Source organism: Scleropages formosus, chromosome 22 (assembly GCF_900964775.1).
Source record: "Scleropages formosus chromosome 22, fSclFor1.1, whole genome shotgun sequence".
Classification (NCBI taxonomy): Eukaryota; Metazoa; Chordata; class Actinopteri; order Osteoglossiformes; family Osteoglossidae; genus Scleropages; species Scleropages formosus.
Genome location: NC_041827.1, coordinates 10055543 through 10199721, shown reverse-complemented (window position 1 = coordinate 10199721; position 144179 = coordinate 10055543). Strand labels below are relative to the sequence as shown.

Genomic DNA, 144179 nt, shown 5'->3' with positions numbered 1-144179 from the left:
GAGACCGTTCCCTGACCCGAAGGCGTAGGGAGATGACCCTCTCATTCACCGGGGTAGACTCCAACACATGGCGGCTGAACTGGGGGGCTATTAATAAGCCCACACCAGCCCGCCGCCTCTCACCTTGGGCAACGCCAGAATAGTGGAGAGTCCACCCTCGGTCGAGTAGAGTGGTTCCAGAACCCAAGCTGTGAGTGGAAGCGAGCCCGACTATATCTAGACGGTATCTCTCAACTTCCCGCACCAGCTCAGGCTCCTTCCCCGCCAGTGAGGTGACATTCCAAGTCCCAAAAACCAGAGTTGGCGCCCGAGGTCTGGGTCGGCCGGGCACTCGGCCCCGACCACCGCCCAAATCACAACGCACCGGCCCCTTATGGTTTCTCCGGCAGGTGGTGAGCCCACCGAAGAGCGGCTCCACGTTGTGGCTTCGGGCTGAGCCCGGCCAGGCCCCGTGGGCATAGACCTGGCCACCAGGCGCTCGCATGCGAGCCCCCCCCCCAGGCCTGGCTCCAGGGTGGGGCCCCGGTGACCCCATACCGGGCGGGGTAAACGGACGCCTTGATTTTTTTGTCATAAGGGGTTTTTGAACCGCGCTTTGTCTCGTCTGTCATCCAGGACCTGTCTGCCATGGGAGACCCTACCAGGGGCATGTAGCCCCAGACAACATAGCTCCTGGACTCATTCAGGCACTCAAACCCCTCCACCACGATAAGGTGGCGGTTCACGGAGGAGTAATTGCAAAACAGATATTTAAAATATTGATCAGAGCTAATGTAAATTCTTGTCGTTTCATTCATATGATGTGCATATCAGTCTGTTGCTCTTGTATAATCTGAAGCAAATCTGAAAGGTAGTTAATTGACCTTGATTGCATTGTGCTGATTGGCTTTATTTGATCAACAGTGTTGTATTTAGTATTTAATAAACGGATGGTGCGAAAAATCTAAGCGTAGAAAGCAGTTTTGATCTTTAGCCACATGTTGACAAATAAACCATGTCAACATGGTTTCTTTGATTATCTTCTGTGGTCTTTGCCCAGCAGGATTAACTGAACACCATTGCTGTTGAGAGGTTGTCTGGTTTGCTTAGCAGAAGCACTGCGTGACATGTGGAAAAAACAAAATCTTAGAAGAAAACATTCAACATTCTAGAGGCAACACAGAGTACCTTTCCCTTAACTGTGTGGTCTCTTGGTCACCATGGAAACAGAAGGGCTTGTGCACGTACAGACAGTCCGGCTCTCCTCTGGCTCTCAGGTGAACTAATGAAAGGAGGGGTTCTCCGTGACGGGGAAAGTGGCCCCCGAGGGCCATCCGCCCGCTGCCTCTCGCTGAAACACACAATTAGCTGGTGGCCGGACACGTCTCACCGGAAGGGGTTTGCGCATGGCGGAGTGGATAAAGATGAAAGGGTCGCTAGATCAAGCGTCGGAGAATCAACCTCTGACAGGCGGTGACGACAGCTGAAAGGTTTGTTTCGGTCGGACCCTCGCTCACGTCTAACTTCAGACTGAATTCAAACTTCAAAAGCAATTGTGCAAAATTGTCCGTCCATCCATTGTCATCCTTCTCTTGTCCCGAGCGGGGTTGCGGCGAGCTGGAGCTCATCCCGGCAACGCAGGGTGCGAGGCCGAGGAGGAGGGGACACGCCCAGGACAGGACTCAGTCCGTTGCAAGGCACCCCGAGCAGGACTCTCACCCCAGACCCGCCAGAGTGTAACTAATTAAATTCATATGTTATATAAGCTGCTTCAGTTTATATATTTTTTATATACAGAACCCGCTTTGGGGTTCTTCAGCTTGATTTCAGTTCATTTCATGCTATTTCTGACAGAAAGTATACCTCTATACCATGAGCTGGAATATCTCTAGATGCTTAATAGTGTTGGCAGAAAAAGGTTTATCTTCTGTTTCGTGGAGAGAAGTCGCAGTCCTACTGCGTAACGCTTGATAATGTGATTGTAAAAATTAAAACCTTCATGAAATCTGAGGAAGATACAAAAACCAGTGGCCACAGAGAAGCACTAAATTGCCGCCTTCTGACCTGGGGTACGGCGGGGTCTTCCCTGTCAGACATGCAAAGTTGCTGTAATAAAATGTCCTGACTATAACTGCCCAAGGTCTTTAAAGCTGTGTATAAATACAGTAATGCGATATGTGTGCTGCGGCTCTCCGGAGAAGGTGAGCTGCAGCTCCTCAGGATAATGACAGTTTTTGATCCCACTCCTTCTCTGGTTCTAATTGCTTAATCAAAGTGTAATTATGGAGAAGTGATGTTGTTTCTCTTTTGCTGCCCAGGTCTGATTCTGCTGTTAATTGAAAGGTATCTATTACGCACGTGGGAACCCTCCGGTGTGTACTGGAGTGAAGCAGGTACCCACAGAAAAAAGAAGTTAACACAATGTGGAAAAATGGCAAAATACCATCAGTGGGGTCGCCTCTCCCTCTCCCTCTCCCTCTTCCTCGCCTTTTCTGTCGTGTCGTGCCCCGGGGGAGCGGGTGACCCCCCCAGGAAGCCCGGCTGCAGTAATCCGCTGACGTCTGTGCTCTCTTCTCGTGAACCGTGTGAGGGCCGTGCCACCGCAGTTTCACCGTCTCCAATGACACCCCCCCTCCACAAAAAAACGGTTTACTGGCAAACGATTTAGCTTTAAAGAATATGTATGTAAGACTTTATTTTACCTGACGGTGAACTCTGTGAAATCACCTGGGGGGCTTTTTTGCTCCGTTGCCCTGCTGCCATGCCTCTCGCCCTCACTGGAAATGGGGTTTAACCAGGACATATATATTATTTAAATGGCTGAGGGATACATAGCACATTTTCTTGTGTTATGGGCCTATAGTCGGAAACCCAATATGGGGGCAGCAGGTGGTGTCGTGCTTTGAACTCTCTCTATCCAAACATCTATCCCTCTTCCTGCTGTAGTTCCCCTGAGCAAATACTTGCTCTGCATCGCTCCTGTAAACTTGACTGAGCCGTAGAAACGTGTAAATAATTGTCTGTAGTTTAGTTTGAAACCCTCGTCTTGTAAGTTTCCTTGCACAAAGAGATCGGCTACATAACGCTTGGTAACGATTCTTCTCTTCCTGTGATCTCCTTTCTTCTATCGCCAGTCGTCCTTGGTGTCGCTTCCTTCTCTTTTGCACTGGGATTTTCTTTCAGTGATCTAAAAAGTGCATCCATCCCCCCCCCGTAATAGACTCGTTTAGTTCTCAAATTCACTTTAGTGAGATTTAGTTATTTCCTTAGCTTTGATTAAAGTTTGATCAAATACAGAACGTTACATAGAAAATACCATGTTAACTTAGCAATTTCAGCAACTCCACTTAATAGATCTAGTTTTTTTTTTTTTTTTTCCCCCATTCTGAAAACTGCCATTTTAGCTATCTACTAAATGTCCCAGGAGGTGCCGTAGCTGCTCCGGTTAAAGCCCGTACTACAAGAAACAGCCGCATGTCCTGCCTCGGATACACGTTCTGGGAGAAATCCCGGTACCTTACGTGCACTTCTTCATTGCTTTTGCAATGTACAATCTTCCGTGACACAGCCATCAATTAAACTCTTGAGCTGGGAACTGCGTTGACACCAGTAAGATGAGAGGACCCGCGTCTGGGCCTCGCAACCTGCGCGCCGGCTCTTAACGATCACAGCTCGGATGAATGTTTATGAGGCAGGGCACACGAGGGCACACGAGGGCCCACCGGTCCGCTTGTTACTGCCACGAGGACAGCCTAACAAGCTGGCTGGTCTGCTTTTGGGGAGGGGGTTCAGTCTTTGGTGGAAAATCCACAGCGGTGACCTTTTGGAAGGTTAACAGACGACAGGATGAAAACATCATTGGAAACTTCACGTGAGTGACGTGCTGCGGAGCTTGAGATGTGCCCGGTGGTTTTTCCGCAAATGTGCGGGGAGCGCTTGGGGACAGTCGCACGCCTCCATTGTCAGCTGACGGAGGTGAAAGAATTTTTAAGAGGAAAAACTGAAGTGCAATAGATGAACATGAGACATGGGGATGGGTCCATGTTGTTGGGTGACCTTCACTGAATTCACAGTCGCTGTTTTTAATTGGCGCTTACTGTGGTAATGAAACAGAAACAGCAATTTAACAGAAAGCTCTTCAAGTGTTTGTAATAACGGAATCCAAAACAGAACGTTTTGAGCCCCTTGTCCCTTAGTATGAGTGTCTATCAAAAAGTTGTGGCTCTGACCAAGGCTGCTTCCTTTGTCAATGTATCACGCTGCCACAAACTCGTATTCGTAGCTTTTTTTCAGTTAATTATTAATGGTTCTACAATTTAAGAACGCTAAACACCATGTATTGTTGAGATGATTATATGTAAGAATAAGAATGTCTAATCTAGTAAGTTAGACATGTGTGCATAGTGACTAATGCAAGCAGGGATTTCCATTGTCTTTTTGAGTTCATTCAATGCACAAAACTCCCCAAATGCAACAGCAGCAGCTGCATCCGTTAATTTAATCTGAAAATTGATTTCGGTAATGACTATTTAACATTCAGTTACTAAGACTGAAAAATTCTGTGCCACTGAGAATCAACCATATAAATCTTATTAAATATATATTTTTGGTGGTGTTATGATTTGATAGAAATTATGCTTTACATTAATATTTTGAATGTGATCAAATGTATGAATGTTGAAGTCTTTGGATTCAATGAAACTGCTGTGCTCTTCACTGGCATTTTCCATGTTTTTGAAATGTGACTTTAAGTTGTACGTCACTTTGGAGAAATGCATTAATGAATAAACGCAAATGTCAACGACAGTGACAGCTGCGCAGGGTGGGACGCACCAGGGGAGCTTTTTGGATGGGAAGAGCGGAACGGTGGACTGCCCCTCTCTCTCCCATGTGGCAAGGGGGCAGACTGTGCCTCCCCATAGTAAGCTGGATGACTCGTGCTCAAGCCTGGGTGTTCTGAGTCTCCTGGCAAGGTGTATCTGTGACATAGTGTAAATAAGGAAAACCCAGTAAAGAGCCAGACCAAGGCTTTGGTGCTCAGCCCAATGATTACCCCACACTGCACACGGAACTCACTAATACAACAGTGTAAATTGTGTGTTATTTGCCTCGAAGCGCAGACAACAACTGCATATCAGCTTAGAGCTGGAGGGGAGACATGGAGGTAGAAGATGATCGAGTCGCAGCTCTTCACTGATGGGCTCAAAATTGGTACATGTGGAAACCATAAGATCACGCAGAGCTTGTTCTCTGGCAGTTTTATTCTTTTACACCTTCTCCCCTATTTTCAAAAACTCACAGCACTGCTTACTATTTGCATTAACGTAAGATGCTGTAAATGAATGCTGGACAATTAGACTCGACGGCATCTAACAACAACAAATGAATGCTAATTAGGTTTTATTTTTTCATCATTTGTGGAATTGATTTCAAAGTAAAACTTTTCACTTCTGCTTTACGGTGCTGAAGTTATGAAAGTTTTGCAGAAATTATCTATAAACAAGCCCCGCTTGGGGTGCCTTGCGGCGGACTGGCGTCCCGTCCTGGGTGTGTCCCCTTCCCCTCCGGCCTTACGCCCTGTGTTGCCGGGTAGGCTCCGGTTCCCCGTGACCCCGTATGGGACAAGCGGTTCTGAAAATGTGTGTGTGTGTGTGTGTGTGTGTGTGTGTGTGTGTGTGTGTGTGTGTGTGTGTGTGTGTGTCTATACAATATCTATACAAGTAACAAAACATTTCATCTTTTGGCTTCACAGCATTCTCACAAACACCATGTTCATATGTGCACATATTCTGTACTACTACTTTGGGGGGGAAAAAAAAATAAAAAATCAGGCACGGCGGGTTCAGTGGGTCTGGGGTTCATGTACTGCTTGGGGTGCCTGGCGACGGACTGGCGTCCTGTCCGGGGTGTGTCCCCACCCCCTCTGGCCTTGCTCCCCGTGTTGCCGCGACCCCGCCCGGGACAAGCAGTTGTAGGCAGTGGATAGTGGAAAAATATCAAGGATTTCCAATGTAGGTGATGTGAAATCATAGTAAACTTCGCAGCTTTTGTTAAATATTTTTTAATGTGTTTGGTAATGTAAGACAGTTTTTGAACCCCACATCCTAAATAATAAAGACATGAAAGTGACCTTATGTAATTACTCTAATGCATTTGTATGAGCAGGCACATTAGCATGTGTAATGTATTCATATGTGCAGCGAGGGCTTTGAGCTCCATCCTTCGCACTTATGCGTCGTCCTGTAATATTACAGATGAGGACTTGTCACATGTTAATCACGTGGAAAACCTCCTTTCCTACCACATTGTACACCTTAGATCAAATTCCATAGCAGTCATGTTCACCCTGGGCCAGTACATCAGCACCGCTCTTTACATTTATTCATTTAGCTGATGCTTTTCTCCAAAGCAGCTTACAATTAGCCATTTATACAGCTGGGTAATTTTGCTAGGAGCATTTTCAGCATGAGGACCTTGCTCATGGGTATGACAGCCAGAGGTAGGATTGAAACCTGTGCCCTTCGTGTCCAAAGGCTGCAGATTTGACCACTACACTATCAGCTGTTCCCAGGTGTTTGAGGTGTGAAAAAAGGCAGTCAGATTTACCTGCCCTGGGACCAGCAGACAGAAGGCCTCATCATGTGCTTCATTGTGTGCAGAGCATGAGAATGGCTTTTCTCTCCTCTCTGTTGTTTCTGTTCTATTAAAGATGGGAGAATAATTGTTACAGTACACGTCCTTTCATAGGTGACATTAAAGTTATTCCATGAATGAAACTATGGCTTTGGCAGGTTCTGTCTCCCTATGGTTATTCTTCTGTTTAGTGTGTGGGATACCACTGAGCAGGAGCTTCAGCTACCAGAGCTCAATCCTGCTGAAGAGCAGTTGGAACGATAAATCGCATGGCCATGTCTTTCCATTGCTGAACATACACTAAAAATCTATCTTCTAGCGACTGGCGACTGAGGTCAGGTCAGGTGGGTAGAGCTGCTTTCCTCACACGTCCTTTGTAGCTGGTAAACAGTGGGTTAAATTTTAATTAATTGGTTCAGTGAAGTTATTTGACTTGGTTAAGGAAAAATCTAACCTGTTACTGTGCTGAAATTACGTGGTTGAACAGAGACAAAAATAATGTAAAATGAATTAAATTTTATGCAGAATAATGCAAATCCTTAATTGCTACTTCTGTGTATAGTAGTGAATGCAAAGGTAAAGGGCTCAACATGTATGATCTAAACCAATCTGTTTACGCATGTCACTCAACAATTTCAGTTCTTCTTTGTGTAAAACAGGGTAAATACCACTTATTCCCAATGTAAAGTACATCCAGGGCCCTGTGTTCTACTACTTTTCTCTACACGTCTCAAGGGTGTTTGTGAAGAGATATTTCTTTGTGTCTTTCCTGGCTTTGATATGAATTTCCAATTGTCACTGGATAACCAAACCTGTTCTGCTGTAGCTCCCATTATGAAATGGCTTAGTATTTAAAAAGGCTATTTAAAATATCTGAGTGATCTTCAACATGCCATATGCTGCGTTTCCTTGTTAAGACATTGAATTTCAATGTAATCGTTAATGGATCATTGAGTTCTGAGTATGTTTTTCTTCTAGTAGAGAAGGACTCTCATCAGTGGTACGCATCACCTTGTGATCATTTCGTCAGGCTGTTAAAAGAATTATGCTGAAACTGTTATGGTTAATTTATTCTCGTGCACCTTTGCTTTGGCGTGGGTAAGATGACTTTATGTAGTCCTTGCTTAAAAAAAATAATTCTATAGCTTCTGTTGTGCTTATGTAAACAGGCAATCTCAAACACCAGCTTGTAGCAAAAATATCTCACATAGAGATGAGCTGCACAGTAATTCTGTTTGTTCAGATGCTTAGGCCAGATGCCTTCTCATATAGAGAAACTTCCTTTGAACTGATATATAGATGGTATCGCATACCAATGAGAATATTACTATTTTTGTATTTTCTACATCTGAGAGGTGATTTCTGTACTTGAAATGTGTGTGCTCCGGTTGAAGCCCTCAACCAGTAATGTTTGTATGAAAAATTATGTGAGCATTATCCAAAAGGTAATGCATAGAACACAGTTACTGACAGTAGGCGACTGTAACTTGCCATGCAATTCTGCTGATGAAGCAATGGAAGTGACATCTTAATACGCAATCGCTACAAGTAAACCTATGACTCAGAGCATGAAGAATATGAGGAATGCAAGACCTCTTTGGTGTAGAAGATGAGTCGCTTTTTGAGGAGTGGAGTGTGTAGTTAGCATACTCAATATGACTCGTGGGGGAGGGGGAGAGAGGTTGGAATGATGCACTACACAGACGAAAGGGATAGGAAAGGATCACGACTATTGCTCTACGCTGATTTTGTATCTGAACAGGCTTGGCTGCGCTGATTTCCTCAGACATATTCACAAATTGGATGTGAAAGTTTATTTTTGAAGGATCAGTTTTTCTGTGGCCAGAAGGGAAGCACATTTCTTTAATGTTTTCTTAAATGGTAATGTATTGTGTTAATCTTGTTTTTTTTTTCCCCAGTAAGTCAGGCTTAGGCAATTCTTGAGGTTTCAGTGAATATTTTCACTCAATACCAGTGTTTGACCAGACCATTTTACCGTGTCCTGAAAGCTTAAAGACCTGGTAAGAGAAAGATGTGAATGTTGGGGGCAATGTTGTGTTGGGAAGCTGAAGGACTTTAAAAAAAAAAAAAAAAAAAGAGACATTATTAATATTCATATTATTCTGTCATAGATGGCCTCTCAGTGGCATCCTATTTCCTATTCCTATTCACTCGCCGCACAACAAAAGAACCCTGAATTTCAACCAAATGGTTGCCATGGTGCTGTGCTGAAATTTCAAATCTTGCTCTCCTGCTCGCTTTTGGGAACAAGCGGATAATTAAAGGCTGGAAAAAAGAGAATGAAAGAGACTAAGTTAAAAGGTGTTTTAATAAGACTAAAATTAATGGATGTTCTGGGCTTTTGAAAGAATGAGACCCATGCTCATTTGTTTGTGTGTGTGTGTGTGTGTGTGTGTGTGTGTGTCACAGAAAAAGAGAACCTGGCAAAACTCTGACCGCAGTATCACTAATTTGACTCCACAACAGCTGTCTCAAGCCTATCAAAATAAAATGAGTCAGTCCTCTATGTTGCAAGCAATTTTATTACAGATCATGCAGAATAAAAGCTGTAAAGGAACAGTTGCCACATACTACACGGATTGAACTTAAAATCATGAAACCAGGAAGCAATTTTACCGATCCGTGGTTTATGTGCTGTACCCCCTGCAAACAAACTTTAATTGTAATTATATTCATTTTTACTTTTTACAGAAATAGTGTGTGATTACACTTCGTATAAAAGGTAATTGAATTTGATAATATTGTGCATTTCTTTTCCAGGTTACAACAGTATATTATTATATTATAATATTCTCTCTTTCCCATAGCTGCTTTGCTAAGGTCAAAAAAGTTTAACTTAAATCCTTTAAGTACTCTGTGGAACTGAAGACTGACAGACGAATCACTGAGCTATAACTCATTTTGTGCTCATTTCAAATGATTTGGCTGTGGGTGTGAGTCTATAGCCAGTGTTAACTTCACACTGATTGTTAGTTACAACCATCTCTTAATGTACACCGTTCTGATGTTCCATTTTTAAAGTCTCCGCTTCCTGGATTAAAATACTTTGTCTAACAAGCCGCATATGTGAATTATGTGTATTAAATGCCAATGCATTTGACCTTCGGTACCTCTGCTGCACGAGTAATCGTTTCTGAGTCGTCAATCATTCCTAAAGTCATGTGACATTTGTTTAAAGAAGCGCAGAAATTGAGGCTCTAATTACAGCTCTGTAGAAGGCCGTCTAGTCATTTGCTGCTTTGATCCTCCTCTTGTCTCCTCTTTGTTACACACAGCAGAAAAAGTAGAAAAGCAGCAGCGGGTCATTTACATTATATAAAAGTGACTGATAGAAACTAATAGCAGTAGCTGAACATCAATCTTCATGAAAGAACTTATAAGTAACTGCTTTTTCTGCAGTAACTCTACACGTAGTATGAAAGCAATAAAAATACATATGCCTTTTAATTCACCTAATTAAATATACCCAGGTAAAAGCACATGTACCAGTTGTATGTTAAAAATCTTACATAGCTAAAAAATGACACTGATCTTAATTCAAACGGGTGTGAGACAGAGGTTGTTAGTACCAAAGGGCCAAAGGTTTTTGGTTCCAGTCCCAGAGAGATTTGTACTCCGTTGCCCTAGCGCCATAAAAGAATACAGCTGTAGGTCACTTGGGACAAGCTGTAGCGCCAATAAATAGTGCCAGTAATAACCCGGCTCCAAGTATTAAAACATCAAGGAAAGGTTGAAACAAAAAAGTTTGCTTCCATTTGGAGCAAAAGTTCGCATCCATCTGGTCTCGGAGGAACATTGTTCCGTTTCGCCGTATACTGTTCCACTTGTGCACGGTCGAAACGACAATAAAGCCTCTCTTGACTCGACTTGATTGTTTTCTCTCTATCTCTTCTTCGTTATAACCGATGAAAACACGGCTAGAGGAATACGGTTCAGTCATTTTCTGTCTTTGAGAGGGTAACGGAAGGAGACGTGCAGTTACGTGACTGGGCCAGTTGCGAAGCGCCGGCCAGTCACTTTGTGCCGAGCAGAATTTTACTCTGTTTTAACCCGTGTCTGCGTTCTGACCGCATTTAAAGCTCTTCCGTGTGATGCGTAGCGGTTTATCCACGTAGCGGTGCGCTGGCATGTTGCGCTGTGCTGACTCGTTTCTGCATCCGTGCCTTCCAGGGACAAGGTGCGAACATGTGACAAGAACGTTCCTCCGTCGCGGAAACGCCAACTGCAGGCTTTAAAAATGAATTAACCGAGGCCTGTCTTCTGCTCCTGCGTTTGTAATATTAATTGATTTCCCCTTTTCAAGCCGTTCGGTGTCAGGAGAAAATCAAACCTGCGAAACATTGCATTTTTAATGTGAGGCCGTAAGAGGAAAGGCTGGAGACGACGAGTTGAATTAAGGGGGCGTCACTGCTCGAGCCGTTTCGTTGTCTTTTTTCTGTTATTTGCCACCTTGTCGGAGCCTCTGCGGCCCGGTAGCGCGTGCGCGCACCTCTTTTACCACCTGACTGCTGGGGTGAATATAAACAGATTAAATACCCTCTGCGCCCCATTATCTGTATTACATACTGCTACTTTCCATTTTGGTTGATTACACAGTGGGAGGAAAAAAATAAGGCAAAGTAATCAGAGTTTTAATTTCCATGGCATGTAATAGCTGGAGCTGGTAGAGCTTAAAAACGCTTCTTCCTCTGCAATCATACGTTCATTTCAGCTCGAGCGACTGTCATCATACACCTGAGCCAAAAGAAGCATGTCTGCTTCGGGAAGAAAGCGCTGAGGTTTCATCATCAGCTCACTGTCACCGTTGATCACCGCAGCAAATAGCGCTTTTGGCTCTAGAAAACTGACACAGGAACGGCGTTCGTAAAAACATGTGGCGTGTATGTAACGACGGCGCGGCGTTTAATTTTCCGAGAGTTAAATAATCCCTCGTGATAGAGATGAATGCGTCTTTTGCTCCTTTTCGCGTTCGCCCTACTTAGTTGCCGTACTACCTACTGTTTACTGTGTTTTACAGCTATTCGGTGTGGAGCTACATGAATAATACAAGCTACTGTAGCTATGAACAGTTGAGTTTTGAGCTCAAATCTGTCTACATCATACCGTGTGTGTGTGCGTGTGCGTGCGCGTAAATGGAATGTTGCACCAAATTATGTTTCTGTGTTTGGCAAGTAGAGGCAGTGGCAGCAAGAGACAAGCTGCTAAGATATTTCCAAAAAACGCAATTCAGCAAACGTGTCAGAACGTTCAGCTCCGCGTATTTTAGTAACATGTTAACTTCTCCTTGAAAGAGCTATTTCCCAAGGTGCCCTGAAAAGAGCCCGGCTTTGTGACTTCCATTTAGCCAATTTGGGTAGAAAGACAAGGAGAGGTAACTACCCAGAGAACCAGGGGTTAGTCTGCTTGACTTCTCCTTTAAATACACTATCCATCCAGTGTGCAGCGGAGCGCGGCAGCCGCAACCTGTGTGTGTTTGTGTGTGCGGCTTGAGGAGCCGGAAAGAAATAGTCGATAATTTGGGCCCCGGGGGAACTCTGAATGCAGAGGTGTAATACAGACACACACACACACACACACGCACACACAAAGACAAACAGACCCACAAAATCACTGCCAGGACACAACGCGACATCCATTACACCGACAGAGTAAAACAGGTAAGATGGAGTTCAAAGGTTCAGCGCCACCCAGGGGAGATGAGGCATCACTACAGAAGAGTCTGGATCTGAGAATGTTTGGGCTCCCGGATAATTTCGGGTTCTGTGTGTAACACCGACAGCGCTCAGCGATATAACAATGTTTCGGTGTGTTGAATTAACCCGAAATTGTGAGATGAAACGAGCGCTCGGAGCGGACTCGCGACGTTTTCTTGGATGCTGCAATTTAATAAAAACGCATAATACAGTATGTAAAAATGCTAAAAGTTACTTGAGTGTATATTTCGTTAATTTTCTAATGGCAAAATCCCCTTTGTATTTGTAATTCTCATCAGTATAGTCTAGGTTTTAATTGAGAAAAATGATCTGAGACGAACTGTTCATTGTAAAGTGGACCGTTTGAGCGAGACCACGAAATAAACCTCGGATGGCATCATATGTGTATGGTGACAGAGTGCAATATAAGCAGACAGAATAAAGTTTATAAATGAATGAGCACTGAACTGCAGCTATAAACCTAAAGTCAAAATGTTTAAATTCAAGATGCTCCTATTTCAGGCTTTAGTTTTGAGTTTGTTTTTTAAAGTGATTCACGCCGGTTCGTTTATAAGTTGATACCTATGCCTTTGTTTTTACGAAAGACAAATTTTACATTTTTTTCTTCTCCTTTGCCTCCTTATGCAGATCATCTGTGCATGACCCTCTGAAGTGTTCTCTCTAGGAGTGCGTGTTTCGTCTGCTTTATCCTTCAACCCTTGAGGTGATTTTTAAAATGGCTTTTTTACAAGATTGAGTATCCTGCTTACGAAAGCCAAGGCTTTCGAGCAGCGGATCTCAGCTTCACAATTACGGTCAATTGTGCCGTGACCCATAATTCCAGGAAGGAGGTCTTGGCCAGCAGAAAGGATGATAAGCCGTTAACAAGGCCTTAATGCCCACTCACCCCGTCATTGTTCACAGCCTGTCACTTACAATCTCACCTTTAGCCCTGCAAAACAATATTACCTGAATTATACCGTTGCTTAAATCCCCGCTCATGTGATGCATGTAGTGTGCATTCTCTATTCCATGCAGATTCTGAAATACATGTCTGCATGTGTATCTTCTTCTTAATCAGAAAGCAGTCTTCTTTTCAGTTTTCCCACTGACAGTGGCTCTCTCAAGCGCACTTTTTCTTCTCGCATTGCCTACATGTTATAACATTGTACCCAGAAATGATTCAACCTATGAAAATGAAGTACTGCGCGGCATGAGGGAGACTATGCGAGAGGCAATTTATTAGCTGAATTTTTTTGGGAGAGGCGTGTATATGTGACAAAATAAATAAAAGTGACTTCTTGAAGCAATACATACTGCAGAATAAACCAGTAGGGTTGCGTAGTATGATCGCCTCGGTTGCCTTGGTAACACTCTCTGCTGCAAGAATGCCTGAAGTGAAATTCAGGCCTTGAATTGTCACAAACATTCCAACCCCTCGCACTGAACTACCTATCATTCATGCTGCAAGAAGAACTGTAGACGTTATGATATACGAGGATTAACTGGGGACCTCAGAGCGTACAACTCTTTCAATATTTTCTATCAAAAATGTCTCTTGTCTTGAAGGCAGATTTCTCCCTGAGGACAACAAAGTTTACGACTACTCCTACTACTGGATGGCGCTTTAGATAACTGTGGAGTTTTGTTCCGCTGTGAGTGGACCTTTTTCATCTTGAGTATGCAATTTTCACTTATTTGTACACTTAAAAGCATACCTGCTGGCTATGTGATTGAGATCTAATACCCCTTTGGTGCTGTTGCCACCTAGTGGACAAAAAGCAGTCTTTTATACATAGATTCTGTTTTTTTTTTTCCCTCCATTTTCGCATCTTGAAACTTTTTCAAGATGTGCAATTCACTTTAATTTGGAGAAAATCTTTCTACCGCACTTCTCAAAACGCAGATCCTAACTATAGAAGATTTGATTGCATGCATATTCACTCTGTTTGATATTTGTGTGAAATGAGCATTGCCACGAGGGCCCCTGATCACTGCAGCCCTGACTATCCAACGCTCAGACACCTGCAGTGCAGGCGTTTATCCTGCCGATGCGACCTAAAGACTCCTTTAGATTTACATGGTTTCAAAGTCTTCTGAGCTGCGGATTTATGTGGATCATGAGCGGTAGAGTTCAATAGTCGTACAGATCTGTCAGTTCGGCGTCTGCCCGACGAAAGTACTTGTTGAAGGAGTTTTCCTCCTGGGCTTGGACTTGTGGAATAAGTGTCGCTCCTGATGAAACTGGGGATCAGATCAAGCTCCATGAGGAAGGCTGAAGAGGTTTCTTAGAAACGCTTGTTGTTCGTCATGAAGAGTATGAAGTAAAAGTTAACGCCTCTGATACTTGCAGAAAGCCTGGTTCACATTTCCAGCTTGCAGTGTAAAGATGCATGCACACACAAAGGCCTATATGTAAAATCTCCACGAGTGCATGCACGGTGAACAAAATATCCTTTTATGTAAATATGAAGAGCTCCACTCAAATATTAATGATTTTTCTTTTAAATATTCCCGTTTCATCCTCATCAGCACAAAGTGTTCTGAAGGTCATGAGCGGTAGCAGCCCCTGCCGCTCATTACCTGGAATAAAAAGAACAGGAGGGAAAAATGGCAAAATAAATGAAGTGGCAGAATGTGGGCTGGCGGAGAATGCGGCGACGCCCCGATCGGGGAGAGCCACCTCGCTCTGCTCTCATTTATTTCAATTTGTCACGCTTTACTTTTCCCCTCCGAGAGCGGGGCGCGGGCGCCGGGCGCAGATAGGGGGAGGAATTGTATCTCCGCTCGGTTTGTAATGAAACATTTAGATGTGAGCGCGGGCCTGCTTGCGCATTAATGCTGCCAATGAAAGGGAGCTGGGCTGTGGCGACCTCCCTACTCCATCTAACGCGCCTTAATCCAGGTCAAAGTGGGACACTCCTTGGTAATCAGGGGTGGTGCTTCCCTTTTCGGGGAGCTCTAATAAGGTGCGAGAGCTGCTTCTGTTTGGCGTGCGGACGGGGAAGGCTTTTTGATGGCTGCATTTGCCTTTGGAAGCCGTCTCACAGCGTGTGAAGCGTGTGAAGCGCTCGTTGCTGCAAACAGGTTGAAGCACACTTTGTTATGACTGCAGCAAAAGGGGTGACTTAGCTGGCAGCTGACCGCGGTATTCGCTTGGCATCTTATTTATAAGTACGGAAGTACTTTGTTCGGTACATTTTATTGCGCAAATGTGGGACACAATGGTTTCAGTTAAATCACTGCATGTCCCTTAGGAAGCACTACTGGGTCACTGTATTTCATCCCACTAAATGCCAATTAAACTGTCAACATTAATCTAGCCTCAAACGTTTTAAGTAATTTCAAACAATTAGGAGCAGAACAGTGGCCCAGCGGGTTGGGCTGGTTCCTCATAGCTCCCGGGTTTGAGGTTTGAATATGGATTTGATTCTATCTTGATGGAGTTTGCATGATCTACCATGTCTGCATGGGTTTCCTCCAGGTGCTTTGGTTTCCTCCCACAGTTCCAAGACATGTTTGGTGACACTCATTTGCCCGTGGTGTGTTGTGGCACACTGCCTGTCTCATGTATGCATGTGTATGTGTGTGTGATTGCCCTCTGACGGACTGGTAGCCTCATGCGCCATGCTTCCAGGATGGGCTCTGGATCGCCGTAACCCGGGGAATGCAGGGAAAAGTTGAATTGCGAGGTCTACGACACAGCATTATGTAGTTTTTGAAGGTGTGTAACCACGCATGCACAGGCAGACACTGTCCGTCGTAGATATATCATGGGTAAGACGTGTCTCTGTGCACGGTGTATATAACGTAAAATTATATTGTGTTGATATAATGTAAAATACTACGTTATATTTTACATAATTGAAAGTACAAAAATATGAAAATGTTCACTTGCAGACGTGGACAAAGAAGGGAATATAGAAAACCAAATAAACAGACTATAATGGTATCTGGTGTATACAGAAGGACAGAAGGAACTTTAAGAAAACAAGAAACAGGGAACATAACAACACTAACATCAGTTACCAGTACTGCTCGGTGTCTGTGGAAGAAGATGCTAAAGGAATGAGCGATGGCGTTCCATTCTTGGTATTATGTACAGGAGTTAAATTAGAATAAACCAGAGCTAAATTTAATGCTTGCTGCAGTAATTTTAATGTACAGTTGTTTTTTTTTTTTTTAAAACTCAGTAATATTGTTTAACACCTTCAGCAGAGGACCTGAAGCTCAAAAATATTAAATATGTGAAGCTGCCAGAATTTGAGAGCTGACTAGATATATTTAAACTCTGTTGTCAATAGCCATATTACATGCTGTGCTATATTGAATATGGCTGAGAATTCAGAAGTATGATTCATTTTATAGCTTTTGCCTGGAAAATTGTGATGACAACTTATAGCAGTTTGAAAGGAAAAGGAGACTCTATAAACATTTTTGCCAAAAAGAATTACTGCATGCATTATAAAATATAATTTTTAAATTATTTATTTTAAATGTTCGAGTTGATATTTCCACAGTTGTTGTGGAGATTTATATGAGTGTATATATACTGATGACTGTAGGGGAGTATCTAAATATATTTTAGACTTCTGCATTTTTTGTGGTACTTATGTAACTTAAATTGTTTAATGTGTAGTGGTGAAGTGGAATGACATACTGCAACACCAGTTTAAGCATTCCACATTGAAATGAAATGAGCCTATCCCGGCAACACAGGGCGCAAGGCTGAAGGGGGAGGGGAATCGCACTGGATGGGATGCCAGTCCATCGCAAGTGAAAGAATACCAGGTTAATGAAATTATTATTTAGCTCTTGGATTATGAGCTTAACAGCACTTTTAAGTACTTTTAACTTAACAGCACAGAAATTAGAATATCTTACATAAAACCAGATGTACTCTTTAGCTCTTTAATTGCTAGTTGTGTCAAGTTGCTAGGGTAGCATAGCTGCAACCCTAACCCTAGCTCAAAGCCTAACCCTAGCTGCAACCCTAACCCAAACTCCAACCCTAACCCTTGCTCCAACCCTCACCCTAGCTGCAACCCTACCCCAAAACCTAAACCTAACTTCAACCCTAACCCCAGCTCCAACCCTAACCCTAGCTCCAAGCCCAACCCTTGCTCCAACCATAACCCTAGCTCCACCTCTAACTCCAGCTTCAACCCTAACTTTAGCTCCAAGCCTAAACGTAGCTCCAACCCTAGCCCTAGCTGCAACCCTATCCCTTGCTCAGTTCGTCTTTGTCAGTCTAATAGTTGCTTAACATGTGTGTCTCTATGTTTTATTTGCATACAATGTACAGTAGCAGTCTGAAGTGTGAGTACATCTGGACAACCTGGGCAGTACACATCTCCCATATCCCTGGCACTGCTGCAGGAGAGCTGGGATAGCTGCTGTCTTTGTCTGCTGATTTGTTGCTCTAACATTGTTGACTGAATACAGCAAGTGTACTCAAACTGTTGACTAGTGCTGTACATGCATAATATTTCAAGTACTTGTGTAAAAATCATGCAGATTATGCCAATGCCCTCTGGTGGATGAAAATAGCACTTGAAAATGTGAGACAACAAACTAACCAACCAAGCATCCATTGGAAATTGAGGAGATAAGCCAAGGAATTATGAGTGCATATTTTTAATGCTTCCACACTATTCTTTTTTTATGAATAAAATGATACAGTCTGATACTACTTAGTGGAATGTGAGAGGGCATGAAATCAAACACGTTAGGCAACACTGGGAAGACAAGTCATCAGGCATCAGCAATATACTATAAAGGGTACCAAAAAAAGAAGGATGATCCATAAAGATAATCAGTTTGGCTCAAGCTGAACTGAAGTCTGACATCTTCAACAAAACCTTTACATCTCAGTCAAGAGCTGTACAAATGTTTACCTGAATTGTTTCTGTCATTACTTGATAGGACATGGTGATAGTGATTTGTAATATTTTTTGCTCTAGGTACTTTTTCTGCTGTTTTCTACTAAAAACAAAGACATTTAGATACATAAACCACATGAATTAATATTCTATCAAAATCACTTGGGCACAGTGTAGAATTTTTCTAACATGACTTGCATCATTCCTATACAGATACAGCTCATAAGAACTATATTTATATTTATTTAGCAGACACTTTTCTCCAAAGCGACTTCCAATAAACTCTATGTAGCATTATGAGCCCACACACCTTATTCACCATGGTGACTTACACTGCTAGATACACTACCCACACTGGGTCACTCATCCATACATCAGTGGAACACACTCTCTCTGTGTCACTCACACCCTGTTTTGGGACTGTGGGAGGAAACCCATGGAGAACATGCAAGCTCCACACAGACTGAGCCAGGATTGAACCCACATCCTCTTGCACCATTGAGGCACTGTGAGACAGCAGTGCTACTTGCTGTGCCTCCCATAGTTTTGAATCATAACTTAATTATGACAGACCAGAGCATTTTATGCTTAAAATATTTTGGTTTATGTTACATTTCAAGGCCGGTTTCAAGCAAGCTTCATGGTATTGACAGGGTCTTTTGATTTTCTGTGGAGAATATTGCATGCGAGAATGTCCTTATACAAGTGCAATATATTCCAAATAGGTTTGATAAACGGAAGTGAAAAGTCTTTTTGTTGTATTCCGCTCCTATAAAAATGTATTATGGTGTGGTAGATTCACTGTAACCATAAAACCTCAGGGACTCTTGTTGGTGAAACGGTAATTGTAATAAACTGAAAAGTATTTTTGAGAATATGAAAAATGGATGTCTGCAAGTTCTAATAAATAAGGTATAACCCCTCAGGATCAACAATTGAGCATGACAGAAAGCAGTTTTAATGAAACTTGTTTAACAGCAAATATTCATCACCCGTGTCGCAGACTGACGCATCCTCTGAGGAACCTAACGACCTCTGCACAAGAAACGGGCACCGTATTTCTTTTCCAAGCCACTGCCCTCCTGCAATTTCAGGTTCGGTGATCATTAATCCCCAATCAAGACCGCACCATCGTGACCTGCGGGAACAGAGGTTCGCGCACGGAAGCCAGAGGGCAGCGGAAAGGCAGGAGCCATCTTTCGATCGAGAACAGCACCGTCCCTTTATTATCGCGTTTGATATGTGCAGTCTGAGCCAGAGAGGTTAACGACACGGACTAGTAATGTGAAGGTTGCTGATTCAAACCCCGCTTGTACTGTAGTTCTGTTGAGCAAGGTACTTACTTCTTTGTACAATTTTCTTTTGGATAAATGAAGTTCTCATTCGTTCCTTCATTGATTCAATTAGCTGATGTTTTTTTTTCTCCCCCCGCAAATGACTTAAAGTGTAAAATTTTGTATATTCAGCTGCTCACAATGTTTTTTTTATCCATTAATACAGCTTAGTAATGCGTACTGGGTTGATAAAGGGTAAGTACCTTGCTCACGGGTCACGAAGCTGCACGGTGCGCGCTGCCTCCTTTAGCTCTTTGTCCCTTTTATACACCTTTATAACACCTTTATCATGTCATAGCAGGTGTGTCTGATTTCCAGACTAAGGGTTGAGGCCCTTTGTCAGAGCCGAGGGTGCGGAGACACACGCGGGGATGTTGCTGAGCACCAGTAGCCTATGTGCGGTTTGTCACCTGTCAGGCTTCCAGTTTGTCTCGAAGCAGTTTATTGCTACATTTTTTCAGTGCGATGTGCGCTCTTGACAGATTCATAATGTAATAGTAGTGATTCCTGCAGAAGTTTAGCTCCGTCAGTGTGCGTCCTCCTCCTCCTTTGTAAAGCCGTACGCGACACAGCTGCTCCCAGGATCACAGTGATGAACTGTATGTATTTCATTCGAATGACAATACCCATGTTCCCAGAGTCCTCCTCTCTTCCAAGCTCTTTGTCCAGCAGACCCTGTCAAATGCACTATTTCCCTTAATAATTAACAGCCGATAATAATGCTGTACACCAACTGCCAAGGTTGCCTTTAGCTTTTTAAATGATCTGTCCGTGATAGCGGGCCTTCGATTTGCACAGATTTCTGAGTTTTATAATGGGGTACTCACTCTTTTGTGGCTAAGCATCACGTTCATTGTTGTGAACTGGTCTGAGGGCTACTCATGTAAAAATCACACTAATTGGCATCTGAAATCTTAAATGTATAAATTCAATAATTATCATTACATCATATTTTATTTGGGTGTAGTGTATGTCCAAGTGTGTTTGTTTCTGAGTATAATTGTATTTTCATTTTATTCAATATAATTTATAGTGTTTATGATGGGCGTTGCATATCTTAATTTTACAAATATTCATGTGGGCTGAGAGAGGGCACGGTGGTGTGGTGGGCTTGGGCAGTGCCCACTGGGCAGCAGGTCTAGGGTTCAAGCCCTGCTTGGGGTAGCTTGTGACAGACTGCTGTCCCATCCCGGGTATGTCCCCTTGACTCCGCGCCCTGTGTTGCTGGGCAAGGCTCCGGCTTGCCGCGACTGCAGAGGTTGGTTGGTTGTGGGCAGAATTAGCGAAGCAACAGGCTGCATATTGGACACTCCTGTTTTATAACTTCAATTTAGTCACCTCATTATACGAACTTAATAATTTATAGCTATAACTCACACTTTTGAATAATCTATGCATTATTCATTTATAATTATATTTATGAGTACAGTACGGAACACCTCGTGTTTGTTTTTTTAGTGATTTGATATGTCTTAGTATATCTAAATAAACGCACTTAAAACACAAAAACGTAACAATACGTAATATCAATACTAGCAAATACTTTTCTAAACACAAAACGCGATTCAGCAGTTATTCCGCAGGTGAATAAAACAATAGCGAGCCTCACCACGTTACTGCTCGGAATAATAATGAGCAGATTGTTATTACAGAGCTCTGTGCAATAACACGGGTTCTGCTCGATGAATTGGGCAAAAGAGGACTTTTAGGAAGGCGAAGTCCTGATAACAAGTGGGCTGCGGCCCCACCTTGGCACACAGAGACCGACCTGCGAGAAGGGAAGGTATAAAGATAAGGGAAGCCAGAAGGAAGCCGAACCTCTCGGAGGCTGGTCGCGACCTCCCCCCCTCTGCGGGCTGATTCTGGAGGGAAGACGCAGACGGAGATGAAAACAGAGGAGGGAGCCAGCTGGGCTCTTAGAAGCTTTATTTATCTGGATGGACAGGGGGAGGCCAATTTACCGCTCCCCTCACCACCTAGGTTCATCTGCCGGGCCCAGGGAAGATGACAAGGCCAGCTGGGGGAAAAGGAGAGGCTGAAGGCTAAGGCAGTGGTACAGCGCTGGAAGAAAGAGGAGAAATGTCAGTAGCTTTGGATGAAAGCAAAGCACAAAGGAAAAAAGGGAGGCATGGAAAGGGATCTCCGAGTTTTGCCTGTTTAGCAGCCTCCGGAGCTAAAATAGGATTAAATCACGGACGTGCTTTCGTTGTGCTTTCTGATTATCAGGAAATGGTGGTAATCCTTGAAATAATTTTTCTTGTGTGTCGCGTGTTGCAAGAGTCATTACAAAACATTACTGTGTGAGCCCAGGTGTTCAGTTCCTACCTGTAGCAGTCAGCGTTTTATCTCAAAGAGACCATCTTATGACGTAAGCATCTCAGCTAATTTAAAATATGAGACACGTTGTAATATATTCACCGAATCCAGTTTCCTCTGACGTAATGCTGCCGTTTCACAGCAAAGTTAAACTTCTGTGCGGGATCAGAAAGAAAAAGCCTTCTCTTTGCATATGGAAATCCAGGTTCTGGACCCTGGAGTGCAGATTTGTCTCCCTTTCTCTGCTTTCGCTGTTTTATTTCCATGTCAGTGACCTTGTATGTTTTACTGCTGTTATTGTTTGTGTCATTACCGAGAGTGCAGATAAGGGAGGGTCTCGAGCATCCTGCTCCTGCGGCTTGCATGCGCAGACTACCATCACTCTGCCTCTTGTAAAACTGTCAGTCTTATCACCTCCGGCTCCTTCTCAGCTCCTGGGGAGAAGTGGCAATCCTGGCCCTGTAGAAAGGCAGCCTCCTCTGCTTGCTGGAGGGTGAAATTACCTCGGGTGGCCTTTTGTGGTATAATGCCCAGCTAGTGTGGCTAACAGGGTCCTCTCCGCTACCTTCCTCCGTCACTGGCCCTACCTGTCGCTCTTTTGTCTCACCCCCAATTTGAAAGGAGGCAAACCTGTAGGATGGGCCTGGTCAAATCCAGTGCGGTTTTCCTGACCCAGACGTGTTCGGTCATTGCAGACACCTGTGTTGTTACACACTGCTACGTGATATTAATCCACACATGCGCCGAGTGCAACATTGACTCCTGGTCTCCTGACTCCCATAAAAATATTTCTTGCTCTGCGAGTTCTATATGAACATATGGCTTTAGATTAATATTACTGAATTATACAGTATTTAAACCTTTGAATTGAAAATGATTTATAATTCTGCCCTAATCAGACCTGCAAGCTGAGCGAGTTGGATAGTAAACAGCATTATCTTAGCTGAAACATACTGTTACTTGCTCTGAGATCACGGCGACCCCCACCAGCTCCCCTCCCCTAAAGAGTTCCCTGTTTCGCCAGGTCCTGGTTGCCATGGAGATGAATCAGAGGAGAGGTCTACATTGGCATTCACAATTTCAGTGACGGTGAAACACAGCAAGATCTATATAACACATGTGACCTTACTAGCTGGAGTTTTGTGTGAGATCAAGTTTGGCTGTTATACATGTATATACACGTATATGACTTGTTAATTTAATTTTTGTACCATGCTCTCCTTTGTGGATGCTTCTGGCAACTGAGCAACAGTATGCTGATTGCAACAAAACCTGTTAGCCAATGCAAATGTGGTGCAAAGCAAAATCCTTGAAATTAAACAGATTTAATTTTGTGCCTTCCTCTTTTATGCCTTCCTCTCGGGGCATGGTAAACCATGTTTGTTAACTGACTGCAGCTGAAAATGAAATTCTGGAAGCTCTAGCAAACTCATCCTTATACTTTAACAGCATTTTTAATTATTTAAATTGTTTTTGTCTTGTTCTTTAAATTAAATTAAATATGTATAGTGGATACAAAAAAATGTGAAACAAAGAAAAACGTCCATTCAGACTTTTTTTTTTTTTTTTATCTCTTTTTGATCATTTTATACTATATAACCAACTATTATTGTATAACAAAAAAATGCTCATAATTTAATAATTGTACTGTGCAACTATAATTGCGATTAAATTCTCCATCCAAGCACAACTGATGTTTAAAGCCCTCTGTAGAACTGCTCACAGCTTGTGTACAGAGGTTTACCATCCCTCCACCAATATTTCACACTTGATCAGAGTTTGTCCTTTTTTTTAAAAAAAAAAAATAGAACCATTCAGTTACTCTAAGTTTAGGCGCACAAACTATATTGACACACATTGACATTAAGCTCATAAATGGACCTTTTTTTCCACTATCTGAAAGTTTTTGTCACTGTTTGAGAGTCACCACTTGGTATCTTTGAATGAAAGGGAAAAACAGTTTTTGAAGGATAAAAGATTCCTGGACCTCTACAGACATGGCGAAACCCTTCGGTAAACATGTTGTTAGTGCCCGAAGTGATATTCACTTTAACATACCTTGGTAATAGCATAAATATTTTTTAGGATGTTTATGCAGCTCTGAGGAACAGCCAGAGGTGTAAGATTACACCCAAGGGCCTAATATGATTCTTACAGTTAAATCAGAGAGGGCTGATTTCATGAGAGCTGCAGTTGCTATAATTCAAGAGTGAATAAAATGCAACGATAATCAGAAAATTAGTAACCCCCCTTGAGCATAACTGTGAGGTGTTCTTCGGTTCTCCCCTCGGGTCTCTCCTCCAGGCTGTCAGGTTTTTGGGCAGCTGTAGAGTATGTTCTAGCGCTGACAACTGAAGGAGGTCGATGTAAGTAGCACAGGCTGAGGTCAGCATGGGTTGGCAGGAAGGGAAATGCACAAGGTGACTGCAAACCGAGAAGGACTTTTCATGTGCATCCTCTGCAGCTGCACGGCCAGGATCGTCACAGGCAGGGACACACCGGCCTGGTCGTAGAGAAGCTGTACAGGACAGCACATGTGACTCAGGGAGACGCGCTACTGTGTTTTGGACATAAATGTAACCACACCCTCAAGTCATGTCATCGTATTTCATATATAATATTTTACCCATAGCACTATGAAAAATTTTTCTTTGCCATGCTTGTCTAAAAGGTAATTTTTGTAATCTTCTGTGGTATATATATGGAAATGACATGCTTCTTACCTTGGAGCTCGGTGGCATGCATTCCAAATGATAACAGTTTTGTGCAATATCACCATAGCATATGTGCTTTGTTTACAGTTTATCGCCTCTCTTTTTGGCTCTTTCAGTATGTTTTGATCCTTTGATCCAGGGCTGTGAAATTCAGTACTGAGATGTGCCACGTACGTCTTAAATTTCTGCAGACAAAGAAAAAAAGGGGATAAGGACCTGGCAGAGCTTATGAATTATAGTACCATAGATTAACCATTTTCTCATATCTAGTTGATAGCAGTTCATAAGCCAATTTCTCCTCATTGGCTGATCATGGTACACGAGCCATTTTGTCCTCATAGGCTGCGGTGTATATGAATTTTCATGAGGATAATGTGATGTAATACAGATGTCTACTGAATTAGTGCATGTACTATAAAAGGAGACAGTCAGATTTCCTGTCAACCTGTAGAAGAAGAAATCCCAGTCAAACTGAAGGCGAAGGCATCTTACCTCTGGACCCTCTATCATCGACAGTAAGAGAAACACAGATATCGTCCTCATTCATCCTCACACCTTGAGTGTGTTCGGCGCTGGTGAATTCATATGAGCTCCTCTTTGCTAGAGGGAGGGCTACAACTGGCCCACACACCGAAATGAAACAAAAGAGTGCTCTTGTTTTAAAATCTCCCCACAGCTGTTTCTTTCATGTTTGCAAAATGCACAGCTCCTCTGACTAAGCATTCCCTTTGAACGCCTGCCTGCCATGTGGATGTCAGAGCATCAGCCAGATATCTAGCAAATTGGACATCAACTCCACTGCGGTGTTTCTGATTAGCGTTCGCTTGCAATAGGCGGTTCCTCTCTGCGCAGCCCCGTTTCGAGCCCGGTGTGCATCCAGGGATTCCCATGGAGTCCTCTGCAATAGCTGCACAACCACCTCCTCCCCCCACCATTTGCTGTTTATTTCCCAGGAGATGGCATTTCTATCATTCTTTGGCATTAGATGGAAATCTCTTGTTTTTTTATATGTGCGCTGAAATTTCTTCGACCGTGCAGATTGAGTTTTGAATTGTTTTCTTAAAAGTGCCATGACACACTGCAACAGATTTAATTCCATTCACAATTCTGTTATTTTGCATCCGCTGATGAGGATACAGAGGACGTCTGTTTATTGCGGAAGCTGACATTTCGGATGCCCTTTCACCTAATCATGTCTGAATTAAACATTGTAATAACTGAACTGTGACTTTGTGTGCCTTATTATAAAATTGGATCATACTGAGATGACTTGTATCTGTTCAACTCGAGATTGGGTTGCTTTTCGGTGAATTACACATTTGCAACCACCTCTCTTTTAGTGACGCATCTAGAATTCAAACTGGAGCTGTTGCAGCAGGAGATGTCAGAGACAGAGGGGTGTGGGAGGAGTGAATAAGTAATGTGCGGTGTTCACTTTCTCTGGCTTTGTAATGTCTTCGCAAGTGGTTTGAGCTTGCGGGGAGCTGGGGGATGCCTGATAATAAGGCCCAGTGGGAGAAGTACAGTACAGAGGTCTGAGGAAACTGTCTGCATATGAAAGGGTTCATTCTACTTATAGAAGAAAGAGCAAGCATTTCGAGTAACAGAAGACGACACAAACTCTTCGAATAAAGCTAAAGGTGGCAAAGTACAGAGGTAATTTTAGGAGATTCTAAAAGGGCCCAATTCTTTTTTCCCCATAAAACTTATTCCCTTTTTATGTTGGTGCTGCTATAACCTTGGCTAGTGCACTTTCAAAGCTCTGAGTGATTTTTACAGTGTTTATTTTGGTAAAGGCTGCGCAACTCTGAGCACACGCATCAACATGCCCACAATATTGATAAAACCATGACTGCAAATAAGCTGTAGTTGGAGGAAGATAGGAGGGAATTTGGGCCATGAGCTGTAACCCTCCAGCTCCATTTACAACCGCTTGGTATACTGTAAATAGAGGACATTACTTCTCCTTCTCTAGTTTTCTCTGCTGTGTTTCACGCTTCCCTTAAGGCCTTGCAGAAAACGCAAGACAGACAGAGTATGCCTGCAGACTAATTCTTGTTGACAGATGCATTTGAATAATGCTCAGTGTTGACTTTGCAAGGCATTTCAACAAAGCAAGGGATAAAGAAGAATGAAAGGAAGTTTGTAAAAGATGTTGATGTGAAGCAGGAGGCTGACACTGACATTCCCTGGTCTGCGGATGTGTATTCCGGGGAAATAACTCTGGTGACCTCCAAGCTGCTGGAAGGTCAGATGAGTTATCATAAGATGGCTCATGCTCATCACTGACTTTTTCCTTAATATAGAACAAAGAGGGTTTCCAGATCTTCTAATGTTAATGTCAAAAGACTCCTGCTTATCTACACTCTGACAGTGAAATGACAAACAACGTTGGAATACTAATCAATAATTTCTGTTAAATATCCTCCCAAGAATCAGAAAAAAAAGATTTTCAGAAGTATTTATGGGATTTTGAGGAAATGTCAAAGACCCACCTCCAAACCTGTGGTATCATTGAAAAGCATATAATGTTCGCTGCATTAGGACTCAGCATTGTAACGTGAAACCTGGGAGTGTCACTTAAAATATATGTATGCCCTGTATGTCCTCTAGAGTGGACATGTATGAATGGTTGAATCTTAGAAGAATATTTGCTTTCTTTTGTTTTCAGCATTTATTCATAACATGGAGGATGGATTTGAACACTGACTGAAGGCTCTTGAGTCCTTCATGGTACAGCACTCTGGCAAAACATTTCATAACAGTTATTACAAATACAGCATATTGTAATTCTCTTCTTTTGGGGAAAATGGCTAGAAAAGAATGTCTTTGAAAGTCACAACTACGAGAAAATAACAGAGGGGGAAAAATCAAAGACTACTGAATGTCTAGGCTCTCACTTAAAGGTTAGGGGTGCAACTGGAGACCATTAAAAACAGTCCAGCTGATAGTCTATTCATCTCACTTAAAGGGCACCTCAAGTCCTTTTGTGAAATCTTCCCAAAAAAATCCTTTACCATGGCATTCAGGAACCATCCTAATGATGATATCTATTATACTTTAAAAAGAAATATACATGAATTGAAAGATGGTTAGTGATACAAGTGTAAAAATGCGGAGAATTGTGATCTATTTTTGGCAAATCTCCCTTTGAGCTGTAAATCTGAATGTGTAATTACAAATTTGGTCAACACTGTTTGGAAACTGCTGCACTGGGAAGCGCATGCAAAATGTTGTTGGTATTACGTACAGGATCATTTAATACGAATTGAGTTTAGAGGCTATGGTAAAACCCAGTGAAACTCAATTCATCATTTATTGGTAGAAAACAACACGTCCAATACAATTAATAACCTTTAGTCAAGGCACATAAAAAATAAAATTTGTAATGAAGGCACAGAAGATTGGTCATGCAGCAACAGTGTGAAACTATCATAAAAAATGCAAATGCTATATGCCAGGGCGCAGGAGGTGCGTGCCATCTTGAGCTGTTCCACCTTTCTCCTGATATACACCCCATGACATGCTTAGAAATTAGGATCATATATCAATGGCTATTTGGTTAGTCAGCAACAGTCACATTAGGGATTTTACATAAATATCTGTACACTTTGTGAGGTTCCAGCACGAAAAAAAGCTTGTTCAGCATGTGATTTGGTTTCACGGCCTCAGCCCTACCTTGAGTGAACCTCTGACAATGTCTTCTACTCCCATTGCTGTCTAAATTCCCTTTCTCCGTATAATGCACTGTTCTTCAGCTTTATTCCCATACTTCTAAAGAAGTATCCAATGCATTACACTCATTTTCTAGTATACCCTATTGCTCTTGTAATATCAGGTAAAATACACTCACCAGCCACTTTATTAGGTACACCTGGCCATTTATATATACGGTTGCCCCCACCCCACTTAATGAACCACATGGTTGTAACACAATGTTTCAAAATTCAGGCAGGGCCAAGAAGTCCACTTATTGTTTGAATGAAAGTTAGAAAGGACAATATATGATCTCAGTAACTTTGAACATGGTTTGATTGTTGGTGACAGATGTGGTGGTTACAGCATCTTGGAAATAGCCACACTCCTGGCATTTTGGCTGCACTACAGTGCCTACAGTTTACAGTGGTTCATACAATAAACAAAACCTATCAGGAACACTACAAGGGCAAAATGAAAACTAAGTGCAACAGGGGTGTGCAAGAAGTATCTCTGAATGCACACCAGGTCAAACTGGATGCAGTGGGGAAAAACCACTCTGGGTTCCATTCTTGTCAGCTAAGAACAAGAAGATAAGGCTATAGTGAGGAGTTGATCAGCAAACTGGATGACTGATGAGTGAAAAAAAATGTCATCTAGTCTGTCAAAACTACTACAATGTGGCGTCAGTGGCATAAATCCATGAGCCCATCGTGCTTCATGTCAACAGTACAGACCGGCAGTGATTGTGTAACAGTGTGGGAAAGGTTTTTTTGGCACACACTGGGTTTTTTAGCATCACATGAGCATCACTGGAACGTACTTATCATTTTTGCATATCGTTACCATAGGCAATTTAAGAATGAGACCAAACGTGACAATGTGACAATATGCCGTACGATGGAGGGTCACAGTGTAGCACTTGACTCAACCCTCCAAGGTTGTAATACTCCCTACAATGATGGCTGTGCTGGGAGGGGTCACACAGTGCCTCCCTCTGAAATAGTCAGGGAGGCTGGGTTCAGTTTTCCTGCTGTCACAGCTAGCAGATGGGCTCTCCATTTGTCACGGCCTAATTTATTTTCAGCCACAGTTAAAGGTGACGGTTGTTATTGGACTGAAAATCCCCTTCTACAATGATATAAACAATATTTAGTATGATTACTGAGATATAAACATCTATACAAAATAAATTCTTATATCATAGACATCATTAATATAATGCAGCGGACAAATCCAAGAAGCACGAATGGTGAACAAAGTTACATTTTTGTATTCATGTTTCTCTCTGATCTACACCAAAGGGTGACTGCTTATTAATAGTTAATGAAGAGAAGCCATGAGAATTGTAAAGCTTGGCTCTTTGATCTGTCAAACACACCCACAGGTTTGGCCAATTAACTTTAAGTATGGGCTAGCATGACCTTCAACCCTCACCTTCTCTTAATTTTCAGGGAAATCTCACTTCAGACTTCTTAAGCAGTTTTGTTTTAAATTTAAAACGAGAGCTGGAGCAAACTATGAAAGAACCCATTAGACTGAAACAGCCCGTTGGGGGCCAGCATTATGAATGAACCCTCAGTGTGTTGTCAGCATTTGGTACTGATTCCGCTTTCATAGCCTCCCTGTAGAAACTGTACAGTACTGTCTATCACAGTGAAAGTGGTGCGATAATAGGACATGACTGACCTTAGAACTTTACTCTCATTCTCCATACAATGTGCACTGAGAACCTCATTTGAGTAACAAGGCTTTGAGAAACACTCATCCTCGACTCCGCAATGCCGAAATAAAGCAAAAAGACAAAGTCCTGCAAGTCAGATATAGCAGTTAGATGTAATTCCAAAGCTGTAGAATAAGTGATGTCACATTTGAATGCATGCTTGACATGAAAGCCATTATATTCAGTGGAGCTACACCCTGGTATTGTATTGCATTCAAGCTTGGGCTATTGTTGCTGAAAAATAGAAATAGGCTTTATTTTGAGTCCATCTACCACATACTGACCTGACCCGCTACCAATGAGATTCATGGAAGTAGGTGTGATATGGATACCAAAGTTGAGAGGGATATCTTGTTTAAATGATTAATGTACAGCATTAAGCTTTGCATTTGTCTCTCATACATTACAATAAAGGATTGTTATTCAACTTCGTGATAATTTTTTTTTAATTGCAGCTTATACTGCATTTTACTGTTAATAGTTTTTCTAAGATGTGCATTTCAGCTCTGAAGTTGAAAAGAGTGTTCTAATAGGCATATAAAACACCAAATGATAGAAGCTAAACACATCTGGCATCTCCTTACTGCTATTACCTTGGATCTGTGGTGAGGCAGCCCAGAGAAGACAAATTGGCCCATGTTCCCTTAGTTGGGTGAAGATGGTTGAGGTTCTCTTCCCCCCAGTGCTCACAGACATCACAAAGGGTGCATGGGTGGAATCAGGTGAAACGGAGATTTCCTCCAAGTGCAATATGTTGTATGGCAAAGCCTAAACCTGTAAATGGAAAAGAAATGGGAAGCTTACAGTACATGCACAGAAGTGGATGTGCCTGGCTTCACTCTTCCTTAGCTGCTGTGGCTGCTGGGCTTCAAGGAAGAGACATTAAAACTAGTAAATTGCAGCTAAATTGTGAGAAAAAGGGATAGAAAAAAAAATAAAATAAAATAAGAGATTATATTCATGACTTTTAATATCATTTTAGGAATTACATACATTTTTTTTTACATAGGGGAAAAAATTACATCTTTTTTTTTTAAAGGATTAAACTACAGTTATTGTCTAAGGTTGCTTATTTTGTTGTGCTTAATAGACAATATAGCTCAGTACTTTATTCCACTATTTGTAAACAATATCATTAAATGAATGTTGGATTTAGTGGTCTATATAAGCTCAGCATATTCTTTCATGGTAAACATAATCACTTAGAGCTTTACTGTCAAGCTATGCAAATTAATGAGGGAACATGATCTGTGAATATCATTATTCACATGTCATACATTACCCTGCAATGGAATGATGTCCCGTCCAGGGATTATCCCCCCCAAGTAATTCCGGGATGGGCTTCAGACCAACAGACATTTTTGTTTGATTCATTTTCAGTCACTTCCTAGGGCAGTTGTGGAGTTGTGGTGGCCTGTACTTCCAGGAAACACAGGGCATGAGACAGGGTACACCATGCAAGAAGACTATGGTACAGGCCTGTATCAGTGAACCCAGTGAAGAGAGAAAATGGAAGAGAGGTGTGGTACCTGGGCTTCCTCGTGGGCAGAGGCTAGGTTAGAGTCCAAATGGATAATGTTGGAATCATTTTGGCTTGTCCCCCACCCAAAATCAAGAAACAGGTGAGCTCCATCCTAGGGTTGGCTAATTATTATAGCCACTTCAGGCAGCCCCCCTGACAGACCTCACCCATGAAGGTTGTATTCCTTGTTGTTCAGTGGATAGAGCAGTGCCAGACTGCCTTCCAGTCAATTAAGGAATTTTTCTGTGCTGGGCCTGTCTTCACTTGTTCCGATTTCTTTTCCCCATCACGTTGAATGCCGAAGCTTTGATTATGCGGTTGGGGGGGTCATCCTCTTCTAGGAGGTACTTAGGGAATAATGCCCTGTGTCGTAAGTCAACTGAACGTTTTCACCAAGGGAATGTCAGTATAGCATGAGTGAAAAGGAATGTTTGATGATTAAAAGGGCAGTCCTGATCCTCCATTATTACCTCATGAGATAAGAGCTCCTCCTGTACCGACTAGACAACCTCTGCTGGTTACATACCGTGAAAGACATCAACGCCAGCATTACCCACTGGTATCTGGCTCTGCAGCCAGCCGGTATCCTCCTATTGAGAAGAATTTTCCCCTCGGAGACAGAGAGAGACCAGAGTTCAAGTCACTGCTTACTGTTCTGATTCCTGTTCTCCTCAACACCCTCACGCAGTTTAAAGAGTTCCAGAATGAAGCCTGATTAAGATCAGAGTCTCCCCTCATCTTCTTGTAGGAAGAACCAGTGAACTCCCTTGGAGACATTGTGATTATGTGGCTGATGGATGTTTCTCACACGTTCACTGATTCCTTAACTACTTGTCCAAGTCAGGGTAACAATGGGCTGGAGCATATCTTGAAAACACAGGGCATATAGCCAATACATCCTGGACGAGGCACCAGTCCATTGAAGGGTAACCACACGTGCAGTCACTAATACAGCGAAACATTATGGAACATTTAGTCAACAAATAACTTGGAATAATTTTTTTGTACTGTGGGAGGAAACTGAAGCACCTAGAGGAAAGCCACGTGAACACTGTCTGCAGGCACAAGTTTACAACTCAAGTGAAGGTTTTTTTTACAGTGCTGTTTTTAAGGGGATCTGCACAGGCTCTGTACTACAAGAACATGAAGACTTGAGGGCCCAGCAACAAGGAGAATTTGGACGCACGATAACTGTATGATACTGGGAACATGATGATGTAGCAAGAAGGAATGGAATACTGACAACAACCTACAGGTAACAGGACTACCAGACCATGGGACACAGCACTTCCATCACGAGGAAAGAACAACGGCATACATGACCTTGACTTCTCTCTCTTTTAAAGACCAGGATGTTAATGGAACTCAGGTGTAATTAATTGATTCTACTGATAGGTCCTGAATGGCATTGGTCACCAGTAGTATTGCACCTTGTGCTTGTAACAGTTACATTACTCTGTTGCTGATACCATGCATAAGGGCAAGAACCATATCACCAAACAAACCTTATGCAACATGTTAAATTAAATCTGAGCTGACACAAAATTATTGAAACATATAATACTAAAAATGTTTAGAAAATATATTGCACTTACTTGTAGAAAATAAACCATAAAACCACCAATATACGCAGAATAACCATAAGTATACATATAAATGGCCCCCACAAATAAATACCACCACAGATTTTCCCCATTGGTTTCCTCTAGGTGCCTCAGTTTACATGTGGGTATGAATATGTGTCCATTACATTATTTTACTGTATAAATGTGTGAATCATTGTAAGGAGGTTCTTATATCCACCACTGTAAGTGACCTTGGATGAAGGTGTCAGCTTAATACTACATAATAGTCATTGGGCGTTGCTTTGGAGAAATGCATCTGCTAAATGAATAAATGTAAATGTCTAGTGATGCTCAGGTATCAGAAGGCACGAAAAAATCCAACTCACTCTTAGTAAATCTAAAGAAATGCCTCATAAGATGAAGTAGGGGCATTAAATGAAACTCTTCATAAAGCTGAATTCTCATAACTCAAATGGGCGTATCTCAAGGATGACAGACTAACCAGGTAAAAATGCCAAAGCACTGAACGATAAGTCTGATGTTAGAAGAGTGCATATTTTCATAAGCTGTAAATTATGTACTTTCATAAGTTGTAGGAAATTGCCATTGTACACAACCCCATTCTATGAGAACTGAGTGTATGTTGCTCCTTCCATTGTATTACCTTTCATGCATACATTATTACCTCATTTTACTGGGATACAACAAATACATAACTACACTATGTCATTTCAGAAATAAACTGCTGTAAATAAAAAGATAAAGGAATAACACATTTGAAGGCATTCCGTTTGGATCATGTTGCATACCATTAGACAGCATGTTTGGCAGCGCGAGAGAGCAAAGTTTTGTCATAGAGGACCTGAGTGTGGGTATTGTTTGTTCTTGGAGCATCATGCTTGTAACTAACTTTCATGCTAAAATATTTCCACGTAATATGAAGATAAGTGGATGGCATGGTGACAGAGTGAGCAGTCCTGCTGTCTCACAGTGCCTAGGCTGATTAGGCAAAGATTTGAATACAGCTCAGTCTACACTGGTTTCTACTGGGTGCTCCAGTTTCCTCCCACAGTCCAAAGACATGCAGTTCTGATGGACTGGTGATGCTAAATTAGCTGTAGTGTGTGAGCAGGTGGGGGCTACCCTGTGCTGGATTGCTGTCCCATCCAGGGTGTATCCCCCCCAGCCTTGTATTCAGTGAGTCCAAGATTGGCTCTGGACCATGCAACCCTAACCAGGACAATAGGTTGATGAAAATGCTCTAAAAGGTGATATACAAGTAGCAGACAATCTGCTTTGAGATTGTGACATGATGAAAAAAAAACATGTAAAGGTTGCCATTTCTTTAATACTAATGGTCTGAAGTGTTGTGAGCAGCAGCCACCACATGTGAAGAACCCAGGAACAAAACCTTAGGATTTTAAGAAGAAAAAACCTTATATAGCACGCCTAAAGAAAGAAACAAACCAAAAAATCCTCAGCCCCTTCTCTAGATTGCACCCCATAACAACGCCTCCAATGTCCTCAGGCCAGCTGTCCTTATAGTCAATACAACTGGTCCTTAAGTGTTGGGACCTGGCTATCATTATTCAGTTAGGCCAGGGATGGGTCCCTGAGACATGTCTATCTTGCTGCTCCCGGCTGGGTTGGACCGCCCACCAGCCCACGCTACCAGGAATGGTTATTCATGTGGAAAATCCCATAAATAATGATATTATTGTGCCCAAGGGGGACCGTGGTGGCGCAGTGGGTTTTGGCCGGGTCCTGCTCTCTGGTGGGTCTGGGGTTTGAGTCCCGCTTGGGGTGCCTTGCGACAGACTGGCATCCCGTCATGGGTGTGTCCCCTCCCCTCCAGCCTTGTGCCCTGTGCTGCCGGGCTAGGCTCTGGCTCGCTGCGACCCTGCATCATTCTGTGTGTATGTGTGTGATTCTGCCCAAGCAGTACTGATGGAGATCTCACTCTACATTATAAAACACTTTGACTTTTAACTGTTCTCAGGCATGCAAATGTTTACTTCTACTTAGAGGTTGCCTTCTGTTCCTGAGAAACATCCTGCAGGTTGCTAGGAAGAAAGAGAGTTAAGGGAAGATGCGCTGTCTATTCCTTGGAGGAGCACCTTGTAAACAAAGAGCATAAATAATCCCAAGCGAAGGATTTCCATATTTTTGTTTCTTAAGCTTTTTTTGTTCCTTCAAGGTGCCCCGATGTGCCTATTGACTTTCTTCTGAGCATTGTAATTATGATTATGCTACATTACCTTGGGCAGGGGTATTCCGTTCTAAATAAGACAAGACATCCATCTTTAATTGTTCTGGGTTGTGATGAGAATGCAGGCGAATTGGTTGCTCAGCACACGAAACTATGGGATCCAGACTGGATTAAGATAAGAAGAGCAAAGGTATGATTTTGGGTCCTGGCAATGTTTTTATTTAGACTTAGATCAAGATAGTGTACCCCCACCACGTACCTCTGTAGGTGGAGTACAACTGGTCTCTTGAAGGACTTGCTTGCCATCGCTGGATTTGAGTGTCCAGAATCAAGCTCATTCATACAACAGCATGTTCTTGACAAAACCTGACATCAGAGTCATCTCCCTATTCATACAGGACCCATTTTAATGTCACCTTTATCTGTTAATGTTGTGTTGTTCTGCGGTGGCGCAGTGGGTTGGACTGGGTTCTGCTCTCCAGTGGGTCTGGGGTTCGAGTCCTGCTTGGGGTGCCTTGTGACGGACTGGCGTCCCATCCTGGGTGTGTCCCCTCCCCCTCCGGCCTTATGCCCTTTGTTGCCAGGTAGGCTCCGCGACCCTGTATGGGGAAAGTGTGTGTTGTGTTGTTCTTTTCTGGTTCTAGTTTTATCTTGATAATTTGGCAAAATTCTGCAATTTCTTGCAGTATTAAGCAGTAGTGTTTTCCTGTCTCCAGCAGTAGCACTTTGGAGTCAGGGGCTGAATACAGATATGAATAGGAAAAAAAATCACATTTCATTCAAAAAGGAAAAGATTTTGTGGAACATGGAAAAATGTGCAAGTGGTAGTGGGGGGCAGAAGGTTTATAGCTATAGAGGTGTGCCATTAAAGCAGAGAAATATGGGCGAAAATGCAATAGAAAAAAGTGTGATTGAGATGGAGAGAGGAAGCAGAGACCAAAAGGGCAGGCAGACAATCAGCCTGAGGCACACAGGTGTTTATTTTAGTGGAGGGATGAATGGTGATGGGGGAGATGAATGGTATGGGGAGAAAAGTGGAAGAGAAAGAGGCAGAAAAGAAGCAGAAGCAGCAAATAGGGTAGGTTTGGGGGACTGTGTGACCCTTAATCTCTTGAGCCATCATACTCTTGAAACCAAACCATCACCCACACAGCTCCTGCTGTGCAGATCATCCACCTAGAGATCCAGGCAGTGTCCCACTGGCACATGGGCAGTCGTTTTCCTAAGGGAAAACAAATTTGTCTCACTTCATTCGTTGCATATTGGAATCAAAAAAGAAAGACATGAAAAGACAGCTATTAATGGGTTGCAGGCCTCCCAGTGTTACTGTAAATTGTCACACACTGACATTTGAAACGATTTATTGTGGGAATGTAATGATCTCTTTTTCATGAGTTATGATGTGTAACTAAAGAACATTAATCTGGTAGTGTTCACCAAGAGCTGAAGAAGTGTCAAGAGCTGTAATATCACTATCAATTCTCAATTAACAATTTCCCTTTGACTTGAAAGTTCTGTGCTATGATTTTTATGTCATTAAAAACTTGGAGCACACCGGGTGTTTCATTGGTCTTAGAGCAAAGAGGCTTTGTTTGTAAAGACATAGTATATGAGGTAATTGCTTTGGGTGTGGTTCTGATTCTTTTTCAAATATCAGAAGAGTTTTGTTACGCTCAACCAATGTCTTTTCCCCTTTTCTGTTTTTCAAATCCCTGCAGGGATAAAGTTCTCATGAGGAGTAAAGCTGTTCAAAGGAACTTTTTCATCTTTTGAAATGACAACATTTCACTTTTTTTTTTTTTTTTTAAATCTTGATTTGCTATGAGCCCCTTTGTGTTTGATTTCTCCCCCATATCCATACTGGGTGTTTTGGAAGAAGTGGTCCATCCAACTATTTAAAAAATATCAATAATCTCAGCACAGCAGCACTGGCTGATCTGGCAATGTCAAAGGTGTGTAGGTCAGTCATTGTTTCATAAATGCTTGTACTTCGTGCTACGATAATCTATAGTTGCAAACTTTCAAAGATACAAACACTTTTAAGTTTCTTCATTTTAAATTGTATTTCCTTCACCATTTCATTTCCCATTACAGTCAGCACATTTTTTTTAACTTTATTATTGCTACATCCAAGACTTTCACAAAACCTGCTGTGTAAACAGATTGAGGGAGGATTTTTCCTGTGCTTTTTTGACTGCAAACTTACCCAGATTCAGACTAATAAGTTTATGTGATACATCAGTATCTTCCTTGTGTCTGGTTTTGCTTCAGTTTACCATAAGACACATGGTGATTTAAGTATTTAAGTTCAAACACATTTTAATTCACTACAGCTCACCCTTCTTTCTCTACTCCACAGTGGAACCTGATAGAAGAACACAGAATTGTCTTGTATGTATGAACCAGAACACAACGCTTTGAACAGGAGGTTGTGGAGATGAGTTATTTTCTATTTGCTGTCATTTTAAAGTAGACTTCACTTTAATGCTGGTTCATGATAATAATTGATAATAAAATAAACTGCTATCTGCTTCACATCGTATTCTATCTCATGCCTGATTGTAAATCAACATTCCTGGGTGAGGGTAATGTTGCTGGAAAGTGTTAGGATCACAAATTTCTTGGATGGCAAAGTCACAGACACAGAAATGCAATTTGCATGAAAGAGTTTAATGTTGGGGTGCGGTGGCGCAGTGGGTTGGACCACAGTCTTGCTCTCCGGTGGGTCTGGGGTTCGAGTCCCACTTGGGGTGCCTTGTGATGGACTGGTGTCCCGTCCTGGGTGTATCCCTTACGCCCTGTGTTGCCGGGTAGGCTCCGGTTCCCCCGTGACCCCGTATGGGACAAGCGGTTCTGAAAATGTGTGTGTGTGTGTGTGTGTGAGTTTAATGTTCTTGTGAAGATTGCTAGATTATTTACAATATTTATGTGTTGAAACAACAGGTAACATAACCACAAAACCTTGGCGTCTCTGTTTGAACGTCCGATCACCACCTACAACTCATTCTCTACAAAACAGAGGTCTTTCACCTCCCATCTGGTCAATCCTCCTGTTGAGAACAGCCCAGAATTGCTATGTTACCTGTGTTGCACAGATGAATGCAGTATCATACCTATGAATGCATGTCTCTGCCTGCCAGTGCTAGATTGCTCTATAAGAGGATTTAGAGCTAATTGCTCTGTAATTACAATCTACTTCCAGTATGACAATATTCCACTCAAGTTTGCTTTTAAGGTGTCCATGAATTGCCCGTCAAATGAGGAATTATGTAGGTATACTTTTTGAAAGTCCTTAACGTTGTTAACAGAGGCGTGTTTGTTCCTCCACATCATTCCAAAGCGTACTTGTTTCACATTAAATGTGCCGGAGCACCGCTGGGCATGTTTTGTTGCCTCGCTAAAATGTGTTAATGTCATTGCCTGAATTTATTCTCACTTACTCTGATCTAGCAACTCCTTCTCACATTGCTTTACTGCCTTCAAGCTTCAAATAACAAAAGGGCAAGTGCTAATTGAAAAATGTGTAAGGTGAAAATGATGTAATACACAGTAGCACATGCTGCACTGACAGTGCATAATGATACAGCAGATGTGTCTTTATACTGAAAAATACCATAGATTTCTTCAATGCACCTAAACTACAGACAAGAAATGGACTATAGTGTTTAACAGTCCTTTAAGTTTTTAAAATTACTTGCCGGTATTACAACATTTATCTGCTTTTGTAGTTGTCAAGACCTTCATTTAAGCTCAATGCAAAAAAAGCACAAATAGAAACATATCCCTACACTCATGTTGTGTTATTTCCTGATCACTTGGGAAAGTGGATTACCAATGATATCAGCCAACCTCTGTAACGATTATTGCTGCTAGGCTGTTGGTATGAGGGATATTTTGCAGTTGGTCCCTTCTGAGCGGATTAGCATTGATTTATTTAATTACTTATCCTTTATTTATCCAGGTGAAATCCCACAGACATTACAATAGCTATGTCAAGGGAGCCCTGACTAAGGCAGCGAATATGCATACAGCACCACAATGTGATAAAAAGCGCACACCAAATCCAATATGTACAAAAAGCAATAACATACATCAAGGTTAAATCATTAAAGTAGACATGTGCCTGTTTCATATTGGAACAAACAGCCCAGCGTATTTTCTGTGATCAACACATCGAGCTCCTGCGAGGTCTCCCTGTGTTCTCATGTTGTCCCATAGCATACGCTAAATTAGGACCAAAAGCAGGTTAAATGAGGGTCAAGATTCAAGACACAATGCATGACTGAATTAAAAACATAATTATGGAACATGTCAATATGGGCAGAAGTAGAAAATGATTTGATTCTTTCTAATTAATGCTTTCAATGCTGTGTGCATTTATAAACAATGTGTCACCCTTTGCGCATCTTCTGTACTATTCAGTGACCACAGTTTCATTTGTTAACATTTATCTTTATGCTGCTGCTGATATTGCTTATTAGTTAATATTCCGTAGGTTAATCTAAGATGATCAGAAGGACACAGAGAAACGATTAATGCTGCTCTCTTCTCCCTTGATCGTCGTAGACTCAGGCACACACAACTCCCCAGTGGCACAGGTTTTCTGTGACATTGCGAAAGGAAGGAAATCTCATTTTATAATTCAAATGAAGCAATTAAGGGCAGCTTCATAATGGTTTCCTGTTAATGCATGCAGGGTCTTTTAGAGGGGGGGCAAAATTAGTGTCAGCCCAGCTTTCGATCTATTACACTTCACTGACGGGGACTGGAGTGCAGGCCATGGCCACAAGTTAATGAGAAAGTTTTTTTTCTTTTAATGAGAAAGGCAGTTGTGTAGGTGGCTGATGAGTTCTGTAGCTGGACTGTCCCCTGAAGGTGAAAGCAGTCCAGGACACACTGCACCCTGCATTTCGTGTTAGTATCGGATTTGGTTAAACTACATTAACAAGGTGTCCTGAGTGTTAATCTGAGCTCTCAGTGAGAATTAGAACTTCCGAATGCTCATCATATTTTCATAGCACATTTTTGAGAACGTTGAAAATAGTCCATTCTTCACTGCTGGCTCAGAGTGACAGCTCAGAACTAATAGGTTCACAAGAGACATACAGGATCTACAATTTTAAAATCATCTGCAATGTGTTTTGTGCCATTTCAAATATATAAGAAACTGATGTGTCTTCATGTAAAAAAAGACCAAATTACGTCTTGAATTAATTGTACTGATGAAAGTTGTTACGTATGCAAAATAGTGCTTTTCCAAAGAGGGGGCACAGTGGTGTGGTGAGTTTGACCAGGTCCTGCTCTCTGGCAGGTCTGGGGTTTGAGTCCAGCTTGGGGTGCCTTGTGACAGACTGATATCCCATCCTGGGTGTGTCCCCTCCCCCTCCAGTCTTACACCCTGTGTTGCTGGGTTAGGGTCTGGCTTGATGCACCCACACTTGGGACAAGCACACACACACACACACACACACATTTTCAGAACCGCTTGTCCCATACGGGGTCACGGGGAACCAGAGCCTACCCGGTAACACAGGGCGTAAGGCCGGAGGGGGGGGGGGGGACACACTCAGGATGGGACGCCAGTCCGTCATAAGGCACCCCAAGCGGGACTCGAACCCCAGACCCACCGAAGAGCAGAACTGTGGTCCAACCCACTGCACCACTGCACCCCCCTTGGGACAAGCAGTTTCAGTCAATGTGTGTGTGTATTTCCCAACTCCTCTGGATTATGTCATCCCTCTCTCATATTGAAACATGCACTGAGATAATTAGTTTTGGTAATTATTTAGGTGACCCTTTCTCCAAAGTGACTTACGATGTTAAGTTACTAATGATGATTTACCCATTTACAGCTAATTAATTTTTATTGTAGCAGTTGAGGGTAAGGAGATGCTCAAGGGTACTATACAAAGATGTTGACCAGATATTTTGGCGCCAAAACAAAGCTCGAACTAACCACTTCTCGACCCACTACCTCATAATATTACATAATTAATGTAGCAGACTCTTTTATCCCAGGTAGTGTTAGATTATCTTTGCAATGACTTGTCCATTTACACAGTTGATTGTATAAATTCAGGATTAAAAATCTCAAAAAAACTACAGATAGAGTAAGATTCTAACCAGCAGCCTTGAGATTGTAAGGCATCAGGCCTAAATCCTGCACCACGTTCTGTATGAGTGGCTGAAGCCTGACTAAAATGCACTTTTTTCTTGTCTGGTTGGTAAAGCACTACTTTTTTCCACAAGAACTCAGAATTCTTTTTCACACGCAGGGAAACTAAATGAACATTGTCTTAATCATTGAAGGACAGTCTGAGAAGCATATTTCCTCCCAACTTCCCTTTTTTCCATCAGAACACAAAAAAGCTTTTTCTTCTAATGTAAATTCTTTCTTGCTTCAAGACAAGGCTACTGTTGGCTTATCTCCATAATGTCGTTTCTTCATCATTCAGTTTTAAAATAGAATTTCATTTTTGGCGTTATCAACATAAAAGGGCTTAGCATTTTGTATTTGGTTAAACAATTATGACAGCAAGGAAGGAAAAAAAAACAGCTGTGATCTATTGAAAAGTATAATTTATGTCAACTGTATTAAATAAGGGGAGCTTAACTCACTAAGTAGGTACAACACAGTTTCAAAAGCACATAATAAAAAATTCAGTAATTTCTAAACCTTCAGACAGGTAATGTGATTCAACAGTTTCAAAAGCTTTTTGAGACATGTGTTCTTTGCTTTTCAGCCATAAAGCCTTAAAGTGATTATAAAAATCTTATTTTTCAAATCCTGTTGTCACTCAGGCAGAGAAACTCTCAGAATTGCCAGGTTACTATAGCTGTCATATTTCCGAGCTGCTTTACTTACTATTTCTTTCTCAAATATGTCTGTTTATGAAAACCAGGCTCTCAGTTGTTTTTCCTCCATCTTTCCACATTATACATTGTATTACAACTAACACTGCAAAATTGTTACAGATTTAATGGCTCAGATCTCAGGGTTTGGGTATTAAATGATGACCAGCAGGGATTCATTAAACTAGACAGTCAGCATGGGCCCTTCTTGTCATATTTTTGTGTTTTTTTTTTTTTTTGGGAGAAATTTTCAGAATATTAGCTTTTGCACATCAGATGAAAACCTGACTATTACTGTAAATGCATGCTGGCTCCATAGTTCCATGGGATTCTGCAAAATTCTGCCTTTCCCTCCTTTCGATTAGAGTTACGTATACTTCTTTTCAACTCATGGTAAACCACGTGGTAAAGGTTTTAATGTACTACATGTTCCCAGCCATAAGAGCGAAGGTAGAATTTGAAATGTAAAAACTACATATTCCTTTTTGGCATAATCTGTTTTAGTCCCTCTCTCAACCTCATATTATTCACACTCTGGTGAGAAATGAGTATGTCTCACCTCTCCTTGCTCCTCCAGGAAGATAGGGTTTTTGTTAATATATATTTTCATTCCATAATTCTGTCACTTGCCTGTAAAGCCATTCAATCTCTAGGACCTCTAAAATAGTGAAATATGTTAATCCATTTATCTCATTGGCGCCTCTGCTTTTTAACATTTTTTCCACCTTTTCCCTTCCAAGATATGATTTTGAACTAAATGGCACTTTAGGGACTGTAAACTGTCAGTGGACGAGTTCTAGTTACTGTCTGCATGTTAACTCATATTATGAAAGGAGGGTGGAATAGGAGCAGCTGGTAGAATAGGGGTTAGAGCTCTTGCCTTTGTATCCAAAGGTTGTAGGTTTGCTTCCCCACCCCAGGCTGTAGTACCCTTGAGCAAGCTACTTACCCTAAATTGCTCCAGTAAAACTGTCCTGCTGTGCAAATAATTATAAGTTGCTTTGGGGGGCCATGTCAGCTAAATATAGTGTCAACTCCCCACGTCATGACCCTGTCTGAGCACATTTACTCATGGGCTGACTCTAACAACTGAAACATATGCACAACTGCTCTTCAGTAAACAGTTTCTAGAATGGTAAGGGTACCAGCTTGCTTTGACATTCAAATCAGAGGTAAATTTAAAATGCAATAAATTTGCTCTGTATCTTCCCTTAATGTCATACATGTAAGAGAGTAAGTCAAAAAGTCTCTGTGATATTGTTTATTATAAATCAAAACTGTATTGTGGGGACTGCTTTTGACTTACCTTTCTACATTCTTACACGTGGCGTGCAATTCTAACCGAGGTGTATATGATACGCCAGCAGAGATGTGTGAAAAAGGTGTTGAAAAGACTATTAACTGTAATGCCAGGTTTGTTTGAGATGTAAAGAGAAGCTGTGCATAAATTAAGAGGTGTGTAATTTGAAAAGTCTGTTCTTTAAGCACGCATGCTTGGATGCATAACATTTATAAGGGTTTCAACCCTGGGACATGTAATTGGTAGACATTTTCACAGTAAAATAATCTTTTGGGATTAAAGGTACATTTTAGACTGCCTATGCTGGGAATGTTTGTAAGACATGAGTCACGAGTGATACACACACACACACACACACACACACACACACACTGGCCGAAGCCACTTGTCCCAAGGGGGGCCGCAGCGAGCCGGAGCTTAACCCGGCAACATGGGGCGCAGGGCTGGAGGGGGAAGGGACACACCCAGGATGGGACGCCAGCACACGTCTTGTTCATAGTAGTTCCATATGGTTCTTTTCAATAGCAATAAGACAGTTGGCTTGTCTCGCATTAGTGTATGTCTGCTCTAATGGTGTTCTGTAGTCCATTGAAATATGCACCCAGTGCTTTTCTGGGTAACTGCTCCTGCCTAAGTTTTTAATTTGTTGACATATTCAGGAAATAGACATGTTTGATGCGTACAATAAAAAAATAAATGAATAAAATGTGCTTTCAGTTTTTATTATTTCAAAAGACACATATTATATGATTATCACACTTGCCTCTTACTCTCCAGTCAGTATTTGTGAGCACACCCGTATGCTGTTGTAAAGACTGAGGTTTTTAATTGCGTTCCCAGCTTATCACGTCACGAGCAGGAATTGCAGTTTAGGGATATTCTTTGATGCTGTTTCCGTGGATGCTGTAAGGGGGCAGAGTGAAGCAGCTTTCGAAAACAACCGTAGCGTGTGAGAAATATGCCTTTTAGTATGACTGACTTGACAAGAGATTGTTGCCGTAACAAAGAGGGACGAATGCGAGTCAGCCTCATATGGGCACAAGGTAAGAGCGGTGAACAAAGAGGAAGACATTCCAACAATGAAATGTCACAACCTGGGGCTAACCGGCCTTGATAATCCCTTTGCTCCGTCGTATCGCTGTGTCCTAGCTGTGCTCTTTCCCCGTCGTAATTGCGGCATGAACCACTTTATTTTTTGTGTATAACCTTTATTGCGGGCCTCCTCTCTGAGTGCTGCTCTTCAAATTGAATACCACTCTCTGATAATAGAAGAAAGTGAAGTCAGTAAAGAGAAAGAAGCGGAACTGGTGCAGATTGCTCGATATCCATTTTGACGGCACTCAGGGACAAAGAAGCTGGATGCGGCTCAGACTAACATTGGGGCGTTTGAATGGCGACACCGAGGGAGGTCTGTAAACTGACTCGCCGTGCACGTAGACGATTTTCCTCCTTCCGACTTTTCTGTACTTTGTTTACTTCTGAGGACAGCGTCTGTACGCACCTCTTGAGAGTGCGAGAATAAGCAGCCAATTAAAGGGAGCGGCCTTTGCGCAGGAACTTGTCAGTCTTCTCAAAGAGTTTATCCATCAAGCTGTATCGATGTCTGCTATTGATTCCAGAGGGCACCTACAGGCCCTGGTGCAAACCGCAAAACAAACAGCAGTAGAGCCTCTCTTCAGGTGTGGGCCGATGAGTCTGTGCTCTCTTGTTACCGAAGCCCGAAACTCAAAACGGAGACACGGTACTGTTTCGTTCCGTGTAAAGGTGCAAGACTTTGCTTGTTTATGTGCATTGTGCTGTTAGTTTGTAATAAAGGGGGACGTGTTGGAAAAACAGTGGATGAAACAGCAGTTTTTTGCCTAATTTGAATGTACAAGGGACAAAAAGGTTTTACATATACAAAGTGCAACAAGGATTTGAGTTGTGAAAAATAGAGAAGCAGAACAAAAAATTAGATCACTGCATTGTGTACTTTGTTGTAATTGTAAGTAATTGAGACCTCAGATGTGCTGAACAAACACCCTGAAAATTATATACTGACATAAAAGAATACATCTGAATGGGCGTGTTAAAGCAGCAGACTAAACAAATGTATATATCTAAATGAAGACAACTAAAAAAATGGTTTTATTAATCAATGCTGTAGTTCAGGGTCGCAACAAATAACTTTCTTTCCCATCTTGTTCACTAAAAAAGAAAAAAAAAATTAGGATCTTTAATTAAAACTTTCAAAGTAGTGACGAAACAAATTCCAGTCCACGATACCAAAGTCAGAAATTTCGAAGAAATACGTTCTCATAAAATACCTTTTAGGTACTGAAGAAGAATATTGTGTTAGAAGTGTCATATTCTTTGCATGTTTTCGTATTTTATTTTTTTTTTAACTCTTTTTCACTTATAAATTTCTTTTCCCATGAAAAACGAGTTTGTTGCGTTGCATATAAAAATGCATCTGCACCAGTTCTGAGAATTCGCTGACACGCAATATGAGCATCTTAGTTGCATATTAAGATGTTTCTGAGAAGAAGCTGAAGTCATCACAAGGGTATATCGCATTTTTTTCATTATTTGACTCTTTCTCAAAAGCAGCATGCAGCGTTCAGCTTCCTAAAACTAGTTACCCCACTTACAGAACTGGGTAGTTTTTCACTGTGTCACTTCAGGGTAAGTACCTTGCTCAGTGGTACTACAGCAGGAGGTGGTAGCCTCTGAGCCCAAGCTATGGCAACAGCCGCTACCCTACCTGCTAACCTGAAGTGTTTTTTAGCGGGGTTTGTTCATCATTTTTATCTGTTAAACTTTAGCTATCCAGTGCTTGCGAGTGAAGAATTCATATTTAGAAGATGCCTTTTTGACAATTTGTCCGTTTCATATCCTCGCAACACTGACATTGTGGCACATAGCAGGCTAATCGCTGAAGCAGATACAGTGGTACAATAAGAACTTTGAAGGAAGAAGAAAACAGAAAACTGAAGAGCAGGCAGAGAGATTCAATATTTATCTCCCCCTGTATGCATAGCTGACACGAGCCAATAATGACCGTAGAGGTACAGGTACAGTCGGTCGGAGCACTTCCCTGACACAGCCACCTCATCTCCACTCTGGGTCTCCATGCCGGTGTCACTGACGTTAGACATTTTTTATCAAGCACTGTATTTGCTTCCGTTTTGAGCGCAACGCTCACTGAAAACCCTACTCACGCTTTTCTTCAGAAAAACACCTCAGAGCTACTGCGATATCTCCAGAAACGCGTATGCTGAACTGCATCGCTTATAAATTTGAAATAATTTCGCCCCAGCTGCTTTTGAATATGATTACTAGTTAGAAGCATCCTGGTCTCAGCTGTCCCTACAGAACTGGTGTCGCTTCTAAGATAGCTTGAAAATAGTGTTATTGCATGGTGCGTGTATCACTTTTCGAATAAAAAGTACGTCAATGGTTTCTTTTGAACACGAAAGATGTAGTAATGCGTGTGTTTTAATTCCTCAGGCTGCAGATGCATGTTAATTGCTTGTTCCACTTCCATCCAGACCTAAAGGCCTTATCAGGGAAAAGAAAATTGCAGTCGATTGCTTTAATAGTTACGGTAGTAAGCTTCTGTATTAACACTTTCTTTCTGTTGATGTAATGCACTCATTGCATTGTTCTCCGAGACTTATGTCGTCGTGGAGAAAAACGGAGACTAAATGAATGTAATGTAAATGTATGCAATGCAATGTAAATGTAAACACCGTAAAACTGTCACCATTAGTCAGAACAGAGCGCTCAGACTCTGAGGGATTATAACACGGTGCCCATTTTACCATATGATTCAACACTGCCGTGAAAGATGGACTGAACAACTGTGGACATTTTACAGGTCAGATTTCGAAAATTTTAACCTGAGTTTGGAATCAATTCAATAGCAGAGATGACTGCATTTGTAATTATTGTAAAGCAATAAATCTTAAATTGTTGTCTTCAGATTTTTTGTGTCTTTACATAAGGTGAATGTTAAGACATTAGATTGCGTCGGTGAATACCATAGCGCCGTGTAGTATATTACTGCGTCTGGTCACGGTTGTACCTGCTCAGCAAGCTTCATCATTTCTAAGGGATGCTATCTGGAAGATTCCACAGCGTGCAGGTCCAGAAAATGAGTGCCGGCAGGGGAGACCCTGGGGGATCCTGATGGCTTTTCTGTCCTTCAGTGAGCCCAAGTGTGGCCAGCAAGTCAAATGAGGGTGAATGATCAGGTCTCCAGGCTGCCCGCTGGGGGCTGGTGCTGCTTCTCCAGCAGTAACACACCGGCCCTCTCATGCTTGAGCAAAACCACTGAGAAGTGGTGTGCGGCTTGTTGATTCTGGCCTGTAGTGGGGCACGCTAATCTGTCTGCAGAAGGCTTGTTCTGTCTGCAGCCTGGACTCTGATCAATGGGAGACCGACAGGGGCTTCTGCGGCCTAAGAAGAGGGATTTGCCCAGAGCTCTGGTGTATCTGTCACCGCAGTGAATGAGTCGTACAAAGCGTTTGCTCTGAGAAACAACAGAGGAAAGAACTCGGGGAATATAAAACTTTGCATGTAATACTGCTGCAGAGTCCTTTCCCCTTTGCCCAGGCAGCCTGAAGAGTTGAGCCTTCAAACCGATATTGTAGATAACAACTTGATTTAAGAAAATCTGGCAAATATAGGTGAAATAGTGGCTGTGAGATAACGTGAAAGAACCCCGGGATCTGAGGAGATATACTCTGACCTCCATATTCCCTCCAGAGGAGACTCGCTAGAGACAGGGCAAGCTTCACTGTTGCTACGAAATGCTTCCTTCCCAATTTCTTCTACAGTTTCTATCAGCTCATCACATCACGCATTTCATGTCAGCCCATTTCTTTGACACCTGAATTCATAGAAAGCATATATAATTTAACATTTGGTTATTTTTTCCTGTTGCTTCATTTGTCAATTATTCTTTCAATAACATATTATATTAATTTTATAGAGAATGCAGTTACAGTCATTTCAGAGATACACCCTTTACTGTTAAAGTCATAATACCTTTTAGCAGCTCATCAGTTAGTTTGTGTTGGGTACAGCTGAATGGGTGAAGTTCTGAACAAGTCCTCTTTTTGACTTATCTGACATTACAAACCAAAGATTACATTTCTTGCATTTTAAAATTGCTCACATAATTCAAAGGTGGTCTCTACATTTTCCACAACATTTGTACTTTACCATGCAAAAACTGCTTTTTTCCCCCAGGAGCTTCGGGAATTCTGGCTGTCATCGCTTTCATCAAGCCTTATATTTACTCCTCGGATGCGGGGTTTTAAATGCTTTCCCTCACATCCCACAGAAAGTGGTTTCTCAGCAGAGGAGAATCAATTTTCATTAAAGCAGCCCATGTGTAAAAGAGAGTGAGTGCAGCACGGTGCCCACTGGGGCAGGCAGTCCCGTCCAGCATCCTTATCAGCAGAGCAAGGGCCACAGAGGCGGGGCTTCATGCTGCCGTGGTGCTGGAAACTTAATGAATTCCCTCCATCTTCCTGCTCCTGGGGATGCTTTGAAAGCCTGTGGAGATGTACAGTAATACTTATCCAGGTGGTTGGCATCCCTCAGGCTGCTTTACACCATCTTCCCATCATGCCATTCTCGGTAATTGTAATTATCCTGGAAGCAGGCAAAGCATCAGTTTCTCCTCTCAAGCCACCAAGGAAGAGTCAGAGAATTTTATTTTTAATAAATAAATAAAGAAACAAACAAACAAACAAAACCGCTTGGCCTACTGAGAGAGGGAAGTCATGTTGAGGCACAGCCGGCTGATTTGGACACTCCAGGCCAAGGAAAGTGTTTTTCTGGTTTTATGCTATTTAAAACAATTAACATTCAACATCGAACATACAAGTAAATTTTCTGCTTTTGTAGGGGCCAAACTTTTTGTCACTCACTGTCTTTAGCACAAGTGTCTGATGTCATCTGATGGTAACTGTAGTGTTGATGGAGCAACTCTACATTTTGTCTTCAGGACACCGGGGTAGGGTGGAGAAGTGTTAGTGTCAATTTCTCTTTTGTTCTGTTCGAGTGAGGGTGCTCTGCCTTCCTCAGTAAGCTTCAGAAAGTAGCCATGCAGGAAAAGACACAACAACCTTTACAGGAGCACTGTTCAGAAGAACAAACAGACGATTAGAGTACAACACCCCCTATGAAGTCACCTTACGCTGTAGCTTTCTTATTACCACATACTGTACAGGTGTGCACATACATTAATTCCTCAAAATGCATTTTTGCCTTTTTTATGTATCTGCCTGTTTTTATTATACAGTTCATCAGCTGCATATGTTGATTTCATTGTAAGAGGTGCAGACAGAGTTTAAAAGTGTACATGCTTATAACCTTTTTTAGTGTGAAGAACTTTTATATGTAACATACTAGGTAGCAAAATACTATCCATTTAATTGCTTGGAAGGGATAAATTCTGCTCTTATTTTCTCACCAAAAAATTAATTCCTTATGAATGAGCACACATTGTGTTTTTAATGCTCTTGATTTCTAACATGCCTGTTTTGGCAGATCAACCTCTTTTTCAGTTTATTTCTGCATCAGATCCATGCATCGTAAATTATACATTTAACACCCTAGCAATTTATACCCCCAAAAAAACATTCATTCATTCAACATACACAGTGCAAGATGTTATACCTCATGTGTATATTACAACGGCTGTACACAAAGACTCAGTCCAACCGTGAAGCCACAGAGAAAAAACCCAACCACCACATCAACCACAGGGTACCAACATGGGTATTTTGTTGAGGCTGTCAAGTGGGCACCTCCCTTCATCGGTGTTTCATCGAATTGGGCCCTAGACACCTCAGGAAGGCTCAACAGTGCAGTCTGGCATCCCAGACCCACAACCCTCCACACACGTTAGATGCCCTTCGCCCTCAACTAAGAACTGCTAAAGAAGATGGGAACATTATTTAATCATGTAATTAGAAGTTAATAGCCCAAGTTCTATGAGACAGTTAAAAATATATATTTTCTGGTCAAAAGGCTGCTAGTGAGCCTTAGGTCAATGTACACTGAGAAACAGCCTCATTGAAGAGAAATGCTAAAATGACTGATAAAGTCAGTTATGTACAAGGTAATTTAAATTGTTTGCCTAATTTCTATCAGAAGGAGAATTACTGCAGTTATTAGTCTTTCCGGAGTCATTTTCCTGCATCAAGTGCAGGGAGTTACTGGCTACAGATGTTTTTCAGTCAGCCACCAATTCACCAGTTGACCAAGACACCAGTTGAAGAGATAACCTATCAAAATGGTATAAATAGCCAAACCATTAGCATTCAAGTAGGAACCTGTCCAAATCCAGGTCTTCGAGGGTCTCTGTTCTCCACAGTGTTTTAAATAAATATAGCTTTGCCTAAAATGACAGATAAGTAGAAATAAATAGGATTAAGTTCTTATTTTATTTTATTAATTTATTTTTTGCTATGAAGACCACAAGGAAACTATTGCAAGTTCTTCTCTATTTGGACCAAATCTGCAGAGATTTGGAGCATACTGATGTCTTGAAACATTAGGTCTGCAGCCTCTAAGTCGGAGTACAGAGGTAGCACTAACATTGTCCTTAACAACTGTCATATGGAAACACTACTGATACTGGATCTCTCTCTAGGCAACACCGCTAAAAGAGAGCTGAAATTTTTATAATATACATACAATATCTGATGGGATAGAGGCAATAAACGGTCTTTTACGATTGAAGACAAAAATCCCTAGTGCATTTGTGCAGAGGTAATAGTGTTTACCTTATTAAATTATTATGAGTAACACCACCTAATATAAAGACAGTTTAAGCACTGCCTATAATGTTCTCCTCATGCTGGAAAATCACATTTATCACAAACAGTCAAGTGCCACCTTCTCCCTAAACTGCTTCTTTGTGGCGTTCCTTGAAGGAACAAGTGTTGATCAGCATTCCTTTACTGAAATCAGAGCTTCATCATGGGAGTGGAGAAAATTTTTAACTACACGATGGTCTCCTTGTGATTACATTTACAGGTTTCTGTGTGCTGCACATCTTAGTTCCACCTACAAAAGAAACCCATGAAGAGGCAGCAAGGGCAGCGTCCCAAAGTGCATGCCATTTTTCGAGCCAACTCAGTAAAAGACAAGTGTCCTTACATGATTTATGTGGTCAGATATTAAGAACTATATGATATTGCTAGCTTCTAAAGGATGTTTTCTAAAAACAGTACTTATTGGTTAGAGTTTGTTTAGAGTTTCCTGTAAAAAAAAAAAAAAAGAAAGAAAACTCCCTCAATTCATTGTTGCTCCCATAGACTAAGGATGATTTATAGTTATGAAATGATTCCAGCCATTAATCTATGGGAGAAGTGTGAGTATGTGTGTGGTGGGATGGGGGTGCTGGGCAGGAGGAAATTGAGGTCAGCATATGCGTAGGGGAGAGGTTAAGTAAATGCAGATGATTTTCTAAACTGGAACAGAGCGATCCATAAAAAAGTGTCAAATTAAAGCAGCCGTCCTCCAAGCCCAGCCAATTAATAACCCTCTTTGAGTTGTGTGTTTAATGGAGCAGAACATCTATCAGGCAGGGCTGAATGCTTTAACACCAAAGCGCCACTATTTGTCAATCATTAAAGTGCAGCGCTTTCCTAGCCTTACCTGTTTACTGCTATTTTGTTCTTTAAATGGCAGAAAAGCTCGTGTCATTAAAAGAAGTGAAAGTTGGCTCGAACCTGACAATTCAATCCTCAGCGGCGCTCTTGTCATTGTCCTGAATCAGGGACAGGTGCGGCATGGGGTGGATCATACGCAGCGGTCTTCACACAATCACTATCGCAAACATGCCAAAAGTGCCAGTCTATAATATTCGTACGTATGAAATCGGTCAGATACTTTTTCAAGATTCCGTTGGAGCGAGACGTTTATCTGCTGTTGTTCCTGTCATTGATATCACTGCCAATACTCCACTTGTACAGAACACTGGCTGCAAAGGCTGCTGACAAGTATGGCTTAGGTACAGCCTGTCAGTTTGCATACCTGGGCGAGTGGAGAAGGAATTTGTTTGAAGAAGTTCTGACTGATGTTTCTGGATTCAGATATGAGAATGCTTTTTAGGCTACTGTAGCTTGCTTGGTCCAGAAATAAGCACAGTGCTGCACATTAATGGATGACAGTAGCCAAAAAAAAAATGATCAAACCATGGAGTGGCCATGTTTCTGAAGTGTGTGCCCTTTTTCTGCTTGCGATGCCATCGTGGCAGATGGTAATCACGGTGCACAAGAGCTCGCTGAAGGCTCACAGTGCTGTTACTGAAATTTCCTGTCTTCAGAAAGATGCTGTTCTGTTTTTGCAGAGCGAAGCTCTTGAAGCACTTTCAGGTGATTTATTTAAAGTGTTTAATAAAAAATATTTATTACAAATTACATTGATGTACTACAGTGGCTGGGGAGTACCCTGTCTCCCACTCTGTGCTTCTGGGATACACTCCAGACTACTAAAACTCTGCAGTGGACAAGTATTTAATGATAATGGATGGATGACCACTTTTATGTAATTCAGAATCTTTTTTCATTTGCATCTGCATGATGATGATTTAACCGTTCGGTCGAGGCCGACTTTCGGTCACTTTATGGATCATCGTTCTCTATGCTTTACGATCTTTGACCGCTTCTTTCAATTCTTTCATGGGCATGTTCGTGTCGACCTTGATTATGTCCAGCCAGCGTGTTCTTTGACGTCCTTTTCTTCTCATCCCACTGATTATGCCAAGCATTAACGTTCTTTCCAAGGAATTAGCTCGCATGATATGACCAAAGTATGCGAGCCGCTGCTTGGTGATTTTGCCCTCCAGCAATATCTTTGTTTTGACTCGCTCTAGGGTCATCTTGTTTGTGACCTTTGATGTCCATGGCATGCGCAGCATTTGCCTCCAACACCATAGTTCGAAAGCGTCGATTTTCCTTCTGTCCACCTTCTTGAGTGTCCAGCTTTCACATGCATACGTGGAGATCAGGAAAACGATTGCGTTGATTATTCAATTCTTTGTTGCGGTGCTAATTTTAATTAAATATGTAATGATATTACAGTTTAAACATTTTGTATCTATAGGTTTGTCATGAAATACTTTGTTGGTGAATGCCCTGAGATGGTCACTATCCTTAGAGGACTCATGGGATTGGGACATGGGATCTATTGTCCATCCTTGAACACCTCCTCACTGGCTTCCCTGCTGCTGTTTTCTCATATACAAAAATCTTACTTAAGGCTTGTGTGTGTGTGTGTGTGTGTTTAGCTCTGATTATAGTGCCAAAGAATGAAATAGTTGCAAAGAGACATGCGGTACTTGAGACAAGAGAGAAGCATGGATACATATAACACAGAATAATTAAACAGCAAAAGACTGAGAGCTCTGAATGTGTCAGTATTTAATGGGCAGCACAACGGGGAGTCTGCATCAACTGAAAAGTCACTTGAACAGATAAATGGTTTCTTTCTGGCCTGCTGCTCCAGTAAAAAGTAATAAGATAGCTGTGGTTCCATCGCAGTTATGATAAATACAGTGGAAATCTCACGGAGCATAGAAAAAGTGGCAGGAATGAACAAGATGAATGGCGAAAGTGATCATGAACATTGAGTATTGAATATGTGAACACTGAACTGAGTCCCCACCCTCAACAGCTCCCTTCTTCCAGTGTGCTATTGATGTCATTGTGTGTGCTACACCCCCCACCCCCCACCTGGTGTCTCTGTTCAACACATTCTAGGGAAAGACCAATCAGAGGAGATTCTGCTGAGTCTAATGACAGCAGTCTTTTGTGCTGAGGGATATTACAAGTGACTGATCTGACACTCATGATTAAATCATTATCTTCCACTTGCAGTAAACACTTTGATGGAAATACTAAAGTGTCCCCACTCAAACACATAAAAGTAACTTATTATTATTATAGTTGTTATTGCTTTTGTTGTTTTTGTGTATTACTGCAAGTGATAGCAGTGCCAGTAATGGTTGTGGGAACTTTAAATAATGGACTCCACCAATAAACCTACATATCTCAAAAACATTGTTAGTTCTGTAAGACATGTTGGCTCTTACAAGATCAGAAGAAAGGTGTAGAGGAGCATCTATTCAACACAGTACCCCAGCATAGAGTTCAGCACTATGGACAGTGACCTACCTTACAGTCCTCCTACCTCCTTTACACAGTCTCTTCAGCATGTGAACTGGTCTACAGTGTACAGGAAATTGGTAAATGTTTGCTGAGAGATTTGCAGCAGTTGATGCATCTAAACCGAGCATTAAATCATCAGATCTCTCAAACTCCATATAGTTGACCGCAGAGCTTTATAAAATGAGTGTTGGTTCTACGTGGTTGCCCTGACAACTGATCCTGGGCATGCTTCCATCTCACCAGATGGGCTTCAGTTGCCCAATGAGATGCTTTTAGGCAACGGTTTTATCTGTTCTCTTCTCAGTGAGAAATCGCTTCTGCCTGTGTGCCCAAGAGAAGGTCGGTGTGCTGACCTGCACACCAACCTTGGTGGTTCATCCATAACTGATGGGGAGATTTCATGGGCCAACCTGTCTATGACCAAAATCAGAACCTCTAGAGCAGGGGTTCTTGACCTGGGGTCCATGGATTCCTTCAATATTTGTGGAGGGACTTCAGGAAGTCCATGAAGCAGAGGTTTGCTTTAAAAAAAAAAAAAAAAACTCTGTGTAATTAAACAAAACTTTAAAATAAATATTACTGTGCTGTACCTATTAAATTCTGAGTGAAGAATATTAATTCTCGGTGCAATAAATTGACTGCAATACTGTTTTTTTTAGAATTTATTTTGGCAGAGGACCTTTAGCTTTCATCAGATTCTTAAATGGATCTGTGGCCTAGAAAAGGTTAAAAACCTCTGCTTTACACAGATAAGGACAAGAGAGGCAGGTGGCAGTATGTATTTGTGTGACTTCTACAACTGCCCTTGCAACCCATTTGGCAGCTTCCTACTATGAGAACTGCACTTCACTGCTGATATTTGAAATATTGAACGCGTTTCTCAATGTTGCTAAAAAGCAGATAAGAATAGATAATACTTTAATATTTCAGCATGCATTATAACATCATTTTTAATATTTGCTGCAATATGTAAGGCTTTTAAACCTATTTTTGACAAGCATTTTTTTTCTTTTTCAGTTAATGAATTAATTCAATGTCCCCTGCGGAAAAGCATGTATCAACATCCACTTAGAATATCCATTATAACTGGAGCTGTCACCAAGACTTAGATTAGATATCTGTTGCATTTTATGTACAGTACAACTGATACATATTTTCCATAGGCTGAGAGCAGCAGATTGTACGCAAAAAGAAACCGCCCATATCTATAGCTGCGAAGCTGCTATCTAATCTTGTCTCTGCCACTTGCCTTTATTTCTTAAGCTCATCTGCTCAAGATCTGCAAGGCATAAGACACTGTAAATAAACTGAATTCTCAGCTGACTTAGATTCTGTGCTTTACATTCAACGTGAAAGCCGACAGAAAAAAAAAAGTCTTCAACACTAAATTTTACGTCAATTAAAAAAAATAATGAACTGTGGAATGAGGACTTGAAAATGATGGCACTCAACTAGTCACCTGTCACCTGTCTATGGCGTCTCTCGCTACAGAACCTTTAAAACGCATTTCAAATTCTTCTCTCAGTTTTATACCAAATGACATAAGCACACAAGATTATATGTGCACAGGACCTAAACATTTGAAAGAAGGTTGTTTTTCCAGTTCTAGGAAAGCATGGGATCAGCTGGCAAATGGAGCTGTTGCATGGAAATCATAGGAACCACAAGACAGGTACTGTTGACTCCATTTGTCAAACAAAATGTTTTATACATGCCAAAGCAGTAAAGGGCCTTCCATCAGCAGAGGACTGCCAGCGCTGATATTCACAACTGTCTTGGGAACAGACTAATAGAGACACATGCAAACACTCCAAAAACCGATTTGCATACAGTTTTGAGTACAAAAGTATAAAATAGTATAAAGAGAAGATGACATGCAGAGTCAAACTGGGAAGCACATTTTTAGACCATATGTACTGATCAAAAGTGTCAGTGTATGAGGTCTTGGCTCATGTTTTAGCAACAGAGTCTGTTGTATAGGTTCCTGGTGACCTTTTCTTGTGATCAGTCTGCTTTATTGACACTCGGGGATGTTGACTGTGACATTTTTTGGGGAAAGTTCAAGTTTCACTAGCAGCAGGATCCCCCCCCTACAAGGTCCAGTTCTTAAAAAAGAGGGAGGGTCTATTTGGGGTTTCAGCCAGTCTTAGTATAACCAAAGAATCAAATGATTAATTCATCTTTAATAGCTGCTCGTATCATTGGGAACTGAGGGAAACTCCTTTCATTAAGGGTTTTTTACCTCCTTGCTTTATTGAGATAATTGATTTCTTAGTGGTAACAAGGTATTGACCAAATGAAAGATCCTGCAAAGATCAGGGTTTCGATTTAAAAGCAAAAGAAAAAAATCAATACGGCGGCTTGGTGATTTATTATACAGAAACGGGTATCATTATCCTTGCTGTGAACAACACTCTGCCGCAGTTAAATAGAAGTAAAGTGGATAGTTGTTTGGGAGGTTTTGTTTTTCAGAACTATGTTCATTCAATATGAAATATGTGCTAGAAGTCCATTATTTTGTAAGATATTACGATGGGTTGTCACTGCAGAGTTGCATCTTGTAAATAGGACTCAGATCATTTGAAGTGTAAGATTACTTCTTTATTGTATTATTGTATCCTTATTAACAAAGAAATGGAAAATGTAACTTCTGGTTCTGATGGCTAGTTCTCTTTTTAATTTAATTTCTAATTTAAAGCAGCATATGCAATGACAGGTTCTTCAAGAGGTAGCCTGACAACCCTGGAAATGACAGGTACAGCTATGGTATAAATCTGAAAATCCTTCAGCTGTTCTCTCCAAACATGAATGTCACCACTGATAGGAAATGAGCTATGTCAAACCAATAACACTATATAAGGAGTGTATAGCTTCTTTTTTATATATAAAACTGGTATTTAATTTCTTTCTTTTTTATTCAGAAAAAAAGTTGCTACCGCCACTAATACTGTGGTTTCTAAAATGCTTAAATTAGCCATGACCACCAAGTTAAAGCAAGATGGTGAGATCAGGGTATAATCTTTGGTGGGAAAACTCCTTCAATTTCAATAGAAAATTCAGTTACGAAAGCTAATGTGTTGGCAGTGAAAAAGAAAAAAAACTATAACGGACACACAGAAATGTAATACGTAAACTTTGATTCGGGTCAGTAATGAATTTGATGTAATGGATTTTTAATAATCTCAATAAAGACAAATTATGTCCTCCCTTAAAAGGAATCATGCAAATAATAAAAAAATTCCATGTTATCATTTTAAGCCTCTGCTGTTTGTTTTGTGCACTTGACAACGATAAGGATTAAGCCGTTGTTCCGCGGTGTGCAAGACTCTTCACGGGGGGGGGGGGGGTTTTAAGAGCCCTTAATTGGGCTTGTTCTCATTTGGCCTTGGTTAATCCCCTGCACAGCATTGTTTGGCCACCAAGCCTGGGGTCTTCAGAGGGATCTACAAAGATAAATATCTGTCGGTTTCATACGGTATGAAACAATAAACACATAATCCTGTGAAGAGAAGCAGCACTACTTTTCCCCCAAGCAAATTAACCATTTACGTGGCATTGAAGACTTGAAATCCTCGGGTTGCAGCAAAACGTGTGTTAATGCTATAAAATCGCAATCAGAATTGATACTGCCATTGATAAAATGTATGAGGAAAAAAATTAATGTGGCGCTATTCTGCTTGTGACGGTCAGCGTGGAGCTGGACGTGCTGCTGTCACATTTATTAATTGTGTCAGGAAAGGGAGCTGATGCTGCTCTGAGTCACCAACACCGCAGCTTCGCATGTCTGAAACTAAAGGCGTAAGATCAGATGATACTACACCTGTCTTCTCGCTGTGCTCCAGAAAACACCCAAATCTATGTATGTTTCTCACACTCAGGACACCCTCTGAGACCTGTAAATGTCCACGGTGGCTTTAACAATGTGGGTCAGTGAGAGGTTGGCTTTGAGGACTGGAAAGCACCCCAAAGTTCCTACAGGTCATCGCAGGAGAGCAGTGGCTATCTGTTTTGGGATGGCAGAAGCATATGTATCAAACTGCAGCTTGACCATGCATGTCTATATAAATATTTATGTGGGCAAGACTAACAGTGTGTCACTTCAGTTGTTCTTGCGAAAACGCAAATGAAAATACACACGCTGTCTGAAGCCACTTGTCCCCGAGCGGGGTCGCTTCAAATTGGGGTCTAACCCGGCAACACAGAGCGTGAGGCCGGAGAGGGAGGACACACCCGGGGAGGGACACCAGTCCATCACAAGGCACCCCAAGCGGGACTCGAACCCCAAACCCGTCGGAAAGGAGGAGCTGGCGAAACCTACTGCACCACCGCACCCTCTTAATGAAAAGATGTTTAAAATTTTGTTTTCTTTCTTGCGTTAAAAAGGACACACACAGCAGTACACACAGTTTTCCTTGATTTTCTACGGTACACTCCATGTTTGTGTGACTCAGTAATATTGCACTTCTTTGAATATGAGTGAATATCCTACTCATAATATCAGCATTCATTTTTCATTCCAGCTTCTACTATAACAAGACAATTGTTTTTAAATCACTATTTTGTTGTTTTTCGCTCGCCGTTGCTTTCGTCTTCCAACGCTCTCGTATAGCACCGTCCTCAAACACGGCAGTCTGGGTTAAAGACAATTCTGAGATGAAACATTTCAGCATTGTTACACCCTCTCTCTCTCTGTCGGGGATGGGAGAAGGGGGAACCTGTCTTACCCCCTTAAGGCAGTGTTGCTCACCCCACCTACTCACACCCCAGCCCTGCCTCTGTCACTTCTGACTGAGAGCTATTTCATCAGCCTGGATGCGATCACACCGTTTGCTTTCACGTTCCCCGTTTCTCCTGCTTCAGGGTGGAAAGGTGGATCGGGTTGGCCTCAGGGGTGCAGGTGCTGTGTATCTCTGTGTCTCCTGCTCTCTCACCAACCCTGGTAAAGGGGAGCTTGTCAGCACTAAAGAAAATGGAAACATCTGCTCCTGTTCTGATGTGTTGATCTAACGTGTTATGCCTCCTCAGGAGGAGAAAGAAAACCAGAGGCCCATCTAACAACCATGCTACTTAATGTAGCTATAAATTGCAGTGATGTTTTTAAGGCTGAGCACTTTGCTCAAATATCTGTTGCAGCCTTCATTTTCTCTTTCTCTACATCTTTATGTGAGCTTCTCGGCCCTACATCTGAGCATCTCCCAGTTTGGGTTGTCTTCTGGTCTTTGCGGGTTTTTGCAGGTCTGAAGAATCCCACTTGGCAATTGATTAATCATTATCATCCTCAGCTTCTTTTGATGAAAAGGTAGTATCAATAACAGGTGTGCCCTGTTGCAAGGCTCAATACGCTTGACGCTCTTTGGTGATTGATGATGATTGACACTATTTCAAATATCAGCTACTCGAGTCCAGGTGGCGATTAGCAGCCTGGAAAATGGCGAAAAAAAAGCAAATCATAATTATGAAAGAGAATGAGAAACAGATGATTTCTTCGCACAGCATTTAATTATTTATAATGTTCCATGTTTATTCACATAGGGCACAATGACAGGAAACAAGTGCATTGACAACAGAATGTAACACTGAGTCTGCCTGCAAATCATTCGTATTGCCTGTCATGTTTCTGTATTTCTTGCAAGATGTTTCAGTCTGTTGGGAGAAGTAAATTTATTTGAAAATATATAACGCTTTTGGGTGGCTTGTTGGCACAGCGGATGTCGAGCACTTGGGCTCACAGCACTTGGGCTCTTCAGGCAAAGGTTCTTATCCGGATCATTCTGTGTGGAGCTTGCGTGTTTTCCTGTGTCCGTGGGGGTTTCCTCCCAAAGACGTGTTTCGGGTGAATGGGCGCATGGGTAAATTGCCAGTAGTGGGTGAATATGTGACTGCCCTGCAATGTACTGGCGTCCCGCCCGGGGTGTCCCCATCCTAGTCTTGTGCCCAGTGGTTCTGAGATATGCTCCGGACTGCTGTGACCCTGACAAGGACAAGCAGTTAACGAAAGTGAGTGAATGTAACACTGTTTCTATGTGAAAATAACTGCCCCTTTAAATGTAATCCTCATTTCACAGCCTGCATTAACAGTCATATACATCAATTGCACTCTCCAGGTCCCAAATCAGGGATAAAATGAGAAGCAAAGGCTGCAGCAGCTTATAGCTTCATTTTTATCTTAATGGTAATTGTAAAAGAATGAATGCAAGGTTTTATTATTTGTCTAAGCTCCTGTAAGAGGGATTGAACTTCACCAGTGGATAGAGTGCGAATCAAAGCCATAAGCATAATGTTGAAAGAATTACCTCTGCACTTTAATGGACTGCTGCTCAGGTGTCTTTCTTCTATTACATTTCACAATCTCCTGATGGTAATTTTAAAGCCTCGGGCAGAAGAAATGGGCTCCAGAACCACCAGTGTAAGTGATTATGTTAATAATTGATGTAAATAGATGTCTGTATTGGAGGTCTGAAAGCAGCAGCTTATCAAGGCACAGCTGGGATCTCACTTCATTCCCCAGTTCATTCCCTTAGCATCTTTGCACTTCATTGCCAGCATAATGTTTGTTGCTTTTAAAAATTATTTTTGTAATGCATTTCTAACCTTTGTGTTTTTTTTTGTGTTTACGGCGAAGTTTCCACGGCAGCGGCGCAGAGTGACGTAGGCCCTTAAAAAATAAATGGACAATGCAGTAGGTGAAATGAAGCTGCACCCCTTTAGAGAGGCTGCAGAGTTAATTCTGCAGGTGAGAAGGCCTTCTTGATTATCTCTTCTGGGTTATTTGATAGGAGACCCGTTCACCTGAGAAGCTTCTGCTCAGGGCTGATCGACAGCACAGACAGAACTAATTACGTGAACCCCGAGGCCTGTATCAGTGGCAGCTGTCATTGGCGTGAAGCAGGCCAGTGAATCGGGGCTATTGGCACTGCCTGTCACTACTAGGATGGACAGCAATGGGATGGACACCAACCTTCTCACTCCTGAAATCTCCCACATAGCACATGAATCTCCTTTTCAAGGAATTTCTTCAGGCAGCTTATTTGAGGAAAAAGAAAGGTGTTTTCTTTTTGGAATCATATGCCATCAATAACGTTTCTTCTGGCTAGCCTATATGTTAAGTCAGTTTCATTCACATCTTGGAATTATGCCATATAGATAATGGATGAATAGTAATTAAACTGCATGTAAGCGGTCGTCCAGTGCAGGATCATAGCACTGGTCCAGGAGACATAGGCTGTGAGCCAGGGTAGAGCCTCAGTGGCATTCCAGCTCACTGCAGGGCAATGACACACATACAGACACTAAGGATGATATTGAGTCACCGGTTTGCAAGACACAACATGTCTTCGGACTATGGTAGGAAACCAGAGCGCCTGAGGAAACCCATGAGAACACATCAACGACAGGCCAGCTCCACATAGACCGAGATAGATTTGAAACTCTGTCCAAGGATCCGGTGCTACCCACTGTGCCACCGTGCACCTCAGGTTCATTACTAGCAGTTTGGATCTATAAGTGATCGTCCAATACAGAGTCATTGGCTTTGATTCTTAAGCAGCATTTGACCTACGGGAACAGAATATCGCTGAACATGTCGTCTAAACTCGCTCCTTAGTGGTCTGCACACATTGCAAAGAATGTATTTTAACTGGCACCTGATTTACACTTATTAGGTGACTCACCACTGAACTGTTACTTAAAGAAATTAATACCAGAGCTTGAGTAAACACCGGTATGGTCATGGCCATTTAGGAGCAGCAAAAGGCCCTTTGTTTTCACATGGCAAAGTAAAGAAACTTGCACTTTATACTTTAACCATTTATACAGTTTGATGTTTCAATGAAGCAATTAAGGCTATAAAATGGTACAATTCCTAAGTCACGGGGTCAGTTTTGTGACTGTTCAGCCATCGCCACTGCACTTACTGTCCTATGAGGCGCCATCTCCGTGATAACACTAATGACGTGAACTTTTTTATAACTCTGTACAGTTACAACTTTTGAAACTTGTATAAATTTATAATTTTTTCAGCTGAATGCACTTGTGTTTCACACACACACAACGGAGAGAGAAGGAGCTCTGCTTGCAGAATACATTTGATCTGGGCCTCCACAGCTGAGAGTCATGATAAAATATACATACATCTTATCTCAGAGGCTGGGCCGTGTCTCTATCGGGGAGAGGGAGTTGCTCAGGCAGACTCTACTTTCAAATTCTTTTCTTCCAAGCACTGGCTATTTCACTCGAGCTCCTCATTCATCCGAGCACAAAGAGAATGATCCTGGGGTGTCTGACTCCCAGGGAGCTTGTGTGGGATGACTGTGCTTCTGTCATGAATGCAATGGTCTCATTTGTTTTGAAAACAATGGAGCTTAATTGTGTTCCCATGTCAAAATGAGCTTCATTTCATACATGCATACACACACGCCATCTGAAACCGCTTGTTCCAGACAGGGAGCCGGAACCTAACCCGGCAACACAGGGCGAAAGGCTGGAGGGGGAAGGGACATACCCTGGACAGGACACCAGTCCATCGCAAGGCACCCCAAGTGGACTCGAACCGCAGACCCACCGGAGAGCAGGACCCGGTCCAATCCACAACACCATTGCACCACCGCACCCCCCTTCATTTCATACATGCATGTCAATATTTCTTTCAGCACAGATCTTATTGTAGCAATTAATAATTGGGGTGGTTCTTTGCTTGGTCAAAACTGGCTTCTACGATGTTGCTCACCATAATGTTTGGCCCTGGAACATCTAGCATGCAGGGGCTGCAGCCCAGAATGAGCGCTGGTGCAGTCTCTTCACTGACTAAGCTTTGATAATGTGGGAAGGTCACTTTATTCTCTGTAGTTTAAATACTTACAGTCATGTTTTGTGTTAAATAAAGTAAATCTGGCTTTTTCATAGTCAAGTGATGAATAGAAGCTTGACTCAGAGAGAATGCAAGGACACTCTAGTCCAAGGCTGCCATACAAAATCAGTACATTTGTCACCCTCTGGTTCAATGAGGATTTCAAAAACACTGACACTTGAGTAAACCCTTTTCAGCTCCACCTTTTCCACGGCGAGGGACGCTATGAAACTGGATAATCTTGTCAAGTCTTCCGTCGTCTTCCTTTGGGTACAGAGAACGATTGAGAGCTGGGCATTGTATTGATTTCTTATCTCAATGTTTTTTTCTCGCATTAGCCATGGAATTGCATTATTGTTAGGAGTCCTTCATACTCAGGTTCCTTTACAAATGTCCACAAGTTTGAATAGTGTCAAGGTGGATTCAGGGACATGTATTTGTTGGGGATGAGACAAGATTCAATGAAAAGCTGAATGAGCAGAGATGTTCACATATGGTGCAATTGCACCCTCTTGAGGAGAGAGAATGACTTGCAGTTGCTAACCAAGGTTTCAAGCATCACTCATTCACACACTAGGCTAGTTTCTCACACACTTTCTGAACCACTTGTCCCATACAGGGTCACGGGGAACCGGAGCCTAACCCAGCAACTTAGGGCATAAAGTTGGAGGGGGAGGGCACACACCCAGGATGGGACACCAGTCCGTCACAAGGCACCCCAAGCGAGACTTGAACCCCAGACCTACCGGAGAGTAGGACCTGGTCCAACCCACTGCACCACCACACCTAGTCAGGGTATACCATGTTATTATTATTTATTAATTTAACCCACTCTTTTATCCAAAGGGAGTTACAATGTTTGTAGACTAAGCTACTTAAAATGATTTACCTATTTATAGAGCTGGTTAATTTTTGCTGAAGCAAGTCAGACTAAGTACCTTGATCAAGGATCCTACGGCAGAAGCAGGAATTCAAACCCAAGTCCAAGGTGGCAATAAATCAGTACGCTGACTGTTGTTTACTTGTTTAAGTATTTTCAGTAACCTGATGCAGGTCACAGTGATGGGCCACAAGGCAGGCCACACCCTAGGGTATGAATATATGCAGGCTTAATATATACTTAGCATTTTCCATGAACAGCATGTCACTAGAGCACAGGGAGAAAACCAAACCGAAAGAGGATGAAGCACAAGAAGACAATGCACACTCCACACAGGTGGAGATGCCTCTTGGGTGACTCTGTACTCATAAACACATTAAAGTGTGTCCTAGCTGGGGCATCATTAAGTCATTTAAAGCCCTTGGTCAATGTTTTGACAATCAGGTGGCTCATTTTGGGAATTATTTTTGCTGTTTTCAGCCTTTATTAAGCTGACACCTTTATACAAGGTGACTTTAGATGTCATATAATCCACTTTACAATAATTGATATAGCAGGCTATTCTGTACCACCTGTGATGGGCTAGCATGCCGTCCAGCGTATATCTTCCCTCAGCCTTGGATCCAGTGTTTCCAGGATAGGCTTGAGTTCACTGCAACCCTGCTCAGGACAGACAGTTACTGGAATTGGATGGATGGATGGTAGCAATTTGGGGGGAAATACCTTAAAAATTTTGCATACACTACTACTTCAGCATCAGTGTTTTTTTTTTAACTGACAGCCTTCAGATTGCAAATAAAAAAGCAGTGAAACACAACACCACCTTCTGGCCACTGATAAAAGACTATGTAGAAGTACAAAACACTGACACTTGAGTAAATCCTTTTCAGCTCCACCTTTTCCATGGTGAGGGATGCTATGAAACTGGATAATCTTGTCAAGTCTTCCGTCGTCTTCCTTTGGGTACAGAGAACGACTGAGAACTTGTAAAATTTCAGCTGTTCGTAACATTTCTGCGAAGGACTGCTGTCCCGTCCAAGGTGCACCCTAACTAAGCCCCCTGTATCTCCGGGACAGATTCTGGACCTAGAAGTAAGTAGACAAATCACAATGTCTCTGTGCAGGGTGTAGCCTGCCTCACGCTTCCTGGACAGACTCTGAATCTCCAGGACCCTGCACTGGACAAGCTGTTATTGGTAACTACTGAAAATATCACATTAAAACCACACTAGAAATAATAATTTTGTTCCAGAAATTGTTATGTAAATTTTATTTTCAGAGCTCATAACCCTTGACTGCCAGTTTGCAGTATATTAGAATTAATTGCTGTTCGACACCAAACGTGAAACGCAATATAACAATGTACAGAGAGTGGAGGACAGGGCAATAGCAGTGTAAAAAACAGTCACCATGTGCAAGTAATGAATAAACAACAATAGGACTGTAGACACAAGCAGTGGAGAAGATATAGGACATCATGGCCACAGCTGGTTCAGGGGCTACACCTAGTTCATTATATTGAGGTGGTTGACTGACTTCATGAAAGAAGCACGGAGAAGACGTGAAGTCCTAGTGGTGATGGACTTGTACCGCCTTTGAGAGTACAGTTTGGTTAAGAGGTGGCTGGAATGGAATCTCCAGCAATTTGCCTACTCTCTTCTTTACCCAACCCTGGGCCTGGTGTGACTGTGACAGGTCTTTTATTGTATTGATTTTATTTTGATTTTGTAAATTATTTTTGCCGCGAAACTGATTTTTTTCCCACAGGAAATAATGGTAATTCGACCTCCTCACAATGTGAATTTGCCTAACGTAGTGATTTGGAACAACAACGCGTTAACCCCGTTATGTGAGGAACGGACCAAACGTTTTCCCTCCAAAGCTTCTTTTTCTCTTCCTCGCCGTGAGGTGTCGCTCTCCGCCTGTCCGCGATGGGCCAACTACTGTCGGTCCTTCCGTAATCTGCCTGTAGTATATTCTCAAAAGAAACTTACCAAAACAAAAGTAAACTAAAAGAGCCGCAACGAATTATTCGCGTCATGTCATGTGCGAAATTGTGGTAAGTTTTCCGCGCAGGTGTTTCCTGATCAGGCAGGTGACTGGACACCCCCGGGGTGCTGCGTGCTGCGTGACGTCGAAAGCGGGACCGCCGCTGTCCGACGGCTGGCGAGTCGGTATATAGAGCGGTGCGCGACTCGGCCTGGACCAGTGCGCGAGTGGGGCGTGAAGTTTGCGCGTGTGGTGTGTGAGAGACTCGAGAGGCGCTCAATATGCCGCCGCCCGGCTTGTCCCGTAGGGAGCAACTGCAGGCGCGAATCAAGGAGCTCATCGAGTCCAGCGGCGTCTTGGTGTTCAGCAAGAGCTACTGTCCGTACTGCGTGACGGTGAGACACACACACACACACACACACACACACACACACACTCTCTAGTCTCTCTAGACTACTGGTTAGACCTGCTCCGCCCTAGTTTAGACTACAGTTTGAATCTCACCTCAGCTGGTAGCTCAGTAGCAAATGTCACAAACCAAGGAGGTGGCGTGAAACTATGGTCATAAGGCTGCTTCAGCAAGTTTAAAAAAAAAGAAATACAGTATTTAATGCAATCTTAAAATAAAGTAGTATTACTACTCTAAACTAGACTAAGTACTACTTATGTCATTATTAGGTACAGTACTCTTACAGTCCTGTAAGTTAGTGTTGTTGGACTGCTCTGACATCATTACTAGATGTACCAGTCAGTGATGTTAGAAAGATTAGATATTTATTATTGTAGTGTAATGTAACACATTCCTAAGGCTAGAGCATATTTGCATGATTTATTCCTGTAGCTGAAGGAAAACAAAGGTGTTACTTATTTACCTATTATAGTGCAGCTGGGTAATTTACTGGAGCAACAGGGTGAGTTGTACTTGGAATACATGGATTTTTAACAGTTCATTCATTGTTGTGAAGACAACTCATCTCATGATGGGTATATTGACAAGTCAGGAACATGTTACACACTTTGTGGTATCTGTCAACTTTTAGAAATTGTTTGTGGTGATGCTGCTGCAAAGGCAGTGTCTCCTTCTTCCGGAGATGCCCTGTAATAATGCGCTGTTCTTTCGTGTCCTTAAGTCAATCCGTAGACCAAATCTTACCTGCTTTGCAGTGCCGCTGGACAGGACGGTCTCAGCGTTGGAAACAACGCTTGAGTATTAAAGGAATGTAATGGGTGTGCAAACTTCTTGGTTTTTCATTGCTTCTCAGGTCAAGGATCTGTTCCAAGAACTGAACGTGAAGTGCAATGTGGTGGAGCTGGACTTGATGGGTGAGTGTGTAGTGCATCGCCTTCTGTCATTTGTTTGATTGAGCTTCTCTACAAACGTTTCTTTTCTAAGGCAGAAATTTCTGCATTGAGTTTATTAAGGACACACAAGGCTGCAAGTTCAGACCCCGGGAGGCGTTCAACACTACCTACTTAACCTTATTTGTTTAACTAAAATATGGAGCTGTAATTGCAGGCTTTATAATTTGTTCATTGGTAAGTTATAAATTGCAACAATTACTCCTGAGAAGTGGATTGTTGGAGTGTTGGAATGTGGCAGTGAAAAAGCAGAAAGCAATGGTGTTCCAGCAAATGAGTTTCAAACCCCAGATCTGGGAAAGTTGTTGTGGGGTATGTTCTATCCTGGGAGGCATTTTCTGGGAAGAAAGTGTGCACACTATGGTTCATAAAGACTAATTTAAGAAAATGAAAGTCTCCACTCTTATCTAATGTACTGAAGGACATGGAATTTGGCAAGAGCTGAATGGCTCAGCTTTGATTTCCACTTGTGCATCAGTTTGACAACCAGCAGTCCAGAAATAGCTGTATCATCTATTGTGTTGTCCTAATCTGTTAGGCCAAAACCGAGGTTACACACCTTACACCATCTCACTATGCTAGTATGCGTAATAGGCAATTCGTATTACTCTTGTCTGGTTACATGAAAGTCAGATTACAGTGCTTTAAATGAAGTCACTGAAACAGATGGGTATATATGGTGTAGTTCTGTGTATTTTTAAAAAAAAAAAAAAAAAAAACTGCCAACAAGAGTAGCAGTTGGAAGATAAGCCTCAACTCCAGATGGCTGTAGAGAATACTGCTGTGGACTGGTTTGAACATTTCACATTGCTTTTGTCACACTGCATGATCTACCACGGTTTAAGATGATTGCTTATAAACCAGGAGGCTTTTCAGATTTTGCTGTGTCATTTCCCCCTCTCTATCAAAGCAGCAGTGTTCTCTCAGTCTGCTGGGGGAGATGGGGATGGGCTGAAGAAACAGCAGGCCAGAGGTGGATTTGCACTTGTAGGAGGATGTTGGTGAGAGGTGAATGCCTCAGTTGGCTACAGGAATTTGCTAGCTGACTGCTCATGAGAAGATGCAGCATCATTTTGTCTCCCGATCTTGTCAAGTTGTGTAGAAACACTAATTATCTCATTAGAATAGACCTCTCATTTTAATAACACCCTTTGCCACCCCCAGCCCATTATGTCTTTCATGATACTGTTACATCAGTTTACTACTGTACTGATTGTTGTCTTTTGTCCCTTTTTGCAGTGTACACCCACAAAACCCAATAAGTTTTTCTGAAATTTGTGCCTTGACAGCATTCCACATTTCCACATCTCTGCCTTGCTACTTTATTGCTGTGACACTGTTGCTAAGTACATTTACAAAAATATCCAATGTTGATGCTGGTCCTTGTAACTTGGTGCTCCAGATTTCTGAAATAGTGCAGAGACATGTTTCAGGCAAATTGATTCATCTAAATTGCCCATGGTTTGTTTGAGTGACTGTGTGTATGATGGATAGGTGTACACTTACTCGCACCATATGCTTCCAGGATAACTTCTGGACCATGGTGACCCTGCAATGGATAAGCAGTCATCAATAAGGAATAGTTGGGGGGGGGGGGGGACTGACATTGATATTGTCATCATGGGGTTCAAGGCATTGATTGGGTCAGAATATGTATTCAAGAATGTAGAGATTACAGTGAATATAAAAATACACTGCTGCCTTCAGAAAACTGGTCGTGAAAAATTTGAAAGTGCTGAGTCTACACAGAATGTTTGTATTGCTCTTGTTCAAAAGTGCACAATAATACTTTTTGGGTTTTATCATTTGAGGAAAGTGAGCTGGTTATCAAAAAGTTGATGCTGGTTTTGTTAATGTATGGATTTTCTCTAGAGGATGGCCCAGAATACCAAGAAGTACTGCTTGAAATGACGGGTCAGAGGACTGTCCCAAATGTCTTTGTCAACAAGACCCATGTTGGAGGCTGTGATAAAACAATGCAGGTACAGCTCAGACTTTAAATCTCCACTGCCTCTCTCCAGCACTTGTCTAGCAAAATATTTGTCTTAGAAAATGTTTCTGCTGATCTGCTTTGCTCTTAAAGACCCAAAAACCTTTTTTATTTTAAATATATCTTTTAAAGGCATTTTAATTTCTGTATCAGGAAATTGTGTATCACTAAATCGCAAGCCTTATAGTGATGGAAAGATAAGTAATGTGCTGTACACAAAGTTGTGCTGTGGTTTTTATTTCACTTGCAAATTGAAAATGCATTAACTTGCACACATGATGGTTATGAAAGCAGAGCTCCCAGGTAAAGCATAGTACACTGTCATGTCATTATATTTGTTAATGATGCCTCTAATGGGGAAAAATAGGCTGTTCGGTTTGTCAGAGCTACAACACAAAGTAATTTTTGCATTGAGAACCTTTCTGCACTGTTGGATTTTAGGATGTTGAACACACACAATGGCTACATCCATTTGTCCCAAGCGGCGTCGCAGCGAGCCAGAGCCATGTTCTCAGTGACTTCTGTTTAAATATAATATACTGCATGAATTCAGGTGTACTGAATGATTTTGTTTTAACTCTGTTACTAGTTTTGTAACCTCTGTTCTGTTCTCTTGGATTCTACAGGCTCACAGTGATGGCCTTCTGCAGAAGCTGTTGACTGGAGATAAGGAGGACTATGAGTATGACCTTATTGTGATTGGAGGTGGTTCAGGGGGACTGGCCTGTTCCAAGGTGAGGGGAAACCTGAGTTTATCTTCTGTTGTATAGTACAGTGAGAGTGTCCCACTCTTCTGGCTACTGGATAACATTTCAGATGGCAGCAGAACAGCCTACAGTTTTATCTGTGGGGCAGCTACAGAACAGTTCAATGATTCTCCAACTAGTGGCCTTCACAACCATTGTGGTGCCTGCTGACCTTCCAGTGTTCTTTAAATAAGTGTATTGCAAACTGAGAAAATGTTTCTTTTCAATAGGAAGCAGCAGCACTGGGCAAAAAGGCAATGGTCCTGGATTATGTGGTCCCCACACCAAAGGGAACCACCTGGGGTAAGGGGTGTATGCCACACTTGAACTGTCGTCTCATCTGCTGTACTTTTTTCCCCTCCCCCAAACAACATTGGTCCTTAACAGATATCTAAAGCTGCATGTTTCATCCATGTTTCATCCAGGTCTAGGAGGCACATGTGTCAATGTGGGCTGCATCCCCAAGAAGCTCATGCACCAGACAGCCCTGTTGGGCACTGCACTGCAGGATTCTCGCAAGTTCGGCTGGGAGTTTGACGAGACGGGTGTGTGAAATGCAGAGATTACAGAAACAAAAAGTAGCCTTCAGTAAGGGCTTGCAAGCCAACAATAACTTTTTTTTTTATTTTTTTTAAATGCACCTTTAAAAGCAGTACCTGGAAATGGGCATCCCCCATTTCCTGTGCTACAGTCACAATGAAACATGCCCTTAATTCATAGCTATTATTCTAACTAAAGCTATTAGTTTAGTAAGATTACTGGTATGGTAACCAGCATGACACATTTGGGGAAGCAAACTGAAAATTGTATTCAAATTGTTTTTGGGGATTTATTAATTGTCAGTAATAACAAATTTATCTTTGTCTTAACCTACCTCGGGTATCCTTAAAGTAATTGCACTACTTCTGGTTAACTTGCCGGTTAGTTTTTTGATTGTTTTGATCCCTGTAGTGAAACACAACTGGGACACAATGAAGACGGCTGTGAACAACTACATTGCCTCCCTCAACTGGGGCTACAGGGTTCAGCTACGGGACAAGAACGTCACCTACATGAACTCATACGCAGAGTTTGTTGAGCCTCATAAAATCAAGGTGACAAGCGCAAACCTTTTTTGCAGAAGTGCTGTTAAATGTAATTACTGAGTAAAACAGGCTGTTGCCATCTCCTTTTGTAAGAGCTCACTTCAGCAGTCTTCTGGAGGTTTGACCCTGAAAGCTCTCTTGATCACAAGTATCGTCCCAGGTACTGGAATGTTAACGAAGCATTAAGTTTAATTTAGTCCTTGCCTCTGTACTGCTCTGCATGTGGGGAAGCGTTAGAGTGAACTTACAACTGTAATTAATACCATTTTCAAGTTTGTTAAACGCATGCTGGTGTGTGACCCCCCCCCCCCCCCCAAACGATAATGTGGCTTTTCCTGTTCTTTTGGGTGAATGTGTCTTTGAAGGCAACAAACAAGCGAGGCAAGGAGACCTTCCACACAGCTGCTAAGTTTGTGTTGGCAACTGGAGAACGTCCACGTTACTTAGGCATCCCAGGAGAAAAGGAGTGCTGCATCACCAGGTGAGCCCCAAAATTTTTCATTTGTTGTTATAGTGGTGGTTAAAAAAAAAAAAAAAAAAAACTTTGTCTCATCTTAAGCTACAAGAGCTTTTTAAGTCTGTTAAATTTTACTGTGTCATCTGTAGTGTTAGCATGTGAACTACAAGGCTGGAATAGAAGCAGCTGAATGATTCTGTAACATTACACGAGTATAGATGTCAGGCTGACTCTTTGCTCTGTTTTACTGTATCATAATGAATTACTCATGCTGTTCCTGTCCACTGAAATGGTTAGATAAGGATGTTTTGCTGCTGAGTTTCTGCTCACATCTAACCTAAAAAAAAACATAGGATGTGGAAGTAATGATTAAACTTTCAATGATGTTCCTTCACATGAAGGTGAAATGTTTTGAATGCATTCATTTTCTAATGAAGTGCCACAGCTCACCTCTCATTGTTATGACCTACAGCGATGATCTGTTCTCCTTGCCCTACTGCCCTGGTAAGACACTGGTAGTGGGGGCATCCTATGTGGCCCTGGAGTGTGGGGGCTTCCTGGCAGGTCTTGGCTTAGATGTTACCATCATGGTGCGATCCATCCTGTTGCGCGGCTTTGACCAGGACATGGCCAACCGTGCTGGTGCCCACATGGAGGAACATGGGGTCAAATTCATACGACGGTTTGTCCCCACCAAGGTAAGCAGGCATCTCACTTGTGAAATGTCAGTATTACTGTTGGAAGCCAATGCAGGAAAAACTACAGAAGCGTGTCTTATCTCAACTGAATTTCAGCTACTTTAGGGCTTTACAGATAAGTATTCTGTACGTATCTGTTAATCCTACTTGGTCATCTCAAGGCTGCCTGAAATATGAGCAGTATGTCCCTCGTGACTGAAGATTTAGTTTAAGAGCCTAACTCCTCCTTGTGTATCTTCGTATACATGGGGGGATGCTTTTTTTAACAGTTCTGTTTGCTGTGTATATTTTTGACTTAGCCCAGTGTTCCCTGTTGCTGAGTCTTTCCATCTGCCACCATGACTTTTTTGGTCTGGTTTTACCAGGTGGAGGAACTAGAGAAGGGTGAACCAGGAAGGCTAAAGGTAACAGCTAAGTCCACTGAGACAGACGAGGTTATTGAGGGAGAGTACAACACAGTGCGTACCTTTCAACTTTTTATGTCATCTTCTCAGACTTAAGTTTTTGTTAACTGAACTTTATAATTTGTAGCATTAGCAGAAAATCTACTAAAATGTAGAATATTTACATTATAATTACATTTATAATTTTGTTCTAAAAATACATTTTCCAGTTCTTGTACAATACAAAAATTGGCTCAAGGTGAGAAATGGGAGCAATAGCTGAATCATTGGTCTCTTGATTCCACAGGTCTTGATAGCAGTGGGTCGGAATGCCTGCACAAGCAAAATCGGCTTAGATAAAGCTGGGGTCAAAGTCAATGAGAAGTATGTCCTCTCCTATTGTTCCTCTGTGGTGGCAGTGTAGGAGCTATTGTAAGCGCTAACTGTTCCTTTAAAAGCATCTCAGCAATCATCATGATTCAGCAAGTCTGAGGCAAATGCACAGGGGTGGTGAGCTCAAGAGGAAGAGGACAGCTTGATCACTTATGAGAGGCTGCTGCAGTTGCAGTATTTAGTGTTGCAATAGTACAGCTCTATTAATGGAGAGTGTACAAGACTTACTGTTGGTGACTAGCAGGAAATGCAAATGCTGCACAGGTTTCCCTCCATTTATGCGTCTCCGTTCTGTGTCTTGTGCTGTTTGTACAAAGCCAGCACTTGTAATACTGCCATTTCTGGTAATACAAAGGGACCCACCCTGAGACAGCGACACAGTATAACTGGGGATAAAAAAAGAAAGGAGATTCCAGCTCCTGTCTCAAACCGTGAGCAGAATGGCCCATTTGAACACCCTGTTCTAACATTTATATAAGGAATGGTAAGATCCCGGTCAACGATGAAGAACAGACCAATGTTCCACACATCTACGCCATTGGGGACATTCTAGAGGGCAAGTTGGAGCTAACTCCTGTTGCTATCCAGGCCGGGAAGCTGCTGGCCCGCCGACTCTTTGGAGGTTCCTCGGTTAAGGTATGTTGAGTATTGGTTGACATTGGTATACTCTGCTGGTGCACAAGCTGGACAGATGACTAACATTCACCCTATTCATGTACAGTGTGACTATGTGAACGTTCCCACCACGGTGTTTACACCACTGGAGTATGGCTCTTGCGGACTCTCGGAAGAGAAGGCTACTGAGCTCTACGGGCAGGACAACATTGAGGTAGTGAACTTGTGCTACCAATGACTTTTTTTTTTTTTTTTTTTTTGTTTCGTTTACACTGACATTTAATTTCTTCTGTTTATATAATGTTTTATGTGTAGGTCTTTCACACCCTGTTCTGGCCGCTGGAGTTCACTGTTCCAAACAGGGACAATAACAAGTGCTATGCTAAGATCATCTGCAATAAGCTGGACAGTGTAAGAAGTCATTTGATCCTTGCCACTCCCAGCCTGACTGTATCTTTTTGCTTTTGTCTATTTGCTTAAAGCACAATGACTGTCCCTTTTACTGCAGGACCGAGTGGTGGGCTTCCACTATCTGGGCCCCAATGCAGGGGAAGTGACCCAGGGTTTTGGAGCAGCCATTAAGTGTGGTCTGACAAAGGAACAGTTGGACAGCACTATCGGTATCCACCCCACATGCGCAGAGGTAAATGAGGCCTGTATCACAATCTTGTCTGATGTGACTCAAGACTAAATATGCAATAAGAATTGGAGTCTTACATTAAGGTGTTACATTTTACTGTTTGTGCTGGATAGATAAAATTGCTAACTTGCTTATAGTGCTGAAGTGTCAAGTGCACTGCACTTGATTATCTTGCTTTAAACCTGAACTGAGTTTTTACTTTGTTATACCAGTCCTTTATTATATATTCCATATGATTTGTGTTATCCTTTTCTGGCTTTTAATTTGTCCATGTCATCTGAAGTGTTCCTTTTCCTACACATTATACTTGGATTTGACCTGACAGATGTCTTTCTGTTCTTTTGACAGATCTTTACTACCATGCATGTGACAAAGCAATCTGGAGAAGATGTCACACAGGCTGGCTGCTGAGGTTAAACCCTGCTGGTTTAACAGGCTGTCCTCCTTCCTACATTTCGCTGCTTTTCCTCTTCTCTGCCAGTACATCAAGGTGGGCCCTTTAACGTTTGACTCTTAACGCTGCTTCTCAGGTTAAATCAACAAATCTGCAGTATCACAGGATACACGAAAGGTAGAACAAATGTCAAAATCCCGATGGCTAAACATGCCTATGGCCTAGCGGCAGTGAGAACTGAGGAGATGCTTCCAGAACAGCCTGTTAAACAGCGGGGTTACTCGGCTCCTTTTGAAACACCCTGTCTCACTCGGAGAGACTGTCCCAGTGCTGTGTGACGTCTTGGCCCTTAACCCAGCCACTGCGGTGGGCCTGGACTGATGTTTTCTGAGCAGAGACGGGTCAGCCTCGACATCCAAGTCCCTTACTTCCCGCTTGTGACAGACCGAGCTGCGAGTGCACAAGCAGAATACAACTGAATATTATGATTGTGGTGTGGTTTTGCAGCCCCTGCCCTCGAGGCGTGAAAGAATGCTGTTTGAGATTTGTGTATTCAATGGACTGTTAATCTTGTACAATGTCTTTCTTGTCAATATTTCGACATGCACACAATTATTCAAAGCATTCCTCCTCGTACTTCCTGGGAAGTATGAAGTGTCCTTTCGGTTTGCTTTCCAGCCATTTCAGTCTGGCACCACTTGATTCTTCTGTATTGGAGTGGCAATAAGGTCAGAAATGGCTTCTGCTATGAGGGTCCGTACAGGGAACATGTCACGTGTCAAAGTTGTTGATTTAAAACTGTCAGACTTATTTAGTTTATACTTCTGAACTGTCAAGTTAACAGCATGGCAGTTCTCAAAGATGTTGCTCTGAAATGGATGTTTAATTTGTGCTTATTTGTATTCATGTTTTATGTGCTGTTTATTTACATATGTGTATGTTAATTATGTAATCTTCTAGCAATCTGGATTTTGAAGTGTTTGTAGGGAAATTTGCACTGTATTTTAGGAATGAAGGATGCCACAGACAAATAGTTGGCATCATTCTGTATAGAGGGTTTTAAGGAAATAAAGAATGTACATGCCATTTTCCAATGCATTTCTGCTATTTGGAAACATTGGTTGGTCTGGCTGTATACCTGGGTGCATCAGTGAAGTAACCTGGAGTCTTGGGCTGTTTCTGGATCTTTCATCATGAGACCCACGGCTCACCTCTCCCGATACTACAGTCTTTAGGTTCCTTCTCTGTAGCCTCAGTAACGGCTTTTATAGCCATCTTCCTCTGGCTGCAATACCCAACAACCATACTGCTGTCTCTATACAGTGACCTTCCTGCAAAGGTTCTTCAACCTACTTCAAAAACAGGTGGACTCGGAGTACCTCCAAGACTAAAGTGGAAGGCATACCTTTCCTCAGCACCAGAAACTTAGACTTTTCTGTCTTGCCTCATCCTAGCTCATACAATTAGCCCTTCAAGCCCCTGTTACATTCACCTGTGTACTGAGGCTGGACACTTATCTGTAAAGTCTGACCTGAAGTCTCTCCAAATTATGTTGCTCAGGATGTGGTACGACACTGTCACCTTCACTAGTTTGTGACATATGGAGCCATCTGCATTTGTCAGCTCTAATCACAGCCCTGGGTAAATCTCCCTTGTCTTGAGGTGCCTCTCTAATCAATGAGACTTTTTTTTTTTTTTTTTTTTTTTTTGGGGGGGGGGGGGGGGGGTCTGGTTAGGAAATTTTGTTTAAACTTTCTTGCTTGGTTTATTTGGTGTGATGTAGATCTTTTTCCTCCCCACCCTAAGCTGCATTATAACATGTTAGTGATACTGCACACACACATGCAATAACCTTGCCAGCTTTTCAAACATGAATGTTGTGGAAATGGGTTTTGTCTGCAGGTTACCAGTCCTCTTTCTTAGTGGAGATGTCGTATGATGCCCTTTTTGTTTGTTTCATGGTACATGAAGGTGTGTGTGTGTGTGTGTGTGTGTGTGTGTGTGTGTGTGTGTGTGGCAGATGGACTCCTCTACACGAAGTGTCAGTGGGGGAAACTCGCTTGTTTCTGGCTACTTTTTACACATCAAACCCAAACGTTAAGCTCCCTCTGCAACTGCTGTATGCAGTTCATTTGCTGGTAGGTTACAGAATATTGGTTTGTGTTTTCCCCCCCCCCCCCCACCTATTTTCAGCACTTCACTGAGCACCTTTGGTCACCTCCTGGGTGGTCTTGCCATCATTTTAAAGAAACCCCAGGAGGCAGCACACTCACCCTTCTCCAAAATATGTGGTGAGACAATATGGGTACATGTGTCTTTATAAATTTCATAGCTCTAATATAGTTCTTAAGGCTTTTTTTTTTTTAATATAAAAAGAACCCTTAAAGCTGATTTTTACTGTATGTTCACACTTTCTCTATAATGTACATTCTATTTCACGGATATAACTTGTTGGTGCGAAAGGCTGCAGTAAATAACAAATTCCTGATTTCCTGTTGATAAAAGGCTTCATGCGAAATGTACCAGGAAAGTCGGTAAATGGCAAGGTTCCCCGCACCCCTCCGCTTTTGAGATGGTGAGCAAGGCCTCTCAGTGCTGCAAAGCAACTTCAGGGTCTGCATCATGGTACCATATACTCAGTTTGAGCAGTTATTATAGAAACTGATTTTATTTTAAAAAGAGAACACTCAAGGTGTAGCTGGAAAGACCAGAAGGTGAAATCACTGAAAATGACCTCCTGTAGTTACGCTATACTGTTTTCACTCCCACCTTATGAAGGAAAACAGACTGTGCAAAAGAGAGGAAACAAAGACAAATGTGTGACACCTGACAAATGCAGTCTGGAAGGAGGCCTCTCTCTATCTTTAGACAGTTTTCATGTGTTTGTGTAACTGGTGTCCAAAGTGGCTTGCTGAGGGATGCTCCTACTGCCTGTGCAGGGCAGGTGTGTGAGTTGGGTCACGTCCTCCTCGTTGCTCTCCGTTCCGCTTTGGGCGCAAGCCTCACCTTGCCACCTGTCCTCTTCCAGATGATGCAGCACATCAAAGGAGAGGGCTCCGTTTTGTTTACTTTGGAGCAGCGCTTTGCATCTGCATTGCTGCTTTGTATGGAGCGGCCAGGTTGCTATGGCAACGCTGGAGCACGCCGTATAAATGTGATGATTATAAGGGAATCTGCATTTTTAAGCAATTACCTGAAATGTACATGCAAATAGCAGTGCATTACTGCAGCTGCGGTGAAACAATTTGATGGAAAGTGAGCATTTGTTTATAGCACATCTTATGTAAGCACTTTTAGTTTTGTAGGAGCTTAGTGTTGGAACTGAAAAACCACACCAGAATTCTACCGCTTACTGAAGTATTTACTCGAGGGCTGGTAGAGTAAGTGCCGAGTCGAAGCCACCCCCTAGCGACCACTCGCGTGGTTTTCATGGCAAGTCAAGGGAGGAAACAGAGGTGGGTTGCCAGGTCCTTCCTCTGCAAGGGAGGGGTGACAAACACAGGGAGAAAGACAGGGCCACTGGACCCCAAGTAGGACTCGAACCCCAGACCTGCCACACAGCAAGGCACCACCCAAACCCACCGCGCCCCCCTGGGAGAGGGGGTACCGTGATGAAATTCCTGAGTCCTCAATTCTGCCCCTAAACAACATACGCTACACAGGTTGAATTTACTGCACTAATTACGAACATCAGGTACGCTCACCCCACGTGAAGCTCGTATACATCAGATGTACCTACCCCACATACTGTGCTCAATCTCATAATGAGGTAAAACCTTTACTGGTCTGGGGTTCCAGTCCAAGCCTACATTCCATAATCTGGTGTTGAACATGATTTGCTTAAAAAAATTTTATTGGATCTTTGGAAACCAGTGCCTCATGCAAACCCACCACCCATTGTGCCACAATTGAACCCACATCCAAACTGTCCTTTCAGCTCTTGAGGCATCTGCACAAATAAACAAAATGCAGCTTATGCACGTACTACTGGACATTTTGCACATATCTTGTCACACTGGGTACATCTAAAAAGACCCAATTTTATGAATTTCGGTTCGCGCTCGGTGCCATGGACCGATCGATCCAGGGGATTATTATCAGATTCTCAGCTGCTGTTTAGACATCACCAGTCACAACATGCTCTCCATTTGTCCCTTCTCCTTGCTTTTCTCCTCTACACAGGGCCTTCCTATCTGACGAGATCATCTTCCCATCTCCTTGAAGGTTGTCGAAGTGGTCGTTTTCCTTCACTTGGGTACCGCTCAACTAGGAGCACGGTCTGTCGGTTATCCGCGATCCGCACTATGCGTCCTGCCCATCTCATCTTGTTCCGCCTGTATTCTCCCACAACATCCTTTACTCGGCTGCTTTCCCTCAGCACTTCGTTGGTTACACGGTCTAGGTGTGTCACGCCAACAATTTTGCGTTCCATCTCTTTCGGCAACCGACAACTTTTGCTCCTCCTTTTTTCATTAACCCATGTTTCGCTGCCGTACAGCATGGCTGGTAGGACTGTGGACTTAGAGGTTTGCACGCGCTGCCTTGTCAACACCTGCTGTGAGAACTTCTTTGGAGTTGAATGCGCACCTCTGATCCTGCCTCTAATTCTCCTTCCGAGTTCGCCTCCCAATTCTTGGCGCATATTCACTTCCTGTCCCAGATAGACATAGCGGTCCACCTCCGATCTCTTCTCCAGCGACCGTTATTCACAACTTTAAGGTGTTCAATCACATGTGCTTCATTTTGCAGAGGTTCGGCTTCAACCCTACCTCTCTACTTTTCTTATCCAGCTCACATAACATCTTATGCAGCTGTCTGGGACTTTGAGCGATCAGCACGATGTCGTCTGCAAATTGGAGATGATTTAGTTGTTCTCCGTTGATCTCGATGCGACCCCGGAGCCTCGCCCTGCCGGTAACCATCTGAGGCAGGCAGTGGATAGGTTGGCAGAGATGGTATCACCCCGTTTTACTCCTTTTTGTGCGTGACCGTGGATTAGGGTATCAAGCAGAGTTATAGCCATTGTGCGTCTCGCATTCGCCTCTTGCAGTAGTTGAATGTACTGCTCATCGATTCCCGTGTTTTGCTGAGGCTTTTCTTGATGCGCAGAGACAGTATCCCGTCGCATGATGATCTTATCTGGCAAGATGTTACCCTCGACGATCAGTCCTTGCTTATAATGAACCCAAAACCGCCGCCAGTTTGCGGTCCCTCTCCTTTTCCTTTCCAAGGGCCGCAGATGTGCCGTCTTTCCGCATCGCACGCCAGTCCTTTTTCCATCTTGTTTACAGACACCGAGGAAATCGCACTTGATTGGCTTCATTTCCTCCGAGAGACAATTCACCATTTCCTCCCTCGCCAACGTCCTACAGCTGAATGAATGTAAATGCAAATGAATACTTGTATGTGCACGCAGTGAGGGTTGTCAGTTTCCGTGGCAGCCTGGTTTTTTTCTTTTTTTTTTCTTTTTTCTTTTTAGCAGCCCCTCATCGCCCGGTATCCGGCCCGCCGCTGTGGAACGGCCTGGTTGCCGTGCGGGGAACTGGGGCCCATTTTAGCGTGTTGTTGCTACATACGCTGCTGTCTGGGCGGGCAGTTGCGTGTATCTCCTCAAACTTAGCTGACCTCCATCTTCGGTGAGTGAGCAAATGTTTCCTCGGTAGAGAAAGCACATCTCCTCCCCGGGATGGTAGGTCGGCACCTTTCGTGGCTCAGTTAGACCCGCTACCACAGCCGCCAGACGGCCGTCGTCGCCACCGCACCACGGTGAGGCGATGAGGTAGGGTTTTGCAGCGGCTGATATATCAGTGAAACGCGCTCTGTATGCTAATTCCTTCCCTGAGTGCGTATGCACGTTTAATTTCAAATTTAAACTCAGTTTCTCAGGTTTCCAGGAGCTCCGTCAGGCTCCTTTTCGGAATCCTGAACGATCTGCAGGAAGAGCTAACGGGAAGGTCAGAGCACTCGGGTCCAGACCTAGGATTTCTAGTGCCCCCAGGCAAGAACTCGCCCAACACTCCTTCCACATTAATATAAGTACACACACGTTTTTTCTTCCCCTTCCACATATACATACACACAAATTAAGCAGGGAAAATTAAACGAGTTTCTACGTCTTTCTTTGTGTGTGTGTGTGTGTGTGTGTGTAAATATGATTACGGGCAGAACTGAAATCCATACTTTAATGAGCGGGAGACTGAAAACAAAACGGACTTTCAAGAGCGAAGCCTCGGAAAATACGCACAGCACACCGTTCACCGTAGAGGCAAGTCACCCGCAAACATGCAGGTTGCAAGGGGCGGCAGTGTGCCATACATTGCTACATAGTGCGTGATATAATAATAAGGTGACACATGAATCATTTGGTTTCCCAATAAAGCTGTTTATTGAGCAAAGTCTCGGCGGTTATTAAACGGGCCCTGGCGGAGCGGAACTTGCGTTCCGAGGAGGTGTCGTACCTCCCTCTACCAGCGTTGGCAGCTCTTCGGTCGTGGCCGCGCAGAAGAGGAAACGAGGGATCGCGCATATTTAGGCCCACGCCACGGTGTCCTCGTGTCTGGCAGGCGCCAGCCAAGCGAGTCCCGAGCGCAGCTCGGATTAGTCACACAAGCGAAGCCACGCGTCTTCGGTGTCCTGGTGTCCTGGGGACCGGGGAGCAGTTTCGGCGGAGCGCAGCGCGGAGCAGGGCCCCGCAGTTAATGAGTAATGGGAGCGAATGGGAGCGAACGGGACCTGCGAGGCTCTCGTGATGCGTCCGGCGCTCCCACTTGAGCTCTTTGAACCGCGAACCTCCCGGCGCGCTTTCCGCAACGCGAGTGTTCGCTGACAAGCAGCGGGTGTCCCGGTTTCACATCAGAAGACTTTTGTGGGAAGAAATAAAATACGGGGCATCGTTCGATAACATTGTTTCGGTGTCACTAGGGTAAACAAGAGCGCCGAGAGCCATAAGTGATTATAATGATGACGCTGCAATTAGAACAGCAGCTCACTACTCCGCATATACTCAGATTTTTTTTTTCTTTCCCCCCCCTTGACTCATTAAGAGTCATACTGCGTTCTAAGTATTTTCCAGAAGTTTCGGTAAGCTGTGTTACCACTGTGCTTCACAGTGGGAGTAATAGTTTAATCAAAAGCATGCGCTGCCACGTACCAAACTGTTGAAATCACACGGTTTGTGTACTGGACATGACTCACATGTCACAGGTCTATGTGGGGACTTGTTCAGAAACAATAGTCAGGAAAAGGGGAATGACTCAGTCCCTTTTACCGCAAGGGGAACCCTGTTTTTACTGTGCTCCGCGCTTCGCCCTGTGCATTACTGCCCCCTACTGGTACCAATTCAGACTGGCTGTATACATATATATATAAATTATGTAATTTATATATTTCAGAACCGCTTGTCCCATACGGGGTCACGGAGAACCGGAGCCTACCCGGTAACACAGGGCGTAAGGCCGGTGGGGGAGGGGACACACCCAGGACGGGACGCCAGTCCGTCGCAAGGCACCCCAAGCGGGACTCGAACCCCAGACCCACCGGAGAGCAGGACTGTGGTTCAACCCACTGCGCCACTGCACCCCTGTTATACTTATATATTTCAAATATATAATTTATATATTTATATATATATATTTTACACACGTTTTACACCTTTTTTTATTTATTTTTTTTAAACTTCGCTCCAGTTACCTTGTTTAAGTTTATTTGGTGTTTATTCAAGGACCCCAGTAAATATAATTTAAAGTCTACAGTCATTGCTGCTTGGCTTAAAAACACAGAACGCATCACGGGCTCCAGCCTCATCCGCTGGGTTCATCATTCAGCTGCTTTTTACAGAAAGTTTACTCTGCTCATCGCCGGGCGGGGCATCTACCGCGTCTCGTGAGGCCAGAAAAGCAGGTAAACTGGGCATCTTGCCCCCCTTTTTTTAAAAAAAAAATCTTGATAGCCAGGCACAGAATTCATCTTCAGATTTATGGGCTTATTTTCTTGTCTTTTCGGACGCTTTCCTGCTCTTTCCTCGGAACAGCCTTCAGCGACGCGCACGCGTTTGTTCACATTAGTAGCATAAGATGAGCAGAAGTCGTTGCAGTTGCAAGTTGCAAGTCGTCCTGCAGGTGGCAGTATTGTGCGGTCATGATTCTGCACCCAAGTGAGGTTTCCGACTTTGTGGCCTGTTGAATGGAATATTGTGCTGTTAATACGGAGGGGGCGGGGGGGGGAGACAAAGGTTACGTTTCCTCGTGGAAAAGTTCAGCACAGCAGAATTAATGTTTCACAGTCGGAGGTACCGTTCCTGCTGACATTAAATTCCCAGTGGAATAAATGTTAAAAGAATTCCCAGGTGACTGGTACTTGTAGCTGCACACACACAGCTGTTTATTCTGAAGTTGTTCCAAGTCGTAATATCATAATACAATATATCATAATAATCTAAACTGAATTATGAAATGGTTCAGGACACCCGTTGAAAGGCTTATTCTGTTTTGCATTATTGATGCATGCTTAACTACCTTGAAGTTTTTACTTGTTGTCACTTCTTTGAAACTGGTAACGGTCTGGGAATTTTGTCTTGAATACAGAAAAAGTCAAAATGGCCAAGTGTCCAGTATGATGTACCAGACAAGCCAGGCTGTCAAAGTGTGTACGGTGGCACAGCAAGTAGCACTGCTGTCTCACAGAGCCTGGGTGGTGCGAGAGGATGTTCGATCCCCTCTCAGCCTGTATGGAGTTTGCATGTTCTCCCTATGTGTGTGTGGGTTTCCTCTGGGTGCTCTGGTTTCCTCCCACAATCTGAGGCCATGCTGTTCAGGTGGATACGTGACTAAGTCACCCATGGTGTGTGAGTGACACAGAGAGAGTGTGTTCCACTGATGTATGGATGAGTGACCCAGTGTAAGTAGTGTATCTAGCAGCGTAAATCACCATGGTAAATAAGGTGAGTGGGCTCATAATGCTACATAGAGTTCATGGGAAGTCGCCTTGGAGAAAAGCATCTGCTGAATGAAGTAGTGTAAACATATGCAGCAGATACGCTGAGAGCACAGGGTGTAGTGGTCTAGGGGGAGGCTCTCATTTCTGTGTCACTCGCTGTAGAAGGACTGACAAGGTGGCAACCTTCAAGTCAGCAAAGGAGGACAACTGCGAAAGAATGAGTGAAAAACACAGCTGCTGTAGCATGACCTTCAGCTGTAGTGTAAAATGTTATGGTTTTATGGACAGAAAAAATGTCCCAGTATTGTTATGAATATTATTATTACTGGTACTACTACTGCTACCATTTAATTTACCAGATGCCTTAACCTAAGTACGATGCAAAAAGATATTTACCTATTCAGCAGTAAAGCATTTTTAAAGCTATTATTACGGCATGTCGCTTGTTTCAGAATAACTAGTAGTTATAACTTTTTGATGTGAATTGCATATTTTTCTGCGCTGCAGACACTGCTCGGGAGGTTGAGAAGCAGCTGCGTGCCTCTCCCTGCGCATCTTTCGAATTTCCGCAGGTTTCAGCAAAGATATTTATGGGCAACGAACATCCACACGGGTCATTTGTCTTTTAGGTGGTTCTCGGCTTCTCTTTACTTGTTATACCATATTGCTAAAAAAAGAACTTAGCGGAATTGGAGATTTGTGACATTTTGATGAAACTAGAAAGTAATCCCGATGTTAAAAACGTAGACTATAATCAAATAAAATTATATGACTTTCCTCTCAAATTAAACTTTTGCTATAAGCCAGTGTCAGCGTGGAACCTTTAATCAGTTGCTTTCCGCTTTCAGCATTTTCTCTCGACCAGTGATGATTTATCCCGATTCCCGGTGCAAAGACCAGGACACCAGGTGAGATGGCTCATGTACTTCAAACATTAAGACATTTGCAAATTCATTCACAGTTTGGTTACATTAAATAACTGCTAATGTAAAACTTGGAGCATTTTGCACATTTTAACAGAATTGCTGTTCTGCATTCGCAAAGTATTCAACTGCCGGCCTTTTTTTTTTTTTTTCTGTGGATTTTTTGGCTTGTCCTTGCTTGTCATCCCATCCAGAGCATATTCTGTGTCACGCCCTATGTGTCCTGGATAGGCTCCAGACCACCGCAGCCCCGCAATGGGCAAGCAGCTATTGATAGTGGATGGGTGGATGAATGCATTTGCTTTCTCCAATTCTAGTCCTTTTCACTTGAGTGAATAAAAAGGATAGAAGAATGGAGATTGTTGCTTTGCTCTGACAAGCTCAGCAGTTTTAAATCTGCAGTTTGCATTTAAGTCACTGTAGGTTTATTTTACATGGTAATAGCTTCCATAACCATACAATACTGTACATCATAATCATGAACCACAGTTTAGGCAGAAAATATGAGACTATTCAGCCTATGCTGAAACTGTGGATATTCATGCAAAGTAGAAATTCCAAGGTTTCAAATAATACTTCATATACATTACATGCAACGTGAAATATTCAGGATATACACACACACACACACACACACACATTCTCAGAACCGCTTGTCCCATAACGGGGTCGCAGGGAACCGGAGCCTACCCGGTAACACAGGGCGTAAGGCCGGAGGGGGAGGGGACACACCCAGGACGGGACGCCAGTCCGTCGCAAGGCACCCCAAGCGGGACTCGAACCCCAGACCCACCAGAGAGCAGGACTGCGGTCCAACCCACTGCACCACCGCATCCCTATTCAGGATATGTGTTCATTTTAATGCACTTAAGTCCTAATTTGTTATTATTTATCTAGATGTCCTAATTCAAGGTGACATGCGGTGCACGAGAGAGGGGAAGAGATGGAAAAAGTTGAAGGTAAGACTTCTTCCACAGTCCCGTGAGAGAGTTTGCATCTACGGTCTCCTGTCTTGCGGAGCAGAGAGAAGAGATTTCATTTCCTGGGCCTCTTCTTCTCACACACAGCCCCTTCAGTGAGCTCACCCAGCCTGGACGTCCTTAGGTGGCCCTGGCGCAGAGCTTTGGGAGGGGCTGCAGAGGGTTGGAACAGACAGAGAAATGCACTCTCTGAAATACCTCCTGATAATTTACTGTGGTTTCACATAAGAAATTATTTTGTACACTCTTACAACAGAGAAATGCTATAAACCAAAAATGTTACATCCTCTGGAGCCATTTGCTTCTGCATCACTAATGCTGTTATATTCATGTAGATTTCATTTTAATTTGTTGCATTCAAGAAAAGGGCCCTTTGAGAAAACAGTAAATTCAGTAATAACACAAGCATATCTGGAGTCTGTTTTTGGTTACAGATTTTGTAATCATATAGTCTTTGAGCTTTAAAAAAAAAAACTAAAAAAAAATACTAACTAAATTCTCATAAAATCAAGTAAAATTGGAAAAAAATGTGTACTCGATAAGAAAAAAAATATAGTGTCATGCCCCACACTTTTACAAAAAGGAGCTAAGTGGAATATTAACAAAACCATATTTCTTATGCTAATATGTTTTTTATTTCTGGTTTGTGAAAATTAAATGTGCTTTTTTGTCTTTCTCCTTTTTTTCCCATAATGGCTGAAGGCAGGCAGAAGTACAGCATAAGAAAATTGATGTCACGAAAAAGGTTTGTTCATTAACTTAAGCGACTCCTTTGTAAAAAGTGATGCCCAGTGTTACATTTTGTATACTATGGTACTTAAAATTATTCACCCATTGCTTCTTTATAGAGTTCCTTCATGAATGCACTACAGCAGAAAAATGAATTCAAACCCAATACTTCCCAGTGGCAATGACCACTATGCTTCTTTACTCAATTACACAGCCAAGCAACATTTACTGGAGCAATTATGGTAAGCATATGCACGTTATTATTCCATCCATTCAGCAGAACTGACTAAACCTCCCTTTCCACAGCAGCAGTCTCCACCTCTTCCTGGGGGATATCTAAGTGTTCCCAGGCCAGACTGGAGATTAACCTTCTCAGCATGTCCTGAGGTTCTCCTCCCAGTTGGATCTGTCTGGTATATCTTCCCCAGATAGTGCCCAAGGGGCCTTCTAAATAATGCCCAAACCACCTAAGCTGGATCCTCCTGACCTGGAGGAGCAGTGACTCTACCCTGAGAGCATCTTTGACCACTGAACTGCTCATCTGCATCACCCTGCAAGGGGACCTCATTTCTGCTGTTGCTCCCATAACCTTGTTCTTTTGTTCATGACCGCAAGTAAGAATGGTGATGTAGACCGATCCGTAAATTTCAAGACTTCTCCTCAAACCAAGCATCCACTCCAACACCACAGTTCAATACAGCATTTGCACTTGTTTGCTGCTGCACCAAGCTGTTGGCCAGTCTTGCAGTTCCCCCTGCTATCCCTCATGAAAAGAACTCTGAGAAACTCCTCCACTTGGGGAGAATAATCTACATTATCCCTGGTGAGAACCATTACCTCACCTCAGATTTTGGTCTGGGACACACTCAGCTGTGAATCGCTGTAGTGCCGGATAAAGACGTCATTCTAATGGTGCTAATAGAATGACATGAACTGCCAACAGCACCGGTGAAACCCTGGCATCCCCAACCAGGATACCTTCTAAGCCCTGGCTGCATCTTAAAATCCCATTCATGAATATAACAAAGAGGAGATAAAGCATACCCTTGGCAATGTCCAACACCTCCGGTGAATGAGTTTGACTTAATGCCAAAAATGTGAACTCAACTCTTACTCTGCAGGTTCAGGGTACGTCTGGCACACAGAATCAGCCCTGGAACCCCACACTGCTGTAGCACCTCCACCAAAATGTGCCAGGGTAGATGATCATAGGCTTTCCTCCAGGTGGACAGATGTGATGTAAGCCGGATGTGCAAATTCCCATGACTTCCTCAGTTTCCTTGTGACCGTAAAGAGCTGTCCACTGTTCCACAGCAATAACAAAATCCACATTGTTTCTTCTGAATCTGAGGTTCCACAATAAGTTGCAGCACATTTTCCAAGACCCTGTCCAAGCTGAGGTGGGTGATCCCTTGATGGTCAGAATATATTGTGCTCTCTTTTTTTTTTTTTTTTTTACAGATGGAACCCTTCACCTCTATCTGCCAGTCCACACTAGCCAAGAAACCGCCACAGTATAACTTTCTTTCAGCGTTTTTTTTTGTTAAAATATCATCAAAATCTGCATTCCTGCGACTGCAGACAATGATTGTGCCTTATAATTCCTCGTTTTAGCATTTGTATAGTACTGCCCATTCTATGCAAAGTTTGCACGTTCTCCACAAGTCCATATGGGATCTGTTCTTCAGTCCAAAGACATGCTGACAAAGGCAATAGTGAACCACATTCGTACCCTTCCCTACCTTGAAAACCACACAAGTGGTCATCAAGAGTTTACTTTGACTGGATGGCACCCCATTGTATTATTTTGTACTTTCTTGGAACCTGGTTCCTCCCGAACCTTACCTTTGACAGTTTTTCAAGGGAGACCCCACCAGGAGCACAAAGTTTCAAAGAACAGTTCCCAAGGCCAAATGGACTCAAGCAAGGCTGCAGTCTGGAGCGAATGGTGCTGTTATATTTACATTTATTCATTCAGCTCTGGAGCGACGTACATCTCAGAGAACAATACAAAAAGTGCATTCCACCAAGGAAGGAGAGAGACACGTGATTCTTGAATACAGTCAATTTGTGCATACCAACATATAAACCAATATATGCATTACACGAGTAGCTGAATAGGGCTTTTTTTTTTTTTTTAAACAGATACCATAGTCCGCATTGTTTGAGCTAGTAGGAGATCAGGGAGAAGTGAGTCCGAAAGAGAGCCTTCTTGTTGAATGCTGAGAAAGATTCAGCAGTTCTGAGTGAACGAGAGAAGTCATTCCAAGACATCGGAACCACGCAGAACCGAAAACAGAAACCCTTATGTTGGTGACAGTGTTACCTTTTTCCCTTTAGCATCATTTACCTTTAGGCATATTTATAGCTTTATAAAAGAATTGATAATATATTACGCTAGTTCTGTAGATTCTCCGTTTCGTTGTCTATTTGTTTCTTTGCTCTATGCCTGTTTTCAAGCGGTCTGTGTCACTGTGTGAAAAGAGCGCTCTATAAAAATGAATTGATATTGAATTGAATGTAAGTCAGCTTATGGATAGTACAAGGAAGAGCTTTTTTTTAGTGGATGGAGTTTGCTGGAACTGGAAATGTCGAAATAGAAATATTCTAATTTTCATTCACATATATTATATCAGTATCTAATAACGGGGGGTCTGGGGTTCGAGTCCTGCTTAGCGTGCTTGCGTTGTGATGGACCTGCGTCCCGCCTTGGGTGTGTGTCCCGCGCCCCGCGCTGCCAGGTTAGGCTCCGGTTTGCCTCGGGACAAGCGGCTTCAGCCAATCGTCCGTGTAAATACATTACATGCAGGGATTGATCACACTTGGAGAAAAACATGATACGGTTTTGGATACGCAGACGTTTCAACAGTTATATGTATTTTACCCATTCAGTGTGACGTGAACGTGTGATACGCTTGTTTGCGCGCGCGCGCACTTTGTTGAGTACAACTGCAAAGGAGCGAGTACATCGCCGCCTGTACGGTGGTTAAGAGGAGGGATTAAGCGCGGTGGAGGGGAGAGAGGACGGCACGGAGGACAGAGACTGAGCGAGGAGGAGCTCGAATGCTTTTTTTTTTTCCCCCTTTCTACTTTCTCCGTGACTTTCGTGCAGGTAGGAAACATCCATGGAGCTCAGTAAAGAACAGCCAGCCTGCCGAGCCAGCGCGCCCGCAGTCGGGCAGTGTGTGGAGCTGCAGCGGGCGCGCGCTCTGTGAGGAGACATGGGCAACTTGAGGGTGTGCCGCGCGGCGCTGGTCGCGTGCGTGGCTTCGCTGCTCCTCGCGCTGCTCTACTTCCACAGTCACCTCAAGGCGGGTAAGAGAGTCGTTTGACGTGTTTTTTTTTTTTTAGCCTTTGAGATTTTTGTACCGTTTCGCGGTTAATTTTAGTCAAGTCCAGTTAAATGTACTTTGCGCGTCCACTCACGAGTAGTACTCACGTCACGAGGACCTTCAGATGTGGACATTAAGTTTTTTTTTTTATCCGTCGAGAGACCGTGTTTTATCGCGTCAGCTGAACGCACGACGGGTAAGCAGGAGTCCCTCAGCTACTATCGTAAAGTTGTGTATCTGCGCTGTGTGTGGAATCACACAACATTGCCCCTCAGGAGACTGGTAATGAGTGACTTTTTTTCCTCAATACATGACTTGAAGTTGAGTCTGTTGAGAGACGTACCTTCTTCTAGAGTTCACTCACCACCTTAGTTAGTGTGTGGATCCCCTGCTACTTTATCATACTGTACCAGTCAAAAGTTTCGGTTCACCTGGCTGGAAAGTACTTGCATGGGACAAAATGGACAGAAGAATGATTAATTGATTCAATGAAAGCAAAGCAACCCAAAAGTGTCCTACATGATCTCTGGGAATTGCTTTGGAAGAGCTGTAAAGACATGCTCAATCTTTTTAACTGAGTTCCATGAAGAAAATCTAGTTTCCAGCAAATGTAGTCAGAGTTTTTACTACAGGGATGGTGTTGTGGTACAGGTGTATTGTGATGTGTGTCATGCGCATGTGAATGTTGTTCCTCCTTGAGCGTATGTCCTGGCATAATGACCACATTGGTTTCCATTGGGGAACTGAGGATGAAGTTCACATGACGTACCTGCCGGACCTGCTCATCTCTTCCCTGCTTTCCCTTCCTGTCCCTATTGCCTTCTGCGATAGGAATGAGGTGAAACTATGAGAATTCTACCACCACTGTGCTGGGCACAAGATATCCTGACACAGATTATGAAACTTAAAAGGTGTAGTATAACTTACAAATCACTGGGAGGTGGAAACTCATAGGACTCACAGCTATGATTCTCCCGGTTTGCCTTTGTAGACACTGCTGATTCTTTCACTTTCACCATGCCGTACACCATAACCCGGTGTAGTTACTTCAAGCCTTCCCTGTTAGTTCATAAATGTCTTTGCAACTAGTCAAATGTGTCAAAGCTCAAGATGATTATATGGCATTATGTCCTTTTGGTTTTGCTATTTAAAGCACAGGGGCAGAAGAAGACTGGCATTTCTGTGGCATTGTTGCTAAAATAACAGTGGGTTCATGCCAAATCCAGGACCTAAAGAGTGTGGTTTGAGGGATGAACAGTATTTCTGGTCCTGACCTCAAAAGAAATGGAAAAGGGAAAGGAGTTGTGAAAAATGTGTATTGTCTAAAAATTCTTGTGGAATGTTAAATGCTTCGTTTAGTAGTCCTAGGCATTGTTTTTGATTTAAATCTGTTTGCACAGTACTGCTGTGGAGGAGGAAGGCTCCAGTAAACAGTGCCACATAGAGGGATGGCCAAAAGGGCAGAAGGAATCTCAGTTCTGGATTTGTCTGTAGACTGAAATTTGTAAGACGGAAAGTGCTGAGCCTCCAGGGAAACTCAGTTGTGCCAAGGGTTTAATTCACATTATTATAGGAGGAGTGTAGCTGTTACAGCTGTAACCTTGAAATCTGAAGGTCATTTGTTTGAATCCCTACTCTGTCTGTTGCAGCCTTGGGCTGAGTTCTCACCCAGTAGGAAATACCTCACTACATACATGGTTAAATCATTGTAAACCGATTATCTAAAAATATAGGTCACTGTGGACGAAGGCATAAGTTAATATAAGGCATACTAATGAATACAGTGATGAGATGATGCTTTATTTTGCCTCTTGGGAGTGTTCTAAATTCTGTGATTAATTCCTCTTACTATGAATTTGCATTTTCAGTTTTCAAAGCAAGTCTTTAGTCTGTCCCTCATCAAAACACGGAGGTAACTTGCTGAACTTGATGACCTGGCACTACACAAGATCTACTAACTTGGACTACAAAATGGCCTTTTCATTGCGGAGACATGAGTATTTATTCTGAAGCATGAGTCAGCACTGAGAAAAAAAATATTTTTTATGTACAAATACTACCTTTAAAATTTTTGAGATTGGTTATATTCAACAGAACTTTGCTATTTGTATTCAAGTTGCTCATATAAGGCTGCATTATTGACATCTGTGTTTCTCATCCCCATTATGTGGGATACACAGATTTGTGCCATTAAGGATGTTTTCACCTCACAAAATTTTAATAAAGTGCTTTGTAACAGGTGTTTGGACGTCAAGTCCAAATGCAGACATATGGCCTGTGACAGCAGCTTCATTATTGTGCCCCTTGATATTCACTTTCTGCCAAGCCCACAGGGCACAGTGAAGCAGAGTGTATGGTGTACGGCATGGTGAAAGTGAAAGAATCATCATTCATTGTCTACAAAGGCAAACCGGGAGAATCATAGCTGCGAGTCCTATGAGTTACCACCTTCTAGTGTTTTGTAAGTTATACAGATCTTTGTACACAGCAGTATTCATGACAGCAATACAAAACAATCTCAGTTACAGTAATGTACATTTTCTGAACTGTCAGTGTCCATAAGTTTGGCACAGCATTTGGGAGGCCCTGCTGTGCGGTTTTTTTGAAGTGTTTGTGAGTACTTGCATGTACAAATGAGTGAGCAAGTCAGCACAATAACCTGCTCTTGAGTCTCAGCAATGCAGCAGTTTGTGTAATTTTTATACTTTCAGATTGGAAATGTAACTGGAAAAGGAGTTTGCTGTGCTGCAAGATCTCATGCATTGATATGGTATTTTCCCTCCATCCTTCTCGGTGTTCTCTACCCCTTAGAGAGTGCTTGTGTTTGTGCCACATATGGAATCAAAGATGGTACAGTTTATTAAAGCGGGAGTGAGAAAACATCCTGAGAGTTATGGTGGTGCAGCTCCTGTGCCTTGAGTTCAGACAAGAGTTTGATTCCTCTTCGCTTTGTGCAGAGTGTACATTCACTCTGTGTGTTCTGTGGGGTTCCTCTCACTGCTCTGGTTTAAAAACAAGTTTGAGATACATCAGTGACTCTGTACTACCTGCAGCATGTACACATGGCTATCCTGTAATGTGCTTGCATCCACAATGTACCCTGCCTTACACTGTACCTTTTGCCTGCAGGTTGGAGAAGCAGAAACTGATAATCAGTAAATTTACTTCATTTAGCTGCCTCTTTTTCCCCCAAAGTGACTGACAATATTAATCTACCTACAATTATTTACCCATTTGTACAGCTAGGTAATTTTTACTGAAGCAATTTAGGGTAACTACCTTGCTCAACAATACTACAGCTAGAGGTGAGATTCATACCTCTGACCTTAGGGTCCAATGGCAGCAGCACTAATCACTACGCTACCAGCTGTTTCATCAGAAAAGAAGAAGGTCTCTTCTTTCTGATCCCACTCCTCATACTTCCACTGTCCTTCCACCACAGTGTACATCTCTCCATGGCCCTCTTCTGTATGTATCATCTGTCCTGAGGTCTGTCATGAGATCTCACACTCTGCCATGCCAAGTCTCACCGAGGTGTGGAGAAACTCATTGCCCTCTTACTCCCTTTCCTCAGCTCCACTAAAAACCCGTTTGTCTGTGTTAAAGGTGTATTTCCTCTGCTTAATCCACAGAGTTTCTTCTCTAAAGGTGGCAGGTACACGAGTCTGGAATTGTACAATAATGAATTAATCATGTGTTTGTATATGCTTCACACACACTTTGAAATCTATACTGTAGTCTAAGCCTTGCAGAACAGTTTTAACACTACTAAAAGTGCTGTTATTAACTAGTACTGTATTAGTAAGGGTACTGACTAGCGAGTAAGCACAGTAGCTTATACTCTTATTGAGAGCAGTAGGTATTAGCCCACTTTTGAAGCACTGCACCACTCTTACCTGTGTTGTGATAACCTTGAGAAAACAGCTTTTGAATAGCTTTGGTGGCATTTTCAAATGTATATACTGTATATGGATAACATTAAAATATGTCAGCCACTTTGAATCGGAGTGTTTGCTAAGATGCTGTTTTCAGTCTGATATAAGACTGAATAATATGAGACCAGGGAAACTGTGGAGGAACTGATGCGAGATGCCTGTGGAGGACCCTGCCTCTCCCTCCACATGCTTCTTATTAGCCCAGGCTCCACTGAGACTTCAGTCCTTGCAAATCAGAGCTTCCTCACCTCCTGTTTCATGTTACCTTTAATATAAACATCCTTCAGTTCTTTCCTTTTGAATCAGCATTTGTTTCCTAGGGAGCTCAGCAGGTAGACTGGTGGATTTATATACCAAAGTGCTATGTAAGATAGCAAGCCAGCAGTTTCTCCCAACATTACACTATAAAAGATATTGTAAGGCTCAGCTCAGTTTCTGCTATGCATGCCTCCCAACCTCATTAAGAGTTTGAGGGCAGGATGAGCTACCCACTGAGGTGTGTGCACAAGACCAATCTGTTCTGAGCTGGGTTACTTGAATTGTGCCCTTAGGTCTTTTCAAATGTTTCATTGCATCTAGAAAATTTAGTACTTGTCAAGTACTGTCACCAGTGGTTTGTGCTCTGTGTCGCAGTTTTTATAAAGCAATATTTCATTCGCATCCTTGCTACACATTACGGGCAGTATCATCCAGACCACCCTGAAACCCATTGCTGTTGTCTTTATGACTACAACATAGGACATAATTACTCAGTACATATTATGTGACTACAGATTTTGTAATATTAAGAAGCATTTTTTCTTTGACCAAAAAACCTTCTATTTATAACCCTTTAACATTTTTCTGAGTAACTTAATATACATCAAAGGAAGTACATAGCTGTACATTTTACAACTTTTTTTGTATTATAGTCATTATATCCCAGTACAGTTTGACAGCAGATTTTGGATGTTGGTTCATTTCCCCTTAGCATTGTTGCTGGATTATGCAGAATATAAATGAGCACAGGTGAGAATAAACAAGCCTGAATGTGTCTGGAGTAGTTTATTTCACAGTTGAGAAAAATTTAAGAAAAAGACATAGACATCTCAAAGTAATTCACTAAAAACAGTAAGTATCACTAGGAAGACAGGGGTGTCATTAAGGGAAATGACAGGAGATTGCATGATTGACACACATTCATTACCAGAAGGTCAGCTTATTTTGCAATGTGCCTTTGTTACTATTGTCCAAGGGAGTTAACCTGGACTGAGTGAGGCTGAACTTCTGAATAAATTAGTAGCCTAAGCTGTAAAACTAATAAATACTTTAGAAAAATCTAACAAATGAACTAACATGAGAATTAAATTATGTGAGCATTAGATTTATACCATCTTGACACTTGTACTTCAGCAGTTAGTACTGTGCTGTTTTGTTACTATTTAAATAATGGTAAATAGTAATTTGTTCCTATAGTTATTGCTCCTATGTGTTTCATCATCATGTTTCATCTTTCACTATAATACTTTTTGACTGCATACTACACTTCCTCTTCCTCCTGTTACACTCCAGCCCTGAGTCCAACTTCAATGTTATTAGTATTTCAGTAATTTTCCACAGGTCTGCTTCCCTGCTTTACTCTTCAGTTTTAGCCTGGGTCCCACACCTTTTTGGGCTCACTTGATTCAGGTTTGTCAGTGAAAGCAGGGCAGCATTTACATTTATTCATTGAACAGATGCTTTTCTCCAAAGCAATGTACATCTCATAGAAAATACAATGTATGCATTACATTAGCAGAAAGAGAGACATAGAGATGCATGATTCTTAAGTGCAGATAGTTTCTTTCCACCATATGAATCAATGTTCATCACAAGAGTAGCTGCATAAAATTTTCAGAATATCCATGATTCCTGATCACTTTTCTAGATTTTTTTTTTTTTTGAGACGCATGTAAACATTTATGTTACATTACAGGGGTAGATGTGCAAAAGTTCTTCCGGGCATATCTTAGTTATAGTGCATTAACATTTACACCTTACATGAACTTAAAAGAACATGGGCAAAGTGAGTCTGGAAGAGGTGAGTTTTAAGTTTTGCAACATACTGCACGTGGTAATGTCATTTTCGGTTCCCTCAGCTGCATCATGTCAAAACTGAGCCCTTCTGTTCATGATGCTGCACACCTGAGCTGGGTTCTTAATGTGGCTTCATGTACCTTAAAATGGTGCAAAGCAGACAGTTTTTCCCCTAGTTGTGTATGCTGTTTAAGTCTTGATTATTTTTAGTGAAGTGGCAGACAAAAGCTGAAGGGGAATTTTGAGATTTCATCATTGTACTGTATATGGCTTTTTAAAATCCCCTTTTTTTTTTTTTTTACTGATTTCTTCAGAACTGTAAAAGGTCTTTGGGTCCCTCTGCATTTTCTGGGCTGAGAGGTCAGAGTGTGAAATCATTACATTTACATTTATTCGTTTGGCAGACACTTTTCTCCAAAGTGACTTCCATCTCATAGAAAATGCAATTTGTGCATGACGTTAGAAGAAAGAGAGACATAGTTCCAGACATGTGATTCTTAAGTACAGTCAGTTTTGTTTCTTTCCACTATAATTATGATCTTACTTAGATGTTGTGTGCCATGTCTCTCACTTTGTACCAGTGTCATACAGCCAGTTTGCCAAGCTGTAGTGTAAATTGCTCAAAAGGTCGTCTGTAGAAGGTGTCGGGGCTCCCCTTGAAGGCACTATGGAGAAGTCTTTTGATAGTCAGCACATCTTCCCACATGAATCCCTCAACAGGACTGTGTCTGGTGGACTTTCATGCTGGGGTTGGTTTAGGTCTCCGACCTAAGCTTGTTGACTTGTTTGGGTTAGATTGGAGTGTGGTCACTCTGTCGTGCCATGTGTAAGCCCTATTCAAGTGTACAGACATATTATTTAGCTCTGTCTTTTCCTGTTTGGCATGAAAGGGTTTGCTGATGTCACACTGAATGCCGGTCAGTGCCAAACAGTGGAAATTTCCAGTGCATATTAGTTAGTTATTTGTTCTTCAGGGTCACTTGCATATTTCAGTTTGTGCTCATTTTTAGTATTTGAATGAAAATCCTAATGCACAGTATTTTAATAGGCCCTTAAAAAAGCCGCACAGTCTTGTGTCCTGTAGAATGTAATCCTGCCTTCCCCAAGGAACAGTAAAGACTGATTTCCTGTAACTGTAATAATGAATACATTGCTACACAAAGTTTTAGCTTCGTGTTGTATATTATTGTACCCATGAAGAAATATGTGGTATTTATTACATTGTTCTTCAGTTAACTAAACCAGTGTGACGATGGAGCAAAGGTAATGCTAGGCCCTAACACCAATGGTGGACAGGCTCCAGAAAGTTCTACGTATTTTTCATAGCTCTTTTCAGATTTAAAATAACCTTTATTTAAAACTTCTTCTGTGGGGCGATGTTGAGCCTGTGCTCCTCCAACAGTGTAAGGCTATCTGTACATCCCTTCTGCTGTGGTTCTACACCCTTGCTAACCTGCTACATGTAACGCTGCTGCCAGAAACTTGTTGTGGCGGGTGGTTTTTTCACCACTGATACATACAAGCACATGGCTGCCAGTAAAGCAACCAGAATTTACGCTGGAGAAAGAGAGAGGGAGTCTCAAAGGGGCAGTACCAGGCTACAGGCCCACAGCTTAACAGTCTCCTCCTCCGTGCCTTCCTCGAACACAAAGAGCTGCAGTATCAGACTAACACTGGGCCTTTCATGTACAGTTCATTTCACATTTATAACTATGGGAGAAAACGGGAACCAAAACAAGCTTTAAAATACAGTGCTCCATGATGTGGTAAAGCACAGTACGTTAAATATGTTGAAGAAACATGAATTGGAAAACACTTTAGCATAGATAAACAAGTAATACATAATGCACAGAATTCGAAAAGTGTCTTGCAGCCAAAAGAGGAAGACATTTCTAGTCTTTTATTCCTCTATATATCCAACTTTTGCCATCTAATCACCTTGAATGGCTAAACAAGAAGTGTGTAAAATCAGTGTACATTGTGGTAGGGTCCTGTGGGTTCTTTTCCTGTGATTGTTTCTTTGTTACTGTGAAAGTACATGTTATTTGGTTACAGTTACCATGTAATTTTATGGGATGATGTGGGTTTAATGAGCAAAATGTTAAATCTGTCTCGTTGTGTAGGCAGGCCTGCTTTTAGACTGTGAGCAAGTGTCCCATCCTGCAGTGGGAGGGATGTATAAACAGGCATACTCTTCTCTCAGTACGTTATCCAACAGAAAGTTTTTTTTTTTTTTTTTTTTTTCTTTCTTCCCCCAGTGAAGATTGTTTGAAACCGTCTGGTCAAAAGTTGACCTATCGGATGATGCAGTGGTATTTCTCTCTAAGCTGAACTTGCTATCTGTAAACATGACAAGAGCTATGGCTCTACAGCAGTTTGTGTGCAGGGATGGCCACCACTTGGTGTGGCTGCTGTTCCTAAATGCGGAGTCTTTCGGATAGTGCTACCCACAAAGGTTCGCTTCTCATGGAAGGGGGGGAAAAAAAATGTTCCCTGGAAAAATCCAAGTAAACATTCGCACCACAGGGGTTAGATTGTGCGCTGTACCTCTCTCGACAATCGGGAACAGTGTTCTCCGAATGGTGCCATCCACTTTCATGGACAACTCAAGACTCGGGGATGGTGTTTCTGTGTTTGTATGTTTGTTCTTTATCCTCATCCCATAACATGCCTGTGTGTGTTTGCTAGCTATGGAGTATGGCAGCAGGAGGCCTGGCTGGCAGGGGAAGGCTGGGAGAAGCCCACTCCAAACACTGTATGAAGGCGACCAGGCAAGTTTGTTCTCACCCCTTCAGCATCACCTGAAGCGACACTGCTCTCTTCCACAGCTCAGATCGCTGCGGTTTTTATAAGACATCACAACGGTGGTCAGTTGAAAAACCCCCCTTTTTTTGGAGGTGTTAAATGCTTCACCAATTATTACAAATTACTGGGACAGCTGATGGCATAATGGTTATCACTGCTGCCTGTGGGCCCAAAAGCCACAGCTTCACATCTCACCTCCAGCTGTAGCACCCTTGCACAAGGTACTTACCCTAAATTGTGCCAGTAAAATTACCCAGTTGTATAAATTTCTAAATAATTGTAAGTTGCTTTGGAGAAAAGCATCATATAAATGTATTAGGGAGCACTTTTAACCTTGTAGGTAAAATCTTTAGGAATAAAAACAGCAACTTCCAACCAAAAGGGTCTTGGAGGGTTTCTTAGCAAATCATTTTTATTCACCGTCGTGTATGTTTTTATCAATCAGTTAAACCTTCAGTTGGTTTTGGTACTTCTTATTGTTCCTTTTGAATGGAATACAATGTGCCATGAAGAGCAAGAAAATTGCATCTAGGTCACCACAGATGACCAGTTGCCTGTTAAAATAAAAAAACCAGTAACTTTTCAGAAAAACTGCTTTTATACATGTAAAGGTTAAACTTCAACTGAATTACAGTAGTAGTGAAAAGTTTGAGAACAGCCTGAACCTTTTTACTCATAAGGTATTAGGGTAACAAGGAAATGAGCTGACATGTCATCCAGCCCTTGTGCAGTAGTTCCCAGAGATGTCAGACACTTGGGAGTTGCTTTAATTTAACAGTTCTGTCCAGTTTGTCCCACAGGTGTATTCACACTTTTGACCAGTACAGTAGGTGAGATATAATATGCATGCACTATTATTTCTAAATTCGTGGTCAAAAAGTTGGTATAATAAACTTTTGCATTGTTTCCTGAGATGTGCATCACTTTGAAGAAAGGCTTCTGCTAAATAAATAAAGAAATGAATCTCTAAAATACATCTATATTACATTGAAACGTAAACCACACACATCAGACTTCTGCATAAAAAAAGGTACCTTTATAAAGTTAAATTTCAGGAGTTATGGGTCTGCCTCATGTTATTTCAAGAGACAATGTAGAGAATCTAACTTATTAATTGCTTGCCTGGCTCGTGCTTTTATCCAAAGTGACTTAGGTATGTAAATGGTTTGTGGAGCCTTTTTGATTGGTACTTTTATACTTTTGTGGTTTATGGTATGTACCTTGCTTAAAAGTAAGACAGCACCAGTGGACCTTGAGCCAGCCTTGAGCCAACTTCTTCCAGAAAAGATGATGCATGTTTTGTCAGGCATTTTACACTTTTTATGTTTTAACCAAGGACATATTAACTATATCCCCCATCAGTCACCCACTAGGATGCATTTGAAATTTTAGCCACAGCTTCCACAAACTGGAAGGACGCAGGGTCTCCACTGCTGCAGCAGAGTTACTTATTTAAAAAAAAAAAAAAAAAAAATTACTTAGCAGGGTTTTAACCACACAGTCGTCAGCCACAGGCTATCAGTGTATTGTATATCGAGCTGCTGTTTCTGTTATATCTGTGTTGTCAGTAAAGGAGTTCTCTCAGAATCAGATGTTAATATTTTGGTCGTGACACAGAATAACTAAACAAAATGGCTAGTAGTAGTAGGGTTTCTTGTCCGAATGTAAAGAGTTGTTTTTCATCCTCTATGTGCGTGCCAATGCTTCCATTTAAAGATCAGCGAATCTGACTGAGTTATTTCCATCCAGTCTCTCCTTCTGTTTGGACACTTGTGGAAAGAGACTGACCTATGTCTTGTGTTTCCCTTTAATGATTAATACACAGCTGCTAAACCACCAGGAGTAAGCCGAGCCCAGGCATAAATGCACTGAATAAGTAACCTTCTTGGCAAATGGTGTGCCGATACTAAGAAGGAAGCAAAATTACATATTTGGAGCAGGGTTTCTGCCAGGAAGCATGCATAACTGCCAGCAGGGTAGGAGGTAGTCCTGCAGCTAAACTGAGGGTTGGGGATCCAGCATAAGCCCTCTTGCACTAGTAGCCTTGAGAAACAAAAGTAACGTGAACTGATTCATTACAGCTATACGTCAGTTAAGTTGTACCATGTCTCTGCTCTGTTTTGGAGCTGAGGGAAAGCATAATAAAACAGTTTCACATTCCAGAAAGAAGTGATTTAAAAAAAAAATATATAGGCCATTCAGTTCAGTAAATATTTGAGACAATTCATGAATCATTTAACCATTACGTTTAGGAACTCTGAATGTGGAGGCTGAGCCCATCACTCAGTGAAATTTGCAATGGTGGAAGGTATTCATAGTAACTAAAATGTCAAGTTTTGACTCAATGTCTTCATCACCAGTTTCAGTCTATTAACAAATGCTTTGTCTTTTTTTTCTTCTCTTGACCTCATGTGCCACATGTTTCAATTTCTTTGTTTTCCACCATTGGATCTCTTGCAAATGCCCTATTCTTCATCCATTGCTCCTTTCGTGAGGTATACACCCCATGCCCCTCTCCTGTCCTCCATGTTGCTTTATTCATCTTCAGTTGGAGCTGTCCACTGCGCAGATGATTCACCAAGCACGCCGAGAGCTTCTTGAGGAGATGTGTCGGTCTTATACCAGGAAGAGACGTGTCCTCATCCCAGAGGACATAAAGCACCTCATTGTGGATGACCAGCATGGGCTGCTCTACTGCTATGTGCCAAAGGTGGCCTGCACAAACTGGAAGCGCGTTCTCATGGTGCTGACAGGAGATGGCCGCTATAGTGACCCACTTGACATTCCAGCCAATGAGGCGCATGTACCAGGGAATCTGCGCACACTATCAGAGTACACCACAGCTGAGATCAACCATCGATTGCGCAATTACCTGAAGTTTGTCTTTGTCAGGGAGCCCTTTGAGCGCCTGGTGTCGGCCTACCGCAACAAGTTCACACGCAATTACAACACTGCTTTCCACAAGCGCTATGGCACCAAGATTATCCGGCGGTACAGGGCAGACCCACAGCCGGAGGCGCTGGAACATGGTGACGACGTCTCCTTTGAGGAGTTTGTGCGCTACCTGGTAGACCCACAGACCCAGCTGGAGGAGCCCTTCAATGAGCACTGGGAGCGAATCCACTCACTTTGCCATCCCTGCCTTATCCACTATGACGTGGTGGGCAGGTATGAGACACTGGAGCAGGACTCGCGCTATGTGCTGCAGCTGGCTGGTGTGGAAAGCCAGGTGCGTTTCCCTGCCTCTGGAAAGAGCACGACGACTTCAGAAGACATGGCCGCCCAGTTCTTTCGCAACATCAGCCCCTTGTATCAGAGGAAGCTGTACAACCTCTACAGGATGGACTTCTTGCTGTTTAACTACTCTGCACCAGCTTACCTGAAATTCAGGTTTAGCTAACCTTTTATAATTTCACTTTCCATTTCATTGAGTTTTTATTTAAACATTTATTCTGACATGTCTTGACGAAATACGTCGTCTTAAGTGACGTGTAAATTTGTCATCATCCATAGCTGTGTATTCCTTCTGATGCCTATGTGTCAAAGTCAGGCACACACCCACAATCTCAGCACAAGTACAACTTTATCAACACTTTCACCATATTTGGTATTCCTTTGCGCCACTGATTGTAGTGGGAATAATTTTACTAAAAAAGAAATGTTATCTATGTGCCTTGAAATTATGGACTTTGCACAGTGGAAACTTTTGTTCCTGTTTTACTTTTTTAGTTGGTGTCTGATTAGAGGACCCCTATTTATGACATTTTTTTGCAGATAGTTCTACTGGGTATATGACAGTTTTGGGTTTTTTGCACCTGTATACTGGTTGCTTCACAAACTAAGACTAATGAATGAATCACTCTTTGCTTTTATTACTTTAAAAACCTTTCAGAAGCCTACCAGATTTTGCTGGTTATTATTGGTGGGCCAGCACGAGCTGAATTTAGTTCACTTAAAGGGAAACAGGTTTCATGTCAGATTTGATTTTATATGTCCTGTACAGCCAATACTGAGGTATCGACATATGAGGTACATTAGTCTTTCCCAGAGTGGGGTATAGCGGTAGTTGTTGTCTGTGTTGGGCATTAGACAGTGGTGAAGCACCTTGCAGTTGTGTGACAGCCAGCTGTAGCAGCAGCGTCCTGACAGTAGGTGTACCCCTGTGGGCAAAGATGCTCTAGTAGGGGGTGAATAAATATGAAAAAGGATGCAGTGTCAGACTGTTCAACAGGGAGTCCTTATCCAGTCCTTGACCGCATTGTGGAAAGCTGGCCTGCCACATGAATGAGCCCTGCATGTACAGTACATCTGTGCTCAGAGAGAGGATTTTTATTTTTAGTATGTAATTTTTTTCTCTTAATGTGTGCTACTCCTATTTGCTTCTGTTACAGTGGGAATCTTTCAACAAAAGTTATTACGAAGTAAACCAAGGTCAAACAAGCAATTGTAGACCTCTGCTATGTCTACATTTTGCGTGCTACACGAACATTAAAGACTTAATATTTCTAATCCAAAAAAATGTGAAAATCAAAGTGCACTAATGTCTTAATCTTAAGGTGTCTCCACAAAGTCATAATAGGATAAGTGGAATTTCCGCATTTGCTTGATAGGTGTCTTGAAGACAGTCATATTTACTATCCAGTTATATATTTGTACAGCTCTGTTTTGTCATTTTGGGTAAAGGAACTGAACTAAATAATCTTAATTTATGAATTTAATTTGGTGTTCTTTATCCAAAATAACTTATTCATTGTGCGTAAGTCATTTTAAACAATTTGATGTTAACAGCAAATATTTATTTGTAATACAAAATTTCCAGGATGATCTCTTCTGTAACACATTTGTGAAAGATGCTTAATTTTGCTCCATAAAAAAGGTTGTATAAATATCTGAAATTGTTTTTCAGACAGTGTCACAGGCAGCAGTGGAAGGTTAATCTGCTGTGCATGGGGGGGGGGGGGTCTTTTTTCATTATACCCACTATGAGTGAGTTAAGGGCTTAAGTGTTTATGTGGAGCTGTGCAACAAAAAGTGAAATATGTCATTAGACAGTGTTAGAATTACAGGCAGTCCCTGGATTATGAATGAGTTCCATTCCTAAATCTGTCTCTAAATTGGATTTTTCCATAAAATGGTGGTACAGTTAGGTAGGGTTGGTATCTACTGTCACTTAGTCAAATGTTTGTCTTTGTAAATAGTATATTGTGTACCTTTCTATGCATAAAAAAAAATTCAACACTTTGATACAATAACATCTTAAATAATAATGACACAATGTAATGATAAATGTTACTATAGTATTTATAATAGAAAGAGGAGGAGGAGAGTGTGTAAGTATAAAAAAACCGAAATGTTTGCTTTTCCAATGTTTGTTTGGCATTTCACCTTTTTCCGATCATGATCACCATCACTTGTATCACATTTGCTTTTTGGTGCCATGGTTAGGGGTAACAACAAAAAAATTAAAGCCAAATACAGTAACCCTTGAGACACTGCAGCAACGTGGTCCGACTGGAAGGAAGGAAGTCGGTCTTCTTCCTCCTAGCCAACAAACTGCTGTAGTCGTGCAAAGCTTTGATGTGCGTTGCAACATAGCGCACGTTTATTACAAAACATTGCACGTAACTCAAATTTTTAATATAGTAGGCTTAATGGAGGGGGGGTCGTAACTATGGGTTTTACGTGAGTCACACTATTGTAGCCTGGGGACTGCCTGTACTTCAAACAGGGTAATCCCTTTGGACTGTCCATTCTTCCAAATTAATGAAACTAACATACAGAAGTCTTAATGGAAACAAGTTTTGTGTTCCAGCATTGTAAATTTTGCTTAAATTTCTGACTAATGCATTATCCACATTAAAAAGTTTATACATCATTGCTTAAAGTAACAAAACAAAAAAAAAAACGTGCATAGAAATATACAATGACGCACAAGAAAAATCAACGAAGGAAACCCTGCTATGCTTATGTTTAAATGTGCTGGGCTTGGGGAAACTTGCCAGATATAATTTATTTACTAAAATATCCTGATTGCAACAAGGACATTTGAAAAAATGTCTTAAATGTTAGTGTTTTAATAAGTTTTACATAAAAGACAAGTCAACATTCTGAAAGTTGGGTGTGTGTTTGTTTCTAAGGTACAAGAGTAGTGATTTCATTAGCTATACAAACATTCATGCTAATAAACCCTACATTTATTTGTGAAAGCAATTCAAAAAGCATCTAAAATAAGTATCTGAGAATTTGTTCTGGTTATACAATGGCATTATCACGAAATATCCAAGTAACTCAATTTGCTCATGTTGGCATTTCAACGTGGAGAAAAGGCCTGCATAGATCTGAGAAAACTACGAAAATTAGTAGCACATATCATTTGCATTAAAAGCAGAAGCATTTCAAAAAGCAAAAATTATACACACTACAAAGCTTAAATATATTAGTCATTTTTTCACTGCTGCAGTTTTATTTACACACGTATTTGTTGATTTGACAGGTAACATGTGCAGCATGAATTAGTGGAGAATAGTAAATTTTAAAGAGGACAGAGGCATCAGGCCTCTAATAGAGATGTAATTTGTTTTTATAAATGTTATCACATTTAATAAGCCTAACAGACACGCAAAACCCACCTCTTTACACGTCATGTACACTTGCATTTCTAGGAGTTTGAATCAAAACATTCACTGGCAGGAGAAAAAGCAGTTAAGAAATGAGAGCAAGTTAGAATTTGGCAAATCAAAATTGTTTACCAATCATTTATCTAGAAATAGTTCATTTTAATTACAACAAAAATAAATTTGAAGCTGAAATTTCTAATTAAGGATACTGGGAAATCTTACATTCAGATATGCCTCTAAGGATGTCTATAAATGTGAATTTGGCGTACCGCTTTAGGAATTTTCCCTCTCTGCAAAAAAGATCCACATTCATATGAAGAGTAAACTTGAATATTCATAAACTGTAAGCATATGTGCTGCATGAGCCATGAATAAAATGCTCAGATCAAGAGCAAAAAGTTGAAAAACTCCCTCCTGTATTTCTCCCATCAGATATCAGACAGAGCCAGAGTCCTCAGACAAGGTCCTAGAGTCTCTTTTTTTCTACTTGAGCTCCTTAATTAATTGGTCTTGAATGACTTGTATGATATGAATGAGAGTAACACAGGCATTTTTGTTGATGATCCACTAATTCGACATTCACCAAGACAAAAGACTTTGAGCCACGAAGAGAGACAAAGCACATTCTGACACAGACTACTCACAGGTGGAAGGCATGACAAGCACACTGACAGCACATGTTGTGTGAGGTCTGCAGAAGTCAGCAGCAGCTTAGCATCCAGATGGAGAGGAGAGTGTGCACTGTGTCCTTAGCTGGGCCAGTCAGGTTTCGTGGTCCACAGCCTTAGAGCCCCATGCTTTCTGCCATAGACACCAGTCGGAAACAAAGCGCCAGGAGGCCTGTGCCCAGCAGGTCCCCCAGAGCCGTCAAGTATGGGATGGAGAAGTTGTCTGGGTCCAGTCCCCTCCGCCACATCAGGCGCACAACCAGATCAGCCAGGTACAGCAGGATCCCCACCTGAGCAGAGATTCATTCAGCCGTTGTCTGCCATCACGTCCATGGTATTCACTGTGCCATTATCACCATGGAATATCTTATCCACCTATCTGTAGGGGACAGTAACAGTCCAGCAAATGTGCATAAAACAGATCCATATCGAGGTAGAGCAAAAAATGAAGTGAAAAAATTAAAAGCCATAAAAGCATTACATACAGAAGCAACTTTCATTTTCTGCTCAGTTGACAGAACAATTGGAAACAACAATTTGACAGCACAATGCTCTCTGGAGCCAAGAAACGGTAAAATATAGTTTAATCCCCTGCTCACTGCATGTCCTACACCAGTTGGGTAAATCTGTTTTACACTGTCAAAGTACTTAATTTATTTTCAGTTGGCAAGAGGATCCAAAACGTTTTCTAAATGAGAGTTCACCGCTTGTTTACAAAGTAATAAAATGTACAAATCAAAAGTGAACAACTCAAGGTGCATAAAGAAATAGGAACTTGCCAAGTCAGAATCCCTCTGCCCCATGTCTGAGTGGTGAGGTCATGAAACACCACCCCAACATGAGCTCATACCTAGATCAGCACATGGGTTCACTGCCATGAGGAGGTCTGGGACTGGTCTACTGACGTGGGTTTATGGAGGCCGTCTCGCCAAAAAAGCAAAAGCAATGAATAACTGCCCAGCATAAGCTACACAGCCATCCATTCCACTGTGTATGAGGACACAATCCATCGTTTCACCGAACAGAGCTGGACAAAATGTACACCTACCTGCAGCAGAGCCGCGGACAGGTAGCAGCAGGTGAACCCCAGCGTGATGGCTGTGTGACCCCCCTGCAGCATGTAGATGGTGCAGAGAAAGATCAAGTGACCTGGGACCACCAGGAAGAAGAGCACCCTGGCTGACTTAGAGTTGATGCCTGAAGAGACCAAAAAGGGAATGAACTTGAACCGTTTCCTTCCGTTTGTCACAGCCTTGCATGGAAAATCCACAGGCTGCTGACCTGAGGAGAAGAAGACCACACAAGGGTTTGGCCAGTGCTGCTGCATCTTGTAGGGCAACACGCCTGGAATGCTCCAGATGTGAAGGTAGGTGGAGATGCGACTGGCCTGAATTGCCACCAGATTGCCACCCACACCTGGAGAGGAAATGGGGGGTAAGCATTCTCTTGGTCCACATGTTGATAGTACATTTAGCAGGACATCAAAGCAGTTGTTTTGGTCCACATCAAACTTTTTATGTGGTATCTTCTCCTGACAAGGTTGTTTTAGAGCCCTTAAACTCAGTTCCAAAAAGTGGAAGTATGCAGTGGAACAAGTAACATTAATAACAAAAATACTCAAAAAAAAACCATGGGAACTCTTTTCTTCTACAGGACTGTTGCAGGATTATATAAGTAAGTTGTCTACGTTTGAACATCATGATAGGCTCTACACTCATACGCAGATATTCTCAGCAATCAGTACAAAACTACGTATTGGAAGTAGTACAAGGATATCGACTATACGGCGAGTTCAAAACTAAGGAACAGCGCCGTACCTGCGATACAGATGGTGCGTTTAATTTCTAGTGCTGTATTACTGGTGGACGTGCAGCTGAGTTCTTAAGGTCTTAAAAACAGCCGCAACAGTCGCAAAGCTGCATGCCACCGCCACTAGAGACAATAATGAAAGTTGCTATGTAAGCGCAAGTCTCTGAGCTTTGGGAAATGACTGAAAGAACAAGACGAGATTGCTGACGCAAGCAGCTGAGATGAGGTTGCAAGATCACTATGTTTACCATCCATAACAGGGTGAGGAGGATAGCAATCTGGGAGAGGCTCAGAGTAGAGTCACTGCACCTCCATATTGAGAAGTGGTCAGGTGAAGTGGTTTGGACCATGCTTTGAGAATAACCCTTAGTCAGCTAGACCTGAAGTCATATATAGTTATAGTGGGCATGTCCCGCTAGGAGGAGACCCCAGGACAGACCCAGGACACGTTGGAGACTTTAGATCTCTCGGCTGGTCTAGAGAAAGCCCGGGGATCTCCGAGGGGAGCTGGAGAGCACCGCTGGTGAAAGGAAGCTATGGGTCTGCTTGTTCAGCCTGCTACCACGATGACACTATCCAGGACAAGATTCAAGATTCAAGAGCCTGTCATATGTACAGTAAACAGTCTGTTACACCACACAATGAAATTCTTACTCTATGAATCCTCCCAGCAGCCTATGACATAAATTATAAGGACGTAAAGAAAGAAGACACAAGGCGTAAATTAAGGATTTACAAAATTACTATTAGTGCAAATGCAAGAAACAAAATTATGTGCATGTATAAAGTGTACAGTGTAAACATGGAAGACATGCATGTGCAAAATCCTGCAGGGGTAGATTGGGTCCATGTTGTTATTTGCTTTTGAAAAAGGGTGGGTGTGTGCGTGTGTGCAAAGTATGCAGAGGTAGTCTGTAGTCTCTGATGTTATTTGCATTGTGGGTGCGTGTATATGTGTGGAGGAAGGATGGGGTAGTTGACACCTCTCAAGATCAGAGGGTAATCTGTGTCTGCAATAATGGGAGGAGAGGCAGTGGATGGGTGTCGTTCACAAGCCTGATGGCCTGCGAAAAAAAACTTTCTCAGCCTTGACGTTCTGGCTTTAACACTCCTGTAGGTGGAATGAAGCTAATTAACTGACCAACGTAACATGAGGAACAAAAAGAATAGGATAGTAAAGTGTCAAGCAGTCAGAGTCACTACATGTTCTTTTAGATAAGCCTATCATTTCTCTCTCTGCCTGGCAGTTTGAGGCCTCCGATGTGCTGAATCAGTACCAGGACACATGATGCCTGAGACGTCACACTGGTTACTTCTCGCATAAGTCTGGAAACTGTTGCATATACTGTTGCATATACCTGTGTAGTGATTTTATTGAATCATATGTCTGCTTACCATTGATGACGGGTGTGAAGATGGCAACACCCTCAAAGCTGGGATCGCTCACCGTCTTGTCCAGGATCAGGCCCCCGAAGCTGAGGAGAAAGGAGCTCAAGTCACAGAGTGTGCTTAAGTTGAGGATGTTGAGAATTGGGGAGGGGGACAAAGTTATTCCAGCTCATGCTGTGTTATGTTCAGTGGAGAAGACCACAAATGGCAAACGGGGAATGCGGTTGGGCTCGAGGGAGGCATTAAGAGACTGCTGTACCACTGCTACCATCCCTACCATGCATAAACACACGAACACGCTCCCTGACACGTCGGAGCTCTTTAAAGGAGGAAAACACGCGAGCCGGAAAATGCGGAATAGCCGATCTCCGTTGAGACATTACCGTGAGCGTAAATTTCTCTTCCCCGGCAGAGCTGCCAGCCGCCTTTCAGCACACTGAACCTGGCTCTCGAAAGCTCATCTTAGTATAAAGTCTCGAGTCGTACTTTGATGAATAGACAGAGCACGTGTCCATTGTAGATCAACGTGCTTGGCATGTCAGGGTAAGTTATTGTATAGAAAGGGATTTCAGTCCTGCGCGTTGCAGCCTGCAAAGATTAATACCTGCTGATGGACATGGCTACAATGACAGGTTGCCATCCCGATGTTAGGACTTCGCGGATGTGCGGGCTGCGGCGGGCGAGGACCACCCAGAGTGGAATGAGTATTAGGAAGAGCCCACACACTAGGGGGGACAGGTACCAAACCCCTGAAACACACGGACAGGTAGGTCAGCACGGAGTAACATTCCTTCAAATGCTGCACAACCCTATGATATATGAGATACCATCTTGGGAGCAAAAGAGTGGTGGGACTGCGGGTTAAGGGCATGAACATGCAAAATGAAGGTTTCTGGTTCAAAACCATCTTGTTTTGCTGATAAACGTTCTTCTCATAAAAGACCAAAGTGCCACATTAGCGATGATGATAATAATAATAATAATAATAATAATAATAATAATAAGATTCACAGGCACAGCTATGCAGAGTAAGCTAGAGGTAGAAAGACACAAAAACCCTCAGTGTCACAAAAATATTCAGCTCTCAAACAGGAGGTTTTCTGTCTGCTCTAGCAGTTAAACAGATACATTTACCTTGATTAGGGTATATTTGGATTCTGCTGCTTTGGTGTGTCCGACTACCTTGAGTCATACGTACATTTCTACATAGAAGATGTGAAACTTTCTGATTTTTTTTCAAAATAAGGTTCATCAAAAGACAAATGAGTAACCTGCAAAATTGGTAAGTCCCGCTGTACATACTGTTAAATCTATTCAATGTAGTCACTGCATGTGCAGATGTGTTTCTTGGTGGTTCCCTTCCACTCATACTCAGCAGGCCTCATGCTCTATGTTGATCTGTCTTTTATTATGCCGTAAATAAATAAATGAGGCCCCATGCATGATGTTCAGCTTCACCAAGGTTCTGCTGACATCTGCTGGTGGTACAAATAACATCTGCATTAAATTTCATTTAGCAGGAATGAATTACAACCACATCCCTGTAATGAAGGAGGGACGTATCTCCCCAGTGTTCAAACGAGCTTAGTGTGACCCCAAATATTTGTGGACCACTCTGCTGAGTACTACAGCTATTTTTTTTGCCCCTGAACTACCTGACAAGTTGTTACACACCTGCCCAGATCCCAAGTCCTTCTGGCCGATGTAACACCTCACGTAGAACTGCTCTCAACACCATTGTGGTACAGTTCAGACTTTATGAACTGCAATAACTGAAGCAATTCAAGGTAAATACCTGCTCAGGGGTACCACAACAGGACTCTCCATGAGATCTGAACAAATACCAGTTCATGCTCTTAACCACAACCACCTGCCCTTATTACAAAGTTATGAAAAAGAAAATTTTCTCTCATCTACAGAAATTTCCCTTGAGAGGACCATCATGAAAAATGTATGCATTATGACATTTATGCGCTGTCCACCGTGGCTCCCGCAAGTGCAGCATCGACACCGACGTGAAGCACCAGTTCCACTGCCACCAGAAGACTCGCCTCTATACTGGAAGAGAGCACTGCTGACTCCAGCTAGAAGAGAAAGGGTAATGAGGTCCCCTAGGCTGGCGGCGATGGGAGTAGCCACATTGTCTGGGTTGATGCCCACCTTCCTGGAGACAATGACCACCCCTGCCATCACTAGACCTGCACAAATAGAAGTGAGAGGCAGTCAGGGGAATCACACAGGCAATCAGGCCTAATAGTTGTATTGTTCTATATTTTCCAGCTCCAAGGTTCTCTATAGATTTTACCACGGTGCACTGGTTTCCTCCACCTTGTGACATTTACAAAGTGCACTGGGAAAGAGAAGCTGAAGATCCAAGTTCTCCCATTTGGTAAATATAGAATACGATAAGTCGATACTACGGTGCAGACACCGCATTACTCAAAATACTCTCAGAATATGGAACAGCACAGATATTGTCCTAAGCAAGATGAGGAAAAGACTGATTAAGAAGTAAAAAGAAATGAAAATTAGTGCTGGACCAAACAACACCAGCAAATAATTCCAGATTGACAGATTAAACATGTTATGAATTTACCAAGTGAAAGGGCAGCCACAAAGGCAGTGGTCACACTGCTAGCGCACAGCACGGCTGCATGACCCAACTCCACCCGTCCTCTGGTGACTGTTCCCAGCGCCACTGCTGCCAAGGCAGCCAGGAAGCCCACAACTGTGGCCTGCACCTTCAGAGAGGAGGAGGACATTCACAGGTTCACTGCAGGCTCTACCACTGGTGTCCTTGGTGCCTTTTGTCCTGCACTGATTTATGGGACATTTGCACTAGCAGGAAATGTGAAACAATGTTTTAAATAAAAATGCAGTAGCAAGCATAGTGGTGAAGGACAGAGACTTGCAACCTGAGGGTTGCTAGTTGAAGTCCCAGGAGTTGCTGCTGTACCCTTGAGTAAGGTACATTACCTGGATCAACGATGCAGCAGCCCTGTCCACCTTGAAACAGTGTATTTTCCATAATTTATAGCAGGTCCTTTACAATAGTTAAATTACTTCTTAAATGTTTGCTCAAATCACATTAACACAATATAATCAGATGCTGAACATGTAGACAATGTACAGATCACTTTACTTTGCAATCTTAAACATTTTCCAGTTTAATAAGGCCCCTTTGGGCATTCCTTACTGCCTACATTTAACGAACAATACTACATTTCCCAGAATTCTTTGTGCCTACTGCGTCTCATTTCTGCATCCTGGTTTCTGTTGTTTGTTTGCCAATTTATGTTGTTTATCTGTTTCGAGTGAACAAAAGGTACCTGACTTCGTCCACTCTGTGCACGCACGTTATTCACTTAACACAAATTAAGCTTCATTAATAATTCATAAGTATGTAAAATTGTTTATCCCGCTTCCTTTCATGTGTGTACGAAGAAACAAAGCTACCTGAATAAGTGCTAGGTTGCTGCACACCATCCTCCACTGTTGCTCAGGCTTGTCCATTTGTCCAGTGTTGGCCTACACAAGTAAGAGGTCACTTGTCACAGGGATCAAGGTTAAAGCTTTGCGGAAAGGGAAGCGAGAGGAACAAAGACCCGGTTGTGATGCCGATTTGATCTTACTGCAGTGGAGAGCCGGGACGCCAGTGTCATTTCCAAGTTCCCCTTGAGTCCTACAAGGGCCGGCACCAGGATGAACACCTCGGTAATGGTCTGAAACACGGGCCAGTGCTGGAGAAATAGGAGAACGTGTGGCGGGAAATGAGTAGGCATGCATACCTGCAAATACCTATCGATAATATATGGTTATATACATATATGCAAAGACGCAACTAAAAAAAAATATTTAACATATATGGTATCACTCTTAATTGCATAGATGCTAAAAGTAAATGGGGAAATGTTTGTAGGGGTGCAGAAGGGTTGCTTTGTGTTTCCTCTCCTGTCCTGCCTGGTCCTGTGATTCAGGCACAGTTTTCTGTCCTGAGCCCCAGAAACCCCATCTGATTCATCCGTCTTCCAAGAAGCCCTGGCCCTAAAACCTCAGACGCTTCTGATCATGAATATTCCATGAGTGGAGACAGCCTTCATCCCATTGCACAATATCACAATATCACAGCACAATATGGCATCGCAATATAGGGGGTGCGGTGGCGCAGCGGGCTTGGCTGGGTCCCACTTCTCTGGTGGGTCTGGGGTTCGAGTCCTGCTTGGGGTGCCTTGCGATGAACTGGCGTCCCGTCCTGGGGGTGTCCCCTCCCCCTCCAGCCTTGCACCCTGTGTTGCCGGGCTCGACTCCGGTTCACCGCGACCCCGCTCAGCAGAAGCGGTTACAGACAGTGTATGTGTGTGTGTGTGTCTGCACCTCATAATATACTATAACACTCCTATATTTTTTTAATTATACATATGCATATTTTATTTTTCCAACTACCTCTAAGTACCATTTTCATACATATATATATAATTCATGCCATTCGCCACATTTATTTATGAAAGTCCTGTAGGGTCATTAAAGTAATAATATATTATATATATATTGGAGCTACAGGAGGATGAGAGGAAGTATAAAAATATAACGTATGATTTAATACAGCGTGTGACCTTCTGCGTTCGGCCCCAGCTCACCCTGTTGGAGGTGAGCGCTCTGTGAATGATTCATCCCGGCTGACTCAAAGAGGGGGCTGTGGTGCAGTTCCACTCATGACGCAGCAGTATTCACAGCCTCGCAAGCACCTCCCCGACGACTGGCCAGACGACTACAATGCCACCTCCACCAGGGAGGTGAGGAGCTGCGGCAGAACGGCCGACGCATCCACCAATTCTCATTCAACACTCTTGATTATCAGCTTCAGCCATCTGAACGGTTCTGGTTCGACCACTTGTTTTAAGCTTTCTCAGCTGAACCATTACTCAAAGGTACAGTTGGACCACAACCCTGCAAAGATGATCTGTGATGTTCAAATCATCAAGGCGACACACGCACTCACACAGAGACGCACAGACAGGACAATCAACAGGCTGTCAGATTCACAGACAGACCCATCAACTCGCAAAGACCGAGAGACAGGGAGATCCACGGCCAAACACTCAGACTCTGGCTGATCCATAGATACGCATGTAAACCAACAAGCAGAGACACACAGACCCACAGACACGTATATCCACAAATAGATTCACGGACGGACAGAACCACGGACACACACAGACCCATAGATAAAGTCCCTACTTGCACTGTGTCCATGAGCATGCCGGCTGCCACCATACCGAACCCAGCAAGCAGGTAGGGCAGCAGCACCTGAGCTGCGATTTGGCAGGAGCTCTCCGACGGGCAGCTGTGGGTGGATCGCGTCACCTTGCAGATGAACCCTCGCAGCTTGCCGCCTTCATAGCGGAGCTCCAGCTTCAGGTGCGTTACTGCCATGGCCGCTGTTACCGTGCTCCCGCGTCCCTCTCATCGGAGCATTAAGAGCTCCAAAATCGGAATTATTGGGAAAAACTTTTCATAACTTGAACACAGTCAAGTCATCATGTATTTGCTCAGTGTGGAGAAACACCAGGAAGCCTTTGTCCAGTGTGCTCTGGTTGAAACAGGCTCACAGGAGACTTGAAGGTGAAAAAAATCCACTCCTCCACCTGTTGCTTTCTGAATGAACTCCGAGCGAATACTGACAGGAGCACAGGAGCGGAATGGGACGTTTTCCAAGAGACCGGCGAAGGCAAGTTGTCCTTATCTCGCTGCGTGGAGGTCAGGCCGACAGCTCCTTCCTCAGAGCACAGCGGGGCCCCGCAGCGAACCCGTTCTCCTCTCTCATGCTTCGCTCGCCAGGAGGCAGGTGACAGATGGGCGCCGGTCGAGCCCGGGCCTCTCCCCGTGCCTGAGAAAAGTCCACACCCTCCGGAGCAGCAACCCGTACGAGGCGGCAAACTTCTTGGCCGGCCTGCACTTTTTCCGCGCGCCCTCGCCGTGGCTCTCGCAGCCGTCCGTCATCTTCGGCGAGAATCGTGCGGCTGCTGCTGGCGGTCGCGTGCAGGTACCCCTTCGGACTCCAGCTAGCGAGGTGACATTGAGAGCTCCAGCAGGAGATGCCCCGCTCTCTCTCTCTCCGTCGTCTCTGGCTCCCGTCCTGATCTCGACACCAGTGGGGTCCTTCTCAGAGGCAGGAGTCCGGCTTCCAACCCAGGAGACTCTTCTCGAGGACAAGGACGAAGATAAGGAAGAGGACACAGGTGCTGCGGAGTGTAAGGACACGACGACGACGACAACGACCACGCAACAGCCGGGCTCCCTCGCTCTCTCCCCTCATTCGTGACGCATGCTTGCTGTCCCTCCGTCCTCTTGCCGCTTCCTGGCAGATAGGTGCGGTGCCTGTCACAAACACACGTTGCGTCTCCTTGGCGACTTGGCTGGTTCTCTTTGCGGTGTCCTGAGTTGGCGAGGCGTACTCAGGCCCCGCTGCCTAATCCCTTCCCCGTTTCGCAGCCCGATCTGTGCCCTGCTGCTTTCTCTCCCCCTGCGCTGCCACACACACACTCACACACACACACACACAACACACACACACACACAGAAAGAGAGAGAGAACTGGGATCCCTACAGATTAACAAGAGAGTCTCCCATCCCCCCTCCTTGTCTTCTGCCCCCCCCGCTACTTTCCCGCACGGCAGCGCGCAGGCAGGTAGTCGTGACAGCCAGAGGACGCAGCAGATGCCGGTACTGAGATGCAGCAAAAGACCGTTCCGGACACATACTTGCTTTCCTGGACCCGGAGGACACAGTGCAAGTGCACCTCCTCTCCATCTCTCCCTTATTATGATTATGACTTTTGACTACATCTTACGTAACATTTTCGGTCAGCTGTCTGCAAGCGTAAAACACGGCTCAGAAAACTTAACTAATATTAACAGCAGCTCTTTGTATTATGAGTGTTTTACAAGATTTTCCCATGTTAATGCCCCCTTATTTAGAAAAAGCACAAACACCCTTCATGGATTAGTGCTCTTAAAACACAGTATTCGCATATGTGGCCTGAGTTTAATGACAGGGTTGTTCTTATGGACTCGGTGGTGAAACACTGGCCTGAGTTTATTTCTGCTTGAGGAGATGAATTTAGCGAAGCTCACAGAGCTGTACCTACTATCGGAACTTATTTATATATTAATTGGCAGGAAGTGGTTAAATAAACAAACATAATATAAATATATTTATTCAATACCAAAAACTTTTTGTCCAATGCATGGTGGCAGTTGTCCGGAGGCTATCCCATGGATGGGATTCCATTTCATCACAGTAATACATATGTAACATTACACACAGGACATAATATAATGTATATGTAAATTTACTGAAATGTCTCTCTACCGATCTCCTCCACAACGTGGTGGCCGAGGAGGGCAGGCGAGGTCCGAGTCTGAGGGGCGCCTGGTCACCCGTGGCCCTGCTTTCACTCACCCTCCCCAGGTGAAATTACCCAAAGTGGCCTTCAGCAGGCCAGTGTCATTGTCCCTTTCTCCACTGGCTCTGGAATTTTCCCCAGTCTATTAATATTCATTTCCACAGCACAGGAGAGAAATCTAAATATGTCCCACTGCTGCCAACTGGTCTCAGTCCAAAAGCATCACTTATGCTTGTGTTCATGGCACTAAAAGTTGTGAAAGATTGCAAGTCCTTAAGAGAGGAAACAAGCAACAGCACTGATGCAAACCATAGACATCTACAGATCGGTCATAAACTAAACTCAAATTCCAAGGCTTTAGTGTTAGTAACATTCCACAGAAAGAAATCAGTGCTGCTCAATTAAGAAGCCGTTTCAAAAACAAACAAGCTTTTTAAAACAAGTTGTTCTCTGCTTTTATGAAGCCCTGTTATGAGAAGTTTGGGGAAAATAAAGTGTTACAGCCATAAGGACCCCATTTTTCACCATTCCAGCTTGACAGCTAATAAAGCGCACTGCACGCAAGGAGGACCGTACCACGTATCACTAGAGGCCCGAGTCTCCTGCATAAAGCTTTTGCTCAGGGTGTGTGCCATGAAGTTGCCGAAACTCTTGGAGTTCTGGTGTGATTAACCAGAAGTCAGACCAGGCAGGGACAGTAAACAGCAATGTATTTCACACTCACCGTTATTCCATTCATTCACTCAAATTCTATTCATTCAGAAGAAAATGTCCTTCATTTTAGCGAGCATGAAGTATTATCTAGGTATAGAACTCATTTTGGCCTATACAGTGTTAAAGTTCTCTTACACAGACTTGAGGTGAATAAACATTTGGAAATAGAGTTTGACATGCCAGTTGATCATGACCCAGTGGGGGGGGTCATCCATGAAATCCAGGAGGACACTGTGACCTCTGCTGCTGGTCACAAAGGTCACAGATATACAGAAACAGTGCTCCACAACTGGCACATGGGGAAGTAAGTTCAGAATCTCAAATGAAGAAAAACCACAATAAATGGAAAAGATATGTGTGTGTGTGTGTGTGTGTTAAAACACCACAGGCTATTAAAACAGTTTGTACAAGAGATAAACCGGATTTCTCCTGCCAGACAGCTGCACATACGAGCACGACGAAGGCATGACTCACCCAAGCAATCGGAACATCATTATCACCTCCCCTCACATGGAACGTTATTTTCACCTCAACTCACCTCACATCCATCATCCAAATACTGTACATCAGACACAAATCCACCGTGAGCAATATAGTGCTTGAAGGCCCGCAAAGCACCACTTCTAGTGTCCGAGAGTGGTGGGACGCACCTGAACGCAGTCAAGAACCACCCCTGCCAGCACCATGCCCAGGCCTGCCAGCAGGTAAGGGAGCAGGACCTGGGAGCCGATGGCCTCGAAGGACTCATCCCTCCTCCTGGATGGGACCGCACAGACCTTCGCCTGGATTGCTGTGTTCTGGGACATGGCTGAGGGAGGCTGTGGACACAGTGCTGTCAAACACCCTCCACGCAACCGCTGCCACCCTACATGAGCTGGCCTTTGAGCCAGCAACAATCCACAAGTTTGACGTATAAGAGCACCCCCTCCTGGGGTCTGAAAGCTGAGCAGGGATTCTGCATAACCCAGCAGGTATTCATTTTAATACTACACATTGGTGTCTGGTAATACTTTATTAGTTTGCAAACACATCAGTTCATTGCTTTATAAATGGCTTATAACTTACATATTACTGAATTGTTTCGTAATTGCAACATATTCTTTACTAACAGTAGAAATGTACTAAAAATGTCCCTAAAGCATCAGCAAATGCTTTGCTCAAAGTTTGTAAATGTAATCATGTTTGATAAATATTTCAAATAACTTGAATGTTTAGGAATGAAGATTACAAGCTGTATCAGCCATGAAACTTTTTGCATAATTAATATCTATGTGCATTATGGGGAAAATCACTTGGTGTGCTTTCACATACTGATAAAGTGTGACTTTATTATACACTAGTAAGTATGCTGCTTTTAAACACAGTTTATCTCTGCCTCGCTTTATATCTGTGTAAACAATGTGCTAAGTGAAAATGTATTCAAAGTACTTAAAAGAGTAGACTTGTAGTTTTTCATAAAGCATTTTTAAAAAAGAATTATTTTGACATAAAAAGTGAAATCTGCTCCAGCCCAGACAAGAACCATTTTTTGTCCTGACATAAACCACTTTAACACATTGACACACATGGTAAATGCAAGCACATGAATCACCCCAGAAACACAAAGGACAAAGTGAAAAATGTTCCAGAACATTACAGAAAAAGCAACTATATTAGCAGTTGTAATGAACATCTGATTATTATGGTATTCGGTCTCTTGAAATGTCTTGCATAACTGCAGTACTTGACGTGCTGTCACTGTACATTTCCTTATACAGCGGAACCTCGGAACTTGAACTTAATTCGTTCCAGAAGGGCATTCGAGTTCTGAATCAATTTTTCCATAAGAAATAATGTAAACTGGAGTAATCTGTTCCAGACCCCCAAATGATTGCCGATTTAAACCTTATATATATATATATATATATATATATATATATATATATATATATATATAAAATATTCCCCACTCGCCCCTTTTTTTATACACACACACACACACACACACACACACACACACACCTGATGCTAAAACCATAAATAAGTGTAAAACCCAGTGCAAATCGTAGATTTAGGCATTCCATACTGTACAGCCAGATCAACCACTCGAACACCTCTATCGTGTTTTTCAATTGTTTCCTTTTTAACCTCTATCGTGGCTCTCACTATTTTCCTTTTTGGGTGATTGCTTTCACTAGTAACCTTCTTAAGACCCATGAGATAGCTTATTTAATATAAGATATTAAAAAAAAAAAAAAAAAAAAAAAAAAAAAAAAAAAAAAAAAAACACAAAAATACGTGGAAATTCACAGTACAATTCAGTGAGATGCTCACTCCACCAGTTTTCAGGCCAGACGGACTCAGAATCATAACGCACCCTTTGTTTTACGGGAAAAAAAGACGCGTTACGTGTCCGATGGGCTTTAGCCTGAAAGGTTCATCGGTTCGAGTTCCGAAGCGTTCGAGTTCCGAGGTTCCACTGTATTTTGCAATTCTCGCATGCACTGTCTGAGGCCCTTTATCCCAAGCAGGGTCACGGTGAACTGGAGCCTAACCCGGCAACACAGGGCGCAAGGCTGGAGGGGGGAGGGGACACCCGGTGGGGACGCCAGTCCATTGCAAGGCACACCTACAGGACTCGAACCCCAGACCCACCACAGAGCAGGCCCTGGCCAAACCCGCTGCACCACTGCATCCCCTTACAATTTGCTCAGCCTGACCTAATCTCTGAATTAAGGGGTAAGAGTCTCATCCTTGAAAGCAGCCACCACAAGAACGTTCAATATCTATCACGGTTTACAGCAGGAACACCCTCTAGGAAACATCCCATATTTTACAGCATTACAGTCAATTTTGTTCACTCTAGGTTTGTGTGAAAGGACCTCATAATGTGAGATACAGAAGGAAGATGGCACAGGACTGAAATGCACTTGCTGAAGCTTTTGAATCCAGAGGAACTGGGAGGTGAGAAGAAGCAGTGACTACATAGAGTGAGTGACAGGAGTAATTCTGACATAGGGGACATGCAGCTGTTACAGGGAAATAGAACACTTATGTTGTGGAAGAAAGTCAATAAAGTCTTTTTAATGCTACCACTGTCAGTGCTATTCTTTAAGTATTCTGTAGTATATTTTTTGCTCTTTAACGATACACAAATAAAAAATTAAGACGTAGAACCGCAAAAGATTAAAGTAAGGCTATATATAAATATACTATGCAATTGAAATTATTGTGAAATGTGAGGAAAAAAAACATTTGTGTCAGAGCAATTTAGACTTCAGACTTCACACTAAAGAAAAGTAACACATTCAAATAGTCTTCCCTATATTGGGCGAACATAAGCATCTGAAATTTGATCTTTCCAGCATTCCTGTGATACTTGTCATTTGTAATTAAAGTGATCTGCTTGAGTTAAAAATGTGTTTGTGAATAAAATTTCTCCAAGAAACAAACACTTAGGTGGATGAATGTCCTTTATCTGAACCTTTTCCAGTGTCATACAGTCATCTGATAGTTAAGCTGTCGAAGTCTTTCGCAATTTTACGCTACATTAAGAAATTAAGATGTCACTCAGAAAGAAAAAAAAGAGTGTACGTGGATTAAGTGGTTTTGTTCTTTGAGTGCAAAGGAAAAAACAAAACTGATATCTCATAAGTTGTTACCTGCAGCACCAGTGTACATGTGTGATAGAAGCAGTTTCATTTTGATAGTCAAAGGATAATTAAATCTACAAACATTTTGCATGCAGAAAAAGCCACAAGTACAACTATAAAAAAAACTGAGCTTCCATTTTTCACAGTTTAACATCCCATACTATCTCCTGGAGATGGGAGGACACGATGTGTCTGTGTGAGGTGGACTCAGTACTCAATGGTCACAGTTTTAGTCTTCAGGTACTCATTAAGAGCCTCCTCCCCTAGTGGAACAAGCACACAAAACAAGGTCATGGCAAGAAAACAGGGACTCCAACATGTAAACCATCCCAGGAACAAACTGCAAGGACTAAAATGAATGAACATGTAAGGTAGTGTTTAAAGGTAAGTTCAGGGTCATCAAAATGTGAAACAGACTGATTTCCATTTACAGAACAGAATCAGAATTTGGATCATACAGCACTTCTACAAGTAACCAGTTCATACAGTTTTGGCACTATTATGTAACCAAATCTTGCAACTGAATATTGACTAAAGCTCTTTGAGTCAAGTATATTTCACAGCAAGCAGTTTTAAGTGCCCATGATGTGAAGCCTGTGGTCATGTTGTAGACTCACCCAGGTCCTTGCCGAAGCCCGACTGCTTGAAGCCCCCGAAGGGAGCAGCTACATCCGTCTTGTTGTAAGTGTTGATGAAAACGGTGCCCGCCTCGAGTCTCTCGCTCACGTACAGAGCCTTGCTGATGTCACGCGTAAACACACCGGACGCCAGGCCATACTCTGTATCGTTTGCTCTCTTGAGCACGCCATCCACATCACTGGCATGGTCAGACAGGCAGAGTCGCTTTAGCAATGGTTTCTCACTTGTAACTGCAGTCTTCTATATGTACACACACAGTAGTACTTTACCTAAATATGTACATAACAATTAAAGCAATCTGTTTTGGAATATACATTTTTGAACTTTGATATTATTGCATTAATTTCTTTCAACAAAACTACTTGCTTCCCCAAAAACAATTTGGCTGCTTTAAATTTTTACATGAGTAATTGTAAAAAATAAATTCCTGAAGTGAAGAGTTCACTGCTTTTGAAGATGATGGTTGATGTTTTCTAAAACACATGGTGGATGTACTGTGAGTGTGTATTTATATTGCAGACAAGTCTGACGGAGAAGGAGCAACTGTCCCACATCCTGCCACTTTCTAGACGGCCTACCCTCGGCAATTACCTGTCCTTGAACTTGGAGATGATCATGACAGGGCCGAAGGACTCTTCCTGGGCAACGTACATGTTGTCTTGCACATCTGTGAACACAGCCGGTTCGAAGAAGAAACCTGAGGAGGAGAAGGAGAGGCAAGATGTTAATACAGAAAACACTTGGGATGCTGAGCAAGGATGAATAAAAGTACACACAAACTGCTGTGATCAGCTTTCCTTACCGGGAGTGATCTTAACTGACTTTCACATAGTCCTTACGGAAAACGTATCACTCAGACAGCTGACTCATATGCAAATCCAGAGGACAGAGGAAATACGTGCTGGACAGAGAAACCTTGCATTTATAAGTCATACACCTGCAGAGTCTAAGCACACCGTGTTCCTCTAACCTGGCCGGTCCACCTGTTTGCCTCCGTACAGCAGCCTGGCGCCCTCTTTCACCCCTGTCTCACAGTACTGCACCAGCTTGTCCAGGTGGGCTTTGTGGTTCTGTGGCCCATGGTCCGTGGACCGGTCCAGCGGGTCCCCGATTTTCATCTTTTTCACTTCCTCCACCTGCAGGAGCAGACCAAACCATGCCAATGAATAAAAGTATTTGGTCAAGCAGCTCAAAGTACTCATTTCTCTGCAGTGCTCACCGTTAATACAGAACACAACACAGATTAGTCATTTCTGACTTTTTCTCTTTTTCGTTTCATTACACAACTGGAATCTTCTCGTTTCCACAGACAGGAATATCTATGATTAAGAGTGGCAACAGAGATGATATGAGACACGCACCACCCGGTGGACAAACTGGTCATGGATGGACTCCTCCACAAAGAGCCTTCCAGCAGCAATGCAGTTCTCACCCTTGTTGAAGAAGACAGAGCTCATGCCCTAGAGACACAGAGGGTCGGTCCCAGATGTTAGCACTCGTTATGACCGACTGTCCCAAAAACAGCCTATACTACCGTCAGGGCATTCTTACTCTACTCACTGTCTAAACATGCAACTTACAGCGTGAGAAAAGAGGGCCATGGTTGGAGGATAACTGGCCACAAAGAACCTACCATCCGCACAGCCTTGTCCATGTCACAGTCGCTGAAAATGATGAGTGGGGATTTGCCCCCAAGCTCCAAGGAGACCTTCTTCACATTGCTGACAGCACAGCTGTTAGGGGTAAGGTCAAAAAGACAGAATGTAACCTCTAATTCACAGTCACAATTGGAGCCAAAGATCATTGGCCAGACCAGGGCGATAAACTTCTTACCTCTTCATGATCTGCTTGCCGATCTGCGTGGAGCCAGTGAAGCCCAGCTTGCGCACGTCAGGGTGGTCGGACAGACGCTGGCCTACCGAGGACCCTAGGAGGTAGAAGGAGAAAAGAAGCAAATATGGTCATACCTTGAAATATGCCCATCTGAGTTACAAGTTACAATTTGATTTTACAAGGAGTTTCATTTAATACCCCTACTTCAGCTTATGAGGCATTTCTTCACATTTTGGAGGACCCAACTGAATTTTGCATGCTTCCAAACTGACAGCTGAGTGGCATCATATTTCCACATTTACTGTATTCACTGAGCAGGCACTTTTCTCCAAAGCTACTTACACCGACTATTAACTAGTATCCAGCTGATACCTTTATCCAAGGTGACCCATAATGCCATAGACTACATTAAACTCCTACAGTAATTAACCAATTTTTACAGCAGAGCAATGTGACACACACACACGCACACACACAGCAATGTAAAGTCACCAATACACTTGCAGAACGTGACATTTGACTCCTGAAGGAAACCCAAGTGAACACGAGGAGGACGTCTACACTCCACAAAGACTAAGCAGGGATTGAACCAACAATGGATCGCTCAGCTCAGGTGCTGTGAGATACCATCTTAGCTTGTTTTTATTGACTTCTTTTACCTTACTGTTCTCAGCTAGTTTTCTTACATTAAAAGGTTAAATTCATAATCACTGAGTATCATATGTGCCCATTTTCCATTTGTGATCATTTGTTAAGTGTATGTAGTAGCTTGAAAAGAGCTGAAGGAATGCAGGTAGTCAGCCATCAAGAATTATAAAGTGACTAATGATGGGAAACTGCCTTGTAATGTTGTGTTATGGTCACCAATGTTAACTTGAAATAACTGTGTCCGTTTTAATGGGATTTGGTGATATTTTAGAATAAATGAGTTTTGGAGATCAGGAATGCATAAAAATTTTTTATGCTTGAAACTAATGGAAGAATCATTTGCACACCCCCCCCCCCCCCAGCTCTCCAAGAACCGTACTCGTCCAGAGTCAGTAAAGGGGCTAGCAAAATCATTCTAGACCCCTCACATCCAGGCCACTTCCTCTTCGAACCCTTGCCATCTGGCCGGCGCTACAGAGCACTGAGCACCAGGACAGCCAGGCACAAGAAAAGTTTCTTTCCTCAGGCCATCTACCTCATGAACAGCTAAATCCCCCCTAGAGAGTAAACCAGTGCAATCACAACACTATTTATAATTATATCTACTTATCACATCATATCTCTTACTCATACTCCCTTGCATTTGTATAGACCATACCTGTACATACATATAATGTCTAGTGACTATTTTTGTATATTGGTTACTTTTTATATATTTTTTATCCTTCATTCACATATTCTATCTTCTCATCTGTCTTGTCACTGTCATTCTGTCTGTGCTGTGGAAGTTTCTGTCACCAAGACAAATTCCTTGTATGTGTGAACATACTTGGCAATAAAGCTCGTTCTGATTCTGATTCTAATGGTAATTATACCTTGGAGTTATGAGAATTCACCTTAGAAAGGGTTTTCAGGAATGATTTGTCTTCATCAAGGAAGACTGTGAAGGTAAAAATTCTCCACTTAGTACATGCAAAAAAATACTGTATGTATATATATCACATAAAAGGAGTGCAAACAAAATCTTAACTTCTCTTCCTAGCATATGATTTTGTACTAAAATCCATTCACTGGTTGCCAACTGCAGCTTGGATCAAGTTTAGGTCGACGGGACAATAAAAAGTTGAGAACCAGGATTCCAGACCCTTTTACCTACACAAGATGTCGAAGATTAAAATTCTGTTCAGTAGCTCGTAGCACCTCTGTATTCACTTTGGAAACCTTCTGAACCCACTGGTCCTTGAAAACTGAAACTGTATCAGTTCCTTTACTACACTGAAAACTTCCATTTTACTCTTTACTTTTCCTAATTTTTTTTGGGAAAGAAAACGCCACTGTGAGAAGTAAGGGAAAATGCACATGGGGCACGCACGCACGCACGCACGCACGCACACACACACTCTGGAATTCATACTGTATTATTCATACTGTGTGCAGAGAGAGCGGCGTCCCACCTGACCCAGGGAGGATGTTCACCACACCCCTGGGGAAACCTGCCTTTGCTGTCAGCTCTGCGAACTTCAGCGCTGTCAGAGGTGTCACCTGGAAGAGGACAGAGAGGTGGCAGGAGTCTGTGGCAGGGCAGCAGCCCTGAAACTTAACCAGTTTCTATTTGAGATAACATGCAACGAGCTTTAAACAAGGGGCCTGGAAGGTAAAAACACAATGAATACTGTTTCTGCTTGGCAAGCTGCACATTACAAGGAGCACACAACACATGAAAAGCAAAACGGCATGTAAATGTGTCAGTGCAGAGCAGAGCAGCTACAAATTATTACGATGGAGCCAAAGTTACACTCTTTTAATGGGACTGACCACTGCAGGAAACGATTATAAGCCTTGTATAAATCTAAACTGGTCTACAGTTTACTCAATTTGTTAAATATTTAACAAACATTTCTGCATCATTTTAAATATTACCACCAGAGTACTTGTTTCATGCCAGTTTAAACACAGGTGGTCAACCTGTGGGCCTTCAAAACTCCAATGTAAAATCTCTCCTTAAGGAATGGCAGGGAAGAGGACTCAGTGCTCATTCTAACGTACATTTAAGAAATGGGTTCAGAAACACACACTGTAAGCTCTACGCTCCAGCCACTGCCACTTCACACGTACAGGTAATTCAGCTACAGAAGATAATCCGTCTCCTTAACACCAACATTATTTCATATTCTGTCATGGGAGCTGAACTGGCAGCAGAGCTGTGTTACATTTAACAGCACTGTACTGCACTGGGGGGCGTGGAGGCACGGCAGGCTTGCACTGTCCTTGGCTGAGGACACACAGCATCTCTATTATGACTCTCTGCAGGAGCTGAAGCATAGGAGAAAACACCGGGTTCCTGTCAAGACCACTTTTGTGGAAAGACACTCAAAGGAGTAACATTGCAAGCCTATATTCGCTAGCGTGCTGTAGTACGTGTACCGAACATATCCTCCCCTAGCCGATTTTTCTGTAAAACCACAGCGTGCTTATGCGTCTTACATGTTCAGAACTCTTTTGGTATCCAGAAGTCACATCTCCAGGTGGTGCTATCAATGGGCCAGTCTCTTTTTAGATTACCATATTACATCATTTTAAATTATTCTGCTTGCCTTCATACAGCAACTGGAAGCGATGCTGAAAGTCTGATTAAGTGTGCAGAACAACAGCTTCACGATGACACTTTCAGGTTGGCACTTAAGAAGCATCACACACCGAAATTAAACTGCCACATAGACTACGTCAGATCATGCATGTGGCAAGCCTGCACCGGCTAATTTTCAACATTCCTCTTCCGGTGCATTTAACTTTCAGCATACTATCATTGCGATCCATGTAACACCAGTTTCTCATCTGCAAATAAATCTGAGGGCTGACCAACAATGAAACACCCCATTTTACCGTTTTTCAGCCACTGTTGCTCCGGGACAGCGGTGTATGCACAGCGAACTCACTTGGGCAGGTTTGACAACCACGGTGTTCCCCGCAGCAAGACAAGCAGCTGTCTTCCAAGCCAACATCATGAGGGGGTAGTTCCATGGGATCACAATAGCACAAACCCTGAAAACCACACCAGCTTGTTTGCATAGGTTCTTTTTTAATGGAAACCCAATGGAACACTTCAGATGTGATCCTATCCTCAAGCAATTACTTGTCATACTATTTTCAGGTCCAAATGCAAGACTATTTTACCCAAACTATATAAATGAGGCCAGTTTCTTCTGGCCAGTTCTGTTCATTTGAGAAACAGAATTCAATGATTCATCTGTGAGATCTGATTTGTTGAGATGCCAAATTTGTTAACTGCTATTGACATGTGTTGCTCTTGAATGACTCACCCTACTGGCTCTCTCCGGGTGAATGTCAGGTTTCGGTTGGGCCGAGACTGGTTGATGGGGATGGTGCTGCCCTAGGTGAGCAGGGGATAAAGAATCAGAACAGCTGATGTCAAGCAAATTACTTTACCAAAAGTACTGAGCATTGCACTTTAGAAAGAAAGAAACCATAACTTAAATATTACACATACAATGTTCACAAAAATAAATAATTTTTTCTAGGATCTAAAGAATTTCTGTGGTTCTGCTCCACATTTTTAGGAAGCGAGCAACACACACACACACACACACACACACACACACACACAGTCTACAACCATTTGTCCCAAGTGGGGTCGCAGCAAACCAGAGCCTAACCCGGCAACACAGGGCAGAAGGCTGGAGGGGACACACCCAGGACAGGACGCCAGTCCATTGCAAGGCACCCCAAGCACGACTTGAACCCCAGACCCACCACAGAGTAGGCCCCGGCCAAACCCACTGCGCCACCACACCCCCGAAACGAGCATCAACTCTCTACCATTCCACTGCATGTATCATTTATTTGCTGCAACAAGGGATGGCACACAATGACCAGACACTGAGAGCAGGACAAAATCTCACCTGGATCTTGTCACACCAGCCAGCAAAATAGCGGAAGGTCTGAATGGACATGCCCACATGCGTTTTCAGCGCTAGTGTGTACACAGCCCCCGAGTCAATGGCCTCAATAGTGGCCAGTTCCTCCTGGTGCTCTTCCATGAGGTCAGCTAACCTGTGCAAAGAAAAGAGACACAAACTTGTCATCCCTGAGCTGAACAAAGACACAGCAATCACACAGCCATCAACATATCCAATGGACACATCAGTAAAACCAAATAAGTAGTATATGTTATTGCTGAAACTTTTCATACTGACCTGTACATGAGTCTGCCTCGTTCTCTGGGGTTCATTTTGCCCCATTCCCCCTCCTCAAAGGCCGCCTTGGCTGCTGCCACAGCACAATCCACATCAGCAACCTGGGCGAGGGACACCTCGCAGATTGGCTGGGGAGGAAGAGGTGTCACAGTACTGTGAACACACACACACACACACACACACACACACACACACACACACAAAAGTAATACTGCTATATTAGCTTGTGAAACCATTTTCTTTGGAGTGAAGGTATGTCTCCATAACTAAATACTGCATGTGAAAGTTACTCCTAAACTTGGTTTGTTTAAAATCACTCACGCACACTATCGGTAACAGCTTGTCAAAGTGAGGGTTGTGGTGGTCTGGAGTTCACAAAGCTAGTCAAGGGTACGAGATCCCATAGTAAACCCACACAGACACAGGGAGAACATGCAGACTCCACACAGACTGATCTGCATTTAGACCTATGCCTAAACAGCACAAGCCCTGTGAGGTAACAATGCTACCTGCTGCGCCACCTTGTCATTGAGTTCGCTTAAAATAAGCTTTCATTTTATAAAATTATTACTTTGGGCAGAATGGTGACACAGTTGGAAGTGACAGTGGTTTCCTCCCGCAGTTCAAAGATGTGCATTTCAGGTGAAATGATCACTCCAAATTTCCTGTAATATGAGAATGTGTGATTGAATGAGTATCCTGTCCAGGGTACATCCTATCTAGCCAAGTGCCCTATGTTTCTGGGATGGGCTCTGGACTGCCACGACTCTGCATTAGGATAAATGGTTACTGATTGTGAGTGAGTAGTTACTACATTTTCTACTGAAATTCAGTTTACAAAATAATGTATGAAATAAGTTTTTCCTCCAACCGCCTCCCTTCTCACCTTGCCATCAGTGGGGTTGATGGTCTGGTAGGTATTGCCCCCTTCTGCATCTGTAAATTGGCCATTGATGAAGAGCTGGTGGGGCATGCGAATGCTCATGTTGTTCACATTCTTCTCCACCTGTTGAACACAGTACAAAAGAAGGCAAGATATGAAAACATTTCTGCCTCTGATGGCCACTACAGCCTTGGCTACACAAGGTCTGCAGTGATGAATCAAGCTTTATCGAAAGCCAAACTTACGTAATCAACCACCAGCTCGTCTTCACCATCCTCGCCACGGAGTTTCCTGACGCACATCTGTACAAATTCCTGGAAGGTGGTGGCCATGTAGACATCCTCATTCTGAAGCTGGAGTTGGTTGGCTCTCAGCTTCACCTCCTCCACCAGCCTGTTCCCAAAAGAGAAAAAAAAAAAATGTAGACATGAGTAAACAAAGAAAGGCTAAAGGAAGAAAAAAAAATTCACAGGAGCACAACTAAGCCTATTCCTCTTCAGAGCACTTAATCCAACTAAAACTGAAGTCTGACCCTTCCTGCACCTTAAACTTTTCTGGCTCTAGCTGATCTCCAAACTGTTCCACCCTCTCGCAGTTGATGAATGCTGCAAAAAGGCCCTTGGACTCCATTATCCTCTACATTGGATAGGGTCAAAGCACTGCTTAAGTTACACATCGATCATGATCTTCATTTGCATCAGGCACATTTGCCACGGTAGTGTTTACCTGACCACGTCCATAGAGGCTGCCCCACACTTGAAGAAGTCAGTGGAGTCCTCAATCTCGGGCACATTTGAAAGGATGCTTTTCCACACAACCTGCACATCCCACACAAAATACTGAGGATGCCATTCAAATACTTACTGTAGTACACTTTTTGCACATATCCGAGATAGTCACGATTTACAAGGCAGCTGCAATATTGTTGCACAAACGATGGCACAATACCCGCATTTCTGCAGCAAAAACCTTCTCCTCTTCGGTGAGCTCAACTGCTGTGCTGTCTCCGGTGCGGAAGTACTGCGCGGCCGGGATCATCTTCCCATCTTCAAACTGCAGGTTCTTTACCAGCAGCTGCACGTCGTCCACATTGAAAACAAACAGATGCACATGCGTTTATGGAGAGTGCTTCCAGATCACATATTCTGAGGTTGAACAAGCTTCTTAAATCAGTTTTTAAACGTTTAGCATATTAGGATTAGGAGGGCTAAAACTACAACATTCACATGGGGTACACCATATAGAACTGTACTGGTTCAGAAACCTGTATGACGGACATTTTTTCTGTTGCGGTCACAGTAAAAGAATGACCGTCCAGTAATTACCGTTGAGAATCTGAGCTACGCTACACCACAGTGAAACACATCACTTTACTTCGACGGATTTCTGCGATTACCAGGAACTCAGCAGGGACTTCTTGGAAGGAAAGCACAGTGAAATTCCACGCAGTGCCACATTAGCATTCTACTGCCTGCCTGCCTGCCTGCCTCACATATGGCTATTAGAAAAAGCAAGAGAGACAGGGAGAGAGCAAGGAACCCCTCTCATTGTCATTAGTCACTCGAAATCGACTGAACCCCTCTCTCTTTTCTCTTGTTAAAAGCACCATGGGCCAGTTACATAACCTGACACAAAGACCTTTTTTCAGTGTGCTGAGGATGCTCAAAAGTTACACCAATGGAATCTCTGATGGCCTGTTGAAAAAGGAATGCTAAAGAAGAATCTATGGCAGTCTTCACCAGGACAAGCAGACAGAAACCAACTGACTGACTGTTGAATTTTTAATTCCTTTGCCTTGCTACTGCACAATAGGTCTTTTGGTGTTTATTCACATCGTACCATCTTGCCGTCATTGCCAAACAGCAATAGACCTTGCTTGGTGACCAGACCAGGGCGGCATGCGCCTGGGATCTCCAAAGACTGCCCGCTGGCAGGCGTGTCGTTATCCACCAGCGTGGAGCCATAGAATGTCAGTTTCTGCAGAGAGACACAAAGAGGTGTGTGTTTCTTCACAGTAGCAGAGTTCCCAACACACTCTCTTCACCTTCCAGATGGAAGAAAAAAAAAAAAAAAAAAAAAAAAAAAAAAAAAAACTAGAATTTTAGTTTAATTTATATTAGATGAAAAATGTAAATATAAATTAATTTAAAAAATGGCATTTTAAATGCTGGATGCACCATACACAAAATACATCTGAGTCTGTATACTAGCTAGCAAAAGTAAAGATATACAATGTTATGTGTCCTGAAACCACAAGTTGAGGTAAATTAGTACTTAGCATTATGAGCGTGACAGAAACCATTAATTTCAAGAAGGCGGCCTCTGAGACTGTGTTTAGAGAATGTTTTCTGCCAGATTCTCTCCTCGGGGACAATGGATACTCTACATGATGGAATAAGAAGTTGCAGGAATGTGAGCTGAAAGAAGTGATCCAGTACCGAGGAAAATGAACATATCCCAGAGGCCGAGTACAAAGGCTGTATGTTACAGTGTATTCAGAGGCCGTGTACAGACCTGCCCATCCACCTCAGCCCAGGCTCCAGGCACTTTGTCGTTTCCCCTGATCCAGTTGTGCAGAGCTTCTGCAGACTGGTTCCAGTCGATCTGCACATAAACATTCAGGACTTTAAATTCTGCAACTTTCATTTCATTCCATTCATTTATATCCCTTGACACAGACAGTATAATTTATCCAACCTGTCAAAACAACACAAAGTGTACATCCCATTTACAATTAACATATTACTATATATATATATATATATATATATATATATATATATATGTTATATACACACAGCACTTTGCAAATTACAGCCCATACAAAATTCTACTAAAAAAACACTAAAACTGGACTGAAAGAAAGTCATTGCTTATCCCAGTAGCAAACGCACATCTCCCCAAATCATAAAAGGAACAGTTGTTTATTGTGGAACTTTCACTGTTTTCACATTCCACAAAAGGGGTTTTTTGCTTGCTGTTAAGTGGCAGAGGCACAAAGACCACAGAAGGCCAGTGAACTATAAAATCCATGCCCTGATTTGAGGAGCTGAACCAACTCTACCCAGTACTGTCCTCAGTGCATAACAGAACAACAGTAATTCCACCCCTTACTTACCAGATGAACTAGAAAAAAAACAGTAAATATTATTTTATACATTAAGTTGGTCAAAATATAAATGTGAATTTATCTGCATTTAAAATTGAATATAAATGCCAATCTACAGTCTCAGATGACAGTTGGCTGCACTACTTATGGATTGGGGTAAGTAACCAGGGGCCTTAGTCGATGTGAAATGACTAATTATTAAAATAAAAAATACTATATTTGGCAAATTTCACACCATTCCGTATTTGACTCCCTGTCATTGTGTAGAACAGAAAGGGACTTCCTACAAGGAAAGTTTTTAAAAAAAAAAAAAAAAAAAAAAAAAAAAAAAAATTAACCAAATAGTGAACCAAACTGACTGCATTTAAGAATCACAGGTCTGCATCTACATCTCTCTTTCTGCTAATGCAATGAACACGTTGTATTTTCTATTAGATGTACATCACTTTGGGAAATGTGTCTGCTAAATGAATAAACATAAATGCAAGCCTCATGTTTCGCCGTTATAACATGTGCCTGATCTCTCAAAAGTCAGGACAAATTAGAATTTAAGGCATGCTTTTCAAAAAAATGTTCTTCCCAGGAAAGCCTGCACTGCTCTCCGGTGGGTCTGGGGTTCGAGTCCCGCTTGGGGTGCCTTGCGGCAGACTGGCGTCCCGTCCTGGGTGTGTCCCCTCCCCCTCCGGCCTTACGCCCTGTGTTGCCGGGTAGGCTCCGGTTCCCCGCGACCCCGTATGGGACAAGTGGTTCTGAAAATGTGTGAAATGTAATCCCACCTTGGCATTCTCCTTCTTCTGAATGCCCTCATACGTAGCACCCTCCTGTGGCTGAGTGATCCTTGGTGCCTTGCCTACCTCGATCAGCCTCACTGCCTCAACCTAGGAATGTCAAATATGCATGTTATGGTGCAACGACTGTTGTTCAATGTTGGGTCAAATCACTGCAAGGATCACTGCAGCAGCAAGGAAATTCAACACGCGCTCAGCACTTTTTCTGACAAAGGGCCCCTGACTGCCTGTTAAAGCATTAGTTATTAAAACTTGTAGCTGCTCCTCTTGCATGAATTTATTCTATAAATATCTGTGCAGCACCTTTGTAAAAATACATACTGGAAAATGAGACACTTTGAGAGCAAAAATGACTATGGCATTTTCATGAAAAAGCTGGAAGAATTAACCAGAGGGCAAATGAGTAGGGCACATTGTTTTGGCCTTTGACTCACAGTGCCTTTCACACCCTCAGGGAAGAGGAACCTGTTGTAAATGCTGTTGACAGTGTCGTCCGGCTCCACGTCACACTCCCTCTGGAGGAGGATGGGCCCAGTATCTAGGCCGTCATCGGCCCAGAACACAGTAAACCCACCCTTCTTGTCACCATGGATCAGAGTCCTGGGTTAACAAAAACGTATAAAAGAAAGCCTGCTTAATCTGAACAATATTGTTTGCAAACAGCCTTCTCCTGGTTAAGTTAAATTAGTATTTACAGTAAGTATAAGTATTTTTTTTTTTTTTATTTGGGGGGAGGAAAAAAAAAAAAAAAAAGAAAGAGATTCACCAGTTGATGGCAGAGGCTCCCCGGTGCCGAGGCAACAGGGAAGGGTGGTAGATGATAGAGCCATGCCGGGGGAAGTTAATGATCTCCATGGGAATGAACTGAGAGCAGAAGGGCAGTACATTGAGCTCAGCCCCTACTGCCTTGTACTGCTTCACCACTTCTGGGATGCTGTTTCCCTTTAAACGCCAGCGGGGGAACTTGAATACAGGTACGCCATCCTTCTCAGCCTCCGTAGCTAGAAAAGAAGTCAGCAATAGGAGAAGACAGGCAAGGGGACAAAAGAAGGACCAGCAAAGCACTGTTCTACAGCTATCAACAGGGGGGGGAAAAAAAAACAGTCCAGAGTCAACTGCTAAGAACTCGGTTTCTTTTAATGTATCTATAGGTTTGTAAATGTGTTGATGGTAAGACAAGCGGCCACAAAACAGAGTTCATTTTCCAAACAGGCTAATATGAGCAGCATCTTACCTAGAGGATCAGCCTTCCCATCCTTGTCAGGTATCGTGAACACGCCCACAATGACGTGTCCATCCTTTCGTAGCTCTTTGTACACCTCCTGCCCAAAAAGGCTCTGGCCAATTACTGCAATCTTCATGTTTGGATATTCACATAGATCTGTGGCAAAGAAAAAAAAACATATAGGCATTATGGAGGTTACCAGCAGAACTCTATGCAAACATCTTTTCGTGTGATAAAATGTTAGAAGTTATCTAAAGTACTGAAATTCTACCTGTAAAATGCAACTTGTATTTGTACTGCATTTACTGGTGTATTTTACCGACTCAGAATTCTTTGAAAAGGAGCAGAAAACTGAGCTTTAGGTTTTGATAATTACATTTTCAGCAGGATTTCAGTCTGATGATCATCTGACTGCCATGTAAGAATTAATTAGCTCTGCTATTAAATGTAGTGAGTGGACCATTGTAATTGTACTAATACTGCAGGTATCCTGGCTCTGAAATGCAAGACTTCAGGGTAGAATCATGATGTAGCAGTAAAATATTGGTATAAAAAAATCCTTGTGTTTCAGCAGACTGCAGCAGTTTACCTTGGTATCATAAGCAACAAAAAAGTTCCCAAGGCACTGAAAAGGCAGCTTCTCAGCAACTGCTTTTACATTCATATCTATTTCCTATGAGTACTGTCAGTTCTACATGTGTCGCACTGTCAACCACACCCCCGTGAGATGACAGGCACGAACCAATCAGTTTGCAGAACACTGCCGCGCCTCCAAAGTTTGGACCAATCAGAACAATGTACTATACTGTACAAACTGACAGTTGATCAGTCAGTAAAATAGTTAATCTTTCTTCTTCGTGCGTGTATTTTATATATAGATGTAAGTTGTGTCCGTCTAATTACTGACGAATCACTGAAGAATGCATTAATTAATTTTCTACAAAAATTAAAAGAAGAAAAAAAAAAAAAAATTTGGCAGACAAAAGCGTAGGTGCGCAATTACGGAAGCGACACAGATCGCAACGACCGACGTCTGGTCTGCGAGAAGCGCAGAGCGACAAGTGAAGTGCGACTTAGGCAAGGCTGAACGCTCACTTGAAAAAGCGTGGTGGAAAGTATTTCTACGTCAGAAATAAGAAGCTCATGAGTGCGAAATAGGACCTGCAGACAGATTAAATAAAAAATAAAAATAAAAAAAAAAAACAGAAGCATACCGCCGGTGGTGGAAGTCAAGTGAGCGCGGTCCGCGGGGCGCACAAGGAAGGAGACGCGCAGCGCTGACGGGATTTATATCCCCAGGCGCTGTGAGGGAAGCCAAGCTGGCAGAAGCCGAGGCCAGTAGTTGCATAAGTGATGGTGAGAGCGGAGGAGCGCGGTGAACTGGTCTGAGCCTGAGGCAGGTGGAGCTGGGAGGGAGGGGGGGGGGGGTGTGGGGGTGGGAGCGGGGGGGGTAGTTTAGCGGAAACGGGGTGAACTTTGAACTGGGGCTCGTTCTGGGGACTCTTAAAGACACAGCGCTCTGCTTCTTACCGAAATCTTCCACATTCATTCTTGAGCCTACGTATACTGCCTACTCGTGTCTACTGTTTGTTTGCATTAAAGTATTTTAAAGTCTGAAATGGCCACCTCTCAGTACTGTTAGTAAAAACTTCTTTAACCACACAGTGAACCGGAGCCTTACCCGGCAACACAGGGCAAAAGGGGACGCACCCAGGACGGGACGCCAGTCCATCGCAAGGCACCCCAAGCGGGACTCGAACCCCGCACCCATCAGAGAGCAGGACCCGGTCAAACCCGCTGCGCCACCACACCCCCCTTCTTTAACCCCGTTAAATTTAAAACACTTATTTAATTAAAAAATACTACCCATAGGCCTACATAAAGTTCATATAGTTTATTCATAAATTGCAGGTGCTGAAAAATACACACATTCGCTCTTGCGACAGAGATGATCGGTGTATTGCTCCGTCTGTGAAGAACAGACAGTGGAGTGCGAGTACAACTTGGTCCTGCAAGTGCTACCTGCGGGCAGCAGGTGGTGTAGCGGTTAGGGCGTTACCTGCCATCTGAAGGTCTTTGGTTTGAATCCCATTCCTGCCGTAGTCCACTTGATCGGGTAATTGATACGGCAAGAATAGCCTGCTGCGTAACTGGGTAAGTCATTTTAGAGCTGCTCGTCGAACGTCGTTAGTCACCTTGGACGAACGTGTCAGCCTAGTAAAGGTAAGTAAAGGTTAATAGCACCAAGAACCTTTTAGTAATTATCCTGATTTGTTCCAGTAAAATATAAAGTCTGTAATAACCCCAAATGCTGACTGAGAGAAACATCTGGCAACTGCCCAGTCAGAGTGACAAGCAGCCCTTGGCCTGGCAACAACCTCATGCTAGGTCAGCATAAAATGTAATGGACTGCAAAGCTCAATGTGGTAGAATGGTCATTTCCTCTCCTTTCTTACACCTTCGTCAGCGCTATAGCAGCGCTCCTGTTATATAGTGACCTGCAAATATGTTTGTTAAAGGTACAGTTCCGTAACCAGTCAGTAATGGTTTAATTTTATGTAATCTTCACTCCCTAGCACTAAAGTGTTAAATGCTACAAAGACACAAAACATAAAATAGGGGTCTCATGTTTAGTCCGAAGATGTCTATTTAAATTTTAAGCAATTTTCCTCACTCTTCAGGTGGTAGTCCATTATACATACTTTTAACATATTACTACTTTCCCAAAATCTATGGGAGAAAAAATTGTTATGCACATAATAATTACAAACAACAAATTATTGAATACTGTCTAAAGAATGATTAATGTGTGGTGACCATTTAACTAAATATAATGACTTTCAGATATGTAGTGACACCTAATTATTTAACTAATTCTCTAAAAAGGATTCCAAAAAGTAAGGTATACAATGGCGACAGTGCTCAGACAAAATACCACATTTTCCTCTTCACCTGAGTGTGTAAAACACAGGGCTCTTTGGAACTTCATATATATAAAATTAGATTATTCCCGAGAGGTTTAAAAGCTGAAGATATATTTTTCCAGTAACTTCATGAAACGCTTTGTCATGGTCATAGCATAACTGGTGCCATTAGTTCTGATAACACTGTTGATTTATGCCCAGGGCAAGAGATCAAAAAGAGGACAGACAGGGCAATCGCAGAAGGCCTTGTCCTTGTCCCCTGCAAGGCAACACACCCTTTCGCACCACTCGACAATCCTGCCAAACCAAAAGGCACGGAGATCACAGTTTGTTGCATGAAAGACAACTATCCGATTTATTCCTATTTGCTTTGTTGCCTTTACCGCTATGACATTTGATTTAAAAGCCTGCCTTTTAATATTTGCTCTCAAGAAGTTTTCCTCTCCTAAAATAGTAAGAGCTGAGGCCTTCACAAAGAAATATTCCCTGTCCTGTGGGTCTGGTGCCAGAATGCGGCTCAGTTAGATACTTAAATGAGCCCTGTTTATGATCTGACCATACAGGTCTCCTTCTCTTGTGTGGTTAATGATTGACATCGCGCACACTGCCTGTGTTGCACTAGCATATCTGGTTTTCCTGTAATATTCTACTGAAAGACAAAGAGGTCAGAAATCAAAGATTTTTTTTTTTTTTAGTCTGAGCTCAGCAATCTTACACCTTTAAATCCACTTTTGTATACAGTATATAGTGATTTGGTAAAATAGTATTTGCATACACATCATTTTGCTTCAGCATGGTACGAACCCAGTGAACAGTGGATACAATTTTACAATATTATAAGCGAGTCTCCAGCCTCATGATTATGCATTGAAAGTCAGACTGAGGAATTAAAAGTCATATTTTACATAAATGCGTGTCTGTTCATCTGCGATTTGCCTTCCTTAAAGAAAGCTTTTAATTTATGAATGGTTTTTCAACCTTCATTTTGTAAATATATTGCATGAAGCTCTGCTTTTCATCTCCTTCATCTACGGTAGTGAAATAAAGCATTTACATTTTTACATACACATTATTTCTCAGTTTCACTTTGTGGCCTGTGTTAGCCCTTGTTTAATAGAAGAAGTACTGACCACCTCCTTCGTAAAATGAATGCAGCTATGAGGCAGGATGAGTAATCAACAGAAATAACCTCATGAAAATACTGTACAGTGCACACCCCAGACACAATAAGACACAATAAGACACAAACAACTAAAGATTCAGACATCCCCTTTGAGACAACATACACTCAGACACATGTACATTCCACTATAATATTATCCACCAGCTATCTATTTGACAGGCATGTTAATCTTTAGAGACACTAAACTCGGTCTTCTAGTTCTAATGGACTTGGATGACTGTTATCGTAAACCACAAGGGGGCATCTTGGTATTGCGAGGAGTGCAGAGTTCCGGCCTGCAGAAAACCGAACATAGCTGTGGTAAACCAATAAAATACGTACAAGCACGTTTCTCTGTAACTTGTAATCCTATATCTGCACGCTCAAAGGCCAACGACAATTTTGCTTGCTCACTCAGAAGCCTTCAAGTAAGTGGAAAAAGCCCACAAGGACTCGATAAATTTAGTGGCTGAATAGTAATCAAACCCAGAAGTGTGGGATAATATTTACACGTTGGGTTTTATTTCGCCAGTAATAGAGCAACACATATTGTATTTGCTTAGTCATTCTTACCATCTCATTGAAACGCTTTTACATATTCCATACAAGCTCAGAGGTATGTCGCTGCCAGGAGAGGGTGTCGTTCACCTGTGCGGGAGCTCATCGCTCCCCGATACTCATGTGGTCTTACTTAACCTTCCTCACGCCAGTGGGTCTCTCTTCTGACACAAGAGGCACTAAAGTATCGTTCACAGAATTCAAAGTAAACTTGGCCTGAAAAAATGAGTTTGGAAATATGCTAGGTAAAATCTGAGGTCATGTATTAGGAGCAGAATTGAAGTGTGAAAAAGGAATTTAAGGTTGTGTCATTTTTGCTAAAACCTCTGCTGCATTTTTCATGCTTAAAATAGACATATTTTGGGGTTATTGTGTCAAAAAGTAGCACATATTTCACCTCCAGAATTACAGTATTTTTGTTAACGCTTTCAGTTGCTGAGGACCTTGTGCTGCCATGTCAAAATAAGCAGAAGAAAAAACGTCAGATGGGACTTGAGCCATTTGAACTAGGATCTTTTTTTATTTCTGAAGTCTTCCATTAATCAGTTCATTGTTTGTTCATTTACTTCAAGTTTTTCACCAAATTCTCTATAATGTTAAGCTATTTATCACTATTTCTATAACGTTATTCAGCTATTTATATAATGTTAAGCTATTTATATAGGTGGGTCATTTTTACTGGAGCAATTCCAGATGAATACCTTGCTCAAGGGTACTACAGCAGGAGCAGTAGCTGAACTGGTCTTTCGCAAAGCAGCCAGGAGCTCTAACCACTACACAACCTGCTACTCCATGGGAATTGTAAGAAGAACTTGGGATTCCAGTAAAGCAGACAGAACATCTCCAAACGGTGCATGGCATTTAGAAGGTCATTTTGCTCATGCTCCCTGAAAGCACAAAGGACACCAGCAGTTGCAGTGAGCTCTAAACTATGGCTTCGACTGGCCGCCGGTATTCCACACCTAATCCACAAGGGTCGCCGGCATGCATCTGGAGTATTTTTAGACTTTCAGGCCACACTGGCAAAAAAGCATTTGCTATAATTAAATGTCCCTCTTCCTGGAAGGCTTGAAGCACCTGTTCCTCATACCCCACTTGCTCTAAGCTTCATGTTACTTTTACTTTTTCAGCTCCCCTACTGAAGACCCACCAAAAGTGCATTAACTGCCACACCTCTCATGCTGACTAACTATGCTGTCTCGCTCCGACTAACGGTCGCATTTCTTAAAAATGCATGCCACTTGCTAAACCACATTTTGGTGTAATTTATGAGTTAGAAGAGCATTTCTGATAAAGAAGGCATTCCACTGTTTATGGTAGAGCGACAAGTGAGACATCATGTCTGCTGCTGAGTTTGTGAGACCATGTGGATACATGTGGGAAGCTAAAGAATGCATTTAAAATCATTACACCGCCTCCTTGAGCTACAAACATTCAAGCTCCGAAGATGTAAAAGTTTTCCTGGTGATTTTCTTTATTCTTAATTGTATTTTCTTTACTTCTTCGTTTTCTGACATTTGTCAGTTGTGGAGCAAAAGCGGTCTGCATTTCCACATCCAGCCATTAGTTGACAGTAAAACATACTCAGATGGAGTAGAAACAGATTAGGAGTGTGGGACTGCCTTTATTCAGCTCATTTTGGGGATGAAATGGGCGACAATCTGCTTTTGATACGAGTTTGTGGAGAAAAGGTATTTTTATTTTTAGACATTTTAAATTAGGTTTAATTTTAATGTTGCTCAACGGTAACAAAAAAAGTAGAAGTACTCACTATTGTTAATAAACTGTCCAGTCAGTCACAGGGAAGCCACGCACTATGCAGTATTTAATTTAGTCATCAATCCACACATTTTTAGACTCTGGGTGGAAACCAGAGCATCCAGTAGTAGCTCCACACAGACTGGGAAGCTGCCCAAGTACCCAATTACTCTGAGGCAGCAGTGCTACCCATTGAATTTACAGTGCCACACAAAAGTCAAAGACTTTTTTAATTATAGCTCTGAGATTTTCAGTGTAGCTAAATAAAAATGAATGGACATTTGTATTATTAACCTATTTATTGTTTAAATTAAAAAAAAGTTGAAAGTGGTCAGAAGCTGAACAATGTTTCTCATGTTTATAGAGTAAATCAGACAACCATTGGGATTGATTATGAGACAGTGAAAATGATATTTCTGTTAAATGATTTGAAATTGATGTTCTGTTAATTTCAATGAAATTGCTTTTACAGGTATTATTTAGTATAGCTTTATCCAAGGTTTATAGAGAACTTGGTGAATAAATCAAGGAATTTCTGTATTATTAAGCTTTGATTGATGGTGAGTTAGTGGTAAAAGTGGATTCATGAACAAATCAAGCTGCAAACGAACTTCTAGCAACATTTGTGTTTTTAAGTTGAGGAGCCGGTGTATTCCAATTCTAAGCATGTCTTTGCTATTTCCAATTTGCCGAGTAAACATGGAACAGATATCGACATAAACAAAGAAGAGTTTATATTATCCAACACTAACAGACACTGACATTTTCCAGATCACTTCAAATGTCCTTTTCTTGCCAACCATGACATTAACATGAATGCATGGACAAACACATGCATAGCCTGACAAAATGCAAACTGTACTGAAAAAAGGATGGAAAACTGCAACCATACAGTCCGATTATTGACTGGTTCATGTGGAACTCAATCTTCTCAAGAACTCAATCTCCCTCTTCCTCCCCCATGATTACAGAACTCCTTATGTTTCTCTTTGTTCTGTACTCTCACCATGCTAGGATTATAAGAGCCTGGAGAAGCAGAGTAAAGAAGAGTATTTACTCTGTTTAGTACGCTGGTAGTCCTAGGCGCACGCACACACACACACACACACACACACACACACACACACACACACAAACCTTACTGCTCAGTGTCGTCCTCTTTTGTCTCGATTCTTTAACCAGTAGTGGCGGAACATGAAAGTTGTTCCTGCAGTGTCAGTCAACTGGTAAACATAGCTGGAAGCGTAAGCACACATTCAAGAGCAGTCTGAGGAGCATGCTTATTTTTATAGGGCCTAAAATCAACATTTGTCCAGATATGTTGTCAACCACTTATTATATTTAAAGTCCTTTAAATACAGCTCGAGACAGAAAAATTATTTAATCATTTTGAAAATGTATATTTCTTCTTCTGCATCCAGGGGAAAGAAAAACACTTCTCATGGCCTTCAGAACGTGACGCAGGGTTTGTGTACATATACAGGGAAAGTATTCACATTTAGAGAGATTTACTAATTGGGTACGTGCATCTTTTCTTTTTATTTTTGTTTTGCATTTTTATTTCGGTTCTTGCCTCGGAAAAAGTGTCTGCTAAATGCCTAAACGTGCATTTAGCTCAACAAGGAGGCGGTGGAAAAATTAGGAAGTGGAAAAGAGTGAGGATGATGAAGAATAACAGCACACAGAAAGATCACTGATCCTAGAACGAGCAGCCAACGGCCAGAGTGTAGCTACACGAAATCTGAACTGACCTGCCTCTCGTTCCACATTCTGTGAAATACAAGATTACACTTTTTGACCACCTGTCCCATGAGATGATCAACAGCTGTCAAGACTGCATGTCTGACACCTGACTGGCCCAGAAACAGTCCCCCCCAAGTGGATGGCTCCTTGAGGCCAACAGACAGCAGGGACCCAAGGCACTCTCCTCTTTAGGCAGATACGGTGTCACCGGCAGGAGGGAAAAGGGAGGGCCATACATGGCCACGGGGCACCACAGCATCTGGCCCTTCTCCATTGCAATACACCCTCTCCACTCTGGTTTTTCCACTCCTACTAATTCACAGTAGATATGTTTCAACCACTGGATCCTTACATGCACCATTTTACACACATATGACTTGCTAAATGTATTTGTATTTATGTATCTATTTGTTTTGTGTTACGTTTGAAGAAATGTGTCTACCAAGTCAATAAATCCAAATATGAGTAACTGGATCTTACAATGTAACTTCAATATGTAAGCAATGAAACACCACCTACTTAGCATTGCAACTGTGTCACAACATTTATAAAGATATGTGAAGGCTGTATACACATTCCAACATAATATAACTTGTTGGGTTGGTTTTCTAGATGCAGATTACACATACTTCTACACTAAACTAGTTTTGTCATTGAAAAATTGCTATGGGCAGAGTAATTTAATCTAAGATTGATCTTAAACTGTGTATAAAAAAACACCCTTAAATCATGGTGTGTTATTTTCATATAGAATCAAGTGTCTTGTGTAGGCAGAGTTAAACGAAGATCACTGTACATTGACGTTATGCCATGGATTCCTGATATCATTTTAAACCCATACATTTTGTACGTAATGATTATGTAACGTTGCATTTTTCTTAAGAAAGGTTTAATTATTATCTTACCTTTAGTCTATTTATTATTTGAAAGTTGCCACTTGTTAATACTGCTGGAAATATGAGGGTCAGTCAAAAAGTATCCACAATATATTCTTAAAAAGTCAAACATTTATTCCAGATTACGCTGTTATTGTGGACCGTTTTTTGACTGACTCGTCTATAGAAGGAAAAATGCACTAATGAAAGTTTCATTCTCAGAAGGAAACATAAAGTGAGGCGGCAGCAGCACCGGGACTCTCATACTTTGATTCCGAATCAGCTTTCTCCCTTTTCTCTACTAGATTTCCCAAAATGTTACTCTTGATTGACAAATGACACTAATATGACATACGATCAATTGCCAGTTCAAAACACTGGAAGGTAAATCCTAAAGAGAAGAAACTGAATTGGAATGTCCTATTATAGAAATTAATTATAAGCCTACATAAGTGTGCTTTGAGGATAAATACCTTACTGTTTAGATAATATCCATGTGCCAAGTGAAAAGTACTTTTAAAATACTTTTGAATGTCTTAACATATTAGTAAGATCTTGCTTCAGTCTTACTAACCCTAGTTTTATAATTCTTGCACAAGAAACAAAAATTAAACAGTAAAAGTAGATCAACTGGTTCTAATTTTAGTAATGACTCTTATTATCCCAAAACCATTATTTTATGTGAGATCGTGTTTTTCCCTCTGTTTTCTCAGCACTGATCCATTGTTCCACATTACTTAGCATTTCACAGTGTCAGGTTGCTATGACCTTGCACCCAGGACCAGGGGTGTAGATAAGTGCCAGGT

The 144179-nt window shown here is 42.4% G+C and overlaps 4 protein-coding genes across 7 annotated transcripts; 2 read left to right on the top strand and 2 right to left on the bottom strand.

The window, feature by feature from the left end:
* Positions 1-66479: 66479 nt before the first annotated feature.
* LOC108918591 (thioredoxin reductase 1, cytoplasmic-like) lies at positions 66480-76173 on the top strand. Its single transcript, XM_018726036.2, has 16 exons — positions 66480-66722; positions 67590-67650; positions 69559-69668; positions 70303-70410; positions 70653-70725; positions 70848-70967; positions 71374-71516; positions 71873-71988; positions 72437-72662; positions 73028-73120; positions 73353-73429; positions 73918-74074; positions 74160-74267; positions 74369-74464; positions 74562-74696; positions 75042-76173. The coding sequence occupies exons 1-16, from the start codon at positions 66609-66611 to the stop codon at positions 75102-75104; spliced, it is 1800 nt and encodes a 599-aa protein (XP_018581552.1). The 5' UTR covers positions 66480-66608; the 3' UTR covers positions 75105-76173.
* A 13427-nt stretch (positions 76174-89600) lies between these two features.
* On the top strand, positions 89601-104001 carry LOC108918170 (carbohydrate sulfotransferase 11-like). The gene is made up of 3 exons (XM_018725232.2): positions 89601-89968; positions 98664-98746; positions 101329-104001. The coding sequence occupies exons 1-3, from the start codon at positions 89875-89877 to the stop codon at positions 102178-102180; spliced, it is 1029 nt and encodes a 342-aa protein (XP_018580748.1). The 5' UTR covers positions 89601-89874; the 3' UTR covers positions 102181-104001.
* Positions 104002-104230: 229 nt separating this feature from the next.
* On the bottom strand, positions 104231-114706 carry LOC108918178 (solute carrier family 41 member 1-like). 2 transcript variants are annotated; one of them, XM_018725243.2, is made up of 10 exons: positions 114502-114706; positions 112896-113003; positions 112720-112791; positions 111860-112004; positions 111315-111461; positions 109868-110012; positions 109270-109349; positions 107347-107481; positions 107114-107262; positions 104231-106355 (listed from the first exon to the last, which is right to left on the bottom strand). In XM_018725243.2, the coding sequence occupies exons 1-10, from the start codon at positions 114694-114696 to the stop codon at positions 106182-106184; spliced, it is 1350 nt and encodes a 449-aa protein (XP_018580759.2). In that variant the 5' UTR covers positions 114697-114706; the 3' UTR covers positions 104231-106181. The 2 variants fall into 2 exon arrangements, with proteins under 2 accessions (XP_018580759.2, XP_018580760.2); XM_018725244.2 differs by having other exon boundaries at positions 106279-106444.
* A 5291-nt stretch (positions 114707-119997) lies between these two features.
* aldh1l1 (aldehyde dehydrogenase 1 family, member L1) lies at positions 119998-141946 on the bottom strand. 3 transcript variants are annotated; one of them, XM_018725996.2, is made up of 23 exons: positions 141898-141946; positions 134363-134509; positions 133895-134129; positions 133563-133728; positions 133117-133218; positions 131746-131835; positions 131071-131208; positions 130180-130305; positions 129958-130049; positions 129477-129624; positions 129235-129354; positions 128349-128476; positions 128055-128205; positions 127455-127525; positions 127071-127176; positions 125589-125676; positions 123487-123580; positions 123287-123386; positions 123015-123113; positions 122624-122789; positions 122245-122350; positions 121632-121831; positions 119998-121277 (listed from the first exon to the last, which is right to left on the bottom strand). In XM_018725996.2, exons 2-23 carry the CDS (start codon positions 134487-134489, stop codon positions 121222-121224), a joined length of 2709 nt encoding a protein of 902 aa, XP_018581512.2. In that variant the 5' UTR covers positions 134490-134509; positions 141898-141946; the 3' UTR covers positions 119998-121221. The 3 variants fall into 3 exon arrangements, with proteins under 3 accessions (XP_018581512.2, XP_018581510.2, XP_018581513.2); XM_018725994.2 differs by lacking the exon at positions 141898-141946 and adding an exon at positions 135568-135758; XM_018725997.2 differs by lacking the exon at positions 141898-141946 and adding an exon at positions 134943-134993.
* Between the last annotated feature and the right edge of the window lie 2233 nt (positions 141947-144179).

Coding starts and splice junctions, on each gene's coding strand:
- LOC108918591 (XM_018726036.2), top strand. CDS start 66,609: ATGCCGCCGCCCGGCTTGTCCCGTAGGGAGCAACTGCAGGCGCGAATC. Junction 73,121..73,352: donor TTGAGGGAGAGTACAACACA/GTGCGTACCTTT, acceptor TTGATTCCACAG/GTCTTGATAGCAGTGGGTCG. Junction 74,465..74,561: donor TCTGCAATAAGCTGGACAGT/GTAAGAAGTCAT, acceptor CTTTTACTGCAG/GACCGAGTGGTGGGCTTCCA.
- LOC108918170 (XM_018725232.2), top strand. CDS start 89,875: ATGGGCAACTTGAGGGTGTGCCGCGCGGCGCTGGTCGCGTGCGTGGCT. Junction 89,969..98,663: donor CCACAGTCACCTCAAGGCGG/GTAAGAGAGTCG, acceptor TGTGTTTGCTAG/CTATGGAGTATGGCAGCAGG. Junction 98,747..101,328: donor CACTGTATGAAGGCGACCAG/GCAAGTTTGTTC, acceptor ATTCATCTTCAG/TTGGAGCTGTCCACTGCGCA.
- LOC108918178 (XM_018725243.2), bottom strand. CDS start 114,696: ATGGCAGTAACGCACCTGAAGCTGGAGCTCCGCTATGAAGGCGGCAAG. Junction 113,004..114,501: donor TGCTCATGGACACAGTGCAA/GTAGGGACTTTA, acceptor CTATTTCTCCAG/CACTGGCCCGTGTTTCAGAC. Junction 106,356..107,113: donor TGTCCGCGGCTCTGCTGCAG/GTAGGTGTACAT, acceptor ATCTCTGCTCAG/GTGGGGATCCTGCTGTACCT.
- aldh1l1 (XM_018725996.2), bottom strand. CDS start 134,489: ATGAAGATTGCAGTAATTGGCCAGAGCCTTTTTGGGCAGGAGGTGTAC. Junction 127,177..127,454: donor ACCCGGAGAGAGCCAGTAGG/GTGAGTCATTCA, acceptor TGTGGTTTTCAG/GGTTTGTGCTATTGTGATCC. Junction 122,790..123,014: donor ACCAGTTTGTCCACCGGGTG/GTGCGTGTCTCA, acceptor CTGCTCCTGCAG/GTGGAGGAAGTGAAAAAGAT.